We start from the raw sequence: 144,179 nt of genomic DNA, 5'->3' as shown, positions 1-144,179 counted from the left end.
TGAATTTCAAACAAAGAATGAAGTCAGACAATTACTCTTAATTTGCTGTGCATAAATATCTCTTTCTACCACTAATGGCAGTTGGGATTATAAAAGAAATTTTGATATTTTGTGATTGGCTTTTGCTTCTCCTTTAAACTCTGTTTATTATTTAAGTCAGTTCCTTCCTGCTCTGTATAATCTGCAAGGCAAAAAGCAGAAATTAAAGCAGTCTCAGTTGGCTGAGCTTCCCCTGCAATACTGGTTGCAATTTCTGAGGTGCAATGTTTGTCAGTGAAAAGTTTTATGACAGTGCTGAGAGTAAATAACAAATAATAAATAAATAAATACATACATACATAAAAAGCTAATTCAAGCATAGCACACCTCTAATTAAAAATGGATATTGACAATAAAAATTGACAGGAATATTTGTCTTTTTTTTTTTTTTTTTTTTTTTTTAGATTTGATTACAGTGAGAAGAAACCTTCTTTGTAAAACCATTCTCACAAAATAAAAAAAAAAATGCTTTCAAAGAGTATGATCAAAACGTTGCTAAATGTAGTGAACTGTGAGCATCAAATCCATTCTGGTACATGTCTGCGCCACAATGCAAGGTTTCCCACGCACTGGTTCTTTTGTGAACCATCCTGCTCTCTGAGGCCTGTGGTAGGAAATACAGTCAGCAGGTTAGTGTAGCTCTGTGCAGAGAATGTTGGTTGTGTCAATTGTTTGCTAATCTCTCAGCTGAATTGGCATTTGTTGAACACAAGCATTTTTAGGAAGTGGTCTGAGATGACCACATTTTTTTGTTATCTTTAGCTAGCCCATCAGACTGATCTCAGATTTTGGTTTGAACTGCTTTGTCATCTAATGTCTCACTGTCAAAAATGTACTTATTTTAACTTATCTGATCAGTGAATTTGAACTTCACCATTTTTTGCTACAGACTAAATGGTTATTACTGTTTGTCTTTACCATATATATATATATATATATACACATACACATGTGTTATCAGCTGGTGGAATAAGCAACAACTGAAGATGGATTAAAGTGTTCTCTGGGCATAGAATGCAGGCCAGTTAAATTCTAGTCACCCAGAATAGTATGTCATGGCTTAATAAAAATAAATCAATAAATAAATAAAAATTGATAAATATTGAGGAATGCTGCAAGGGAAAAGGGAATATGCAAACCTGAAATGGAGACAGCGCAAGGAAGAGTTAATGGTATGGCTGATATGCAGAAGATTGCCAGTGGAAGGAATGAACTGAATGAGTACAACACTAATATAATAAAAGGAAGAAAGGATGATGTATAAGTGATCGACCAGCACAGAACAAAAATGCCTGCTGCCTGAATGGACATGAGTCTGGAGTCAGTGTTAGTGTAGTATAGTGTAGTCACGCACACTTTCCTGACAAGGAGAGCACACTGTTGTCTCACTTTTTTCTTTGAGAGGATGGAGGATGAAGGGAAGACTACCCAGATCTCTCCAAGCCAAAAAAAAAAAAAAAAAAAAAAAAAAAAAAAGACAGACCATGGGCTTGTGATACAAATTCTTTGTCTTTTTGTTATGGGTGGCACAGCTATGACATTCTGTCTGAGCATTGAGAGAGATAATAGTCTCTGGACTCCTATAAGGGAAAGCAAAGTATTAGAAATTAAGTAGATTAGGCAGGCATTTGGAAATGGCCTGAGCCTATTCTATCTTTTGCTTTTTGTTCAACAGGATGCTTCCTTGAAGGCATCTTTGGGTTCTTTATGACTGATATCCAGAAAGCCCTTAAGAACTTTCTAAGTGGTCATTTTTGGTGTGTATAACTGTCTGGCCGATGTAACCACAGCTTGTGGAAGTTGATTACTTACTAGCATAAGTCACATATGCATAAGCATTCTCAGAAGTATGTGGAAACTCATGTACATGAATTATACACATTAAAGAAGTGATAGTATTAACTATCATGTTAACTTGAACAGCCCTGAAAAAAACATGGACAGATTCCAGTATAAAATTAGTATGAGTGAGAAAGGAATTGAGCTGTGTGTTTTGACAATTTTCTCTTGCTGTGATAGAAAAGCTGATTTTGACTGGCAACAAATTTTAGCTTATTAGGAACAAATGTGAACTACTTGTGAAACGGAAATGTAATCAAGTGCACCCATTACTGTAGCCTATAATTCTAATTGAATGCATTCCTCGGAATTTGTTTATATAGTATTTTTGGCTAAAATAAAGAATGTTCTCTTTTATTTTTATAAGTATCTCAGGGGAGGCAGGCAAGTTAAATTATAATGTTTAAAATAGACTACTTACACTCTTAAAAGTGACTATAAAATGATACAGTTTTTTGTTTTTTGTATTTTTCAGATTTTTACATTCCCCAGCTATCATATATTTAAACTCTTACAACTAACAGGCTCAGTCAAGGACTTGAAGTCAAGCTGGATCATTTTTTGTACTTCTGACTACTTACAGTTTTTCTTCACCTCTGATTTCTGGCTCCAACATCAGCCACTGATTATGCTAGAAAACATTGGGTTTTTCCCTCATCTCATGAACATCTGTGCACAACCACACAAACTTTGGTGGAGAACATCTGAACAGTAGACAAATCACTTGGGATACTTTTATGGAATTTGTGAAGGTGTTAAACTCAGTTAGTTTCTTCATCTCCTGCTGCTCTGCTTCTGTCTCACTGGCTGGGTTTCATCTGGCCTAAATTAAAACTTTCTGAGCTGGTGTGAGAACCTACTTACCCACTGCTGACCTCACTGATCTTTCTACACTTCTACTTATTATTGAGATCCCTTAAAAACAGATACTAAGTGCCTCTGGATAAGTATGTATCTCCTGCACAACCACAGTGTACTTGCCTACAGTTTTATGACCTCTGCATTGCCCTGCTTCTTAAACATCCAAATTCTACTAGCAGTGTCTCTAAAACCCCAACATTCAATCCTTCTAAAGCAGTCTTTTACAATCAGAGAGAAACTTTCAATCACCTCATCTGTGTTTGTCCCAGAACAGGTAAGAAAGATAGTCAGGAAATTGTCACAAGACACATTGGTAAGTATAATGTAGCTGGTCAGGTAGATAGGGATTGGTGGAGACAGCAGAATGACTTCACTGATTGTAGTGGGTTTACATGGGGTGGCTTCTGTGAGAGGAATCCAGAAGCTGCCCCCTATTAAATAAGGGCCAGTTTCAGCTGGCTCCAAAGGGGACCCACCGCTGCCAGAGTCAAGCCTGTAAGTGATGTTGTTTGCACCTCTGTGAGAGCAGATTTAAGAAAGGGAAAAAAAAAAAAAAACAAACAACAAACAAACAAAAAAAAAACTGCTTTGTGACAGCAGTTGGGAGAGAGAAGTGAAAACCAGACCTGCAGTCACCAAGGTCAGTACAGAAGGAGGTCAGAAGATGCTCCAGGCATGGAGCAGAAGTTCCCCTGTGGCCTGTGGAGAGCCCCTGGTGGTAGTGGAGCAGGCTGTCCCCCTGCAGCCCGTGGGTCCCACATGGAGCAGATCTCCATGCTGCAGCCCCCCCATGGTGGAGGAGCCCCCAGGGGAGCAGGTGGATGTGGCCTGAAGGAGGCTGCAGCCCATGGAGAGAGCCCCGCAGGAACAGGCCCTGGGCCGGAGCTGCAGCCCCTGGAGAGGAGCCCCCGCAGGAGCAGGGGGTCTGGGGGGAGCTGCTGCCCCACCCGTGGGGGACCCGTGCTGGAGCAGTTGCTCCCTGGGGGATGGACCCCGTGAAACGGAGACATGTGGGAGCAGTTCTTGAAGATCTGCTGCCTCTGGGCAGCCCCAGCAGGCTTAGTTGGAGAAGGACAGCATCCCATGGGAAGGACCCCATGGGGAGCAGGGGAAGAGAGTGACCATGAAAGAGCAGCAGGGATGAAGCCTCCATTCCCTGTTCCCCTGCACTGCTTGAGGGGAGGAGGTGAAAGAGGGTGGATGTGGGGGGAAGGTGTTTTTAGTTTGTTTTCTTTGTTTCTCGCTTCTCTAGCTGTTAGTAATAGGCATTTTTTTTTTCTAATCTCCCTATGCTGAGTCTGTTTTACCCATTACAATAATTGTAATTATTGTAATAATTACTGTAATTGTAATTATTGTAATAATTAAATAATCCCTGTCCTTATCTCAACCCCTGAGCCATTTTCATTGTGTTTTCTCCCCCTTTTCCTTTGAGGAGGTGGAGTGAGAGAGCAGTTGCAGTGGAGCTTAGCTGCTCACCTGAGTACAACCGCTACACTTGCGTCCATAAACACAGCAGAAAAAAGGGTTAGTGGCAGTTTGGAAGTTTAAGGATGAGATTATTCAAGATTGGTTTGGGCAGAGGCTGGACTAGAGATGGAAAAAGAATGGAGGATTTCTTGGAAGGCCTTAGACAGGACCTGACAGGAAACTGAAGCATACACACTTTACACCACAACATATGATCACAAGAGGTGGCATACAGAAGATACGGTTTGAGGGAATGTTAGACTCTCAGATCCTCCATTTTAGCTTCTTATACTTCACAGAAAAGGCTGTTTGAACTGAATGTGGACAACATAAATACCTCTGAACATACCAGCATCTCCTTTTCTGGTCAGAATATGCAACAATAGTGGATCAGAGAATCGTAGAATATCCTGAGTTGGAAGAGACCCGCAGGAATCATCGAGTCCAACTCCTGGGTCCCCAAAGGACCACCCAAAAATCAGACCATGTGTCTGAGAACATTGTCCAGGACTAAGAGAGGTTTGAAAGATCAAAGGCTCAACAGCTGGAGAAAAAGGGTTAGAGGACAATTAGTCTTGTAGGAGCCAAGGGTTACAGCATAGCGTCAGATCTAGGGGACCTGTCTTCACGACAACAAGACACACAGAAAGAAGACTAGAAATAATAGTTTCTTTTTTGTGCTGATTCAAATTTTTGCTGTTTGCTTTTTTTTTTAGAGGGTGGGGAGTGTTTTGTTTTGTTTTGTTTTTGTTTTCCCTACAGTTCCTTTTTCTTAGATCTATGATCAAACACGTATCACTCCCAGTACTAGTCTCAGGGAAAGCCTGTTGGGAAACCCTGCTCTCTCAAACAGGAGGCCTCGCAGCATCTATTGATACATATACCCCAACCTTTCTCCTGAACTATGCCAGGAACATAGGGTCAGTTTGAGAAGCTCTGATCTGTTGTCACAGGGTTGCAGGAAGCCATTTCATCCTCTTCCTCCTGTTCTCCTTCATGCTATATCAAGAAAAGTCCTCTTCTGCAGCTCAAGCATGATGTTCTTTCCAGGGACAGCTGGAGAGCACCAACTACATCATGGCTGAAAAGCATTCCACTGTCCAAAGATAGATTTTGTCACGTGGAAAGCAGGTGTCCAGCTGGGCTCAAGATTCTGACTGTGCTTCAGGTACCTAACATCCCTCAGATGGGTTCTAACCCCTGTGTCAAGTTTAAAGATGTAATTTGAAGGCCTGTTTTTAGCTTGCCACTTAGATTAATTTAGTTGGTTTTGTCTATTGACGTTCAGTCTGAAAACACGGCTAATTGATGTCTGACTAACAGTTGTTTCCAATTGTGGTCTCTATACTGTATTAGACAAGTTTGGCTAAATAGACCGCATTGTTCAAAACTCAGAAATCTTTCCTACCATTTCTTAAACAGTTTAGGATACTTGAAATGTCTCTTAAAAAAAATTAAAAATGCATGCACCAAACAAAAGAACCTACTAATAGAGATTGCTGTTACTAATGCTCTTCAATTTTGCTACCAGCAAGGATTCACTTTTTGGAACTTCACTCAAAGAAATAAGATAAATACTTTATTTATACAGCTTCTGATTTATATTTGGTGCCATGGGCATCCTTTTATTTCTCTATAGGCTTCTAAAACTCTTCAAAGAGAACTGCAACTGTAAACAGATGCTATTCCTTGATCCAGGAGAGGATCATTCTTCAACCATAGAGTCCCACAGGGAAGTTTGATAAAGCAGACTGTTAACTTCAGTTCTGCAGGACACATCCTTAGTCTTATTTTTAGTCTTTTATAAAATCTCTGTTCCGAGTCATAGGAATGCTTTTGACATCAGGTTAGGATTTGGCTGACTTTCTGAAGCGGTCAAGTTCAGCTCATTAAACAGGAGAGAAAGAGGCCCTTTAAAATATCAAGTCAATGCTCCGAAGTTTGCAATTACTCTCTGAAATTTCTCCAGTCCACTCACTACAGAGGAAACATCTGCAGCCCTAGACATCTCAGCTACCTGAGGGCATGCCTACATTAGTGTCCTCTTTCTAATCCAAAGTGCACTTTTGAGGCAATTGTCTCTACCAAGCACACTTTCAGTGTTTTGTTTTATAAACAGGGGTAAAACATGTGAACTGCATTTCTTTCAAATTAAACCAAGCTGGAAGATGTTCTCAAGAAGTGCACATAATATTCACCATTTAGCAATAGCTGTTTGGTCCATGGGATTGGAGTACAGTTGATTGAAAATAACTCTTCTGAAAAAATGTGTGTGGACAGCAGGCCCTCAGCACCAAATGTTTTGCTCACATATCTGCCTGTGCTATGTTGCATTGTTTGCTGGTATAGCCTAAGAGCATGAGGAAGACATGCAGGAGAGTGTGCCAGAGCAAGCCACTGAGTTTGTGATTCAGGAGACACCTAAGGATGAGTTTACCCTGCAGATACAGTATGCCAGGCCACCAGGTAAAGGTCTACGACCCCTCCCCATGCTGTGAAGACACAAGGCTGTGCAATGCCCAACTGTTTTTACTCTTAGTGCTCAGGGGGGAAGGAACTTGTGTGCTCACCAATACCTTTCCTGATGCACTTGGCTGGGGCAAGGGACGGCTTGCCTCAGTGGAACTGTAGAGTGGGGACTGGCAACACAAATCTTTGCCCTTTGTAGTGCTTGGTCTTATTGACAAGAAATAGACAGATATCTGATCTTCCCCTGATTGCTTCCTTGTTAGTAAAAGACCATTTCTAGAAAATCTCTTACAAATGCTTTATATCTGAGTGTTGGTGTTGGCAAATGAACATGGTTTCTCTCTGAGTCAGTGAGACCTCGTTAAAATCTTTCCTAGAGGAATCAACACACACTAGCAGAGTGAGGTACTTCAGGTGAACACTGAAAGGTGAACACTGAACTTTGTTGGGGTGTTATAACTCTAGTGTGAAAATATTTGGTATTTTTCAGTAAAAAAGGTTAATAAAGCTTCCAATTAATTAAATAAAGGTGGGTTTTAAATCTCTAGATGGAGTCTTTTATAAGCATTTAGAGGAAATCAAATTAATTATACACATATAATCCTGATATAAGGATATTTATCCTGATATAATATTTATCCTGATATATCCTGATATCCTGATATAAGCCAGGATGCCCGTTGGCCTTCTTGGCCACTTGAGCACACTGCTGGCTCATATTCAGCTGACTATCCACCATCACTCCCAGGTTCTTCTCTGCCTGGCAGCTCTCCAACCATTCCTCTCCCAGCCTGTAGCTCTGCTTGGGGTTATTGCGCCCCAGGTGCAGGACCTGGCACTTGGCCTTGTTGAACTTCATACAGTTGACCTCAGCACATCGGTGCAGCCTATCCAGATCCTCCTGCAGAGCCTTCCTACCCTCAAGCAGATCGACACACGCACCTAACTTGGTGTCATCTGCGAACTTACTGAGGGTGCACTCAATGCCCTCGTCCAGATCATCGATGAAGATATTAAAGAGGACCGGCCCCAGCACCGAGCCCTGGGGGATGCTACTAGTGACTGGCCTCCAACTGGACTTGACTCCATTCACCACGACTCTTTGGGATACATTTCAGTTCACCCTCTGGAAATATGTTGACCACAGACAGAGGAGAAGGAGAAGAAAGAAGAAACTATTTAGGGGAGGATGACAGCATGCAGCACCCTCCATCACTGGTACCTGCTCTTGAAGAGCAAGTGTACTATATGGACAGTGATTAAACAGATCTGAACTTGAAAAGCTGGATCTGTACTCTAGGTTTAAAATTGGAGCTTATGCAGCATTTTTGTCTAGATCCAGGCAAGTTTCATTATTAATGTCAAATAAAATTAACACCTTAGAAGGCCTCCAGAGTAGGAATGCAAAAAAATGGTGATTATTAAAGGCAGTACAGGGCTATGTCACTTAAAAAAAAATGGATATGAAGAGTAGAACCCCACAAGTCTGTTGACCTCAGAACAACATGACCTCCATCAGATTCACTTGTATTGTGAAGGTAGATGCACAGGTTAATTCATAATGTAATTAGAAATGGAAGAAAATCCATGAAGGCTCATTAAGAACATAGCTGTTGCCTCTGATTCAAGAAATCTCAAAGGAGCATGTCACTGAAAGCTCTAGAGAAAGAAAAGGAAGCACCACAGTATGCCTTTATGTTACTTTTCCTTATGAATCTGATATTGTCAAACATAGCACTACAGAATTACAGAATTTCTAGGTTGGAAGAGACCTCAAGATCATAGAGTCCAACCTCTGACCTAACACTAACAGTCCTCCACTAAACCATATCCCTAAACTCTAAACTAGACAACACTTTCTTTCTGACAAAATCCTAACAAATGCTCCTGGATCCTTGGAAAATTGTCCATATGTGGGCTGAATATCACTTGATTCACTTTATCAGTTTCCTCTCAGTGGGATATAGTGGACTGTACTATGTTATGTTTTGGGCTCAAATCTGGAGTTTATTGTCACATGAAGAATTATCAGTTTGATATAATTTTACCTCAGGTTAAATGATGCTTACTCATTGTCCTGGTTTCAGTTAGAACAGAATTAATTTTCTTCCTAGTAGCTGGTGGAATGCTGTGTTTTGGCTTAGGATGAGAAGAGTGCTGATAACACCCCAATGTTTTAATTGTTGCAGAGCAGTGCTTATACCAAGCCAAGGACACCTCAGCCTTTTGCTCTGTCCTGCCAACAGGCAGGCTGGGGGTGCAGTAAGAGCTGGGAGGGGACAGACCCAGGACAGGTGACCCAAACTAGCCAAAGGGGTATTCCATACCATCTGACGTCATGCTAAACAATATATAGGGTGGCTAGCTGGGGGGAGGGGGACCGGACTGCTCGGTTAGGCTGGGCATCGGTCAGCGGGTGGTGAGCAATTGCATTGTGCATCACTTGTTTGTACATATTATTATTATTATTTTCCTATTATCACCATTGTGTTATTATTATTATTATTGTTATTATTACTTTTGTTATTATTATTTTCCTGTCTTATTAAACTGTCTTTATCTCAACTCATAGGCTTCACTTTCCATTTCTCTCCCCCGTCCCAGAGAGGGAGGGGGAGGGTGAGCGAACGGCTGCGTGGTGTTTAGCTGCCAGCCGGGTTAAACCACGACACTCGTTTGGATATTTGTGTTATTCATCTGGTTTTGGTTTTAGTATTCTGAAAACTGTTCTGAAGAAACTGTTTTTCCTTGGCAAGGTGACCTGGTCGATTGGACAAATTACTGGAGCATAAGGGTTTAGCCTTGCTCAACATCCTGCCCAGAAGAAAATACACAGACATACTTATAGATTCAACCTTGCTTTTGACAGTTTGAGACTCCCATTACAATGCAGATGGGAAAGAGAAGGAGGGACATCAAACACCTCAGGACAGACAAAAATAAAAATTATTTATTGTGCTTCACTGGATTGACTTCTGCATTTTAAAATAAACTTTTCTGCTAATTCTAGCTTTGTATCATTCAGTGTTATGGAAATTATGTATTCTTTTCCAAAGAAAAAACAAAAATCAAAAACCTCTTCATGGTTTCCAAGCTTGCTCTAGGCATTTAGGTTAGCTCTGCCAGGACAGAATACATATGTCTGCATATTGCTAGAGGTGTTTCTTAGTGGTGCGTGAATGAATTCTTCTGCACTGTGTAGTTTGGATAATAGCTCTGTTCCCATGCAGCTGTTTGTGGAACAGTATGCTGGGCTGTGCTCCCACAGAGAGGCATATAATGTTGGAGTGTCTGCAGGTCCTCAGCAGCCATGGCCAGACCTTTCTCAAAAAAATACTATTTAGTTCAAATGACCTTCTTTCATCCTGCCATTTTACCACTCCAAGAACGTAGGTGATATGTCAATGGGCACAAAGCCATCTTTGTGCTTGTGCAGATTTTATCCAGGGAGGCACACCAGAGAGCAGAGTATCACACATTGGCTATTAAATGATGGATTTTCTTTAAGGAAATAAAATTACACACGAGGCTCACTAAACGGTCGGTTAGGCTTTTCCTTTGTAAGAAATCTTTCCATCATTAGACCAGGCAAACGAGACCAGAGAAAACCACAACCAGTCATTGGTTCTGTGCTGAAGAACAGAAATAGCCTCTCTGCAAGGCATTCCCATCACAAGTATGCCTTTGAGTTTTCAAACTATATTTAAAGCATTTCAAGCTATTTACAAAGCTGGAGATTCCTCTCATTATTTATATGTGGTGTTCCTCTCTGGTGAGTTCTGTCTAAGCATGAATGTGCCTGTTCACTACTTCTAGCCTACATCCACAGCAATCCCAGCAGAAAGTCTGGAAGAGCTTATTATCAACAGCCAAATTTGGAACTGTTTTGATTGTCTTTTCTGGGCATATAGGCTTTGGTGTCCGATGGATGGATATGGGTGATTTCTTTAGTTTGCTCTGGGTTGTGCAGATTCTGTGAGGATTAAACAGGAACCTTTGTTTCCTAGTCTGCTCTCATCAATAGTCCTCGATTCCTCACTCCCTCAGCCCTTGGGTCCCATTCAGCTCAGCTATGTGCAGGATTTGATCTGGGCAGCTGAGATGATTTGAGAGAGAGAGGAAGGACATGGTTTGTGAGGACCATGAGCACCTCACCTCCCCTCAGGTGGGTATTTCACCTTGCTTGGCTGTGCAGTACAGAGATCCACTGTTCATGCTAGATTTGTATACATATAAGATTAAACTGTGCACCACTGTGGAAGAATGACAAACACTCTGTGAGCACTTTCTCTCTTTTCATCATGTTAATCCACCCAGGGCTTGATAAAGTTAAAAAAATATATATTATTTTTATTTTTTTTTCTGACCCTCCAAATCTCTTTTGCCTGATTTATTAATATTCTATGTGATAAAGACTTACTGGACAGAATATTTGCAGACTTAAGGAACTAGGTATGGAAAACTCAGATATTACAGTTTCATTCGTGTTTTGTTATCTGAACAATACATGCCAAAAAATAATAATAAATAAATAAATAATAGGAGCAGTATCAAAACCATGTGATTGAGTGTGAGCATTGACTGGTTCTTGTGATATATGTAAATGAAATAAACAGATATTGACAAGATAAGTTAAAGAGCAATTCATAAACTTCAAATCTAGCAAAAAAAAAATAGAAAAATAAAATAAAAGAGAACACTTTTATTATAAGTTATCTGTTCAGTTTCACTCAGCAGGAATCAAAATGAACATGACAAAAATAAGAATCCTTCAAAGACTGCAAAGCAGAAGTGGATAGGAAGCCATCCAAACATGATTTTTATTTACTGCTGCACAGATTCCTTTCTAGTAGATGTCCCACTTAGATTTTAGAAGCACTCAACATTCGTCTGTTGGGACTGAATTTGATTTCCCAGGGTAGCAACATTTTTACAAATGCATAGGCTGTTGGCTTGCAGAGGGCTGAAGCATATACAACAACAGGGATTTGACCTGAATTTTGTCTTTACTATGTTGGAATTATGCTTTCACACAGTGAAGAGAAACACTTCAGACCTCACTTTTATAATGTGACAGCTGGATTATTTTCTGATGCAGTTACTGTGAGAGGAAACAAGATTATCCCAACTTCCATGCAGCTAACTATCCACTTCCTTGCTCAGCACAGGTCTTTAAAAGGGCGCTTTAGAGTTCCCTGAGGAATGATACCATATTCCAGTCTACAAGAGAAAGAAGGAGGGTACTATTGCTCCTGGGCAAAACTACACTATGGGTAATGGTGCCCAGTGGGTCCACCACATTCCCAGTGTGTTCAAAGGTGCAAAGATTTTATTGTAGTCCTGTCATGTTGGATTTATTACCCACAGGCAAGGAACTACTCTTCAGAAGTTCCTTGTAAGTATCCAGGGCTTCTGGATGTCTGAAATCTCAGACAGATATTCAGGCTCTGCTCAGGGAGGAAAAAACATTACAGGGGAAAAAAAGAGAACCTTACGAAACTTAGTCCTATTAAGTGTCAATCCACCTTGCTGGTTCTGTGGGACTAGATAATGAAAAAAAATATAATAATAATAAAAATGTATGAAGTGACAGCTACAATGGCTTTCAACCTCCAGTATTCCCTTTGTAGTGCGTTGTGGTCCTGGACTTCATACCAGTGTAGGTAGCACCCATACCTAGGTCAGGAGGGAAGTAACACAGATTTTCCTGAGGGTTATAAAACTCCAGAGGAAACAGACCTTACTATCCCCAAGATAAGGACCACCCCTGAGTATACAAGATCTTTATCCAAAGCACCCATGTCCTTTAGTGTTTAATAACCACACTCAGAGTGCTCATGCAATGAGACATGAATGTTCACTGTTCCTCATGTGTAATGATACAGGATTGTTCTGTGCTCCTGACATTCATTAGGTACAACTCATTATGCTAAAAAAGAAGACTGTTCTGGCCAACTCTTCATGGTTATGTCATGATCTCTTTGGAGCTGTGAGGTTTGAAAGGATCTGTACACCATTACATCCCAACATAACAAGAGTCTGACATCCACAAGAAGGAATGGTAGCATTTTTTTGTTGTTGTTGGTTTAGTTTAGTTTTTGTTTGGTTGGTTGGTTGGTTGGTTGTTTTGCTTGCTTTGTTTTGTTTTGAGGAAAGAAAAAAAAAAAGTATGATTACATTTAATGTAAACAAGTAGGAAGTAGGAATATATTCAGATATCTCTTCTGGTCATCAGAGGTGATGCTCCTACAGATAGACTTTGTCTGTCTTCTTTACCTTCTGTGGGTGGAGTCCAGACATATTATTTAAACTAAAGTAAGGTTTTATGACTGTTCCCCCTGTAACCAATGTAAGATTTTTAAGACCGGAACTGATTTGTGATGTGTTTTAATATTAATTAATGTCACCAAAATGTTGCCAGCTGTTATTGTTTGTTCCAGGTTTCAACAGCATGGGATCAACTGATTTCAGCTGACTTAAAGTTCTGGCCACTTCTAGAAAAGTAGAAACTATGTGTTGTCCAGTTCGGGATATGGTCTAATAAAAAACAGGGGTGGGTTTACAGTGGGCAATTTTCAAACCCAACTTTTCTTCCTGAAATTCAATTTTTCCATCTGGAAGCTATATCTTTTAACTCCTAGGAATGTCCTTTCATAGTCTAGTCTTAAAGTGATGTGCACTGTCTTCTGTTCACTGCTGCAGAGACACCGATATAATAAAACCCAGCAGGGTGACTTTGCACATATTTGTGATGCCACTGAAACCTATAATTCATCTTTACGGATTCCTGTCAAATAGTCTTTTAAAGCTGATTGACAGGGTTTTCCACAAAACTACACACTGAAATCCTCCCCTTCTGGGGCATATGTACAGAATAGACGGAGGTACACACACGTGTCGCAGCAGCAGGAGATCACTGTAGTAGCAGTAGCAGCAGCAATAAGTTGGCACTCAGCAACTAACAGGAAAGTAAACTAAGTCGGGAATTAGGTCCAGAATGCAAACACAGAAGGAATTTCACATGCTGTGCCATCAGCATGCAAGTTTCCAGAAGCTCTTCCAACACCCTACTATTCTTCCTCTCTTCTCTTTCTCAGCCCCCATCCCTCTTTCTGTGCTGATGTTTGGAGGGAACTTTGCCATTTGTTTTGACCACACTGTTCATTATTAGAAAAACAAAAATGTATATATACATATATGTATATATGTATATATATATAAAATCACCAGGGATAAATCCCATGTGCCTGTTGACTAGTATAGTACAAACTGTACTCTTGTATGTACAGTACAACACTGCATTAAACCAAAAGGAAAACTGTATAACTTTAGTGTAACAAAACTATCTGTATATTAAAAACAAGCCCTTATTTATTAAGACCCCCAAATCCCAACATCCATTTTAAAACTGGGCCTCTTTCAAAGTCTCTGAGTCATCATGAAGAGCATGATTCATTCAGTATCCCTAGCTCGCCACAGCTCTCTTAGGAGTAAGAACAGATTTAGTCTTAAACTTCTTCTGGCAATTTGAAAACCGGTATCTGGCTACCAATCTCTGTTTCTAATCTTGAAGAGAATTGCATCTTATTGCTGCTTCTGCATTCTTATCCTAAAAATGAACCTCATTCTTTTTGCTAAATAATTTGGAATCTAATCTGGTTAAATGCCTTTTAAGGAGCCATTAAATTCTATTTTCCACGTCAGACACAGCTATTTTGAGGACTTGCATTTCCAGCGGAGGGAATTTCACAAATATTAGTCCTTTCATAGAGCTAGGAACTGGTGCTGTCCAGCTGTGATCTCCTGGCCCCAGCCTGAAAACATGCTGTTATATAAAACCTCTGTTAACCAGAGACTGAAGAGATGCCTGCGTCATGGAACACATTTATTCCAGGAATTCTTACCAAATGCAGGTGTCTAATGAATTTCTTGTTGTTAGCATTAAGGCCACTCTATTGATTAACCTCTTGTGTCTATTTGGAAGGAGCAAACAAAGCAAAAGTGCTAGGACTGGCATTTAACTCTATGCTTGAGTGCACATATGGAAGTATTTTCAAGCCAGTAGTACAGTGAGGATTTGTGCCTTTCCAGTTTAAGCAGCACTTTCTGATGACTGCTCACTCAGGAAACCTGGCCATCATTCTGCTGTATATATTTCTTTATTCCAATACTTAGCAGCAGTATTTCATACTTTTTGCATTCAATAACACATGCTGGGACTTTCATATTGTTTTCTTATTGCTTTCTATTTTATGATGCACTGTATGGTGCTCTTAAAAAGAATGTGTGAAGTCCCCTTGATACTTATGTAACAGAAGCAAGCAAATTGTTCCCTGAACCACCATGTGTGGCATTCTGCTTTAACCACTGAAAAAAATACTTCTTTTCTTTTGAGAACTTTCCAGATAGATTGCTCTATTTTTTTATTCTTTTTTTTTTTTTTTTTTTAGAAATCGTCCAGACACTTTTCTGAAAGTCACTCATTCTACACAGCTTATTAAATAATGACATGCAGACTGTACAAACAAAAGATGAATTGACTGAGTTTTATATTCAAGGTTGACAATTTGATTCACAGTTAAAATGTTTACCCTACATGTAAACTTCTGGTTTTTATTGTTTTATATAAAGAGATGCTTGAATTCTTATTACTCAGTGTATTTGATTACTGTGCCCTCCCAACTTATGCTGAATTATTTAGGATCTGATCTTACTTTGCTCATGAAAGCAAATGATTGACTATTATACATACCTCTGCATTGATTTGATTTTTTTAATATGGTTATCCTCAGCAGTAGTTTACAGCAGTAGTTTACAGCCTGTGTTCTGAAAGCTTTGGGAATGTCTGCACTGTTTTTAGGTGGTCTACAGCAGCATAACTAAGCCTGTGTTTGGAAGACTTAAATTTTCTGAGCAGGGTCTGTCTGACCCTTCTTTAAAAATTTTGAAGGCACAAAACTTCAAAAAATATATTGAAATAACTCCTTTACAATAAATCATATGAAATAGTTCCTGTGCAGTCACTGGGAAATAAGTAAATAGTGAATTAAATTTATTTATGCATTAATGGGGCTATTTATATGGATAACAGTGCTGTCTATACAGTTATGTCTTAAGAGAAACCAATCAATTGAATGATCATAGAAAACTAAACAGCAGTGAAGAGGATGAAACTCAATAGCCAGGTTAATTTTCAAAGTATCAGTAAATGTTATTGTGTGAGAGACTAGATGGAAAGTTGGTTTCAGAAACATCATAGAAATGAGAGTAGCCTAAATATTTTATTTTATTTTTTAAATGAAATACTTTTCAGTATAACTAATCAGAACTGAGAAGGAAAAAAAAAAAAAATAAGTTGCCAGATTTTCCTGATATACCTCTCAGACAGATCTGTTTTCTAAGCTACTGCTGTTTTAATCGTATCTCTATTCTTTCAATGAATACTCAATTCTTCACTGAGTTGGCAATTTGACTTGGAGTACTTGTGAAATGACAATATCAAAAAGGCTGAAAGCAAAATATAAGGTAATTGGAAAAGATTTGTAGGCAATTTAAAATTTTTAAGTTTTTGGCTAAACCCAGATAGTTTCAATGACTTATACATGTAGAGGAACAAGGAAGTTTTTATTTAAGATCTGTCAACTTTGACCTCCTTTGGATATGTGAAAATTGTTATCCAGGAAAGATAAAACTATGCATACATATACAGTGAGGGACATACACATATATTTAACATAAATAAATAAATAGGCATTTTTAGGTAAGAAAATAATAAGTTCTTGCTTGAAATTTCAAAGCAAAAGCAAAACAAGAATTGACACTATGACCTTGTGTCATTCATTTCTGTGGAACAAGGATATCATTCTACATTTCTTGAAGGCTGTTTTAGTCTACGTGTAATATAACTGATTTATTTTCTCTCAGAGATGGCCACTACTTAGTATGATTTATCACACCATCTGGGACAAGTGTGAAGATAAAATCCATAACTTCCTGATAGAATTAAAGGAAAACTTCTGTGAGCTAATGAAACATACAATTATGAAAGGACTACTCAAAAATACTCCATGGTGAAACACCGCAATACACAGATATGTGCAGAAAGTATATATTGCTACTTCATCACTGCCTAGAGAAGGGGAAAATTGATCTTGAGAAATGAGTTAAAGGTGTTGATGTTCTTTGAAAAATGTACTTTTGCTGTGCTGGAAGACCATGCTGTGTGCCAGAAGTAATCACCCTGGCTCCAGCTAAGATGCATCCATCTTCTTGATGGTGAAACAACCACAACACTTTATAAAATCAGAAGAATTTCCTGCCTGAGACTGTTACAATCTAGTAATGAACTGGTAATATGGAAGTATCACAGTAATAGGTCTAAAGGACTTCACTGTCTGAAAACAAAGAAATCTACTGATTTTTAAAGCAGCTCAGTAGTATCCTCTTAAGGGACTAGCAAGGTGAGGGAAAACTCACATGAATCATAGAATCATAGAATCATAGAATATCCTGAGTTGGAAGGGACCCTTAAGGATCATCAAGTCCAACTCTTGACACCGCACAGGTCTACCCAAAAGTTCAGACCATGTGCCTAAGTTCACAGTCCAATCTCTTCTTAAGAGCAAATGTATGAAGCAAATGTATGTCTGAACTGACAATTTGCTGCTCATGGTTTCACTCTCTGTGTTGTATGAAACTGCCTCATGTTAGGCAGAAAGCCAGAAGAACTGCTTATTTGAACTCCTCATCAGCTACAGCACCCCAGCACTTGCTCTCTGGCAGTCCTCAGGCTGGGATCCAGGAGCAAGGGGAATAAATCCTTAAGCACATGGTCTGAGGTGTCCTTACCAGAAGGGCTGGACTACTATTTGCCAGGAGCTAGCAGCAATGGTTCTAGTTCCCTCCTAGAGGCATACAAAGGCTGATGGTGTTGGTGGACAGACCAAACTCTGGCTGAATGCCAGGTGCCCTCATGGGCAGGAAGCCTCTCATGCAACAGGGCTTTCTAGAAGTCCAGAACGTGTCTAGGTGTGCTCTCTTTGGGCTGCTGAGGATGCAAACGGGATTCTGTGTCCTCTGTGCCAGGGATAACATACTGGCCTAATCACAGGCAACTGTAAAAATCCCAATGGTTTTTCTGAAACTAGGATTTCAACAGAAATCTCTAGAGAAGAACTTGCTGGAGACCTATTTCCAGACAGCTAAGAGACCTGAATACTTCAACACACTTAAATTTTCATGTTAGCATACCATTCACTAAGCCATAATTTGGGGACCTTCACTTTCATTTTTGTGTAGACCACTGCATTGGTATTCATCACATCATTTTGGACTATTTCAAGATGCACTTAGTGATCTGTGTATAATTGGTGGCTATTTCTGGAGGGTGGCTTTAACTCATCTGTTTCATGGTGGAATTAATATTACCTCAGATCAAGAGACTCCATGTAAAACTATCTCTTGATGTCTATGTGTGGTTTTGGCTATAACATCTAAAATAAATGCAGCTGCTTTTTTTACTACCAAGGTAGTACAAGTCTTCCATACTACCGACCTAGTACAAGTCTTCCATACTAGATATCAAATGATGCCTACACACTGCTCTAGTCATTCACTGCTAACTTGTACAAATAATTACAAAACACATGCTGAAAATTGTTTCCAAGATGAAGTACTTCTAAGAAACACTTGGATGCCTTTTTTTTTTTTTTACATATTTTTTTAAGATGATGTAATTTTTTCTTTGTTTCCTTTATGTAGCTGTGAAAATGAAACAAAACAAGCTTACAACCTGCTGTCTGCTTTCCTGTCTGACAGCTGCTTTTAGATACAAGCAGGAATTCATTCTTCCTTGCAGGGGTTCCAGCTTCATCTAACTTCTCTTTCAGCAGCAATTCTGAACACCTCCTGATCCTGCCTCTATGCTGCTAACCACCCTCCCTGTGAGCTGATTCAGTGGCCCGTCATGCTACATTCTTTCTCAACATATAGTTGAAATCACTGAAGGAAAGATGCAGATGAATTCTGTTCACTATCAATTTTAAAAAGTTGCTAATGAATACATCTGGACCTTTCTTAGCTTTCACAGACTGCTGCCAACCTTCTTGGGTCAGGGAATTTGAGATGGGAACTACATGTGCTATCTTGCAGACCTGCTGGTGAACAGAACCTCTTGCCTGGGGCCACTGAGCAGTATCTGTAACAGAAATATTAAATAAGCTCGGCACCTAATTTTCCCCAAATTAGAATGCCCTGTTTCTTTCAAGCTCATGCCCATTGACTTCTATAAGACCAGAGTACTCATCAGCCTGAAAGCTAAGCCTGTTAGCTGTAACAAAGGGGTATTTCTTACTTTTTAAAAGTACATTAGGTTATAGCTCATCAACATAGAATCAATAAATGTGTATGAAATGAGACAACACAGTGACAGTAGTTTTCCTCTTAGCTTACAAAGGGGCACTAATTAGAGTGGATTTTCAGACATGAGACTGAGAAGTGTTTGCTTTGCGAAACAAAGTTCCTCAGGATCAGAGCTGAGTCATAACTTCTCTGTGGCCCTGAAATTTGTTTTTCTTAATGGAAATGGTATAATAAGGTTCAGAGCAAGAATCATGTTGAACTCTGTACACTTGAAGCTGGCAAACAGCAGACATGAGGAATTATGTAAGCCACAGTGAAAGCTTAAAATGATACCCTGACTGTGGAATTTGAGTGTTATAATTTCCAGTTTGAAATCTCCTCTTTGGAAGAAAAGACCTTGCAATGATGAATGAAGACGCGTGTAATTTTAAATGTACGAGGATCCTTTGCGAGGATCCTTTGCAAGGATTTAGTGAAAATGGGAGGAGCTGAAAGGGAAATCAGCTTGAGGAGGCTGCAGAGTCCCTTGTGAGCACAACTCTATTGCTGCCTCATCCTGGTGCTGTCATGATGAGCAGCACCTCTCTCCACTCATACCTCCCTGATGGGGTGAATGGGAGAAAAGGCTCCCATTTCACTGAGCAAAAGGCTGATTGGCACAAGAAAACTGGTAGAAGGACTGAAATTTCATAGCAACAGGACTAAGAGCTCTATTTCTGGGGATGTACGTGGTATGTGTGACCCTTGTGTTGTCCATTAGGAGTACATTTCACTCCTTCATGGTTGAGAAGTAATCCAGACATACTCATGACTCATTGCAGGCAAGAGCAAAAAAAAAAAAAAGAAAATTGTAGATGAAGCTGATAATTATGAATCATCCAGTGACTTTAACACTCAGATATTTTAGAATATTCAGCCATAATATTCAGTTCTACTTAACCTCAAAACTTCATGGTTAATATAGCTGAGACACTGTTAAGCAATGAAAGGCAGCCTTACAAATCAAGATTTGCCAAGGGAAAAATATTTTTTATAGCTAAGGAAAAGATTTTTTTCCAACTTCAGAAATAATCAGACTTGGGCAGAAGCTTTGAGACTTGTATACATTCTGGAGCAGAACATTGTATAGAGACTTGCTATAAGGGAGTACATTTCCAGCTAGCATTGTATGTAGGACCACTGGCTTCTGTCTCTAAGGCAAGATCTCTGTGCCTCAGCATTTGACTCTACTCTATATGTCATCCCATTTCTTTAAAATTATAATTCCCCACTGAGTCAGGAGGGCTGGTTTCTTGCAGTTTAATGGATAAGGAAAACAACAAACAAACTAGCAAGCAACAAACAGTTCCTTAACCAGAATATGCAGGTATGCAGATTTCTTCCTTAATCCTTGGTACTATCTAGGTTTCCCAAAGAGTCCTGGGTTACATTAATCACAGCCAGGATAGAGAAATGTCCTCAGTCTTTATGTTCCCTTGCTCTGCTGGTATTGCATCTAAATCGTCATCGTGAAGGAAAGCCTGGTGATAAGCAGCAAATGTGTATGCATGTAAGGGCAGATTCTGGTAACAGAAAGGCTTTCCTAAAAAAGACTTGCTATCCCATTCTCCAGAGACTGGTTACTCTGACCTTCTGTACATCTTCCCTCTCAAATATTTTGGTTCTGGCTTACCCTATATGGCACTTTGTGGATTGCCAAACTCCCTTTGGTGATGAAGCCCAACCAGTGTGACATGCCCAAGGAAAAGACTGCACCTCCTTGCAGTATGCATCCACATAGCAGTAGGATGCATCAGAGTTATGTTTGCCTGGAGGCAGATTGGAAGAAAAGCATTAAAATGAATAGAGCTATATTCAAAGCAGACCAATGCTGGTGTATGCAAAGAAAAGCTCTGAAGTGTTTCATTACTATAAAATGATGATGAATAAAAGCTTTTTGTACAGAGCTATTTAGAGTTTTTGTTCTGTGAAAAGTTTACATATTTAGACTTTTGGTCCCAGTTTCAAAAATGAAATATTGCAGTGATGTCTAACACTAGTACTTGACAAGCTGAATACAATAACATGAAAACATCCAACTTTTTCCACTTTTTATTTCTTTTTTCTTTTTTTCCCTTGTAAACCTTTAGAAAGGTTAGAGTGGCAAAGGGAAAAATAAGGAAAAAGACTGTTGTTTTGGGGTGGGCAAGGATTGAAACTGATATACGATATTTTTCATTTTACTTTATTTTATAGCAAAGAAAAGGTCATAAAAGGATAGGGAAAAAGCAGAAAAAATGGAAAAATCAAAAGAAAGTTTGCAAAGTAGGTCTTCATAGCTCAGGGGACCTATTTTTTGGTTATCCTTTAAAACAAAAAATTCAACCAGCTCAACTGCTATCTTCCTCTGCAGGGACAATAAAGATGATGAAAGAACATATAAGGTGACTAATGTTATAGTAGTTCTAGAAAATGTATATAGTTCATATGCACTCATGATCAGACTCTTACTCCTGGAGTTTGTGTCCTACCTCACACTCCACTTTTGTTCTCTATCCCAAAATTTACTTTTTAGAAAGGAATCTTGTTTTCATTTAATAAAATAAAGGTGTTGCACTGATAGGTTCATTTGTCAATGAGACATTTTTGTTTCTCTAATGTTTGTTTTACGTAATTGTATTTGGAAACGAAAAGGTGTGTTAAAAAAAATCTTTTAATGATGCAATTTACATTAATCATTCTCTGGGCCAAGAGGCCCACTTGTTCCCAGAAGGATCCAATTTCTGGAGGGTGGGAGAGACAGAAGCACCTCTGAGGTAGATCCCCCAGGCTCCTGAGGGCACAGCCTGCCCCATTCTTCTCCCACTCCTGCCTCCATCTGCAAGCAAGGGAAGCTCCTGAACTTGTACATTAATACTAGTGATGCCATAGCACAAATGCTGGGGTGCTGAATCCCTGTGCCTCATTTGTGAGAGGTGAGCTGGTTGATGTCCCAGGCTGCCTGCTCCAGGCTCCAAGGCATCCTGATCAGGTGTGGAGCCAGCTCCTTGTGGCCAGCTCTGGCAGGCAAGAGAAGCTTGGCTCTTTGGATCCTGTTTGCTGTTCAAGCACCTTTTTCCAAGAAGGACGCCGAGCTAAGTAGAAACAGTGTGCATGATGCCTGTGGGAATTGCTTTTTAAACCAAGGGACAGTTTCAAAGCTTCAGCTGCCCAAACATCAAAGTCTCTTTAAGGACAGTGAAGCATCCTCTTCTTCCCGTTTAACCTCATGGTAAACCAAAGATGGGAAAACTATTTACATGAAATCTTGGCTTTGTCACGCTGTGTTTTAAATCTGAACAACAGTTGCAGTGATTCATATAAACTTTGGAAGACATTCAGGGTGTCAAAGCAGAAAGGGGCTGCTATACAAGTGTTAGATGTATGTTGAATGAATCCTACTTGGCTTCTTTCTCTCTGTAAACCTGTGGTGTTCCACAAAATGCTTGCAAATGATCTTGTATTAAATGGTGCTGTTCTGCTCCTGAGATAATATTGAATACTTCATCTCAACTGTTACTTGACTAGCATTTCTTAGATAGTAAATCATTCAGCAACTGGAGAAAAGCACTGTCAAGACAAATGTCCTATTTGTATTACTGTAGGGCTGGTAGCATACTGTTAGATGTAGTTTCACAACAGTACAGCAAAGCTTTTTGTCCATTGCTGTGTGTTTCATAACTATAGCACTCTTTTTTAAATCCATTTTTGACTGATCTCACTAGGTTTTCTGTCTGCCCTCTTGATCAGTGAACTCTGTGACCTGCATATTGTCAAAAGCAAGGATTTCCATCATGTTTCATGTACTCATTCTGACTGATCTTTATAGAGTTGAATATCTATAGCACTTTCTACAGAAGCAAACCAATTTTGCATGCCACATTCTGTATGCTTTTATTCCAATCAAAAAGTAAAGAATACAGTTAAAAAATACAGCAATAGGGTTGACAACTCTGAAACTGTGCCTGTTAACATGATTTACTCAGAGAGATTTCTCTGAAAAATAGGCATCCCTGTAAACATTGAACAAGACATGTAGCATAGAAAAATGGAGACTCTCTGAAGCTAATTGCATTGCATATTGATATTTCATCATGTTTTGGAATTTTGTATTTTCTTTATATTTGGCTCTTTAGTATGATTTAAATGATAGCTTGGTCACATGATAAAATACTGTGAGAAGTTTTTCACAGAATCACAGAATCACAGAATTTCTAGGTTGGAAGAGACCTCAAGGTCATCGAGTCTAACCTCTGACCTAACGCTAGCAGTCCCCACTAAACCATATCCCTAAGCTCTACATCTAAACGTCTTTTGAAGACTTCCAGGGATGGTGACTCCACCACTTCCCTGGGCAGCCTGTTCCAGTGCCTCACAACCCTTTCAGTGAAGAAGTTCTTCCTAACATCTAACCTAAACCTCCCCTGGCTCAACTTAAGCCCATTCCCCCTCGTCCTGTCACCAAGCACGTGGGAGAACAGGCCAACCCCCACCTCGCTACAGCCTCCCTTGAGGTACCTATAGAGAGCGATAAGGTCGCCCCTGAGCCTCCTCTTCTCCAGGCTGAACAAGCCCAGCTCCCTCAGACGCTCCTCGTAGGACTTGTTCTCCAGGCTCCTCACCAGCTTCGTTGCCCTTCTCTGCACCCGCTCAAGCACCTCGATGTCCTTCTTGTAGCGAGGGGCCCCAAACTGAACACAGTACTCGAGGTGCGGCCTCACCAGAGCCGAGTACAGGGGGACGATCACCTCCCTAGCCCTGCTGGTCACGCTGTTCCTGATACAAGCCAGGATGCCGTTGGCCTTCTTGGCCACCTGAGCACACTGCTGGCTCATATTCAGCTGACTATCCACCATCACTCCCAGGTTCTTCTCTGCCTGGCAGCTCTCCAACCATTCCTCTCCCAGCCTGTAGCTCTGCTTGGGGTTATTGCGCCCCAGGTGCAGGACCCGGCACTTGGCCTTGTTGAACTTCATGCAGTTGACCTCAGCCCATCGGTCCAGCCTATCCAGATCCTCCTGCAGAGCTTTCCTACCCTCAAGCAGATCGACACACGCACCTAACTTGGTGTGATCTGCAAACTTACTGAGGGTGCACTCGATGCCCTCATCCAGATCATTGATGAAGGATTTTTCCTAATAGTATAGTGCAGCTGCAAAAGCTTTATCCTTATTCAAATAATGCCAATAAAGTAAGACAATTTAAGGCTTATAGCCCAGAGTAATATGTATTTTTTATGAAAAATATGATGTAAAGCTACGTATTAGACAAAAATTTTAAAAGGAAGGATTTTGAAAAGGTAGAGATTTTTATCATAGAACTAGTATACACCCTGTTGTCTGCACCATAAAATAAAACAATGTCATTAATAGTTATATCTGCTCAGTATGGTTTATGATTGAAGAAAAAATATAGTAATTATAGTTTAGTAACTGCAGTCTGTGTTTTCATTTCTGCCACAGTGTTTGTTCCTGGCTTCTGACTTGTTTTAAAATAATTGTAAGGACTCTCTATATTCTCATAGACCGCTGTTTTGGAGCCCTTGGTGTTTTAGCTTAAACAAAACTGTCACTAGACTGTTACCTGTAGACAGATAATTGCCCATGTTTATTGCTTTTATCTTCCTGCCTTTCCCCTGTAAATATACCTTAAAAAGAAAGAGTATTCTAGATTTCCAGATACAGGAGTACAGCTCATTCCCTACCCAGCTTAATGAATTGTTTTGCACATTTATTATTTATAATCAATGTTTTAAAGATTGGCTCTGTCAATTTGCTAGAGATAGCTGAGGAAAATGATCAATTACAGAATTGAGTTTCTACTTCACATGCCGTTTGCTTAATCTAATCAGTTTCTGATTATTCAGAGCTTTTGAGAAGTGCTCACACTCTTCTGTTGCCCAGTTTGACCACTAAAAAAAAAAAAAAAAAAAAAAAAAAAACAATCACAGATAAATAAATAAATAAATAAGAATAAAAATTAATATTATATATATAAATCATGTTACCTTTGCTAAAAATGCACAGAGAATATATATGAATTGTCCAAAATCCACACGGAGCTGAACAAAGTCCACATGCAGCTGAACATTGCACGAGGGGAAGGATATGGTAGATTTAGGAGAAATAAGAAATTATGCTGCCCACCATCCCTTGAGGTCTTCAAGAAGCATGTAGGTTTAGAACTTAGTAGCATGGTATAGTGTTGGATTTCAGTACTAGGTTAAAGTTTGTACTAGATGATCTTAGAGGTCTTTTCCAACCTGAATGATTCTATGATTCTATGAAAAGAGGATTACTCTGGGATAGGGGATTTTCCAATCTACTAAGGGGATTTTCTCCCATGATGAGGTTGAATACCATGAAAGTATTTATTTATGTCTGTATTTATGGGCCACGTGACAATTCTGAATCTCCTTATCTTGTCTTCTGTGAGTCATACCAGTCTATGCAGAAACTTTCCTAGTATCAGTACAGACAGCAGTGAAAAAGCTGTGAAAATTGAATATATTTAAAAATTCTCACATTACTTGTAACACTTTTTGGCTTCCTGACCATGGTTAAGCCATGACTATGACTGATTTATCTGAAGCAGAAAAAATCAGTAACTATTCTAACCTCATCAAAGCAAGGTTAGAATAACCTTCATCAAAGAAGTGTAGAATGGAAGATGAGAGTTGCCTACAGACTCCTGTACTACCCATAGAAACAGAATGAACAGGGAGGTCAGTTACGGCAGATACATTTGTGGGAAAATTAATGACTCTGGGCCAATTGGTGTTATATCAAGATTAAAAAAAAAAAAAAAAAAAAAAAAAAAAAAAAAAAAAACATATCTATATAACTAAACAGGAAAAAGAAAGTAATGCTTGATAAAAGCTGAGGTGGCATTCTATTTGACAAATACAATATGCTTCATAAATTCTGTACTAAGTCTATTTGGGATGGATTTAATTTTCTTCATAGTAGTTTGTCTGGTTCTGTGTTTTAGATTTGTGATCAAAGCAATGCTAATAACACACCGACATTTTGATGTTTTAGCCAGTGATAAATAATGTTTGCAGTGTCAAGACCCCCTGTTTCTCACTCTGGCCCACAGTAAGTAAACTAGGGTGCTCAAGAGGCTGGGAGGAGGGGACTCAACAACTAGAACCAACCTGCACTAACCAATGAACTATTCCATGCCATATAACATCATGCTTGGCAATAAAATAAATAAGTAAATGAATAAGTAAATAAATAAATAAATAAATAAGAAAAGAGTGGGGTTAGAAAGGTTAGACATCTTTTGCTCAGGAATTGGCTGGACATCAGTCTACCTGTGGTGAGTCTTTGCATCACTTGTTTTGTTTTGCTTTCTTTCTTTCATCTTCCACTTCTCCATCACTTATTACATTTTTTTTTTTATTTTATTTTATTTTTATCTCAACCCACAGTTTTGTTGTTTTGACTCTTCTTTTCATATTCCCCAGTACCACTTGGAGTGTGGAGAGGGTGAAGGGGGAGTGAGAGAATGCCTGTGAGGTGCCTAGCTGCCTACCATAATTAACCCACAACAAAACTCCAGGAAACAGAAATGTTTTGTCCTACTCTGTATGATATACTGGTGTTGTGAGCATCAGAAACTGGGCCTGCCGTGTGACCCGAGTTCAGAAAAGGTATTGGAGAGGATTCTGCAAGGAGTCATGAGCTTAATACATGATTAATTAATGGTTTCTGTAGTTTAATCAATTCATTTTTTGAAGGTGAATAGGTCAAGGAAGAGGAAAACTATAAGAAAAGGAAATATAAAGGATAAAGTGGCTGGAAGCAGGAGTAGACACCATAAATCTGTTTCTTATGTTGGAGGTAACTACTGAAGGGAATGAATGGTTGTCTAGGAGTTACATCCCTGTTCAAATAGAGCCATGGGACTCAAAATGATTTCTTCTTCAGAGAATTCTTACAGCTGGAAGAAACCAGATAGAAAGCATCCTAGCAGAAAAGGAACGGGGGGTCCCAGTGGACAACAAATTGACCATGAGCCAGAAATGTGCATTTGTGGTAAAGAAGACCATTAGCCTCCCAGGCTGCATCAGGAGGATCATTGCCATTAGGTCGAGGGAGGTGACTTTTCCCCTCTACTTATCACCAGCAAGACATATCTGGAATGCTGGGTGCTGTTCTGGTATCCCCAGTACAAGAGAGGTATGGACATACTGGAGAGGGTCACACTGAAGGGTGAAGATAATGGTGAGATTGAGGCATCTCACATATGGGGAGAGACTGAGAGAGTTGTTGATCTGGTGAAGAGAAGGCTTAGGGGGAATCTCACCAAGGTGTATAAGGACCTGGTATGTATATATACGTTGGGTGGGAGGGGGAGGAGAGGAGAAGAAGTAGACTTGATTAGACTTTTGATTAAAAAAAAAAAAAAAAAAAAGTTTTGAAATACCTCTTTTAATTCAAAAACCTATGGCAGTAAAGAAAAAAAAAATCAATGATTGAGTTAATATTATAAAGAACAACTTAAAGAGTGTTAACCTTTTTAGTGATCGTTTTTCTACTGGCTACAAACTTGAGTCCTCTCAGCCTCTGGGCTGTTATAAACTCTTCACAGCATAGCTCATTCAACATTGAAAGGGCCAGGGAACATCCTTGAATTTCCCTTGGAATGTGCTACCTGAACATGTTAGAAGCACATCCTGTGATTGTAACTAACTTCTGAGGGTGTGCTCTTCCTTACATTTTAGTGCAACAAAACTGCATGTGGACTGCACCAAATGGTCCATGTTAAGTTTTCAATTCCTGCAGTTTGAATCTTCTGTAATTCCTTAGACTTCAAGAGCATAAGTTTAATTTCTGTACATGTAAAGAGGACGAGGAAAGAATCTGACAAGATGTATTTATTTACATTCAGATAAAAGAATTATACAGGCGTAGTGATTGATAGTGTAAGATCTGGAATCTAAAATTTTAACAAATTTGGCCTCTGCTCTAACTAAATTTGGTTTATTTTGATATTTGTGAATATTAGAAAGTCAGATTAATGAAACTGTCCCAGGGCTTAGTATTGAGGCCAGTTCTCTTCAATATCTTTATCAATGATCGGGACAAGCAGATCAAGTGCACCCTCAGTAAGTTTTCAGACAACACCAAATTAGCACAAGTGTTGATCTGCTCAAGCATACGAGGGTTCTGCAGAGGGATCTGGATAGGTTGGACTGATCGGCTGAGGCCAACTGTATGAGGTTCAACAAACTAAGTTTATCATTGATGCTCTTGAACATATTTTGACATGGTTCAAACAGCCAATCACTGTATTATACTTTTATTATTTCTTCTGTCTTTAACAAATATTTTTTTCTGATTTAAAAAAGAACAGCAAAAACTATATATTAATGCTACTACATTAAGCTAAACATTTGAGTGAATCAAAAGTATAACATCTTTATATTAGAACTTCTTTCTCTCCTACTTCAGTCATCATGAATCATGATATTAATTACCATCATTACAAACATTAATTAACATCACTTCTTTTGTCTTAATTTAAAATTTTGATAAATAAAATCTGCCTCACACAATTTTTTATGTGACTAATGACAGGGTATATTATCTCCTGACTATTCTGGAATTTACCCAGCAAGTTTATTGCAAATCAATATTTCCTCTTTTACAATAATAAGATCCAAAGTTCCTACATCAGCTAATTTAATAGTATTAGTAGTATGGATTTAGAATCTGTTGTATTTAAAAAAAAAAAAAAAAAAAAAAAAAAATTTTTATGGTATGGTACTAAAGATTTCTTCCTGTGGCGCTTTTTTTTTTTTTTTTTTTTTTTTTTTTTTTTTTTTTTTTAATTAGAACAGCAGTTGAACAACTGAAGCATTGTATCATTTTTAATAGCAATGGATTGATATCATTCTGTGGGCTAATCCCCTAATGCAAGGGAAATAAAGGGTAGTGGGTGATACTACAGAAGAAAAGTTACCAAGCACAGGGTACTATGCTGTATATAACCCCATCATTTTAACAGAATAGGGTGTCTGATCTCTCTCACAAAGAGAGTTCACCTATGCTGTAGCTTTAAGTTCTGCACAGAAAAATGCAGAATATTCATCTCATTATTACCTATAAACAGCAGACTCGTTTAATTAAATGTATCAAGTACTGTACCAAAATGAAATCCTCCAACAATAAGCTCCCAGAGCTAAATATCAGCCTCTAACATTCAGTTATGGGTACTAAGAGAAAAGCATGTTGCCTTGCAAGTGTCTATCAATTATGTTCCATGTTAATTGCTTCTTTTTTCTCTATTTTTAATTTGGAAGAGTTAACTGAATCATATTCAACCAAATTAGATTATAAATCCTCTCCTGTGCTGTGATATCAGCTATCACTGAGCCCAGAATCATTTCCCAGCATAAGCCTGCTAATGACAACTTTTTTCAGCAAGCCATAGATCTTGCCTTTATTGAGAAAATATCATCTGGTTTATTTAGACCTTAAAAGTTCACCATGGATTCAGGTATAGATGGGCTTGTGATCAAGGAGTGCACTTGGACACTACTGCACAAGTTATCCATGGATGTGAAACATGAGCCAAGCAGTAAAAGTTTGTTTCATGTGGAAAGTGATGGCTGAAATATAACCTGTGCCCCATGCCACCACCTGAAACACTGTCCTGGGCCTTGAAAAGAGAGTCTTACAGCAACATGGCATCCCAGAAAGAATGGAGCTAGACAATGGGACTCATTTCTGAAACAACTTCATAAACACATGGGCCAAAAAGCAGGGCTTCATCCATTCAGAGTACATCACATCCCCTATCATGCGCCAGCTTCTGGGAAAATTGAAGAATGAAAAGGATTGTTAAAACTGCATTGAAAGCAATGAGTTCTGGGACATTCAGATGTTGGGGTATATATTTAGCAAAAGCCACCTGGTTAGTCAACTGGAGGACCGTAGGGGATCCACCAATCAAGCTGGCCCTGCCCAATCTTTTTTTTTTCTTTTTTTTTTTTTTTTTGTACCTAGGAGGGGGTAAAGTATGTGTAGTGCACAGAAAAGTAAATAGATAAATAAATGCTATGGAAGACAGTCTGGGTTATTCCTGGACTAGATGTGTAAACACGTCTGTGGGATTGTTTTTGCTCAAGGACCTGGGTGCACTTGGTGGGTGTTGGGTGCAGAAGGATGGGGAATTCTGATGTGTACCTCAGAGGGATTTGATGCCGGGTAAGAATATTCAACAATTTTAATTGTGTGATGTCATTTGCTATATGATACTGTATGCCATTACTACTATGGCTGCTATATGTCATATCAGTGGTATCACAGTAAGAATCACCCAGATTAATGAAAAATGAACTTCGATGGAACTGAGCAAAGTGCAGTGGTGATAAAACTGGACAAGTGCCATGGTAAGAGAACCAGAAATAGTTTCGGCGTGTAGCAATTCAATACTGCACACCAACTCCCCTACTCTCAAGGATGGTTATGACAGATGGAGCCCAAAGTCATAGACTAAATGAACTCAACAGATATTTTAGAGGGATGGAATATCACTCAGCAGTGGAGGGGAGGAAGGTTGAGGAAACCCAGAGTATTATCAGTAACATTTACACACCAAGATTAAGAGGTGGACAAAACCGGACATGCTCCTGTTAGGCTTATGCAGAGTACTGCAGTCCTCTTTGTTGGCTCTGGGGCTGTACATGGCCGTATTCAATACAAACAAGAAAGAAGACCCAGCAAGTTGTGTCTGGGAAATGCTTCTTACCCTGAGGTTAGGGCTGTGTAATAGCTTAGCCAACACTTAACAGCCAGGTAACAGGATAGTATCAGCATTCAGCATATGTTGTATTGGTCTCATTGGCTTGAAAAACTAGTATAGCTTGAAAGACTGTTGTCTGAATCATCTTCCAAAGAAGGACATTATGTGAAAGGAACATTTTGTTGTTGTTTTTCTCCTTTTAAATATACTTTATTTTTCATTCATTTGTGGTTTTTTTTTTGTTTTGTTTTGTTTTGTTTTTCAGTTTCATGTATATAAATCAGAGTTATTTTGCTCTAGCAGGAACAATGCAAGCCTGGATGACCTGATCAGAAAACAGCCCCTTTCATCAGTTTTGCTACATGGGAAGAACAGACCCTGCCTTACTGAAAGGTCTTGATATGCACCATATCCATATTAAAGATGGCACTAACTCATCAATTATTCATGCTGGGTATGCTGTGAATAAAGCTTTTTGAGGGAGTAAAATCTCTCATGGTGGCAGCATCATAGCACTGCTTGGTCCCTAATCTAGCTTGCTTATCTATCTCTATCTTTGATTATGAATGGATTTGCTTCCTGGGGGATGTTTCTTAACTGACATTGAGAATCAGTCTTGGTGTCTCAGTAATTTTACTTGTTCTACAAAATAACGGGGTATTAATCTCCAGAAGACCAGCATCCCTCTAATTACACCACAGAAAAAGGAAGGTATTTAAGCCACAAAAGCAGGGATACATATAGTTTTCTCTAAAGTACTTTTTAAAGTATTAACAGGGTGTGCAATTCAGTAAGTTCTGAGATTCCTTTTCTTAATTCCTGACAGGTTTCACTCTGTCTTGTTCAGTCTAACAAAGACTGCCCTTAGCATTCAAGTTTTTTTCTTGTAGTATATAGATTTTATCACAAGTAAACACAGACTTGGTACAAAGTTTTGAATTTATACAGTGCAAGAAAATTTACATGAAATGACTCCTGTAAATCCCAAGTATCCATTCACTCAAATGTGCTGTTGTGTCTTTTGATTTTGAAGAACCTTAAAGAACCCAGTGCTAAATTCAAGGGCTTTTAAATTTTGTGTCTGTATATATATAAATAAATAAATAAATATTGTATGAGAAGGGACAGCTTAACATGTTTGCTAACAAAAGTATCAGGGACAGGAAAGCAATGGTTAGTTCTGTTTTCCAATGAAATGAAAGCAGAAAATCCTTCTGTAAGCATTGTTGAGCCAATGGCAATTGTAAATCTGCAAGAAACAAGCAAACAGGAAACCCTGCAGATGCAATTGCAGCTTTCTGCACACTTTGAAATCCAGCATGGCGTAACTTGTTTACCAGAAATCATTAGTTTTGAAGAATCCAGCTTATACAGACTGGGACAATCACATTCAGTACCTGTCTAGAAATGGATAGATATTCTTCATGAAGTTATGCAACACCTAGTTCATTTATAGTATGTTTTAAGTCTAATTGCAGCTTTGCCTTAAATAGCAGTCTATTAGAGTGGTTAAAACTAATTGCTTGCATAAACCAATGCTAACTAATAGATAGATATTAACAGCTGATCAATAAGCTACATTATGAACTGTGAAGTGATAAGTCAGACCCATTCAGATCACACATACTTGATTGGACTGCTTTATATGAAAACCCGCCTTTTTTATGGTTATTAACTTTTAATGCTATATTCTGCTCACATTTCTATAGCTTACACAAGTTGAGATAGTCCTGTATATATCAGGATGAGCACCTCTCAGAACAATTGCTTTCATATATTGCTCAGCATTAAACAACACAGACTGCATCACTGTGTAGGCCCTAGGATGAAGAATGTTTATGCAGCAGTTGAACTTATGCAAGTGATCCTACCTGCTTTTTTCCTTTCTTCATAGCATATTGGTAACATTCCCACAAAAAAAATTCTTTAACTACATCTCAGAAAACAAATGTGTCCTTTTTAAATTACTTCTATGGAAATCCCCATGGCAAGATTAAAAAGGAAACTATTATCCAATTTAGTATTTAGTTTCCTCAATTGTGCAAAATCTTTAAGAAGATTTAAGCCACAGTCACAAGTTAAATATATCCCAGCTATGTATGCTTCTCCTATTCTTTATAATACATCTGGTGGTTTAATTATTGTTTGTTTTTGTTTTGTTTTTCCTTGGCATTGTAGATAGTTTCACATCAGGTTTCTTCTGGTCACCAGTTTGTTTATTAAATATAAGGCAAAAAAGGTAGTAACATTCACTGTGTGTTGGAGGGCAGGTGGACCTTTTTCCGAAAAAGGTGTACCTTTTTCAACAATGATAGTACTGGATGAAGCTTAACATAAAGATTTCCAGCATGTACTTGCTTGCTCCATGATAGCAACTAGGAATACTGCTGAAGTATTATACAGCAAAGGTTGACCTTCCCAGTCTTCAGTTATGGATGTAATTCCATCACCATTGACTTCAGAAATGAAAGTGTCAGTCCCCTCAGCAGTGAAGCCAGCCACCTTCTCTCTATTTTCATCCCCTGACATAAAAAGGGGGAAAGGGTGTTTCTTAACCCAGACCATCATGGTCATTTTTTTCCTGGCTCAACAGCTTGCTGGCAAAACAATGACAGCAGACTTGGTGGGAACAAACTGTGGAACTATTGGGGGAATTTTGTACGTCACCTTTCCTTTCAAGAGCAGAGAGTACCACAGAGCTGGCCTATAGGAGTGGCTTTCACAGACTGTGTGAAATAGCCTTCTCCAAGGGAAAAGCTTAAGAAGAAACTCATCATTTTCCCTTCTACATGCCCCAAACAATTTCTACATTTCCAAAGAGCCTAATTTTTAAAAAGTGCATATGTAGGCAGGGAAAATTCACATTTTGTTTCAGACATAAGTGTTACTCTTAGTTTGTTATTCAAGATTTTTCCATGCCTGTAAACAAGCAAACAGAAAACCTCTTTGAATTCTCCTGGTGAGAACACAGCTATATAAAAGGAAGTTTTATTATTATCAGCATTATCAATTCGGCTCCACAACTGCACAGATCCTGCAGTAATCTCTTCCTTCCTTGTTATTTCAGAAGAAAGAGGATGGGACTCTTTTACATGTCAGTGATATGCAGAGGATATGCCTGCATTCCTGTTTGTCTAGAAAGCCATGTTTCTCACATTAAAATATATGAAACTAAATTCCAAGTAATCATGTCAACAGAAAGGATTTTGTGGGGCACCAGCATGGAATGCACGGTGCTTTATTATCCTGCATCACATTTGCATTCTTCTGCCATACCCATCTTCAAAGAAGACACTTTCTTTCATTTCACTCTTTGCAGAAATTATAAGTAATAAATACACTTAGAAAACAATTGTTCCCTGGGCTTCAAAATTGTTTTATGCTTAAAATCTTATTAAAAATATAAATTTATTTTTTGGGGTGGTATTATTGGCAAGTCTATTTTTCTTCTTAGTAAAACCTTCTCCCTCCTCTGGAACAGATATATGAAATTGATAGAGAACAGCTGCTATTCAGTCTGCTGGAGTTTTATAACATGTTATCAAACCCTTTGAACACAGCTGGTAAACAGACGCTCACCAGAGCATGAATGCCAGCAGCTTTCTGTGTTGTAAAGGTAAGACAATCATTTGGAGGAATGTCTGTTAAAATACTGCAGATACAGCATCTGAAGACTTACACGCAGGGTCTGTATGTTCTGCAGACAGGCAGTTCAACCAAAGGTAGATATTCATGCTTTAGATGGGAGATCTTGAAACAGAAGTCAACTTCCTCAAAGGGATTTACCCTGGAATTACTGAACTTTAGCAATAAATCTTTGAACAAATTTTCTCAGTGAAGTTCTTTTTTTTTTTTTTTTTTTTTTTTTTTTTTTTTAAGATGCATTTGGAAAAGACAGTGGTGTGTTGATAGGATATTACTATGCAAGGTATTGTGTGGTGGCCCTGAATCTCTGAGTATGTCAGAAGTGGTCATTTGACAGAGGTATTAATCTTGGTTTAGATGGTTGCATATCCCCTGTGGCTTTGTGCTACGCGCAAGTAGCACACTCTGTCTGCAAGGTGGATAAAACTGACATCCCAAGCTGGCTTCTGGGAAAGTGGTAGCTATTTTCTTAGTGGAGCAGAGATGTGTTGAATATGCTGCTGAAACGGTGTGGCAGGTTTGTTCTACCTAAGGACTCCCTTGCTCACACCCTGTTGAGAGACTGCAGTTTTGCCGGCAGACACTGAAACTGTTTCCAACAGAAGTTGTGTGGCTGTCCTTTGTGGCAAAGAAGTAGAAACAGCAGGGAGCTCTGGCAAGCTCCTGGAGCTAACTGTGCTGTCTCAGGGGTGCCACCCAAAAGAATGAGACTCACAGTGTTGTGAGTGTTGACAAGTCTCTTAATCTGAAGCTGTGCAGACTCCTTAGCTGGGACGTAAATATACCCAAAAGGTGTATTGCAGTGTCAGATGGATTTAACACCTGTAAAAAACCCTGTTCTACTGTTGCTGTGTTTCAAACATTATATAACAAGGCTGCTGGATGACTTAAGTAATGACATTCTTCTACAGCATTTTCCAAGGTGGTAAACCAGACAGGAAAGTGTGCATCACATAAGATGTGTTGTTGGGACATCTGGTTTTCATACAGATAAAAATAGCTGCTATCAGATGCCTGTTCAGTAGGCTGCATGTTGCTATTTGGTTCCCAGTTGATTATCAGCCAGATCAAAATGACTAGTCACCACTGGCATCAGGGTCTCAACTTCAAAGGCAAGAGATAGAATGGAAGTGTTGGCACATTAGACACATAAAGTACCACTAGGACATACCCTTTTTGTTTCATTTTTTTTCAGGCTAATGTTCTAGGTATTTGGGTGCATAATTCAGGTTGATAGCCAACTTCACATTGCAAGATGACAACTGTAATCCCCTGGTGCTCTCAGTCCTTGGGAGAACATCAACCACTACCACTGCAGAAGAATGTGTTAGATAAAAACACAGTGTAGGTTTCTTTCTGAATCAATACATAACCAGGTTGTTTGGGTTGCTTGACATGCAGGTTAATTTGGCCCAAAACCAAGAGATTTCATGTGTTTTCCTGGTTGAAATTCAATTTCTCTACATAGCTAGCAGTTTTCCAGATTTTTTTTCCATTTTATTTTTCAGAAGCTGCAGTTATTGCCGTAAAATTTACTGCTAAGAAATCTGCAGTATGAAGGGAAAGTGTAAGAAAAGGTGCAATAACTTGTTAAATTGTGAAAATAATGGAAGAAAATAACATGAAAAATGCAGTCTTTTGAGTCATATTTGAGTCATATTGACTTGAGTCAGACTCACTCATGATCAAAATCCAGTGAGAAATTCATTTGCTGGGAAGCACTTAGCTTTTAAAGGGAAGGTTAAAGGCCTTAAGGAGCAGTAAACTCCCTGCACATTAAGATGCAGGAAAAATATTAATTAAAGGAAATGGAAAAAAAAAAGTCAGGTTGTCCCATCACATCAGTCTAATGGCCTAGGAATCAGAAATAAAGAAATAAGAATTTGGTTTGGGTAAATTCAGATAAGCAATTATTTACTGCTGTAAACTGTGAAGAAAGAAATTAAAAACTGTAAGCAATAGTGAACTGTAAACCCAAGAGTGAGCACAGTAGGACAAAAACTATGAAGCACTTAACAAATTAAAGGAAGAAACAGAATACCATTTACATAATATATTGTTCTGATTGTATAACAACAATAACATTGTCCTTTGTCCAGCTGACAACATTAAACTGAACATAAGGCAAGCAAAGCTTTTGCCTCTAAATATGAATTGCTCATTGTTCTTGTAAATGAAAATAGCTATAACTGGATTGAAGTGGGCTATCAACACTGTGTCAGATCATAATCAAACTTAATGAGGGATGAATAAGAATTGCCTCTAGCCTCTCAGAAAAGTTACATACATTCAGTAACAATGACAATGCTATACCAGAATAAATTACTAATGGAAATCTACAATGTATGCAAGGGCTGTATTTTTTTCCAGTTTGTATGTCAGAGCAATCAATTAGGGCCCACAGCCAGGTAGGGATTTTTCCTCAGGCTTAAAATGTCACTAAAAACCAACAATTCATTGTATTTGCATATGGAAAGAGCTTAGATATGTTCCAGGGTTTTGTATGGTTAAAATGTGTGTCTTGTCAAATTAATTCAGATATAAACATACTGCAAGCAATGTGCAAATCTCTTCTTTCTTATTTCCTGTGTTACTTAATATTTTTTTTCTTTTAAACTTACACTTAATCTGATCTTCTGCACTTCTTTCATCAATAGATAAAGACAATTATTTCTGTTTGCTGTCTAAAGCCTTTTTGCTAGCACAACAGTCACTTAAACTCTACCTTCATCTGACATACCTGCTGACGCAATATGTAGAAAGATAAGGCTGCTGCCAAGAGTCACAGGGTTCAAAGAAAGTACATATTCAGAGAATATGCTTATTAAATAAGTGGAAGGTAAAAGCAATGAAATACAAAGAAATCAAAATATACTTTTTATGGAGAAATTAGAATAAAAATTCCACCTTCCACAAAGACTAGAGAAGCATTTTAAAAAATGCTTAGCAGTGGACAATTTTTATTTCCAGTGAAGTCAATGATAAACCAATCTGGCTTAAATTTATGGCAGTACAGTGAAGTAAATCATATGAAAGGTAAGGTAAGCTCTAGATCTACAAATTAAGATGAGCAACAGTGGGGATACTCACTTGTGTGGGTAAGGAAGGGTGCTGAGATGATTTCAGGGCAACTTCTGGAGTTCTGAGCAAGCTCTCTGAAGTTCCATGGAAAAGCAGAAATGTGGCTTTTCTTCATGGCCTTGGCTTTGACCACAACACTTATCTCCTCATTTCAAAAGACATACAATCTTTTGCATTGGTTTGTTTGGGTATCTTTAATCCATCCTGGAAAAGAGTATGCCAGGATGATATACAAAGATTTAAAATATAAGCAATCATTTATTGGCTAACACACAAAAAAATATAGTGGTATATGATATAGCTGAGATATAGTGAGCTATTAGGCTAAACGTTGGTGTGATCACCATCCCTAATAAACCTCCTGAAGAGTCTTTGGTGGTTAGGAAAACATCAGCTGGGAGGCCCCCAGGGCTCCCTATCATGGTTTTGAGTGTTGCTGAATTGCCATCTTCCCCAGCTCTTTAGGCACAAAAGATACTGACAGCTTGATGCAATCTCCCAGCAGTCCCTGACTACCCCTTACTAGATTCCCCATCTTTTTTCTGTAGCATTTTATAACCTTGTTTTAAATCTCCTCCTCTTCCTCTTCCTCCTCCTCCTTTTCCTCCTCCTCCTCCTCCTCCTCTTCCTCCTCCTCCTCCTCCTCCTCCTCCCCCTCCTCCTTCTTTTCTTTCTCCTCCTTCTCCTCCTCCTCCTCCTTCTTCCATCTTCTCTCTCTTCCGCCTTCCTCAAAGGTCTTTCTAAGCACTCTGAGTCAATATTGGGCAGCTGGGCCACTTGTCCAGCATAGGTCCCTAACTCTCCATAGAATCATCCAGGGACTATTACCTAAACTGGGGCTGCAGATTCCTGTTGTCAACACAGCACCTAGCCTAAGGCGTACATGGTAGCATGTACACTATTCTATTGTGTTATCAGCAGAACAGAGACAAGAGAGAGGAGATGTTACAACATAAAACCCTCACTTGCCTGATCCTCCTCAGAAATACATCAGCCCTGCAATCATTTCCCTATTCTAGTAGAAAGTTGAAGGATCTGTGCTGGTGCTCATCTGAGTGACGTGACCGTTTTAATGGTCTCTTCTGTCTTTTATGTTCTCTTATAATCACATCTGATTCTGGGTGGGAAATAGTAATTATTGTCACTTTATTAATTTCATGTTTTCCTGGGTATGTATTGTCTTAATTGTTTCTCATACTTAGCCTACTTTTGGACTCAGGACTTAGAAACCTTTGACAAATGTAGTTCTCAACTGATATCCATGAAACAAAAATACTTACCTAATGTATCTTGCACTTGGCTAGGTCAGGCGTTATATATCATCACAGTTAGAAAAGCCCATTTTACTGAGTGCAGAATTCAAACTGTGGTAACACGGTGATTCAGAAAATACTTCTTAAGGTACATCAGGAACCCTGTGCTTTTATATGTTCTACTTTGGATTAGTGTGAGAAACATCCACTAGGATGAACCATTGCTTCCTTTTCTTGCATCTCTCCAGTGGCATGGCTATAACAGAAGTCAAAGAGCAAGACTTTCACATGAAATCTGTAAAACTCAGTGTTAGCTGACAGCTCTATAATCTTTGTCAATAGATTTGATAAAGTGTACAGTATTGCAATTTTCTTGATGATGTTTGGAGGGGAGATAAACTGGAGTTATTAGTTTGGTATGTCATTCTGTGTATCAAAATAATCCAATAATCTGTCTTTGGAGTCCATGCTCCAAAATTAGTAAAAAATTTTAAGTAATTTTTTTTTTTTAAATAAGTGTTATACTTTGTTTTAGTGTTCTACACTCATAGCTGACATAATTAAGAATAATGGTTTTCTAATGGGAAAAGAAGATTTTAATCAGATTATTTTATGCCAGGGCATCTGGAGATTTTTCACTTGCCATATTTTACTTTCAAGGAGAATAAATACAAAGAGGTAGTTTGCCAGGGAACTGTTTGGTTCAATGAACATATTTTGTCTTTGAGACCTACGGTATCTTTTGCAGTGATGAGCGAAACAGGTTTTAAAGTCAGTCGTCCAACATGGAGATGAGGACAAAAAATAACATTTTTGTTTGTGGGCCCAGAAAATACAAATATTTGCCAAAGGCTTTTGAAACCATTCTGGGAGGCATCTCTCCACCAAAGAGTGCCTCTAACAGGGGAAAGGCAGATACCTGGCACAGTACTATAATGTTAATTTGAAACACCATACCATTTGATGCAAATAGAAAAGGGATCTCAATGTGCTTGCATCAAAATACGCAATATTTAGGCTATATGATCAACCTGGAGAAGCAGTAATTTTTGACTGGGCAGTTGGAGTTTTGTTTCTCGAATCACTCAAGCAATGAAAGAGTTTTTGCACTGCCTAGCACAGGTTGCAGTGTACCCTGTCAAAGGAAGGACATCTCAGATTAATGGACCACCTAAATTGTGTGTATGTGTTTGTATCTTTTCCTCTGAGATATTTAATAAGCAAATAACAGCTGCACTCCAGTTCTTTAGTCCTGCCCAATTATCAGATCTGTCATCAGCATCCTAGAGAGCCTAAGTTAGAAGACTGTGTTTGCATCTGATAAAGCCATTGCAGGACCTTACCTTAAATGACCTGTATTTGTCAGGAAAAGGAAACAATATAGGGTGAGACCAGTCATGTTGTTGCTACTAATTATAATTTGATTGCTGTGAGGGTTCCTGTGTTGCTGTGTGGACAGTACTTGTGTGTGTGAACTGTTATATTACACATCAATGAAAAGGTGGCCAAACCCTGTTTGCAAGGCATTTGTAACATTTGGAACAGTATTAGTCCTTAAAACCATATTATCTGGAGGCTACATCAATACGCCCATTGGCCATTCTTAGCAGAGCAGCCTGGCATACAAAAAAACGCCATCCATCCCCTGCATGAAGCTGAGGATAAATGGCACAATGAAGGTAAGCTAAAACAAGTAGTCAGAGTGATTCACCACAAGGATTAGCTAAACAGAAAAACACGTGAGGCTAACTGTAATCTTCCATAAGCTTTTGTTTTCCATGGAGCTGAGAGTGCATTTTTTCCAGCAGACACAAACAATGCTAATTATCATCATGGATTTGGTATGAAGCATAATCTCACTACTACCTCCAGTCGGTGAGAACTCTCTCTCACACACTCCACTTTCAATGTGTTTTTTTGTTTGTTTGTTTGTTTGCTTTTGTTTTTGTTTTCCTGCTTGGAGAATTGAGGCTTACAGGAAGGACAAGTTTGTGCGCTGCCTACAACTGAAGGACCCATTCCAGTGAAAATAGATTTCTGTTTCTACCTTGGAATGTTTTCCCTCCCTGTGAATTTTAAGTCTCTGGGCCAATTTCAGCTAGGCCTAGCAGAAGAATGGCAATGTTGACAGTAACTGGTTTTCATGAAAAAGCTTGCCTGTGGGGAGAGAGGGAAGGAACACTGTTAAGACCTTCACTAAGCAAAATGTTCTAGCATGAGCTAAACATTTCCAGGCATCAGTCAGCAGAGAATCCAATAACTGGATTCCAGTCCACAAGAAAGGGTCTTCACTGACCTGCTTCAGAAAGTTTGCACTTTCATTCCTTTTCACCAACTCTCATCATGGGAACTAAGGTTTTGAGAAGCTTAAAGAGTTGCTTTATCTGTACCTTAACCACCAAGGGCCATTCTTCCCTGGTGATAATGGCATGCCACACATTCAATCTTCCCCTCAGAGATGATGGGGTAGCTCTTCACCTTCTGTGCTTGTCTGTCACATCCAGTAATGAAATGGTGGTCAGCCAAGGAAGGGAAAAAACAAGGGAAAAGGCGACACCAAGCCCAGTGGGAATGCCAGATTTCGAGTCAGATCTTATACAATCAGGGGAGCAATGGGAGCAAGAACTGTATCTGTATTTAGAGCTTAGAGATCTAAGCATGGTTAGAGATTAAAAAGAACAAGACAAAGATTGTTTTCACTATCTCAGAAGGTAGCTGAGAGGTGAGAAGTGAATGAGGTGTGATTGCCAGAAATAATACTGAGGGCATTGGAACAACTGATAAGGTAATTGCAAGTAAACTGTGATCCAAGACAAACTAAGACTTAAAATGAGACTATTTTCTTTACCTGTGGCCAAGAACCAAAGGGATAACCAAAGCACATTTCAGAGCAAAGAACTCTGGTATTTACATGTAAGCTTGGAAGGATTTTGAAATTCCCTAGCTGAAGGACAGGATCATTTTTTGTACTTGTGATTTCAGCACACAGGAATTATTCTTGAGAAAAACAGATACGGTCTCCAGAAATGCTTTTTAAAAGCAGGGACAGATGAAATATCTGGGAAAAGGATTTATTCATTGCAGACACTTCAGCAGAAAGGGTAACTAACACTACAAGAAATCTAGGAATCAGGCCAGAAGGAGCCTTACCCTTCCAGAAATTGGTGGCAACCTGCAGGAAAAAGAACACTTAGTGTATATGCAGTGGTGCAAGGTGCCTAGAAGTAAGAGGCATCTTAAGTGTTTTCTTCAGACAAAAAGGAAACAGACAATACGTGCAGAATATAGAAATGTCCAACACATTTGAGGGCACATGCAGTCTGAGTTTAAGAAGCCTGTAGGCTCTCTCTGTGCCACCTAGATCAGGTGGCTTTGTCAGGTTTGAAGCAAGTGGGTTATAGCCAGAAAGACCAAACACAGTGCCATAGCACATTAGAGTCTGACCTGGCCTACTGCAGTAGAAGAGCATGGTCTGGGAACCGCTAGGCAGTAGCTATGCCAGTAAGAACCTTACTCATAAGGTACCAGTAAGTCCTTGCTTGGGCTATGGCTCTTCTCAAGTGCACCATTCCTGTAATGGAAAACAAGCTGTGTATTTTAAAAAGGATGTTTCTTCTGAGTGCTGGATAGGAGAGGAGGTATTTGTGAACTTAGAATACACATCAACTTGACATAAAGACCACGAAAGCTAATCTTTGTTTTCTTGAAAACAGTCTCTTGATTTCTGTCTATTAGATGAAATGCATTTGTTAATGTTTTCATGTTACCTCTTGGCTTGTTTTTAAAGAGTATTAAATATATATATATAAAGAAAGAAAAAGTAAAGGAAAAAAAGAAAGATAAAAGAAAAACAGCTATAAACAGAGGAGTGGTTTTTTTGTTTTGTTTTGTTTTTTTGTTTTGTTTTGTTTTGTTTTGTTTTTCTTAAAAAAAAAAAAAAAAAGAGAGAGAGAGAGAGAATTACCTTGAAATTGTTTATATAACAATTCCAAACAGTCACAGAATTGAAATAAAGGTAAAAATCAGCTCAGTGGATTTTAGATCACTAAGCCCAGTTCTCCAAAGACTGCAGCGCTCTCCCCACCTTTACCCTTTAGCAGCCCTCTCCAGAAATGTCTATGATGTTTTACAAGAAAGAGTGTTATGAACTTCAAAACAATCACTTGTAGTGCTAGATCAGTTTATTTCAATGCTTTATTAAATCTCTGGAATCTAATAATTAAGATTTGTCATCAGTAGCTTATACCACAACAAAACCTGTTAAATGTGTGTGTGCAGCATATTCACTAGATACCGTTTCTGTGTTTTGGAAATTATTGTTTGCAAAGAACATGTTTTTTTTGGTGCTAGGAAAGTTAGATGGAATTGGCCACACATGGAAAGGTCTTTTAAAATCTTTGTCTCTGATGATAATGGCAGTTGCAGAGAAAGATACCTTTTAGGATGGAAATTTATCCAGCAGGCATTTGCAGACTGTCTATTCATGTACATTTATACCTGTGCTGAATACATTCTTTGAGTCAAAGGAGTCTCTGAAAAATTGAGCCAATAGGTTAGGAGCAAATTTTCAGACTATAGAAGCACAAAGATTTCTGGAGAATGATGGCTGTGATCTTTTTTTATTTAAAGTTTATGCTGCATGTAGAGACACTATTAATTAGTTTCACCAAGTGCATTTTTCAAGGCATGAGTAAGGTTCCTGAGGAAAGAAAAAAAAAAAAAAAAGTCATCATCTTGCTGTTTTGGCAGCTGCCTCCCATTTCTTTTATTTAAAGTAGTCCTGTATATAGGAAGAAGCAACTTTAATATTCCCAGAAAAGGAATTAAGACGTTTCAGTTTTAAGTTCGTTTGCTTCCTCCATCAGAAATTAAACAGTGCCCTTCCACCTCTTCTGTACTTCCCATAAACCTGGCTTGAAGACTCCAGAATCGCAAAGTGAAATACTGTAATTTTCAACATCAGTGTGGTGTTATAGAGCAGCTGATTCATCCACATTCTTCTTTTGAAAGGTCTGGAGTTTATCCTGCAGTCAGGAATATTTTGGCTTGTATGTAGACAATGGAACTGGTGCTAGGACTTCCCTGGTTCTTCAGATACATGTAATCTCAGAGATTTCAAAACTTAAGCATTTTTGGAATTTCAGGCTGCCACGTACTGAAACACTATCACAACAAAATCAATCTATGTAAATTGCCGTAAATTTGCAGAGCAAGGTGATAAGAAGAAAAGTCAGGGCTGCTCATAAGTTTAAAAATGGGTGACAAAAGTGGTAATTCGTGTCGAGAAAATGGTTGATATTAATAAAGAAGGGGGCGATTTGAGAGTGTGGCCATGGGGGTTGGAAAGCCCCGTGGTTGAGATAACATTAGACTCTTAACGATGAGGCCATCAGGAATATGAAAGAGTTTAGGGAGAACAAAGAAGGGTGATTCAGGAAATTCCATGCAGTCTCGGGTTGCTTGTTCTCCAGCCGTTAAGACATGGAAGTTTCTGGGTGTTTGCTGTTGTTGTTACATTCAAAGTTATATTCAAAGACCAATGAAAAGTTGTTTTGAAAAGAACTGCTGTGAAGACAAGGGTATAAGAGGGGAGCCTGCCCTCAAGATAAGAAAAAAAGGCAACACGATGTGATGAAGTCATGTCATCAATAAAGAAGCAGAAAGAAGGAATGAAAAGGAACAGGCTAGCAGAACGGAGACCAGGATGGGAACAGGCACATTGATCACCTTGTTATATATGGAGTGGTAATTCATGTCGAGAAAAATGGTTGATATTAATAAAGAAGGGAGAGAGGTGGGAGTGTGGCGATGGGGGTCGGAAAGCCTCGTGGTTGGTGATAACATCAGACTCTTAACGATGAGGTCATCAGGAATGTAAAGAGTTTAGAGCAAACAAAGAAGGGTGATGGAGGTGACGCCCTGCCGTCTGGGGTTGCTTGTTTTCCCCTCTATTAAGGCAGGGAAGTTGCTGGGGGGGGGGGTTGCTGGTTAGAACTGTTAACATTTATTGTTTAATGTTATATGATAATAATATTATTAGTGTGGTTTCAAGGGTTGACGAAACGCGGGAAAAGCAATCACGTTTTGTTGCTTTCAGGAACCTTGTGGTGGGCAGAGCATGTGCAGAAGAAGAAGGAGACAGTCGAAGCCGCTCTACAGCAGTCTGGAACAAAAGGTTGCTAATGGTGATGGGGAAACCGTGAGCATTTCACCCACAACGACCACCACAAAGAGAATTATAACATGAAGCGGGGATCGGATATGCATATGTATAGGCGTACTCGGGTTTCTTGTAAATATTTAACAGCAATGTCCTATATATTTTTGGAAAGTTCAGTGGTTGGGTGTGCGTGTTGGTAGAGCATAGACTCCCCGCGCACCCAGCGCTGTTTACTTGCCTTTTATAAATATTCTTTTATGTTACTAAATTCAGAGTGAGTTGAGACTTCATTTATAACAGCCTCATGAAGATGGGTTCAGCCAAACTCAGCAAACTGCTCAGAGAAGGTCATACTGAAAGGTGCTGGAAACAGGCGCACAGGAGTTGGGAAGAAACTCGAGCTGAGAGAGGCGGACCCGCACACACAGCTGCCTCTCGCTGGTAAGCAGTTACGCATTATGGGGAATCATACATCCTTAGAAACTTAGAAGACTGTCCTGGTAACCTTACAGCTTATTCTCCTTATTAACAATCAGACAGTTTATGATCTTGAAACATGGAATCAAATTGCTGTCAAGGTGTGGGATTCTGCAACTAAAAACGACAAGATTGCAGTGGGATTGCTTGGCACCTGGTGAGCAGGCTCTGAGGCCTTAAAGAGCCCTGTGGGGCCACAATCACAAACATGTGGTTTTCCAGACAGTGAGGGAGCTGCGGACTCCTTTACTGATCTGACTGCTACGCCATGGGCCCCTCTACTGCTACAGCCATCGAAGGCTTTTGCTGTTATGCCCCCTGCTGACCTGGACGTGCCTTTTGACCCAGGCCCTATTGGCCTTGAAAAGGAGATGGATATGCTTTTCTTCGATATGGAAAGAATGGGATACATAAGGCCTGAAGACCGAGTTGCTTGACAACTTAAAACAACTTAAAGCAAGACATATTGTTCAAAAGGAATGGAAAATGGAGACTTGTTTGTAATCAAGAAAAGGAATGGAAAATGGAGACTGTTAAGTCATGGAACTTAAAGGATTGTTTGTTACCTTTCCTGATTGTACGTATGTATAAGCATACTCTCATTTAGTATGTAAAGCAATGTTCTATATATTTAGAATGTTTGATGTTTGTGTGTGCGTGTTGGTGGAGCGTAGACTCCCCGCACACCCAGCGCTGTTTACTTGCCTTTTATACCTTTTATAGCTTTTATACCATTTATACCTTTTTAAAATATTTCTTTTATAAATATTACAAAATTTAGATTGAGTTGAGACTTCATTTATAACAAACTCAAATAATAATTTATAGAGACTGTAATTAGTATCTTTTTTCCTGAATGTCCTCCAGACAACATACTCTGCTAGAGTACACAGTTGAAAGGATGTGCCACAAAAACAGAGCGATAGGCTAGATCTCTGTCAGTTTGAGTATGAACTCTGAGGAGGAAGTAGTTCACATTGTCACTGAGATGGACTCTAATTTCTGCAAGAAAAGTTCATCCAAGCTATCCTACTGAGAGAAATCTGCAGGTGAGTTAGAGTTAAGCAAAATTTTAGGGGTTGTAGGGTAGGGGTATTTACTCTGGAAGAATAAGCGTATCTTATTTTCTGGAAAAATAATTTAATAATTAGTTTAGGACCAGTTTTGCTTCAATAACGTAAAGAAGTTTTATTCACTTTTACTGAGCTAATCAAGTAATAAAACAGAAAAGTAAAACAGTTTCTTCTATTAATAGAAAGCATCAACTAACCAATTTTTTTTATAATTTTTTTTTTTTTTTTTAAACTTTGATTTAAGCTTAAGTGCAAAGGTTTAGGTCAGCAAATGTGTTTTGGGTAACATCCCAAAATTCTTAGCAGTGGTTTCATTTTCTAGGGAAACTGTAACAGAGGCAATGGAGGAATAATAGCATTTAACCTTACAAGAAGGAAGGAAGAAAGGAAGGAAGGCAGGAAGGAAGATGAATTTTAGTCTTTTGTTGTATTATTTATTCAGTATACAATGTAAAGTGTTGGACAATTATATATTATATATATTATTACATATGTAAGTATACCATGTAAAATGTTGGACAATCCCCTGTTATATATCAGCCATTTTATTTTATTTTATTTATTTTATTTTTTGAAGTACCAGCAACACTTTTATTTTTAGTTCCAGAAATAAGGGCTAGTTTGTTTCACTGAAAAGGTTCTTTTAATGGAAAAATATATTTCTTGCATCTGGATTAACAGATATGTTAATGTGGTGCACTGTAATGAAGCCTAGTTCTAGTGTGTCCTAATCCTTTCTGCCTAAATTCCTGGCAGAAAGCCAAATTCTTCCAGATTTGCAGGGAAACATTTATGAAGATCTGGTGGTGCTCTTTAATTTTATTTTCTTTTAATGTCATTATAAAACCATTTCATATATTGCAGAAGAGCTTATTATTTTATTTGGTTGTCAAAATCTAAATAATCATCTCACTTCTAGCAAACACTATACAGTTTAATAGTTACATGCCAGAATATTACTTAATTTTTCTGATGAAAAAATATATTTCAAAAGAAGCAGGCCATGGAACTATTCAGTTGTTAATGCTGACTAGCTGCTAGTAGAGACCAAAAAATAATAATAAATAAATAAATAAATAGAATGTTGCATTAACTGTCTTGTTTTTAACACTCTACTTGCATTCACAAAAACATGACAAAGAATTGCAGAAGGGAAAACGCACATACGTACCAAATACTTCATTTTTCTTATTTTGTCCAAAAGAAATAGAGAAAATGAGTTGTACTTAGGTTTACACAACAGTAGGTTTAGAAGGGAGGAAATCATAACATGAAGATTTAGGTTTTTGCTTTTCTCTTTTAGAGACCTCTTTCCCCAGTTTAGGCGTTCCTCAGGTTTTGGTGGTTGGCCACTGTTTCCTGGATTGGTGGTTGGCATCTAGCTTGAGCTCATGAATTCATCTGTACTGTCCCTCTCATAGCCAGGTGTGGCAAAGTTAAGCATTGCCTTGTTTTTTCATTTGGTCGTTGGATAAATGAAGTTATAATCTAGTATGGAACTGAATTAGCATGAATCACTAGTATTTGGACTGAGAAAGTATGAAAAAGTCTGCTCAGCAGACAGTGGTTCTGGGTTGGCAGGGCCAAAACTGCATGGAAGGCAGCTCTGGGGCAGAATCTTTGCTCTGGGCTATTTAATTCCCACTGATTTCACAGTGGTCACATTTACACTCTGATTTATCTTATAGAAGCAAGGGGGGGAATTCCAGAAAAAGTCTGGGTTTACTCTTTCTCTAAAATAACTCTAAATATAGTTTTTGAAAATACTTCTATGAAGCTTTGGTTATTGGGTAAGACTGAAATGAAGCCTACTACGTTTTTATTTATTTATTTATTGTGTTAAGAAATTTCTGAGTAACTCAGCTCTTTACAGAAAAAAAAAAAAAGGTCAACTTAATGGAATGTATAATTGAAACCTTGTCATAGGTTTATGTAAAAAAGAAAAGTAAATTAAATAAAATTAAAAGATAGCTAAACCTAGTGAGAAACCCATATATGTGCATTTGGTTCTTTTTTTTTTTCCTATGATTCAAAGTACAGATTCTATAATTTGAAGCTGCAGGGTTTCATTTATCCAAAGCAGTTAATATCTGTACAAGTCTATCCCCATTGAAATACAAGGTAAACACTGAAGAGTTAGGTTAACACTGAGTGCTTTCAGTGTTTTTTTTTCCCTTGGCTCCACAGTTTTACTTGCTGTTCTACAGTGATCTGATGATCCATGAAGGAAAAAAAGAAAAAAAAAAAAAAGATAAGAGGAAGACACCAGTATTGTAAATACCCCTACCATCCCTACCATGAAAAATACCTCCTCATTTGACTTTTGCACAGGTTACTACAGCTTCTAAGTGAATAGACAAGATATGTCACAGGAATTCTTAATTTGAGGGGAAACTGTATTAACATAGGTATAACACTACATTGTTTTATGATTTCAACCTGAAGTTTTTTACCTAAATATTTATTATTTTGTAAATGTCTTCCAATAAAATGCTTATTCTATGGAAGCTTTTCCTTCAATCATTTGCCTTGGAATTTAACTGGGTGGAGGGGGGGGAGGGAAACAGAAGATCGTTGGACACACATTATTTGATTAAGTCTTTTCAATGCAAAACAAATAATAACAAAACAATAATCACTAAGAAAATGCTGTTAATGTCATGAAATTATTCCTTCATGTCACTGCAGCCAGATTTCCTTGATTCTGTCCTTCTTGCCATAAAGGAAGCTATTCAAATGTGCAAGTTTCAGATATGCTTATTGCAAGGACTTTTAGATGTGCTTTTATTACAACTCTATTTAAAAAGCTTAATGAGTAAAAGGAGCCAGGAAAAAGAATTGCAAAGAGTGTTATTGCTGGCGTTTAAACTCACCAAAACCACATTCACTGCTCATGGTGGAGAAATATTTTATGATCATGAAGAACAGTTTTATCCCAAAGGATGGAATTTGCCACTGCAAAGTAAAGTTTGCTGCCCTGCTCCAGCACTTTGTAAGAAATAGTTATGCCATTTTACCTACAGTTACTCGATGCCTTTCTGCTCTTTGATATTGGAAATATGACTGACAGGCTCCTTTTCCTAAGGCGTCAAATGTTTTGCAATTAATTTAACACTTTTGAGATATGTATAACAACGTCGGCAAAAATTAAGATAGAATTCTAATCTGTGTTAATGAAGGAGAATCTAACAGGCTGCAAGTAATCACAGTGCCTGTTATTTTGGTTGCATCACCTAATTGTCTGGCTTTTCTCACAGTGTATCATCCTCATCCAGTAGTATTTTGTTTTGTAAATTGACAGTTCATTCAACTTGCACATCCATGTTGAATTTGGGCTGGATCTAAGCTGCTGCTTCTAATACTTTTTCAAGTTCTCCAATCCAATAAAAGACCTATTGTGAAGAGACTGGTTTAATTTATCAGGATTAATTCAGTATCTAACAATTTGTTGTTGTTTATCCTTAAAGCTTACTGTTTACATGGATGTTGTCAACATTATCTTCTTGGGTCATGCTGAACAGCAGTAGTGACTCCGTATCTTTAAAGGTGGAACATATGATCACTTTGGTCAGCAAAACATTATTTAAGCATTTTTCCTCTCCAAATTTCCCCTTGGTGAGTTAGGATTTTCTTGACAGTAGCAGTTAACAGTGTAAGAAGTATACTTGAGGAAAAGTATAGATCTTGCCACTGGAGGAGGAAGATCAATTCCAATGAAACTGTATGAGGCACAAGGGAACTATTCACAAAGCTGAGCTGGTATTACCACTACAGTCGTAATTCATGCCTGGTATGAGATCTCTCTGCTGATTTTATTTGAGGTCCTTATGCTCAATGCCATGTGAGTGCATCTATCCTGATGACAACAGAATGCATGCTTTTGGCACTGTATACAAGCTCCCACCACATCCCACTCTCTCAGGAGATTAATGTTTTTGTGTGGACTCCAGCTGCTTCCTCAAATTGTGAGACAGTCCACATTTGTAACCCTATTGTTTTAGTTTAAGAAGGCTAAGAAAAACATCTGAAAACATCTCAAAATACATTGTGGCAGCTTTAAAGGTTTTACCCCATCCTTGAAAGTGTTCAAGGTCAGATTGGAAGGGGCTTTGAGCAACCTGATTTTAGTGGGAGGTGTCCCTGCCCATGTCAGGGGGGTTTGACCCTTTCAACCCAAACCATTCTATGATTCTGACTCTATGATTCTATGATAAAAATTAAAAAGCAAAAGTAAACTAATCTGAGCAATTAGCAAGCTATGTCTATACAGATAATTTGTGTTTTCACATATGAGAGATTTAAAAATAATGATAATATGAATATAGTAGATACACAGAGTAAATGGCATGATAGATATGAAAGAAGCTTTCTTCTCAGAATTTCCTACCACATTCTACAAATAATACTGAATGCAACAGCTCACATAAACAGAGCAGTGTTTGTCCTTCTGTCTTATACAACAAGTTCTTTCCTCATCATTGTGATGTATAATACTTTCTTAGGTGGAATTCAAAACTTACTTCTTCCTTCTTCTTGCAGGGCCAGAACTTTGATAAATATTAAAAACAGTGTGGAATATTATACCTACAGTTAGATCACTGAATGTAAAACACAGATGCTTCCACAGAAAGCAGGGATATTTTTATATTCCATAATACTTTTTTTCTTCCTGCATTACAAACCCTCTGAAGAATGTTATATGTTCCAAACTGCTGAAGTTTCACTTCTCATTTATTGGCTGTTTATGGTTTTTATCTCTGTTCATTGTTTTGTTTCGATGTAGTATTTCTTCTGCAATTAATTTCTTCAATTTTCAGGCAGTAATGAGAGGAATGCAATGAGAATAATGGTCAGAATGTCATCTTTATTTCTAAGTGTACTTTTTAATTGCAGGATATTTTTGTGCTTTTTCCTGAATATATTCAGTGTCGGCACACCCTGTTGTTGGGTTGCTACCAATTCCATCATCTCTTCAAAAGAAAGCAACATTTGTTTGCCCATTGGACCAGACTACGCTAAGCGTGACCACAACTAAAAAGAACGATGTTTTAAAGGGTGGCTCCCACTAGAAGAAGAAAAAAAAAAAAAAAAAAAAAGACATTGGAAAGACAGAATCCCTCCTGTCTATAATCATTGTTAAAAATAACATCCAGAACAGTAAATCAAATATTTTTAAATGTACATTAGAAGAATTTAAACACTGCAACACTGCAGATTTTAAGATTACAGGGAACATTTTTACCTATGTAATGTGAAAATTCCCAAGCTATAAACTAAAAGTAACTAATATCTGTCAAATATATTGTAAGTTAGCACTACTACCAGCATGCATATTGATTGCATATGTAATGGAAGGTTGAGCAGGGGCTAGGGACTAATTCAGTTACCAGTTTACTGTTGATCAGACCGTTGAATGTTGTTCCTCTTGGCAGAGTTTTGGTGTATGGCAATAAGCACTCTTCCAAATAATATCTGTCTCTGATTTGAGGGCCCAAGGACAGGCCAGGGATTCTTCCTCTTTGGCTGCCACCCTGCACTGGGAGGAAACAAATTTTTGGTTATACGGACAGAAGCCAGACTCAGTGTTGCTCTCAGGGCTGGAGATTAGGTCTTGGCACTATTTACTAAAATAGGCTTATTCTGGGATTGGGCCATAATGGTTAAGTAGTAAACACACAAACCAGTGTCTGCTGGGATGTGGTAGTAAAACTGGGCAGATTCACTGATGCAAGAGGTCCTTTCTTCAAGAAAGCAACAGAATAAGCAGACTAAAAGTAAAACTGTTGACAAGAAGCTCCACAAAGTGATAAAGTTTGACAAGCTAAAACAATAATAAATAATTAACTTATTCTATGAAGTCAATGTGCATATATGAAACTTCTCAAAGGTTCTCAAGAAACTTCATCATTTGTTTGACATGTGATATTGAATGCCTGGAAACTCATTTGTTCTTAGAGCTCACAAGACTCTGAGTGTCTAGATAGTAACCAACAGTCTTGAAAATTTGTTTACTTCAGCTACTTCATAGAAAAGCCATTGAGTGGCATGGAGGTGAAAAGCAACCTAAATAAACAGCAGAACAGTGTAATATTTTTTTCTAAAAAAAAAAAAAAAAAAAAAAAAAGTTGGTTTATCTACATGAGAGAGAAGATCCACTATTTGTTTCATTCACTTACTCTGCTCCTCTGCTCCAGTGAGGCTGCACATCAAGTGTTCAGTTTTGGGCCCCTCACTACAAGAAGAACATCAAGGCCCTGGAGCATGTCCAGAAAAGGGCTACAAAACTGGTGAAGGGCCTGGAACACAAGTCAAGCTGAGGAGCAGCTGAGGGAACTGGGATTGTTTAGTCTGGAGAAGAGGAGGCTTAGGGGAGACCTCATTGCTCTCTGCAGCTACCTGAAAGGAATTTGTGGGGAACTGGGAGTCGGCCTCTTCTCAACTAGTGATAAGACAACTTGAGGGAATGGCCTCAATTTGTGCCAGGGGAGGTTTAGATTGGAAATTAGGAGACATTTCTTCTCAAAAAGAGCCCAGGGAGGTGGTGGCGTCTTTGGGGGTATTCAAGGAAGGGTGGAACCTGATGCTTAGGGACATGGGTTAGTGGGTAATATATGGGTAGGGAGATGGTTGAGCCAGATGATCTCAGAGGTCTTTTTCAACCTTAATGCTTCTATAATTCTATGCATTGCATTATTTATTTATTTATTTTGTCATTGTTTCTTTTTTCCTAGTAATGTTGTCAAGAGGGTCTCATCTATCATTTTTCTTTGTTCTGTACAGATGGAGGTATCAAGTGACATGGTAAAGTCGGTGTTAGGAGTGTTTGTAGACTTGCTGGCCTTAAGGCCTGTCAGATAGGTTCTGGCCTGAAATTGCAAGGTTATCTGTTGAATGTGCCATCTGTTGAACGGGTCATTTGCTTTCTGCTGAATTCTTTGATTTACTATGAAATGGAAAAATGCTTGGCACAGACTGCTGAGACTAGTCAGTGGTTGGCCATTATTCCTGGCTAAGAGGTTATTTCCCCATTTTCAACAAGCCAGCTTGCCAAAAATATGTTCAAGAAGAAACGTATTAAGTGTAAATGTTACAAGATCCTGGCCAGATTTCAGAAGTCTAAGGTTACCTTTCCAGGGTGGCACCTTGGAAGTGAAGTCATCAGAAGCTTTTGCTAATAGAATTTTCACTTCTGAAATCATGACTTTTTTTTTTTGGACGAAACCTTTGCTTGTAAAATAGCAAACACAATGTGCTGAGCTTCCACTCCTGTACCCATGTTGAGTTACAGTCTCTGTGTGCTTCCCCTGTAGTTAAATGGGAATATAACAAATGTCTTTGCTATGATCGGTGCCATGCATCCCTGAGAAATATCACCTGGAAGAGATACAAGCTACTGTTTTTATTCCCTTGCACGTTAGATTACACAGCAATGTGCAATAGGATGATCTTTTTTTATCTATAAATGTTTATGATGGATAATTAATTCAACTGATAAAGCAAAAGAAGATTGAAACTTACACCATTCTGGTCTTCTCTGATTTTTAGCTAGTCTTTATACTTGTGCAGTGAATGTAATATACATATTTATTTATTTATTTATTTATTTATTTATTTATTTATTTTGGGTGGTGGGAGGGGACTTCTTAAAAACATACACGCTTTGTGAAGGTATAAATAGCTTCCCCAGATGCAATACAGGAAATAATCAGACAGAGGAAATTATCTGCTGCACTTCAAGTTTTCTCCTGCTAAAAATAATATTTTGCCAATTCAATGTATTATTTCAAGCAGTATTGTATAGAAATCTAAGGGAGCAGCAAAATATGTTTTTTTAAATAAAAAAATAAAGGATGCTTGATTGTTTTAACTTCTCCATTGCAAGCAAAAAAAAGAGCAATTATATGGCTGGAACAAGAGCCTGTTTCTCTCAGTAGTGTTGTCCACAAATAACTCCCAGCACAAACTGTAGTTTTATATTTTTGATGTATGCATATAGATCCACAACAGCATTTTATACTTCTGCATGAAAACATGCAGAATACATATCCATGGGGTCACAGGAAGAGTACTGGTTTCAGTATGCTCTCTTAAAAAATGGTAGTTAAGAAAGGAATTCACTTTTCCCACTTGAATTGAAAACTGGGGTAAATTTATTTCTTTTACAACAGGGAAGACACACACCTGTAGTTTACCTGTAGTTAGTTACCTATAGTAACTTCCTCTGAAGTTGCTTTTTATATTTTCTGTACTTGTAGTCTATCTTTAGCACACTTTTATTATTATTATTATTATTATTATTATTATTATTATTATTATTATTATTATTATTATTATTATTATTATTATGTAATCCATTCCCTGAAATGAGTTTTTTGGGTAAATGGCAGTGATATTAAGAATGTGGAACACATAACCTAATTTATGAATGTTAATTTATGTTAATTATAAATAAAATAGGGTCTGTAAACTCTGACAGGCATAACCAACACACCAATCCATTACACATACAGGTAATGTGATATGCATATAGTATTCACACAGTATCATGAAACAATAATTTATATGAACTGTTAATTTGTTTTGTTTTGTTTGTTTGTTTGTTTTTCTGTGTACTTTATGTTCAGCAGTGGGATTACTTCCTTCCTACCCCATTCAAAATGAAATATTTAATTCTAACCTAGTAGAGAAGCACTTGAGTCCCCACTTCTCTGCCATTGTAACTGGAATACTGACCATCTCCTAGCAGTAACTCATTTCTCCCAATGGGTAATGCATTCTGATGTAAGGGGTTCTCCCATGCTTCCCCTTTTTGGAAGAATATTTGTCAACTTGTTATAGCTATTTATTCTACACTTCCATGTTCTACTGATTAGAATTATAAGATATATATGTGTGTTTCATTTCACTGTGTTTCAGAAAGAAAAACTGTATGCAGGGATTCATCCTGAAAGTTACATTTAGGAGAACTATGTTTTCTTTGGGAGTATTTCTGGCATTACCATTTGCAGTTATTTCTGGCTTTACCCTCTGCAGTAGCTTGTTAAAATGTATGTTACATTTCAGGCTCCCTGGATCTTGTATGGATACAAATGTGATCTTTAGAGACTGATGCAGCATGAACTCAAAACAAGGGGAATCTTTCAAAGGACTTGGACTGTGATCTAAACTCTCACTTCTGAAAAGAGCTTAATAAACCATTTATTGTTTCCATATATCATCATTTATGAGATAAAAAACCTAAGAAAGCATCCAAAATTTGAGAACAGTTTTTGGTCTTCAGGCAAAATAAATCATTTTAAAACTGAAGAGCCTGCCTATGTAAAGAGAAGTTTAAATCAAGTTCCAAAACAGTATGAATTGAATTATGTGGGTGACAAACTTCAGAACAAGTGTAATATAAAAAATTGAATAACAACTTTAGTAATTTTACAAAATATATCCTACTAAAATTAAAATCTACTTCCCCCCCACCTCAAAAAAAAAAAAAAAATCCAAATGGACCCTTCTTAAAAATCTAGAAATGAGGGCGTGTTGCATACTAGTGCAACCCACCAAGACAATTTCCTCTTTTTAATGTGTGGTTGCAAAATTAAAATTAACATGTGACAGATTTCTACAAAATGGTTTAGTGGGTGACATTTGTAGTAGGGTGATGGTTGGACCAGATGACCTCAAAGGTCTTTTCCAACCTTAATGTTAGTTTCTATGATTATATGATTATATGATAAATTAGGCCTCATAAGCTTTTTACAGTCATCGATATCAATATAGGCATTGAAGAAAGAGTAACCAAGACATTATTCAGCCCGTTATGTGGTCTTGTAAGTATGATTAACTTGATATTTATTTTCAATGAATTTTCTACTTCTTAAGCTTCATATACAGATTAAAGAGAGAAATCTGTATATGTATATATATATGTATATATAAATTATATCTATCTATCTATCTATCTATCTATATATATATACACATTGAATTCTCTGGTTTCCCTTCTGAAACTTGCAGTGTTCAGTTTTGGGGGGGGGGGGACAGGACAAGGGGGAACGGGCTAAAGTTGCACCAGGGGAGGTTTAGGTTGGATATGAGGAAGAACTACTTTACTGAAAGGGTTGTTAGGCATTGGAATGGGCTGCCCTGGGAAGTGGTGGAGTCACCATCCCTGGAGGTCTTTAAAAGATATTTAGATTTAGAGCTTAGTGATATGGTTTAGTGGAGGATTTGTTAATGTTAGATCAGAGGTTGGACTCAATGATCTTAAGGTCTCTTCCAACCTAGATGATTCTGTGATTCTGTGAATTTTTCTATAAGATGACTGTTTTTGATTTATATTCTTCTCTACCACAGGGTAAAGCTTTATTTTTGAAACTTCCTTCCAAAGTGGAGCCTATAGTTTTCTGGATTATATTCAGGAGTGTTTTCAGTTTCTGGGATATTTTTATAATGGTACTAAAATGACCATGTATTTTTGCACTGCTATTTATCTGCATATATAAAAGTATGGTAACACAAGTCATACTAAAGTCCTGTACAGTATGTTATAGAGATTCATTGATTGAGGTTCTCATACAATCTATTCAGAATTCTCTGGTAAGTGATTTATGTTTTCTCTCTTTTTTTTTTTTTTTTTTTCTTCTTTTTCTCCTTCTTTCTCTTTATCTTTCTCTTTCTCTTTCTCTTTCTCTTTCTCTTTCTCTTTCTCTTTCTCTTTCTCTTTCTCTTTCTCTTTCTCTTTCTCCTTTTTTCTTTTTTATTTTTTTATTTTTCTTTTCCTTTTTCTGTTAGAGTCTTAAACTTTGTAAATACAAAGAATGTTTTCAGCTTAAATAAGGATTTGGCCATTTCTACTAAAAATAAGAAATATAAAATCATATGTTTATCTACAGTTTCTAAACACTTATATAACAGACTTTCAAAAATATATTCAGGAATATGTGATAGAAAATCTAGAATTCAGTACTTTTCAATAGGGAAAGACTGACTCTAATTTTGGCATAACAAAAAGCTCCTTCCTAACTCATAGATCCATGGAAGAAAAAATCCTAGCTGTAAGGAGAGTATTTGAAATGAGGTAGTAGCAGTAAACCTGAAAGATTCTTGATGCCCATCAATTTCCCAGAATATGCTTATTGTGTTAGAACTCTTAAGAAACCTGGATTTCTCAGGGGTCAAAGTAATTGGTCTGAGGGAAAAAATAGGAATGTAAGGCTCTTTAGAATCTTAAAACCAGCCGGTAACACCTCTTATATTTCCTTTGTCCCCATCAGGCTTTCTACTGACTAAGGTTTAGTAGTCAAGAAAGTATGTAGAAACTACAAGGTAGTACAGGACCCATTTCACATGAACTTGAAAGAGACATAGTGAACATACAACACTAATCTGGGAGGAGCTGTTGACTCCCTTGTGGATAGAGAAGCCTTGCAGAGAGATCTTGACAGACTACAGGTCTAGGCAACCACCAACAATATGAAATTTAACAAGAGCAAATGTCAGATTCTGCACCTGAGATGGGGAAACCCTGGCAATAGATATAAACTGGGAGTGAGAGGCTGGAGGGCAGCACTGCAGAAAGGGTTCTGGGGGTTATAGTAAGTTAAATATGAGTCAACAGTGTGCCCTGGCAGCCAGGTGGGCCAACCATATCCTGCGGTGCATCAAGCACAGCATTGCTAGAGAGACAAGGGGAATAATGGTCCTGCTCTTCTCTGCACTGCCACAGCCTCACTTTGAATACTGTGTGTAGTTTGGGGTACCACTGTAAAAAAGGACATAAAACTATTCGAGAGTGTCCAGAAGACAGCTACAAAGATGGTGAATGGTCTAGAGGGCCAGATGTATGAGGAGCAGCTGAGGTCCCTTGGCTTGTTCAGCCCCAGCTCAGCAGAGCAGGCTGAGGGGAGGCCTCATGCTGGCCTGCAGCTCCCTCATGAGGGGAGGGGAGGGGCAGGCACTGAGCTCTGCTCTCTGGGGACAGCGACAGGACCCGAGGGGACGGCATGGAGCTGGGACAGGGGAGAGTCAGGCTGGGGGTTAGGGAAAGGATCTGCACCCAGAGGGTGGTCAGGCACTGGGACAGGCTCCCCAGGGCAGTGGTCACAGCACTGAGCCTGTCAGAGTTCAAGAAGCATTTGGACAATGCTCTCAGACATACGATTTTTGGGTGGTCCTGTGTGGAGTCAGGAGTTGGACTCAGTGATCCTTGTGGGTCCCTTACAATTTCTGATATTCTATGATTCTATGATTTTAACATGATTAGCTACGTCAAGGTACTCTGTCAACGTTATCTTTATCTAAATTATCTTATGACAATTTCTCATGATGTGAAGGTTTTCCCATTGTGTTTTCCTCCTTGTTCTAACAAGAAATCACCAACCTAGTCATTTAATTGAATAAAGTTATCATTTACTCCCAATTTCCACCAGATTTATTCCAGACTGTTATGGCAGCAAAGAGGAAATAAAGGGAAAGGGAAGAATAATTGTGATAATGAAACCACAAGGAATAACTTTTGAGACTGTGTTGAAAAGAAGCTCCTTTGTAAGGAGAGTGCAAGTAGATCATGACCTCACCCAAAGCCCACAGGCATGAATCAAAACAGAAAAATATCCCTGACAAACAAATATAAGTGATTGATTACATATACTGAAAGAAAGTTCTTCATTTCTCCTTTCAAGGATGATACTTTCATCTCCTTTGTTTTTATAGATTCCCATTAGCAACTCACTCTCAGTACCTCTTTCAGCACTTCACCCCTGGCACCCTGTTCAGCTACCCCTTATCCCAACCTCCTCCACCTTCTGTATGTCCTTCACAAAACCCACCCACCCTTTCCTACATTGTGCCAAAAGTTGTGCCTGCATTGTGCTAAGGGGGAACTGAAAGCACTGAAGGAAAAGCCTGATCTGCATTCTGATACAAGTCTGAGTTTTCAGCAGTTCAGAGAAGGCAGAAGCAACCATTTTGGACTAAAACATATTCAGATACTACAGTTATTTAAAACAGTTCAGTGTGGATGACATCTTTGGAGAACTGAGTTCCTGACCAGAGCTCTACCTATTGATTCCCCCTACCCCTTCCCCCCCCCCTTCTTTTTGTCCTTTCAAATTAAAGTGTTTCTTTCTTTCTTTCTTTCTTTCTTTCTTTCTTTCTTTCTTTCTTTCTTTCTTTCTTTCTTTCTTTCTTTCTTTCTTTCTTTCTTCCTTTGCTTCTTGTTTTTTTTTTTTTTGTTTGTTTGTTTGTTTGTTTGTTTTGTGGGTGAATATCTGATGAAAGGTAAGTCTCAATCAGGAAACAGACTCAAAGAGCAGTGAAGTAAGTTCTTTGACAGTAGAAATGTTTTTTGTTGTTGTTTTGTTTTGTTTTTTTGTTTGTTTTTCCTAATTTGTTACATATAAACTTTTTTTTAGAAAATCGTTTATCATTGTTTGTTGAAGCCTTCAACAAATTCCCATTGTTCAAAGACTCAGGATAAAGATCAGACTTCGGTGTATAGATTTGAATTAGTATCTTTAATGCAGACAACCTACCCAAAGCCTGGTATGTTACAATCACATCAAAATTGGCTTATTAGATTTCTTTTGAGGTTATTTTAGCAGCAGGGTTTACACTATATGCTCCAATTAACACTTTGGGAATACTGATATACCAGGGACCATTTTTACAATTTTTTTTTTAAATTTTGGTTCTTGGTTGTACTAGTTTATAATTGCATCAATACTGATGTTTTTCATTCAAGGCTTTGTCCATGACACTGTTTAATATTTGATGATCTGTCTGTTAAGTTTACTAAGGCTTAACTTGTTGTGGTGGTTTTACTGTGCTGGGCAGCTAAACCCCACAACCGCTCTCTCACTCCCCCTCCTTTAGATAAGGAGGGGGAGAAGTAAAGCAAAGAACAACTCACGGGTTGAGATAAGGATAATTTAATTAAAGGGAAATAATTATAATAATTAAATAAAGACTACCATGAACTAAACAATTTAACTAAGGGGAAAATAAAAGGGAAAGGGGAAAAGGGAGGAAAACAAACAAACAAAATAAATGAAAGCTATATGGAAGTGCAGAGGAAAGAAATTACTCTCTACTTCCCACAAATGAGCGATGATTGACCACGTCCTTGAAGCAAGGCCTCAACGCACGCAGCCGGTGTTCGAGAGGAGGACCGACGTCTTCTCAACGAGAGCCCACCCCTCCCCTCTTCTTCCTGTTTCCACCTTTTATTGCTGAGTGTGACACCACATGGTATGGAATATCCCTTTGATTGGTTTAGGTCAGCTGCCCTAGTGATGTTTCTCTCCTCACTTTTTTGCCCACCCCCTAGGAGGGTTAGAGAAAGGCCCAACGCTGTGCCACTGCTGCTCAGCAGTAGACACAACACTGGTGTGATAACACTGCTGTTCCAGCTACAAGTACAGAGTACGGCACTGTATGGGCTGCTGCCAGGAAAGTTAACATTCCAGCCAGACCCAGTACAACTTCCACCCCTTATTCCATAACATTTGTGTCACACTCAGATCCCCATACTTTAGCATACAAGCATTCTCATCATTATCCCTTGTCCTTTAACAGGACAAGGATTTAACAGGACAGGATTAATAGGCAGATGTATCTTTTCATTCCATAGGTCTTTCTTGGAAAATGTTCATAAGAACTGTTGATGATTAGGTCTTCATCTGCCAAAGTGGCCACTCAAGGCAGGCGGAGTTGGATGTCTGGACACCAGCACCAGCTTAGTTCAAGTCCTTGTTGCACTGCCCGGCTCCTTGCAAAGTTGACCTGTCGTTGATCCTACAGCATCTTCCTACAACATATAACTTAGATTATAGATTAGTTTTCTCTCAATGTCAAATCTCCTTGAGGCACACACTTGATATCCCCATTCTTTTGCATGACCCACCAGGTATACCCTGGTCCTTGGGCGAAGACAATCCCACGAGTGGGTTTGCCTTTTCCCGAGGCAGGAGCAACCCACACTGCCTTCCCCATCCACCTTCCTATATGCACTACGGGAACCTTAGCTCCTTTCACAGTGTGTAGGGGTTTTGTTTCGGCAGGACCAGCACGGCTGTCAGACCCCCTATTGTTAACTAGCCAAGTGGCTTCTGGTAGATTTGTGTCCCATTGTTTCCACGTCCCAGCACCTAATGCTCGTAACATAGTCTTTAACAGTCCATTGTACCTCTCAACCTTCCCAGAGGCTTGTGGGTGGTAAGGGATGTGGTACACCTACTCAATACCATGCCTCTTTGCCCAGGAGGTAACAAGATTGTTTCGGAAATGACTCCCATTGTCAGACTCAATTCTCTCTGGTGTACCATGACGCCACAATACTTGTCTTTCCAGGCCCAAGATAGTGTTTCGGGCTGTGGCATGGTTTACAGGGTATGTTTCCAGCCACCCAGTAGTTGCTTCTACCATGGTGAGTATGTACCGTTTGCCTTGGCGAGTTTTTGGGAGTGGTCCGATATAGTCAATTTGCCAGGCCTCACCATATTGAAACCCTAACCATCTCCCCCTGTTCCAGGGAGATTTTACCTTCATGGCTTTCTTGATTGCAGCACAGGTCTCACACTCATGGGTAACCTGTGTGATGGCCTCAATGGTCAAGTCCACCCCTCGATCACGAGCCCATCTGTAAGTGGCATCTCTCCCCAGATGTCCTGATGTTTCATGGGCCCATCGAGCTACAAACAGCTCACCCTTACGTTCCCAGTCTAGGTCCACCTGAGCCACTTCAATTTTCGAAGCTCGATCCACTTCTTTGTTGTTCTGATGTTCTTCAGTAGTGCGACTCTTGGGCATGTGGGCATCTACATGACGTACTTTAACATCCAGGTTTTCTACCCGGGCAGCAATATCTTGCCACAGGGTAGCAGCCCAGATAGGCTTACCTCTGCGCTGCCAGTTGCTCTCTTTCCATTGCTGCAGCCACCCCCACAGAGCATTTGCCACCATCCATGAGTCAGTATAAAGATACAATACTGGCCAATTTTCTCTTTCGGCAATATCTAGGGCTAGTTGTATGGCTTTTACTTCTGCATACTGACTCGACTCACCTTCCCCTTCCATGGCTTCCGCAACTCGTCGTATGGGATTCCACACAGCAGCTTTCCATTTCCGATGGCTCCCTATCACACGGCAGGATCCGTCAGTAAACAACGCATACTGCTTTCTGTCTTCTGGCAACTCATTGTATGGTGGTGCCTCTTCAGCACGGGTTACCTCTTCTGTTGGCACTCCGAAATCTCTGCCTTCCGGCCAGTCCATAATCTCTTCCAGGATTCCTGGGCGATTGGATTTTCCCATTCGAGCCCGCTGTGTAATTAACGCTATCCACTTACTCCATGTAGCATCAGTTGCATGGTGTGTAGTGGGAATTTTCTCTTTGAACATCCAATGTAACACAGGTAGCCGCGGTGCCAAGAGGAGCTGTGCCTCTGTACCCACAACTTCTGAAGCAGTTCGAACACCCTCATATGCTGTGAGTATTTCCTTTTCAGTTGGGGTGTAATTGGCTTCTGATCCTCGATAGCCCCGGCTCCAGAAGCCCAGAGGTCGACCTCGAGTTTCTTCTGGGGTTTTCTGCCAAAGGCTCCAGGTGAGCCCATGCTCCCCAGCTGCAGTGTACAGTATATTTTGCACAGCTGGTCCAGTACGGACAGGCCCAAGGGCTACTGCACGAGCTATTTCTTGTTTGATTTGTTCAAATGCCTGTTGTTGCTCAGGGCCCCACTCAAAATAGTTTCTCTTTCGAGTCACTCGATATAGAGGACTCACAAGCTGACTATAGCCTGGCACATGCATTCTCCAGAATCCCACGAGGCCTAGGAAAGCTTGCGTTTCCTTTTTGCTAGTTGGCGGAGACATTGCTGTTATTTTATTGATCACATCCATTGGAATATGGCGACGTCCATCCTGCCATTTTACCCCCAAGAACTGGATTTCCTGTGTAGGCCCCTTGACCTTGCTCTTTTTAATGGCAAAACCAGCTTTCAGGAGAATTTGGATTATTTTCTTCCCTTTCTCAAAAACTTCTTCTGCTGTGTTGCCCCACACGAGGATGTCGTCAATGTACTGAAGATGCTCAGGAGCTCCCCCTTGCTCCAGTGCAGACTGGATCAGTCCATGGCAAATGGTAGGGCTGTGTTTCCACCCCTGGGGCAGCCGATTCCAGGTGTATTGGATGCCCCTCCAAGTGAAAGCAAACTGCGGCCTGCATGCTGCTGCTAAAGGGATGGAGAAAAATGCATTAGCAATATCAATTGTGGCATACCACTTGGCTGCCTTTGACTCTAGTTCGTACTGAAGTTCTAGCATGTCTGGCACTGCAGCACTCAGTGGTGGCGTGACTTCATTCAGGCCTCGATAGTCCACTGTTAGCCTCCACTCGCCATTAGACTTTCGTACTGGCCATATAGGACTATTAAAGGGTGAGCGAGTCTTGCTGATTACTCCCTGACTCTCCAGTCGGTGAACCAACTCATGGATGGGAATCAGGGAGTCTCGGTTGGTGCGATATTGCCGTCGGTGCACCGTTGTGGTAGCAATTGGTACCTGTTGTTCTTCAACCTTCAGCAATCCTACAACAGAAGGGTCTTCTGAAAGGCCAGGCAGGGTAGACAGCTGCCTAATCTTCTCTGTGCTCAAAGCAGCTATGCCAAAAGCCCACCGGTATCCTTTTGGATCCTTGAAGTACCCTCTCTTGAGATAGTCTATGCCAAGGATGCACGGAGCCTCTGGGCCAGTCACAATGGGATGCTTTTGCCACTCATTCCCAGTTAGACTCACTTCAGCTTCCAGTACAGATAGTTGTTGGGATCCCCCTGTCACTCCAGAGATACAGGTGAGTTCTGTCCCTTGGTAGCCTGATGGCATTATGGTACATTGTGCGCCAGTGTCCACTAAAGCTTTGTATTCCTGTGGTTCTGATGTTCCAGGCCATCAGATCCACACAGTCCAATAAATCCGGTTATCCCTCTCCTCTACCTGGCCAGAGGCAGGGCCCCTCTAGTCCTGGCTGGAGCGTCTGCCACTTAATTCTTGCAAATGCACAAATTCTGGCAAATGAGAGGTAGAGGTCCCTTCATCGTGGTCAAGAATAACATCAGCTCTTCTACTGCCTCTGGGGTACTGCCCAATAGAAACTGGAGCAGCATTTCTCTTAGGAGCCCCTCTTCTTGCTGCTGTATTTCCTTTCAGTTCACGTACCCGAGCAGCTAGGGTTGAAGTAGGTACACCATCCCATTTCCTCATATCTTCCCCATGGTCACGCAGATAAAACCACAAGGTGCCACGTGGTGTACGTCTTGGGTACTCTCTCTCTTGAGCAGGCGAATGCTGATTCTTAGTGGCTGAAGTATCACTCTGTCTAGATGAGGGGGAATATACTTTCTCCACAAGCTTGTCAAGTCCTTTAGACAATTTCTCCACAGCTGAGACACAGGACTGTAGCGGAGCAGAGAGATTGTCTTCATATTTTTGAAGTTGGCAGGAGACATCATACATTGTTGGTCCCATCCCCTCATCCCAGTGAACTGCTGCCAGGGTACTGGCATGTGCTGCTGGTGCACTCTGCACAAATTTACGCCACATGGATGTTGTGCACTGGACTTCATCGGGATCTTGAGGTGTCTGGGCATTGTCCAAATCACTATAAATCATCTCCCGCACAGCTAATTCCCGCAGATGTTGGAGGCCTTTATCCACAGTGGTCCACTTGCCTATGTGATATACAATATCTTCCTTATGGGGATATCTTTCTTTGATAGCTGCCAGGAGTCGTCTCCAGAGGCTGAGGGCCTGTGCTCCTCTCCCGATTACTTTGTCGATTACCCTTTCTCTAGAGAGGGATCCCAGCTGCTTGGCTTCATTGCCTTCTAATTGTAGGCTACTGGCCCCAGCATCCCAGCATCGGAGCAGCCAAGTGAGGATGTGTTCACCTGGGCGTCGACCATAATCCTTTCGTATTTCTCGCATCTCACTCAGGGATAAGGATCGAGTGATTTCTGATTCCTTTATGATTTCCGTCTCGTCTTCCTGCTGTTTTTGTGATGGCTCTGCTTTAGAGGTACCTGCCAATTCCCCTTCTCCCTCCTTCTTAGGAGAGCCTTCTTCCCTTACTAAACGAGCTGACCTCCGTTTCCATTGTTTTGACTTGACTATGGGGGCGACTGATACCATAGTTGGTTGGTCCTCTGGGTCAGCCACAGCATGTGTTACTTGGTCATCAGATTCAGAGACTTCCTCCCTCTCTTCAAGTTGCTGGATGATGTTAAACAGTGTTTGATAGGAATAAACCAGGACCCAGCACAATGCTGCAAGCTGTTGTTCTCCGGCATTATCAGGATCAGGACATACAACTCTCAAACATTCTACCAAGTTTTTAGGATTTAGCACTTGCTCAGGGGTGAAGTTCAAAACTATTGGAGGAGACACTCGTGACAGGTATCTGCTAACATCATCCCACACACCGTGCCACTCACCACGAGACTGTTTCGGGACAGATTCCCAAATAAGTTTTTTAAACAATCGACTAATCTTAGAGAGAAAATGAAACCTGTTATTCAGAATTAGAAATAGCAATACATGGGTTACAGATGGATCTTCAAAATACTCCCAAACTGTTGTAATTAGCCCACTGTGAAAGAAGGGAAAGGTACCATTCCTGATATTATTAATAAACTGGTGTCCAGATGAGAAAAGGAAGGCAGTGTAGTTCTGAATATTCTCTGAAAGATAGTTTCCATGGGACCCAAATGATAACAGCGCAGAGCCTGAATTCCAGAGTAAAACCAAGGTCAGTGCTTGGCAGCACAACGAATTAAAAAAAAAGTGAACACAGATTGTAGCACTTGGTCAGATCGGATATATAGGAGAAAGGAGAATATGACACGAATTGCATGACATATGAACAAAGCCATTATTATTAACAGGGCAAGGAACATGGTTACTAGCAAGCAAGTGTGTTAGTTGTATGCGTTTAATCAATTCTATTGTTATCTCAACCCTTCGAGCCCCACGTTGGGCGCCAAAAAGGACTGTGGTGGTTTTACTGTGCTGGGCAGCTAAACCCCACAACTGCTCTCTCACTCCCCCTCCTTTAGATAAGGAGGGGGAGAAGTAAAGCAAAGAACAACTCACGGGTTGAGATAAGGATAATTTAATTAAAGGGAAATAATTATAATAATTAAATAAAGACTACCATGAACTAAACAATTTAACTAAGGGGAAAATAAAAGGGAAAGGGGAAAAGGGAGGAAAACAAACAAACAAAATAAATGAAAGCTATATGGAAGTGCAGAGGAAAGAAATTACTCTCTACTTCCCACAAATGAGCGATGATTGACCACGTCCTTGAAGCAAGGCCTCAACGCACGCAGCCGGTGTTCGAGAGGAGGACCGACGTCTTCTCAACGAGAGCCCACCCCTCCCCTCTTCTTCCTGTTTCCACCTTTTATTGCTGAGTGTGACACCACATGGTATGGAATATCCCTTTGATTGGTTTAGGTCAGCTGCCCTAGTGATGTTTCTCTCCTCACTTTTTTGCCCACCCCCTAGGAGGGTTAGAGAAAGGCCCAACGCTGTGCCACTGCTGCTCAGCAGTAGACACAACACTGGTGTGATAACACTGCTGTTCCAGCTACAAGTACAGAGTACGGCACTGTATGGGCTGCTGCCGGGAAAGTTAACATTCCAGCCAGACCCAGTACACTTGTTTTTAGGTACTCTTTTGTAGGCATTGTTTTAATATTCATATAATGTTATTATATTCATATAATGTTAAATATTATAATGTAATATTCACTCTAAAATATTGCATATACCCTTGCCACTGTACCCTTACCCTATGTACAGTAGCTGTCTGTTCCTTCAGCCTGATAATATTGTGGAAAAGACTTCAAGAGAAGAAGAAGGTTTTATTTCTATACAGTTATTTGGTATTCAGATAAATACCAAAAGCATAATTATTATGAAAAATACTGTGATTTCACCATTAAATTTTCACATGGCAGCAAACAGTATGTCAGCAAGGATAGCTTTCCAAACATCTGGCCAATAAGCTGTGATGGTTTTCTTACCATTAAGCTGGAAAAATCTTTTACAACAAAAAACTCAGCTACTGAAACTAACAATAAACTGTGCTATCCACTGTATGGATTGCTAGAGATAAAATGTAAATCAGAATCACAGAATTGTCTAGGTTGGAAAAGACCTCAAGATCATCGAGTCCAACCTCTGACCTAACACTAACAAGTCCTCCAATAAACCATATCACTAAGTTCAACATCTAAACATCTTTTAAAGACCTCCAGGGATGGTGACTCCACCACTTCCCTGGGCAGCCCATTCCAATGCCTCACAACCCTCTCAGTAAAGTTCTTCCTAATATCTAACCTAAAATACCCCTGGCGCAACTGTAGCCCATTCCCCCTTGTCCTGTCACCAGGTACGTGGGAGAACAGACCAACTTGCTACAGCCTCCTTTAATGTACTTATAAAGAGTGATAAAGTCACCCCTGAGCCTCCTCTTCTCCAGGCTGAACAATCCCAGCTCCCTCAGACGCTCCTTGTAAGACTTGTTCTCCAGACCCCTCACCAGCTTTGTTGCCCTTCTCTGGACTCTCTCGAGCACCTTGATGTCCTTCTTGTAGCGAGGGGCCCAAAACTGAACACAGTACTCGAGCCTTCCTACCTTTGAGCAGATTGACACACGCACCTAACTTGGTGTCATCTGCAAACTTACTGAGGGAGCACTCGATCCCCTCATCCAGATCACTGATAAAGATGTTAAAGAGAACTGGCCCCAGTACTGAGCCCTGGGGTACGCTACTAGTGACCGGCCTCCAACTGGATTTGACTCCATTCACCACAACTCTTTGGGCCTGGCTATCCAGCTAGTTTTTAACCCAACAAAGTGTACGCCAGTCCAAGCCACGAGCAGACAGTTTCTTGAGGAGAATGTTGTGGAAACGGTGTCAAAAGCCTTGCTGAAGTCAAGGTAGACCACATCCACCGCCTTTCCCTCATCCACCAAGCGCGTCACTTTGTCATAGAAGGAGATCAGGTTCGTCAGGCAGGACCTGCCTTTCATAAACCCATGCTGACTGGGCCTGATCGCCTGCTTGCCCTGCAAGTGCCGTGTGATGACACTCAAGACAATCTGCTCCATGAGCTTCCCGGGCACTGAGGTCAAACTGACAGGCCTATAGTTTCCCGGGTCTATCCTCCAGCCCTTCTTGTAGATGGGCGTCACATTTGCTAGCCGCCAGTTGACTGGGACTTCCCCCGATAGCCAGTACTGTTGATAAATGATGGAAATGCAATGGAGATATATATGGGAGTTGGACTGGATGATCCTTATGGATCCCTTCCAACTTGGGATATTCTATGATTCTATGTCCAGGTCTATCATGTACTAGGGAGCCATGTCTCTTCTCGTCATTTTTGCTCTGAGATACAGTGTGCTGTGAAGGGATATGTTTTCATTATTTTAGAGATAACAATACACTCTTAAAGTTATAATAAGCAACAGAATTATAATGAAGAATGGAACTATTCAACAAACATGTCCTACAGAAGTGGTCTATAAAATAGGTAACTTCATATCAGTTAAGATAATTAACACTGGCTGAATACATTCAGTTTTATGCAATACCTTTTCTGTGATTTGCAAAACTGTCATGTCCTGCAGATGGCTTATTTTACATGGCACAAACATCTTTTACTGCGTGCACTTAAATTGTATAGTAACCTTATAAAAACATAGTGTGTGCTCAGTTTTTATTAAACAGATAGTTAAACAAATTAATTGATAAGTAACCTATTATTCTGTGCTCTGTGTCCTAAATAAATAGTTAATAATAATAATAATAATAATAATAATAATAATAATAATAACACAGAAGCAAGATAAAGCAAAAGTTCAAAAGCAGGGCCTCAGTCTCTCTCAGAAGACAAAAAATGCATTTTAACTTGGAAAAAAAGAAAAGATAGGAATGTTATCTTTCTCTATGAAACTAGTTCTCATACAAACTACTTTATAAGAAGCATAAGGTAGATTCTAAGATGAAAAGAAAAAGATAAAAGGAATTGTTCTGTATGCTGTACAAAACAGATGCGCCATATGACATACCTGGTATAAAAACCAGTACTACCTTGATTTATGCTGAATTATATTAAGTCAGTGTTGACCATGTGAGCATGCAGATATAACACAACTGATAGACAATCATACATATTCAAAGCTCTGCTTTTGTGGCAGTTTAAACACGATCTCTCTTCCCTACCTCCAGTTTGTTTTGTTGGTTGTGGTGGTGGGTTTTGCTATTTTTTTATTTGATTTTGTTGCAGTTTTTGTGTTATGTTGTTGTTGTTGTTGTTGTTGTTTGTTTGTTTTTAAGTTGCCTTCTTCAATTAAGAATTTCTATTTTTCTTTACAATTCAGAAAAACTTAATTTGAAAAAATAAAAAAATAAAAAACAAAGAAAAAAAAATTCCAAATATCCTGTTCCAAAATTTTGTGCCCTAAAGAGGAGATCATCAGAAACCTTAAATACAGATCACAGATATCAGAAGCTTTTTTTGTTCTGCCGTGTCATTTATATTGTGTTTCTCCCTGATGACTGTTACATTACCCATGTAGCATGAGTTAGCACTCACCACAAGGTCACGTTTATTTGGATTGGTGTATTTCAACAGTCTCATTTTCCCAGGTAAAGCTATATCATGTTTCAAGTATAGAATGTGATATTCCATCACAAAAGTTTATATCCAGACAGTAGATATATGTATCACAAATCAGAGGACTTGTGGCATGTGTTTATATAACTTGCATAATTTGGAAAATTAAGGAATATTTGACATCTTCTAGTTCTTCATATTTCTAATGTAGAACTAAACAAATTTTCCTGTGTTTTGCCCAGTTTTATATGCCTTTAGCAGTTAGCTTTTTGTCATTTCCTTAGAAGTTTGTTCAACAGTCTTTCTATTAGAAAAGTTTTCCTAGCATTTATTTTAAGTTAAAATTTCTTGATGCCTCCTCATTAAATTTAATAATAAACTTTTTAATCATCCTTTATTTCTTCTTTTTTCTTTCTTTCTTACATTTGGTGCACATAAGTTCTAAGTATTTTGAATTTAAAATGGAATTTAACAAATGGATATATTCACAGAATACTTATACAACAAGCCATCCTCTCCTGGATTTTTGTTGTTGTTGTTGTCATGCTCATGAATCACACAAGTGTTTTTTTTGTTTTGTTTTGTTGTTTTTTGTTTTGTTGTTTGTTGTTGTTTTGTTTTTCTTTTCTTTTTGTTGGTTCCTCTCTGGGCTGATTGTGAACAACTCACAGGAAGCATCCAGCACTTGATTTGAGATACAAAGCCCAAACACTTGAAATGTAAGATCTTTTGTTTAGTAGGATGGCATGCATCACCTAGTATTGACTTGTACTCTGAATAATTCAAGACAAAATCTTTTCTTATGCAAGTACTTATGTGGAAAAAATGCATTTGAGACTGCAGGACTCTTTTGAAGAAATAAATTTTCAATAACAAGATATTAGTTTTAAAACAGTTCTGCAAACATAGTGGACTGTAGCTTGAGAAACTAGAGAGATCTCTGGTTTGCCTCACTAAGTATGCCAATGGGTCATATATAAGTTCTTATTTCTTCCACTCCTTCCCTAAAGGTGAAGAAGCTTCACCTTTTGATTATGATTATCCTCTACAAGATGTTCTGCACAATTCTTCTCACAGCATCCTTGTCTTTATTCTTTAATAACACAAGCTCCTTCTACTTGGTCATGCCATTAGGTCTTCTATTAAGCTGCAAAGCAGAGAAATGGTAGGATTGGCATATGCAGAATCTGAGCTACAATCCTAAGCATGGGGAAGCCTTGACTGTATGGGCAGCACTGTTAACTCACAAGGACTTCCAGGAAGCTGGGCCACTTTGGTAGCTTGTTATTTGATCTGCTAGCTCTCAATGTTTGATGCTCTGCTCCTTCCAACAGGGCCAGTTGGTGATGATGAATCATTTCAGTGTCATAAGGTATATGGATGAGCTGCCCACAAAGCAAATGTGGAATGAGAACAAGGTTGTCAAAATGGCACTAGGTGGGACACCTGACCATTGAATGGCTTCAGGAAACAGGGGCACAGTAGGAAGAACGTGACTTCCTTATACCAGTGAGTGGAAAAAGAGCACAATGGACTGATTGGAGACTAGGAAAAAGAGCAATTCAAAATTTTGATCTTCTGAAGGTGAAAAGGCTTTCATGCTACTGTGTTGACTTATTAGTTTTCATTCGGAGGGGGGTAAGGACTGCTTTGACTCTGAAGGCTACTAAATGATACTCAGACATTCTGAACCTGGGGGAAAATAAACAAACAAACAAACAAACAAATACATAAATAAATAAAAGTCTATGGGGTCTAGGTCACCAAATGTATGCTTATATGGAATATCTCACCCTAACAAGAAGATGAGTTAAAAATCACAGTAGAGTACATCAAGGAATGATGCATGTTGGAAATTGTTTTTACTAAAAAGGATGCTGGCATTGGCACATCATAAGTTTCTGCAATCTGGAACAAATTATTAGACAGCTTTGGCATAAAATATAGGCAGCTGATTAACATCCATGGATGTTAATTTCAAAATTAATTTCTCTGCTCCACCAATACTAGGGCTGATGATCTAGTGATTCCAGGCTGTCAGCTGATCTGTCATTTTCTATTTTTGAAATCCAGATGTAGCTGGAACAAGAGAGAGGAAAACCTGAAAAAAAAAAAAAAAAACAGTGAAAGACACAGAGGAACTAAAAGGGAATATTGCTGTTTTAATGATATTAAAATGCATTCTATTCACAATGATTCCAATTCTCAAAACACTGTGTCTTTTCTGGCAACTAAAATGAGATATGGAAGAGGTGTATACACTCACACCTACACCCACACACATGAAAGAGGGAATCATTTCTGACAGCACCTACAGTGAATGAAGATGAATGTTAGAAAAAGAAACACAAATTAATTTAAGAAAGCTTAAGCTTGAGTGGGATAGACAGCAACATGCAGCATTTAATAGTATCTTGTCACAGATGGAAAAGTTTCCAAAATCTTGTGGCTGATGGCACCAATGCCATCACTTACGTGAAAAAGCCAAATGGACGTGGTTTCACCCTTCAAATTATGTAAGAACTCCACAGAGGATTTGCTTGTGACATCTGCCTATTGGTGGTATTATATTTAGGACTATAAGATACCACTGCTGCTGGTGTCAAGCCTCCACAGAGCTAAGACCAGCACATGGCTGGCACTGAGATGGAAAACTCTTCTGGTCAAAAGGTCTAGTTCTGTCTTATAGGGTACTGCTTCACAGCTTCATCCATGGATTTGACTAAGCAGCAGAGATGTATGATGCCTGTTTGGCCAGAACATTTTTGAGGGAGAGAGTGGATGTGCTAGTCCTTTGGATGACCTCTGTACAGGTGCAGAGCAGGGGACAGGACATGCAAGTACCAGCCATAAAGGAAGGCTGGAGGATTCCTACAAGGAGCAAAGTCCCTTCTTCAGAAACAAGAGTGTGTGCAGCGTTTGCAGTCTGGGAAACCACTGAAAGTGCTGAACTAGAGGAAACCATGGAAGGTCCTCACTGTAAGGAGACAACAGAAAGGAATGACAATTTGTCTTTAAACCTTGTATTTCAGCCTGCCTTAGCTAGCAGAGAGATGTATTTTCTATTTAAAGATTAACTTGTTTGTGTGTGTGTGATTCTTAGTATTTTACATTCCAATAAAACCTAGGCTTGGAAATTAAGTGACTTTTGATATGCTCCTTAAGCAAACATGGGACAAATCCACCTGAGGATAATGACTTTCATAAGATTCTGTGCAAGCATTCTTTATATGTCAATGAAATGTGTCACAGGAGTTTGATATGTCTCCCTGATTAAACTGTTATGGCTTTCATTTCTGTTTCTGGCTTAATGCTTAACACTGCTGCTCAGACCGAGTCCCAACTTGAATCAAAAAAAAAAAAAAAACAACAACAAAAAAAACAAAACTGCTTTCTGACAGTAATTCACAGATTCTGATGTTCTGATGTCAACTTTGCATCGCAAGAAACTGTGCTGCAGAATGTCTTTCAGGCAATAATCTTCCTTACCCCATATAGCACTCCTATCTTCAGGTTACTGTGTAACTGTATAACTTCAGCAGTCTATGTCTTCTCGTCCAGATACATAACCAGCTCAGCATACCTTTTGTGTTTTTGTCTTGGCATCAGTTCCTGGATGACAGTCCCAACTCCGTGTCTTATCGCTGCAGATTTTTATCCTGACATTTGATGTCAGGATATCCACACTGGCATATGGATATCACAGACAGATTTTGCCTGGAATCTCAAAAATAGTCAGTGGCTCTCAGGAAAATTTGCATACCACCACTGTTTGGAAAAAAAAAAAAAAGTACTTGACTGGAATTTGAGGACTATTTTCTTCTTAGTTCTGTCTGGTAAATGACCAATAGATGATCTGCTATTGCTAATTCAGTTTGGTCCCCTTTGTTTTTGAAAGAGAAACTGGTGTATGAATTCTTTAGTAAGACATTAGTCTTACTAGTATATTAGTATAGAGATAATTCTAATTATTAGACCTGTATTTATGTTACCTGCTGAAGGCTAGGTCTAAATTTTTATTTTTATTTATTTTTTATCATAAACCAATATATTGCAGCTAAGACATTTTATAATCATTTAAGCTCTTTCTGTGTTTAAATATGTACACTGCTGTGCACAGTTCTCTTATAGTTCCTAGTGATATCCTAAAATTAAATACCTTGTCCAAGGTCAGAAATCCACCAGTGTTAGTACTGACAGCCTTTGTGTCAGCAGGCACTGCTGCATACAAGAAATATACTCTCTAGGCAACCCTGTTTTTTGTCCTCTGGAAGGACACAGAAGGCCAAAGGTGATTATCTCTTCATTGCTTCTACCATGTGTTTTATCATGGAATAGTTTAATGACTTTGGGAAGTTTTCTTTGGATACAAGTCTTGACCAGTTCTCTATGCTTTACTTGCAACTAATGAGATGCAAACGTCACATCAGCTGCATCCCACTTGAGTCTGAAACTGCAGGTAGTTTCCAACTTGAGGTTTTCTGATACAGACTGTCACAAAATATTCTAGATATGATTTTGCTAAAGCCCAAGACCAATTGTACATCCCAATAACTGCTGCTCTCTGAATTTTTGTACTTCCCCGTAAGAACAGCAATGTTAGTGGCACTACTTCAGTTTTCCAAGTGCTCAAAAAAAGTCTATCTACTAGCCTCTACCACTTTATGTTTCTACTTAAAAATATACACAAAATGTTCCCTTCCTCATTACTGTAACTGACTTTTGAATTTTCTAAGGGATAGAACTACATCCACACTACTTTTCTATTGTGCCTTTCCTGGTTTACATTTCAATATTTGATGTTATTTTTGAAAGATCAAATAAATGTTATTAACACCTGTGATTTTTTTTATTTTTAATTTTTTTTTTTTTTGGACAGTAATCAGTGTAAGTCACACCTGTAGAGCTAGGGAGAACTGCAGAAGTGGCCGTCTGCATCCCTTCCAGCACAGCCACCAGACCTTCATCTTCCAGAGGGTGTCCTTGCTACTGTCATCACTCAAAAACTTGGCAGATTTGTTTTCAGTGGCAACTGTGCACAAGGAGGTAGCTCTGAATCTGAGGTTATGAAAAATTGCAATTGGTGGTTGGATGACAAACATGCCAGACAAATTACATAAAGTTTATGTAACTATTGTTATAAGGTAACTACTAGTGTAAAGAAATGGGTTCAGAATAAAATCCCAGGGATTACAGTCCTGTGCAGAGCTCTGGAAATCGTTAAACTGCTGTCATGCCTGTGCTATTTGTGCACCTCTCTGTGGTTCATTAAGTGAGGTAAGTAAGCAGCATGTATTTGTATGGTTCACTCTCATGCCTGCTGTGCTGTGGTTCTGTTTTGGAAAACTGTTATTGCTTTTGGGTTTGTGGGGTTTTGATGCTACCATGTATGTACTATCGCATGTTTAGATCAGACACAGGCCATTATTTTGAAAAACACATCCAAGGTTCTCAGGGATGCTAATGACTGGCATTAACCAGGTACCTACATGAGTTATCCAAATCTTGGGTGGTCAGAGCAGTGTTTTTTCTAGTCAATGGGCAGAAATAGATACCTCCTATTTTAACTCAACAAGATTTATCTTATCCCTAGACAGGTGGCTGAGAAAGAACAGGAATCATTCTCAGAATGGGTCTGTTTCTCCATATGATACTTGAAGAAGTCTGGCTTAGAGAACTTAGAGAACTAATGATGGGGTCGATCACATCCACAGTCTCTTTTGTGTGGCTGTTTTGCAATAAAGGACCTTTAAAGTAAAAGAAAATTTTGTTAATGCCTTTTACCTTCAAATTCTTTTTAAAATTTTAAATATTACCAACTTAGATACCTTGCTCCCCATTCAGGAGTGTGCTTATAGAATCATAGAATGACTTGGGTTGGAAGGGATCTTAAAAATCATCCAACTCCAACCCCCCTGCCATAGGCAGGAATGCCACCCACTAGATCAGGTTGGCCAAAGCCCCATCCAGCCTGGACTTGAACACCTCCAGAGATGGGGCCTCCACAGCTTATCTGGGCAGCCTATGCCAGTACCTCACTATCCTTACAGTGAAGAATTTCCTCCTAATGTCTAATTTAAGACTGTTCCCCCTTATCTTTTCATTATCTGCCTGAGTAGAGTCCTTCTCTATCCTTTTCATAAGACCTCTTTAAGTATTGAAAGGATACAGTGGAGGTTTCCGTGGAGCCTTCTCTTCTCCAGGCTGAACAGCCCCAGCTCTCTCAATCTGTCTTTGTAGGCAGCCTTCTGATCATCTTTGTGGCCCTCCTCTGGACTTGCTTTAACAGGTCTGTGTCCTTCTTGTGCTGGGGGCTCAAAACCTGGATCAGTACTCCAGGTGGGGCCTCACAAGGGCAGAGCAGAAGGGGACAATCAGCCTGCTGGCCATGCCATTTTCAATGCAGCCCAGGAAGCAGTTGGCATTCTGGGCTGCAAGTGCACACTGCTGGCTTTCGTCCACCAAAACCCCCAGGTCTCTCTCCATATGGCTGCTCTCAATAAGTTCCTCTCCCAGTCTTGTACTCCTGTCTGGGATTGCCCTGACGCACTTGGATTTGTTGAACCTCATGGGGTTCACATGGGCCCACTTCTCCAGCCTGTCCAGGTCCCTTTGAATGGCATCTCTTCTTTCTTTGGTATCAATTGCACTACTCAGCTTGGTGTCATCTGTAAACCCGATGAGGGTGCACTGAATTCCATTGTCTATGTCATTGATGAAGATATGGAGAAGCACTGGTGTCAAGGCAGATCCCTGAGGGACACCACTCATCACCGGCCTCCACCTGGACATAGAACCATTGACCACCACTCTCCAGGTGCAGCCATCTAGCCAATTCCTTATCCACTTGATGGTCCACCCTTCAAATCCATATATTTCCACTTTAGAGATGAGGATGTCATGTGGGACCATGTCAAAAGCCTTACAGCAATCCAAGTAGATGATATCAGTCGGTCTTCCCTTGCTGATGGATACAGTCACTCCACCTTAGAAGACCACCAGATTAGTCAGGAAGGTGAAGCCATGCTGGCTGTCCCCACTCTGCAAAGGCTGCTGAGTCCTGGTGGCTCTTTCAAGTGGCCCTGAAGCAGGAAAACCCCTGCACACTGCCATTCCCGGCTCTGCTGCAGAGTGTGTCTGCCCTAGAGTCAATTGCCTTGATGAGTCTCTTATATTTGAGAAGCACTCATGTTTCACATATAAATTATTAAGTCCTTCTACTTCTATGGTCTTTATCTACAAAGTAAAAAGAGATGCCTTCTGTGACGCTCTTTAGTGAGAGCTTCCTGACAAAGGGGCTCTGACTGTTATTCCCGCAAGTATGTATGAGCATAAGAACGCACGCTCTTGTCTGTGCAAACAAGAGAGAGGAAAAGTGTGTGTAACATCTCTTGAAGGCAATAAGTCTAATACAAATAATCTATTTTTTCTATGAATTATTCTTAAAGAAAGGAAACAGCAAAACAATATCCTAGCACAATTCCTGAGTAGCTTGTTCTCTATGATCTTCCTTTAAGTTTTTACCACCAACATCCTGAGAAAATTAAAATAAAGTTTCCTTATCATGACTTGTAATTTTTTCATTCTTAATTTTGCGTATCTAGGTGATCCTTTACAGAAATGCTAAAATAAATCTGTATGAATAATTGGTTTGGGTGGCACAAGCAAGAAGCTGTGGGATTAGGAGGGAAGTCATACTTTGAATTTCCAGTGACATTAGAAAAAAAATGGTTTCCTAATATATATTAGAAGGAAATGCATAAATTATTATTATTGTTGTTGCTGTTTATTTATTTGGGTTAACTTTTATTTAAAATACTTGGGGAATAAAAACCGTAAAGATTATTGTCTGAACCCAGTTTCACATCACATCACATGGAACTAATTTCATATATGGTGTAGTATTCTAGGATTGTCTTTGAAGCACTGTTCAACAGCTAGTTGTGCTTCCCCGAGTGTAAAATACTACAAAGTACTTTCTAAAATTCCTAATAGCATGATGGGTGACATTTTTTGAAAATAAAATAAATCAGAATAGATAAACTCATTTCAATTCTCTCACAGATCTTCAAAAGACAGAAAATATTATAATAATAATGAAAAAAAAAAAAAGAATATTCACTCAATTTCATGTTTGTTTTTTTTTTTTTTCAAGGGCAGTTCAATGAGATCTGACATCCAGAAAGCACCAATTGGCATTAATTTATAACACGTCATTAAGAATATATATATTTGTTTGCTTTATAGACTCAAAATACACATTAAAACTTGGAATCTTATGGTAGCGTAAAGTAGAATATCTGTTCTGAAAACAACTATATTGAGGTAAAAGGGTATTAAAAATACTCTTCCTAGGAAGATTAAATAATTCAATAGAGGTGATTTCAGTAAAGAACTCACTTTTTTAAGATTCCAGTTCCAGAAAGAAACATATGAAGAAAATCATAGTTTATTATTTTTTTCTATCAGTAAAATATATTATAATATTGATTATTATATAAGAAAAGTTCTTACCCATTTGAAGCACACATTTATGTTAATAATAGAACAGCTTGTGTTTTTTTTTTTTCAATGATGCTTTCAGCACTAATTATGTGGCTCCTGTCATACCACACATTTATGAAAAAGAAGAAATAAAGGGAAATTAAAGGATGAATGAGAAAAAATGTTGACAAATATTATTTTTAAACTGTTTTACTTTGACATAAATTATGAACTATTGAGTATGTCAACAGTGTTGTTTCATTGATTGGTGTGTAATTATCCAGGGAGGAAGACTTTTAAGAATTCGTAACAACTCCTTAGCATTTCTAACTGGATTTATGCCAGCATGAAGGATTTGATAATGAACTGCTAATCCGAGATTGCTCTCTACCTGCCCAAGGTTTAAAATGTGGCTCTGTCTAAATGTCAGATGCAATTAAGTGTTAGGACCAAGAGTATCTCAGAAACAAAGAAGGTAGTAGGATAGATTTTACTGTCTATTATTGGTATTTATGTCTCTTTTCATGTTTAATCACTCACAGCCACTGCACACTATACACTTTCCTGCAAATGCAACTGGAAAGAGTGCTTAATAGGAGAATTGGGGTGAAATGAAGACTAGGAGTTTAGACTGGTAAAACATTCTGATAATGAGGTTTTTTAGACAGTAGAAGAGACTCCTTAGGGCAGAGGGGGAAAACATCAATGTCTCAGACATGTCCAATTAAACCTGAAAATATTAGAAAATGTTCTCTCTTCATAACTAGTTTCTGTCACATTTAAAGATTTTTTTTTTTTCCAGGCAAGAAATTTGGTTTGTTTTCTGTCTTCTACAATTAGTAGTTTCACTGCCTTAAAGGGTTATGGCAAAGAAAGTTAGAACATTTGTATAAACTTTGAAACTGGAAATGGAAAGAAGCTTGATCATAGTTTAAGTCAGACCCCTTTAACAGGTGTCCTATAAGGGATAATCTGAGGCACAAACAGGAGTCTCTTTTACTGTGTTCTAAGGCATGGAGTAGATAATGGCTAGACAGCTTTAGAGGCAGGACCTTGTTTCCCATATCATTTTTGTACAATTTTAAGAACTTTTCTGTCATTAAATATTCTTCAGAATTTTTATCCATACTAGTTAGTAGTCATGGTGCTTCTTTGTGATTGTTGTTGAAAGAGCTAGCTGGAGTGACTCACAGTTTCACATTTATCAGGCAAAACCAGTAATATTCCAAAGAAGCAGAAAGATGTTAATATAATCCCAATATTTTAAAAGTATAAAATGACTTGCACAGAAATAGGGAGTGAACAGCTTGTTGGTCTCAGGAGAACAGGCAACCATTAAGATGTAATCTTGTGGTCTATGGTTTTTCAAGTGAATCACTTCTACATAATTTTACTCCCAGTTACAAATGGGACCATTACTCATTTAGACCGGAGTGATTTTCCTTGTCCTGCTTCTGTCTCTACTTGCAAACAGAAAAGTAGAAAGTCTGTCATAGAAACTACTGTTATATATCTGCAATAGCAAACATACTACTGTAAAACACTCCAGAGACTTAATCACTGCAAAGTGTAGCAGCAGTGCTTCCCAAGAAGCAGGCAGCACTTTTCTGCTTCTCCACTAATTCCTTCCAGTGCTGATACTGTGCTTGTAAAATGACCCTGATTCAGAATTTATCACTCTCAATCTGAAAAACCTAGTGAGTGATCTACTGACAGCAATTCAAAGCACCCTCAGTTGTCCATGAGCATTTTATCTGACTCCAAGAGCAGGTTTTTCCAGCTGACAGATTTCTTTCCTGAGGCTTAACTAGGTCAGCCACTGGCATCGAAATGCATGTCTGGATCTGAACTCCATGGGCCTGCCCTGTCTCTGCTTGCTGTAAAGATTCGCATTTTCAGAAATACCCCTTCTCTGAAAAATCTGACTGAAGTGAACTATGATCTGGAGTCAAAATGCACTAACTCCTCAGTAATAGCTCTTCAGCGTTCTGCATTACCTGATTTAAAAAGAAAAAAGGTGGTGACTGTAAGTTAGAACAACTATCAGAAAAACAACTGCTTATCTCCTTTTATTATTATTATTTATGTATTTATTCATTCTTTCAGTAGTAAGGGAAGGAAAGAATGGAAAGGAAGCAGGAAATTTTAAGAATAGCATCATCTTTTCAGTACAGTCTCAAATTACCAATTATAAAGCTGTAGCTATCAGGGCAAAAGACTAGCCTTGCACACTGGTGTGCAATCAGGTAGGATTCTTTCACAAAAACTGAGAAGAACAGATGAAAACTGGACTTTACATTTTTTAAAAGAAAACTTAGCAGTAAGCCAGAAAAACTAGGAAAGTCAGAGCAAGGGTGAAAAAAAGTAACTGTGATTTTTAGATAGATAGATAGATATTTTCACATATCTATCTATCTATATCTTCACATTTTGTTAATACTCCTCACAAATTAAATGGCATACTGTATTAGTGATTCCTGTTTTATAAGTCAGGTAGCTTTCATGTCTCTATTAAAAATTGCCTGTAGTTTAGATAGCTATGTTTAAATGGGTTTCATTCAGAGGGTGGTGAGGCATTGGCACAGGTTGTCAAGAGAAACTGTGGATGCCCCAACTCTGGAGGTGTTCAAGACCAGGTTGGATGAGGCCCTGAGCAACCTGATCTAGTGAGACAACTCTCACCTGCCCATGGCAGGGGGGTTGGAACTAGATGATCTTTAAGGTCCCTGCCAACCAAAGCCATTCTATGATTCTCTTTTTATTTATTTTTTTATTTTTTTAAATAAGATAAGCATGGTTAGTAGGTTGTTCATTGTTAAATATATTACATTCAAGAATATTTTCAGTTATAACTTTAAATTTTTAAGATCTCTTTCTGTCTAAAAGAATGTAGCACCTTAGTGTATCAAAGCTGTTCAAAAATTTTTCCTCATAGATTTTTTGAGTATTCCTAGGGGAGAAAAAGGGTAGAGAACAACTTTGCTTGTATCATTCAGAAAACTGTAGACAACCATCAAAGAAAATGAGGAGAGAACTTTAATTAGTGTTGATTGTTTGCATAAAGACCACTGGACTTTTTTAGATAAGCTTCAACAGATTTACTTCCTGCTAAGACAGGCCATCAGAGAATTAATTTGTTCTTGTTTAACATTTACATATTTTGTGAACACTACAGACCCAGGAAATTGGAAAGTATGTTTCAGAGCTTAAAATAATCTCTCCTCCTAGCAACTGCTTAGGAAAATTAGACCTTTGACTTTGATTCAGAAAGTGTTTATGCTCCTAATGGTAATTACATCAGCATTTGATCAAGGTTCTTTCTCTCTTTACACCTATTATGTAAAGGGCAACTGTAAAGCACATGAAGTATCACCACAAGCAGGGAAAAGCCACAAGAGGTTCAATTCACAAATTAGATTTACTATGTGTGGGGCACATTTTGTGATTATGTCTAGATTAAACATAGGCCATAACTGTATTTTTCTATTGTGATATACTGTCTGCAAACAGCCTAGATAGTATGCATCCAACTACAGACTGAATTCAGCCCATAGAAATAATCATCTACACTATACACGCTCCTGATACCTTTTTGGCAGGACTTTCTCACATCCCTCAAGTGTGATACCCACTGTTGTTTCATGGGACCTGGTAACCCCTTTCTCTCTCATGTACAAAGTTGGTACAAAATTACGTGTACTCTTTGAGGACATATGGAATAATCTGTACAGTTCTTCTTAATCCCATTTTCCTTTCTTGTCCTGCAAACAATATTATTTAGTAAAACCACAATACATCTTTCTGGTAAACAATTTTCTGGAAGACTACTATGAAATCTCACCTAAATCCTTTTTTTCCAGGCTCAACAAATCTACTTTTCTCAGTGTCTCCTTATGCACCATCTGCTCCAGTGCCCTGGCTGTCTGGATAGCCCTCCACTGAACTACCTCCAGTATGTCTATATTGCTCTTTCACCTGGTACAAAATCCAGGCCCAACGCTCCAGATGTATCTCAACAGTGCTGAGCAGAGAGAAGGAATGACCTTCCTTGATCAGAAGGCAATAGTCTCTCTCCTTCATGCAGCTCAATATGTTTTTAGTACTTCAAAGGCACATTGCTAGATCATGGTCAGCTAGTTGGTCCTTTTCTTCCAATCTGTCTAGATGGTTGGGTACCAGCCTTTCTTAATGTTTGTAGTTATTCCTTCCCAGGAGAAGAAATTTGCATTTCACTTCATCAGACTTCATGAGCTTCCTGTTAGCCCATCTCTCCAATTTGATGAGATTCCTCTGAGTTATAGCCCTGCCATCCAGTTTGTTGACAGTTCCATCCATCTGGATTATGTTTGTGAACTAATTTGCTGAGGGTATACTATATATAGTGTATATATATATATATATATACTATATATATATATACTATGTATATATTAAATATTTATTGGTCCCAGCTCATTCTCTGAAGAACACCATTGGTACTCAGCTATCACCTGGATTTTGCACCACTGACATCTACCTTTAGAGCTCAGTGGTTCATTTTCTCTGTTTTCATGTGTAAGTTGTACTATCCTGTCCTGGTTTCAGTTAGAACAGAATTAATTTTCTTCCTAGTAGCTGGTGGAATGCTGTGTTTTGGCTTAGGATGAGAAGAGTGCTGATAACACCCCGATGTTTTAATTGTTGCAGAGCAGTGCTTATACCAAGCCAAGGACATCTCAGCCTTTCGCTCTGTCCTGCCAACAGGCAGGCTGGGGGTGCAGTAAGAGCTGGGAGGGGACAGACCCAGGACAGGTGACCCAAACTAGCCAAAGGGGTATTCCATACCATCTGACGTCATGCTAAACAATATATAGGGGTGGCTAGCCGGGGGGAGGGGGCCGGACTGCTCGGGGTTAGGCTGGGCATCGGTCAGCGGGTGGTGAGCAATTGCATTGTGCATCACTTGTTTGTACATATTATTATTATTTTCCTATTATCACCATTGTATTATTATTATTATTATTGTTATTATTATTTTGTTATTATTATTTTCCTGTCTTATTAAACTGTCTTTATCTCAACTCACGGGCTTCATTTTCCATTTCTCTCCCCCGTCCCAGAGAGGGAGGGGGGAGGGTGAGCGAACGGCTGCGTGGTATTTAGCTGCCAGCCGGGTTAAACCACGACATATCCCTTAAAACAAGCAAATGAACAAACAATAAGGAAATAGAGAAACAAAAGCATGCCATTTATTTGTTATATCTGAAAATCCTACCTTCTTATATTTGATTTTCTCAGACATGCTATTCTGTTTTCCAAAAAAAATTCAACCATAATGCTATCACATTCTAACTTTCTAACATTCTAAGGATTTTTTTTTTTTCAAGTTAACTCTTAAAAATGGATCTTCCAAAGGGTTATCTGAGTTCATGACACCTGGATGTAATCTGCGGGAATTTTCTGGGCATTTCTACTCTTATTTTTTTAAAGAAATTTGGCAAAGCAAAAATGCTCATAGCTGTTCTTCCTTTCTTCACAAGCTACTCCTGAAAAAAAGACCTCTTGAACTAATATGTAAATGTGTATTGCTGCATAATTAAGGATTAAAAAAAATGAGGCCAAACTCGTCCAGTTTACTTTTTCCAGCCAGCCTTGTATAAATGAGGTGGCATTCTAGAAGAACTTGGTCTTTTTATTTCAATTGGTACAGTTCCAGAAGACCGCATACGAATAGAAATATTTATTGAAGGTGAAATGTTCCAGACTTAGACAGCGGGTAGAAACAGCAAATTCCTGAATAGAAATTAGTATTTAATTGTATGATATTTGATCTTTTTTCCATACAGTTTTCCTTAAGTTATAAATATCTATTTCAAAAACAGAAGTCGGGTTGCTGCTTTGGTATTCTTGAAAATCTTTTTTTTAGTGATTATTTATCATCAGTCAGATAGCAGATAACTTTTTTTCTAATTTATTTTTCTCACATTCTGCATTAAATATTTCTGTGAGAGCAGTTTAGTTCTCTAGTTGAGTGATATTCATAAGTGACCTACCACTCAAATATATGTCTTTATTTTGTCTTGTAGTGACTATCAAAGTTCATTTGGGTCCTACTCTAAAATTAATGGCAGACTTCGCCTAATATAATTCTGCTGCATGTTAAAATAAAAAAATTAAACCCCTGTTGAAGTAAGGTGGAGGTAAAGACAAGATAATATGAAGAGGCTTAGAGCCGTATCCAAAGATCATGGTTGCCTCAAGTTCAACTCTTGGTCCTGATGAACCCTTAAAAAAAAAAAAAAGTCAGAAAATTCCTGACCAGCTTTAATTTCAGCATCATAAACAATTTCAGATAACAGCTACCCTGAAGCAGCAGTAATGATAATAAACAATTGCATTTTCTGTTCCTTCAGTCCCTTTACTCATGATGACAAAGAGAAAAGTAGAATACCACCTGTCTGTAACCTAGGACAGCTAAGGTCTGAGCCTTAGCTTCCTAGATATTTTATTTTATTTTATTTTATTTTATTTTATTTTATTTTATTTTATTTTATTTTATTTTATTTTATTTTATTTTATTTTAATTTTTTTACACAAGGGAACACCCGAAGGTAATTGCTCTGAAGGTTTTTTCCAAAATGGCTGAATATCAACAAGTGAAAAAATGCCCTGTGCTAGCAAGAGTGATCTGCCAAGCGTGATCCTAAATATCCTCTGACATCCCTAAATGTCCTTAATATAACCTCTGTGACTGCTGAGAAGGTGCCAGGGGTACAGGAAGCAGAAGGTGGTGACGATAAGATGTATTCCCTGACCAGGCTCCTCTAGTGCCACTTCTGATATTAGATTGACCTGACCTTTCCACTGACCCAATGGGACATTTTTATTTTCTTAGTCTGGCAGGATGACCCAAGGATAACCACACGTGTGGTTATGGAGTTGGCTCAGAAAGCATTCCACGTCAAGCCTGTCCCATCTGCTCTCCCTTCTGCAGTCAGATCCTATGCAATATGTTCTCTGTGTCCATTGCAGCACTATCTATAAGATTACAGTGCCATCTTAACTGTCCAATTTTTCCAGGGATTTTTATATGAAATTTGAAACAGACACCAAAGGCAGACAGGTAGGCCCTGATTGCTCTGAACAATATTTTTGATTTTGTTCACCAGCTTAGGTAGTCAGATGTTGGCCTCTACCATGGGTTATGTCCTACCTCTCCATGCATACTCCACATTCTCCTCGTCATTCTGGCACACCATGCCAGAGGTGAGAAGAATGGTAGGGGAAGAGGATAAAGTGGGGAAGAGTAGGATGTGTTGGAGGTCACTGATGTGGTCAAGGTATCACAGAGAGATATATATTCTTTTATTTTAAATTGAAATAACATAAGTGCTTTTTGATTTCTCTCTGCTTATATGGCATTAAGTTTGTGTGCCCTTACTGTGAGCAGAACCTGCTCAGAAATGGTTCCTGGATGGTCTGACTGGTGGAAGGGGAAAAGGACAATCAATAAAGCTTGGACAACCTCTTTCTGGTTATAAAACTGCAACAGGTATTCCCAGGACAGCAGATTGCCCGGGTTTGCTGTAGAAGGAGCCTGAATATTAGATTTATTTTTCTAGGTTTATCAGCAAACAAGATGCATGGTGCTCATTTAGAATGACCTGAGCAAGAGTCACAGCTCATTCTTCAGTGAAGATCACAAGTACAGTCCTTGAAAAGGGCATATAGCCCCTTTCCAGGGCAGTATCTTGTTGCTGAAGCAGCAGCAGGTTGGTTGGTCATGGATTGGAAGAGGAACAGCAGTGTTGCAATGTGGCGGTGGTGGAGCCAGGCCTGTGTGTAGAAGGGACAGCCTTCTGTGGTGCAGCACATGACAGAAGGGCATGGCACTCACAGGTGGTGCACACCAGGCCATGTGGGCACAAATGTGTCAGTACATCCACCAGGTTCACTGAAGATCCCAGAACTTGCATTCGACCACCTACACCATTAAATCATTAGAGTTCTGATGTGGTTTTCAGCCCAGATCAATAAGCACACCCCTAAACTATTAGACATGGTTTCAGGATCACACAAGCCAGAGACCTTATCCTCAATCAGTATTTTCTGTGTGGCTATTTTCTGTATGGCCTATTTTGTTTATTAAGAGTGTTTAATTGTGTCATGTCTGTGGCCATTACTGACACAGATGCAGCCCTAGGGCCCTTCCTGTAACTCACACAAGGACACAACAAGGCCAAACACTGATGATGAAGAGGAGTATTGAGCCTATGGGTAGTGCCAAAGGCTCTCTGTCCCAGGACACTTTCCCTGACAATTGAGAAGAGTGGTTTTATGGAAGTGTGTAATACTTTATATAACCATTAAATACAAGCCCTAGCTTTGTTTTCTCTGTGACACACACTGTTACAGCGTGTTAGGAGGATATCCTCCACCTCACTTTGCTGGACAACGTGGCTGTATTAAACCCAAACTGGTAGACACAGGCTCAAACAGGCCTTCCTGAACTACTTTTTCTCAGGGACCACCACAAGTGGCCACAGATGCTTCCCTGGTGCAAGTCCTTGGCTCTGTGCTGGACTGTCTTCACATGCAGGGAATACAGTGAATTCATCCTTTCCTCACTTATTCACCACCTCCTGAGGAAGAGATCCCAAACCTAGCCTCAACATCTTTCCCCGTACTTGTACACCAGCAGCCCTCTTTCTGTCCATCACTAAGAAAGCTTCCTTCCTGTTTGGGAAGTGGAGATTTCAGATGAAATATAGATTAAGTCTGGGGATCTGCTACACAATTATGTATTATTGATTTATGGCATCACTTTGTACTGCTAGCCAGCTACTTGCTTTCCCCAGAATCATAGTCAAACTCTGTTGGATTCTTTTCTTGAGACAGACACTAATTCTGGAATATATTTACAAGGTTTGAAACTCAGCGTGTAATTTCATAAAGCAACACAGTGCCAAATACACACCAAATATCTCCTGGCAGCAGATGTGAATGCTCGTCCTTGGAATTTGTACGAATTCCAGTTTAAGGAGATAATGAATTTAAATTGTACAGACCCACAGACATTAACAGGATTTACCAGATACCGAACAGCTACAGTGATGTGCATGAAATGTATTTTATGGTTTTATAAGCTAAGAATTGGCAGACTCTGTTAGCTAACATTAAGTAAGCATGATCCTGAGTTATGTGCAATGCTGCTCATTATGAGCAAACCACACCACTTGCCTTTTAATTAGTCCTGTGAAAGTTGCAGGGGTTGTAGGTCACCAGGGGAAGGATACTTAGAGAGCAACAACAAATTAAGAAAGAAAGAAAATGCACTGAAAAGTTGTGACTGCGAAATTAGCAATAATAAAGGGGTAGGAAATGGAAGAAAGCCTTCTGCACATTTATTGTTTTCTTGAAACAGCAGCAAGAAAGCCCATCTATTTATACATTGTAGTAATTACCAATTTCTTGTCTCCACACAGTGATTATCTTCAGGCTCAGGCTTAGAGCTCCCCTGTTTCTATTTGCAAAAGTGCAGGCGCTTGCCAAGTCTGCACACAGTTCCCGCACTGTAAAAGTGGAGAAACTCCAGATTTTGTCTAGTGCAATTGGCAGCTCCTTCTGAATCACTCCATAATTTCTATAGTTGAGTGTATCAAGTTAACCTTATACTTCTAAAAGTCACTGTGTGTGCTCCTTTTCTCCTCCAGCATGTTGTACAATGGCATATCTGTGTTCAGTCAATGATGGGGGTGTGGGGTGAATACTCTCCAAGTCGTGGCTAACTGGCCCTGTGCTGTCATTCTCTCTCTCCAGATGAAAAGCAGATGATGCTTTGAGTCTCTGTACCTTTAATGCCAGGTGATGTACAAAAGAATGAAAGCAAATGTTTTCCTTTTTGGATGTCCCCGTCATCCTGAAAGTCATCTTAACCTTGCATGGTATTTTCAAAACTGTGCGTGGGGAAAAAAAAAATAAAAAAATGTTTCTTATATAACAGCTTATTAATGTTGCTAGTTACTTTACTGATACATAAATAATAGCCCTGGCAGAGAGCTGCATGCAAAGCCCCAGCTCCACTGTACTTCCAACTCAAAATTGAAATATCTTTGTAGCTTAGTCAGATGACAAACAACTTTTCAGTAGCTTGAAGTGCAGATAATTTTTGCTATATCTTCTGTTTATGCAGTTTTCAAAAGTAGAAACACAACCAGGTTAATCTCAAGTAGCTGAAAATTTAACTTTCTTTTCTATATTAGATTAACAGGGCTATCCAATGGGTAACCAGTAATGTGTTGTTATCTGGCATTACTCATTGAGTTTCAAAATGCCCTTGTAAATCAGATTCCTTCACAGGAAGGAGTTCAGATTCACAAAGTGTTTTTTATACCTTTTGAAGAGTTTTGCTGTGGTTATTATGTTTTATCTTAGCCTTAGTGAATAAGCTAGTAACAAATACTGAATTTTTCTTGCCATCTCTGAATAGTTTGCATGGCAAATTTTCCCACCAGGGCCCACTGTTGGTTAATACCTATATTAGATATAGATTTGACAGGTTTAAGCTTCTGGGCTTTGGACAAAGGGGGTAGCTCATGGACAATGAGTCTTTAACACATTCAGCAAAAGAGATCTGTTCTTACCAAGCAGGGTGAGTCATAGGAAGCAGCTACAGTACAGACAGATGACAGAAGGTAGTGAAAAAAATGCATTGAATTTTTATTTTGTTTTATTTTTGTCTTAATCTGAAGCCTGCTATTGTTCCTCATCATTGGAATAAAGAAATTTCATTCAGAGACATGATAGCAATTTTCTGAGGGAAAAGGAGGACTTTAGGGAATAATAATAAAAAATAAAAATTAAAAATAAATAAAAGTCTTTCTGGTTTGTTTGAGTTATTAAAAATTAGGAGTCCTGTCATGCTTCACCACAAGCAAAGAAAGAGAATGGAGCAGAGATCAGGAGAGAGATGGGGCAGTCTGCTCCAGGAAACTTGTGCATCCATGTAAGTCCCAAGAGCACACGTGCCACACTAGCCTTTTGGCTGTCAGTTCCTCTTACCCTTGACCCCCTCCCAGTCTAGTGACTTAAAGCAAGTGACAGCCATGAGTACCAGCAGCAAGAAGAAGAAATAGCAGAAGATTTCAAGTTATTCCAGTACTGACAAAGTTGCTCAGGTTGCTGACATATGTTGTGGAGACAGATTTCCGCAGTATGCAGACTGAAATGCACGATCTGAACAAAGTTATAAGCCAAACATCTACAGTGTTTATTGAAAACATCCCTGATGTTTAAAATTCTGTGGTCTTTTGAAACCCAGAAATCCAGCCCTGCAGTTATTTCTCCCTTTCAGAGAGAAGGAGACACATATAGGCTTTGGGAACACGTGGGTCACTTTTTCCCCTCCTTCTTAGCAGGAGAGACAGTTTACCCTGCTTTTCCTGGTTCACATCCTGGGATGAATCACCACAGACAAACAGCTCCAGGAGAGACATGGCTCAGAGGCCCACAGAGAAGAGGAGCTGTCTGTCGCTCTGGGCAGGGTACTGGATCACCGCACAGAGACAGGGATAGTGGAGGAGAGTGATTTATGTGGGTGCCTTTATGAGGGTGTCTGGTTTTGAGATACTAAATGGGATTTTTCTTTGAAAAACAAACAAACACTATTTATATTTCTCTTAATTGTCTGGAAAAACTCACTCCTTCAGCCAGTCACTCTCATCTTCTCTCACTCTTTTAACTCTTACTCAAGCTAAGCTGCTTTAAAAGTATTTTTGGAGATATTCAGGCTTGGAACTCTGTGTTCCTTGTAGCTGTTTTCAAATTTTCTTACACAACGTTCCTTTCCAGAGTGCTGGTGTTTCAACCAGCCAGAAATATGGATATTGCAAAGCACAATAGCAGCCTTGTATCTCTTCCCCAATAACTACTTTAAAGGCTGTAACATATCTGCAGAGGGATTTTAGGTATATTTTAAAATGTCAGAGTACATTTAAAGACAGCCTCTTGTGATATTATGCATGACACCTCTTCCCTGCAAGGGTGAGAAGGGAGAAATTAAGTTAAGGTTAGACAGGAACATTTGTTCAAATGTACCCACTTTTGGCCTGTGTAAAGGGGTGCTGTAACTGCTGTGTCTGTGTCTGTGTCTATGTGTACACATAAGAGAAAAAGAGGGAGCAAGAGAGAATATTATTGTGACAAGATGCAGAGCTATTCCCATCCACAAGACACTGGATTTACAGAATTAACCTCTAGGAAATTCAGACCTCCTGCAAATACAAGACAAAAAGGCTTTTTCATTGAAGAATTACTGAAGTTCCACAACTCCACAGATTCATACTCATTTCTTTTATATTTAAATGCCAGATATTTTGTTTGCACATTGCTTTCTGGTACTATCCCAGGAATCTATTTACCTGCATGAGACTGTTCCATGTACCGCAGCCTAAAAGCTAGAACAGATTTCATCCTTGTGTAGTTAATACACAAGAAATCTTTTAAGGTATCTTTTTAGAGCATTGCTGCAACTGTAAGTTGGATTCCTGCCATGTATACCAAGAGGATACACTAGCATGTCTCTGAAAATTTCCTGCAGTTTGTGTCCTGGCAAAAAAGTTTATTTGCTGCTGCCATGTATGTTGCTGCAAGTGATCTGTGTCTCTGTTTCTGGAGGTAGCACAAGCAGGGAGAAAAGTTTGGGATTCCTCCAGTCTGAAGAAGATAATTACTTCCTCAAATAAAAATTTCCGATTTTTTCTCTTTTCAATGTTGCCACACATACTATTATATCGGTCACACCAGTTAAATGTTTATCACCACACTTTATTTTTGTGAGATATGTTTGAATTTTCATGGAACACATTGGAGCATTTAGATTTATAGACACTCATGTGTACTTGCACAATGCATAATGATTTTTTCTGTATATAAAATATGGAGAAGTGTATATAAAAACATGTACACAAACACGCATAAATATGCCAAATCCCATGGTTATCTCCTTTATTGACAGCTGCTTGATTATATGGAGAGTGAAGATATGCATTAGACCTACTTCATTTGATTTCTACTCAAAAAATTCTACTCTAAAATTGAGTGCAACAAACAATTGTCCTACAGCTAAAATAAATTCAAACCATACTGTTTGTTCCTAGGATCTTTCTATGCTTTAAAAGCTCAGGCAGATTTTACATTAAAAAAGGGGTGAGAACATAAATTTTCTCTTTAAACAAAGCATACCCATTGTTATGCATATGGATCATGAATATCCATCAAAATTGCTAGGTATTCTCTCTTCTTTATCTATATGACTGTATAATGGTTGTAATCTTGGACTCAATAATTTAAAGGGGAAAATGTCTTTTTATTGAATATTTCCCAGTGCTGTGATTGTCTCCTGGCATGGAATTGTATGTGCAGTTACTAATAGCTTGATAATTTCTGTGATGTGCATCAGAAAGAACAGCTGAATTTCTCTCATTAGTCTTTTTGTGGAAGGCATTCCCTACTACTTTTTGGGAGGGGTTTTAACCAGAAAGAAAAAAAGCTTTCAGAAAAAAAAAATCCTATGAAAAGTGATTTACGTTGGTAACTGAAAACATTCATTAATGCTTTAGCACACTCTTCTCTAACTTGTCTGGAGCAGGGTGAGTGTGGACCTCAGAGCACCTCCACAGAGCACCGTGACATAACCCAGTGACAGCTGCTTGTACGGCTATGTAAAGTGCTTAACATCTGACTTTCACGACTATTTATATCATTCAGAATGCTAATAGGTGCTTTTTCCCTATTTCTATAACAAAATGGTTCAAAGTCAGGTACTCATGGCCCTATCATGCAAAGAAGACACAGTGCTACCACTACTGTTATTTTATTTCCCACCATCAGTGCCAAGATGCTGCATACATTATGGGAAGTGGCAGGGCTGTGGGACAGTACAAAATTTGAGTCTCTGCTTGCAACCTTATAGACAACAGCTAAAACTAAAACCAGCAGCTGCATTTACTTTCAGTGAAGGGCAAACAATTTTATGGTAGTTCTTAAATGTTAGTTATATCCATCATGCTACATTATATTATCACTCTGTGCATTCCCATCTCATTTCTTTCCTTCCTTCTTTTTCATAGGCTTGTTTCAAGAGTAGCTGCTCACTTAACTCAGACAAGACTGTACATAAGTGAATGGTACCAGCCGCCTTGGAAATGCCTTTGTTAGTTATCAGAGACTGTTTGAACATATGCCAGTTTCCCCTACAAGGACTCATTCAGGACCAATCAGGATCAATGGAAAAACTCCAGTTAATAAGACCTTGATGCCAGGCCAGATCTGATTTCAAAAATCTCCCAAGAAGGATCTACTTATGGTAATACAGATTATGGTGCTTGATAACTTTCATGCATAGGTATATTTTTAATGTGACAGAAAGTGTATATGCTCCCATTCCCCTACAGAAAATCTCACATGTCCTTGAGTTTTTGGCAGATGTTGAAAACAGACCAGAGGCAGATGATGTAAGAGCAACAATATGTCCCTGAGCAACAGCAAAGCGGCAGGTGCAGAAGAAGCATATGCCACGTTCCCAGCAGCCGTGCAAAGGGGCAAAGGGCTCTCAGGGAACACATGCTCCACTTTTCCTCTGTCACTGAGGGATGTTAATAAGTCTGCATCAAACCAAGCAAGTAATTTACAAACTTAACTTTCAATTATGTAATAATTCCTAGAGTAAACACACAGACTTCAGTACAAGAGAATTTCTCAGCCAAGGCAACCTAGGTCTTTAATAAAATATTTTATTTTACTTTTAAATATTGAATGTCCGGAAATAATAATTAATGAAATTATAAACCTTAGCTCTAACCCTATCCCCAAAATTATCCCACACAGTGAGGAACATGAAAAGTTTCCATTCATTTATCCTCAAAAAAAAAAAAAAAAAAAAGACATTACTTTCAAAAAATACTTTATAAATTTCATTTGAAAATTTGATATGTTTGGATCACAGCACTTATGAGACATTCTTTATAAAATAATAATAAGAAAGAAGGAAAGAAGGAAAGAAGGAAGGAAGGAAAGAAGGAAGAAAGGAAGGAAGGAAGGAAGGAAGGAAGGAAGGAAGGAAGGAAGGAAGGAAGGAAGGAAGGAAGAAAGAAAGAAAGAAAGAAAGAAAGAAAGAAAGAAAGAAAGAAAGAAAGAAAGAAAGAAAGAAAGAAAGAAAGAAAGAAAGAAAGAAAGAAAGAAAGAAAGAAAGAAAGAAAGAAAGAAAAGGAATAGTTCAGTGATGAAAGCTTTTGTTCTGCTGTTCAACACTCACATGCTACTTTGCTATGAATATACTGAATAAAAATATGTCCTTTATGGTTAAAATAGAGAAATTCTGGATACAAGTTGTCAGTTTTCCTCCAAAGTCACATTATGGTCTTCTAAGTAGAGTTGGACAAAAGTCTGAAAAGTCTGTTTTATATATATATATACATATATACATGTATATATGTACTTATATGCATTTTACCTTGAGATGAAACCAAGGCTTCTAAAATATAAAATAAAGACAAGACACTTTGCATAAGAGCCGTCAAAAAGCAACCAGTGCATCAGAGCATAACCTCTTTCCTGCATTATGTAGGATCTGTTCCTAAACTACTACTGTACTATATTCTTTCATGTTAGTGACTTGAAACTCAACTTGGAGAATTACGGTCTCCTTTCTCTTTCTGTTTGGCTTGAATAAAAACTTTCTTATTTGGACGTATAGAAGGCTCGTGAATTATTATTATTTTTTTAAATATTTTTCTTCTTAAGAAATATTTCCTTTTAAATCTCCAATTCTTCTCCTGATCCACTTGGTTATATTTAGTGAACCTGGTAGGAACCTAAAAAATAAATTAAAAATATTTTATGTGCTATGCTAGTAGTGAAAGGCCACAGCACAATATCTAAATTGGAAAAACAAAGCATCTCCATTGGCCTAATTTTTTATCACTTACTGGTCTAAAGTATTAAATGACAAGGATTTTGTAAATTATGCATGTTTGGAATAGTTTGCACTGTCATGGATGAAAACTAATGCAAAATATTTGGATCAAGTATAAGCAAGAGTAGGAATTCACTTTGAGATGACCATTAAGACATATTTCTAACTGCATTAAAGCATTGATAGTGTTCTCTTTTGTTAATGTCAAGAATCAGCATGTAGCTGTACTGGGTTTATGTGCAAGGGTTTGGTAGTGGGAGAGCTGCAGGGGTGGCAGCACCCGCTGTTTGTGAGAAGCACCCAGCAGCTGCCTGATATCAGATCAAAGCCAGCTTCAGCCAGCTCCAAACGGGACCTGCTGCTGGTCAGAGCTGAGCCAGGGAGCAAAGATGGGTGGGCCTTTGGGAGAGCAGATTGAAGAAAGGGAAAAATCTGCTGAAGAACAGCAACCAGGAGAGAGAGAGAGGAGTGAGAACCAGCATAGCAGACACACAGATCAGTGCAGAAGGAGGGCAGGAGGTGCTTCAGGCACGCAGCAGTAGTTCCCCTGCGGCCTGTGGGGAGGCCCCTGGTGGAGCAGGCTGTCCCCCTACAGCCCATGGGTCCCACATGGAGCAGATCTCCATGCTGCAGCCCCCCCATGGGTGGAGGAGCCCCCAGTGGAGCAGGTGGATGTGGCCTGGAGAAGGCTGCAGCCCATGGAGAGCCCCCGCAGGAGCAGGCCCTGGGCCGGAGCTGCAGCCCATGGAGAGGAGCCCACGCAGGAGCAGGGGGTCTAGGGGGAGCTGCCCCCACCCGTGGGGGACCTGTGCTGGAGCAGGTTGCTCCTGGGGGATGGACCCTATGGTATGGATCCGTGTGGGAGCAGTTCTTGGAGAACTGCTCAGTTCGGAAAGGATGGCATCCCATGGGAGGGACCCCGCATGGAGCAGGGACAGGGAGTGACCAAGAAGAAGTGGCGGGGATGAAGCATCGGTGACTGACCGCAGTCCCCATTCCCCATTCCCCTGTGCTGCTTGGGGTGAGGATATAGAAAAGGCTGGTGAATGGGGGGGAAGGTGGCTTTAGTTTGCTTTTAGTTTCTCAGTGGTCTAGTCTGCTAGCGATAGGCAATAAACTGTCTTACTCTCCCTATGCTGAGTCTGTTTCGCCTGTGATGATAATGGTTGAGTGATCGGCCTTATCAACCCATTAGCCCTTTCTATTGTATTTTCGCTCCCTTTCCCTTTGTGGAGGGGAAGTGAGAGAGCGGTTGTGGTGGAGTTCAGCTGCCCATCCGGATAAAACCACCATGGATAAAACCACCAGAAGCTAACCTCGAATTTTATTCAGAAATTATTGAAGATACTGGAATGGGAATTCATGGAGTATCTGATACCCTTGCTATATCAACCTGTTTGATAAATGGCGGTGATTCAAATTTACCCACCAGATTTTGCTCTGATTTCTTAAACCAGCTATGTGAGGTGCCCAGAAACATGTGTTTATGCCCTACACTTCTAACTGCCACAGAGATATGAGGCTATAAATCACACAGCTTTTAGGAGATTGAACACTATATGACAGTGCCATGATGAAATTGCATTTAAGTCTTGGGACAAAACACTCCAAGAACTTTGAAGTTCTTTTTAAGTGAATTGCTGGTGCAGTAGGAATGAAGAAATCAGTGATTCCAGACAAACTACAGGAATTTCCTGGAGCCTAAAGGGAATTAGAAGGTTTGTGAGGAGTTTAAATGTGTCAGCATTTGTTAGGAAATTGTAGAATGCCTATCCTTATATGCCAGCTGATTACATACCCATACAAGACAGTCTGGAGAAGACAGTAACCAACATGGCAGCCCTTGTTCCTTCTGAGAAAAGGGAAAGATTTCAATTTGGAAGTCTGAATTTCTTTGAGGATAATTTGAAGTTATTCTGCAAAGAGGTGTTCTGTTAGAGTGTTAAAAGGAAGGACAGTGTAGAACACAATGAATAACAAGCTGGAAAATCTCCAGAAGGATAAAATGTTGTAGATTTGAAAGAACAGATTATGAAGCCAGGTCCCAAATAAGCATTCTTCATCTTCTCTCCTTTTTCTCATATTTGAATCCAAAAGGCACAATGGTTGACATTATTCTGTGATAGTACCTGTAAGTCAGAAATTATTCACAATCATAATTATTTTTATATGTGAGCTAAATTTTGTTCTCCTCAATAAATCATGAGTTTCAAAAATAAATACATATTTATTTATGCAAGTGAAAATGAAACGTACCTAAAATGAACTTTGTGACAGCTGGCCATGGATCTTTTGGAAGCAGATGCCAGCTGGGGATAGGCAGAGAGCATTGTTTTCCAGCCTCTCCTGCTCCCCAGATCTACTACTGCTTCAGAGACTCTGCACAAATAGGAATAAGAACCAGCTGTGCTAATCCTAGGCACACACCATACCTCAGGGAAAATCCCTGTAGAGGATCTGAAAGACATTATTGCTTCCATTTATAGTGAGTAGAGTAGAGCAGTGAATCTGTCTTGAAATGTTGGGTTTTGTTCCTTTGAAAAAGAGGAGCTAAGAATGAAAAGCTGGACCTGACTGAAACAAAAGAAATCATTTTGAGGCTTTTGCACACATCAAATGAAGGCAAACAGCTCAGCTGCTGTTTCAGTTGCCAATACAACTAGTTTTCTTGGGACTTCTGCTTGCAGAGCCCCAGCCTCTGGCCAATCTAAATCCTTTCACGGTCTCAGGAAAGAGCACATTTTTAGCTTCCCTCAGCTTTTGGTGAAGCTACTCTGCTCAGCTAGCTTTTCAGATAATTGAAATTATGTTCTGGACCCTCAGATACGTGGAATGGATTTCCAAAATATACATGGGAGAGAGGCATTTTGCTGTCCACCATGTCTTTGAAAATGCAGATGCAAAAAATATTTCTTCTACTGTCCTGCCCCTGCCATCCAGCTGCATTCTGCAGTGCTACCAGATCCTGCAGGCAGGATAAAGACATATAAGAGAAACCAGAAGCATAAGATTTTGTAAAGGTTTTCTATAAATTCTTATTTGATTCTCTTTCATTTTACTTTGGTTTTATTCTTTTTCTTGTTTCCTCCACTTGGTCTAGTTACATTATGCAGTTGTTTTCTGTCAGCAAGAGACATGCAAAAAGGTTTGGAAATTCAAATTCTAAAGTTCTGCAGTCTCTTAAAGTCCCAGCAAGGGCTGGTTTTTAATCCTTTAAATATCAGGATTTCATTAAAGCTTTTTTCCCTCCTAATTCTCAGTATGAATCACAACTGAACTGTGCATTAGGCTGTTTAAACAGTAAAGCATTTACAGAGAGGAAATCCAGCTGTAGTGTAAATACTATTTAACAAGATTTTTTTAAAGAGATAGTCCTGGAAAAGTCATTATAGCTATTTGTTTGCCAGAAACTATAGGAATAAAAGAAAAATCCTTTGTATGTCATTTATTACTGTCACTTTATAGGTCAGGGAATTATAAACAGCTTTAAGTATTTTGCAATAGCAGCTTTTTATTCAAAACTTTTCTTTTTAAAATGCAATGTTTGGTATTTAGCTGCTGCAATTCTTCAATGCATACTTTCAGTCACTTCAGCTGAGTTGCCTACAGTTTTTACAATTATGAATGACAAGATGTTTTTATAGCCACATGTCAATGCTACTGGTTTTGCTTACTGTGTGTATAAATCTTGTACCAGCATTGTGACTGTCAATCAGAAAGTCTCTTTTAAAAGTACAGCCAGTTTACTAATGGCTTCCAATTCACTTAAACTTCATTAAGAGTTCCTATCGTAACCTTTTATGGCAAATTTACATAAAACTCACATAAATCCCATAAATATTTACTACTTCTCATCAACTTTAATTCCTTGCCCTGACATGTTATCCATATGAAATTTAGTGTAATCTATTGGTGGGGTCTTACAGGATTCTAGGGTCTTTTTGTTGTTGGTGGTGGTGGTGGTTGCAATACCCTGAAGCTCCCTAAAATGCATACAGAAATATGTTTTGACTGCCCAGATGTTTTAAAGACAAGATTGTCCTATAGCTTTTCACTTTATGTGAGAATAACAAGGGGCTCCAAAGATCAACTACTCTCCTTGAAATGCAATATGTCTTGCTTTTACGATACTTCTGAGATAATGCATACACTAGGTTTTAGTTCACTAAAGAATAAATTTTATATTTTCATTGACCCAAAAAACTTTGTAAAAGAACAAACTTTAAGTGTACAATAAAACTTCAGTGGGATTATTTAGATGGTGGAGTACCCTCTTATTGGATTTGCAGGTTTGTCATTGGTCCTTACATTTTGAAAAGAAGGAGAACCTTTGCATTTACATAGCACAAGAAAACAGAATGAAGAGACAAATATTCTCTGCTCAAAAGATGGTAAAAACAATAATGTGTACAGCTGAAAAATTAAAATGTAACAGAAGTAGTGTAATATTTCTGGCAAGGAAAAACTATTAAGCTATGAAAACATATGAAATCACTATTCATTTTAATTTTCCTCACAACTGTGCTCTTAAAATACAGCAATTACTTGTACCAAGGAAGACCAAACCAGATAAAGAAGTAACTAAGCACAAAAGCCTTAAAAAAAAAAAAAAAAAAAAAAAAAAAAAAGAAAAACAGCTGCTGTAAGTAAACCTTATCATCAAAAAGACTTTATCATACTTTTCTAATCCTTCACAGTTTAGGTCAAAAATAAAATACAATGTGAATAAAAACCTTCAGTGGTGTAGGAAATCAGAGAACACTTAGGAAATAAGGAAGGATGATGACACTTTAAAAGAAAAAAAAAAAAAAAAAAAAAAAAAAAGAACCAGAACCCTCCTCAAAATTTCAGTCTTCCAAGCATGATATCTTTACAACTTTTATGTAAGGGTAGCATGCTAATCCAAGGTTAAAATCAGAACAAAGTCTGCTATGTTTGTATCATCCGTGCTTCCCTTTCTGAATGTTAAATTACCTGGGGCAGCAGCTCAGTATGTGTGCCAGACTGACCAGGATCCATATTCCACTCCCCAGATTAATGTTTGTTACTTGTTTGTCAGCAACAGAAGATTCATTCTTCATGCTTTTACAATGAACAGACATTTTCAAACCCTTTTCCAAAATAAAGATTTGACTTAAGCACCAGTCCTATGAGTGTTCTTATCAAAGAAGCCCATATGTTGGATCTCACATTCAATCATTAACAAGTTGGAAAATCATTTTTTTCAAGAACATCATCTTGTTCTGAGGCATTTTTCTATCATAATTTCCTCCTGCGTTCTCACATTATGTATTTTCAGTCTTTTCCTTAGTCTTTTTCACCCCTTCTCCAGGTTCTTGCTTTTATTCACCTCAGGAGAAAGGTCAACACCTGAGCAGTTAATAAGCTCAATCACACAGATGATAACAAACTCAGAGCATCATCCTTGTTGCTGAACTGACAACATAATGTTGCCAAGAGAACTGGTTAAAGATTCAGTTGTTTAGGACTAAATGCACAACCATGATTCAAGCCCAAATCTTAGGTTCATTGCTATCCAGTTGGTATCTGATACCAACCCCCTGTGATACCTATTTTCCTATGTATTGGCTGCCCTAACAAGGGTAGGCTTACCTCTTACTGACCTCACTCTTTTTGTAACAGAGTCTAAAGACAGGAGAGCCTACAACTCCATGTAGTTGGATCTCATGTATTACTGCAGGCTTGCATACTTCATCCAAAACCAAACTTGATGAACTTATTTGGACAAGAAATTTGGACTATTACAAAGCTAAACTGTGAACCACAAGCCAAAACCAGGAGACATCAGAATCTGTCTAGGCTTAAATTTTTCCCAGGGAACTGGATGAAATAATTCCAGCAGGTGAAACTTGCTCTGTTTTTGGAGAAGAGGATAAAAGGATCTCAATGGCCTTGACAACTTGGCGTTCTTTCCTAATCCCTGTTCTAAAGATCTATATTCTTCTAACCTGTTAATCAAAATACAGTTATCAGGACATAAACACAAAGCATGAAATTCTCAGCAGCACCTCTGAACACCATTCAGGCCATCCAATTGCTATCATAACTCCTTGCCAATAAACATTGCAGGAAGATGTAAAACAAACTTACATAAAATACATTAGGTCAGACTGTTTTTGAGAAAGATGGAAGAGAAACCGGGCCAAATAACAACAACACCAAAATAAGCAACTCAAAATATGGTGAGAAAATCCTATTTAGAAAGATAATTCTGTTTCTACTTGCTCATTTTTTCTGGTCTTCAGAAATCCACAGAAACCAAAAGCTGCATCAAGTCAGTTTTGATCATTCAGCATGCTTAATTTGATTATTGCTATGTGTCTCTGACATTACTTGCAGCTTAGAAGAATTTGTTTTCAATATGTGTTTGTGTGGTTCCATCAGCAGCATATTATTACTCCCATTAGCTATGTGGAATTAATGAGTAAAACCAAAAATAATTGGGTTATATAATTTCTGTTTTGCTGGTCCAGTGACATAGCAGCCAATTTCATGTATCGCAAAAGAGACAGCACATTGAGTACAAAAATCAGTATTTGCTGATATGCACAATTGACTGCCGCATCGAGTAAGATTTCAGAAAGACTTGTCCTGTGTGTGAAACTGAAAGAGCTGCACTGTGCCAGAAAGAGAGGGGTTCTGCTTTACAGTAGCCTACTAATAACTTCATGTACACGTAATTTCTTCAGACACAGAAGAAACTGTAGCAAAGCATTAATCTTTAGTTTGCCAGTCACTGAACAGATTCACAGGTTAAATGGACCAAGGGAATGGCAACCAAGTGAGATGTGGGGAGAAAGCCTTTCTGTTTTGGCGTTTCATGCCCTGATGTTCCTTAGTTCAGAAGTTCACTTAAATTCAGGCATCTATGAATGACTAACAAATTACAGCTCCTATTTGCTGTTGAGAAGCAAATATTATAGCAAAGGAAAAAAAATGATTCTATATTGAGTAATGGTTTGGTCATAAAAGCAGAGTCTTTTGATGCAAATGACTTCAGCTTAGAGCTAGTCTTCTGAGTGAATCTCAGAAGACTAGAACTACATCCATAATATTACATGTAGTATTACATGGCAAGAATATTTTCTGTATTAATTATTACTACTTCACTGCAAGAATAAACGAAAGCGTCTGTGATAACAAGCCTTTCCTAATGTTCTGATTGGCTTAAAGTTAAGAAATTCACCCATGAAATACAAAAGCATACCAAATGGTGCTAACTGAAGGTTTCATCTGCCTCCAAAACCTACAAAGTTAACTCCAACTCCAACACAAACTTTATAATCCCTTAAAGTAATAAGCATCTCTGGACAGATCAATTTATTCTAAAATAAATTATTTATTACCAGATCAATTTATCCTAAAATAAATGCATATGTGCCAGAACAAATATTCTTTGAAGGTGCCTGCTTATTACTGTAAAGTGAATGACTAGCTTAAACTGAAGTGTTAAACTTGGAGACGCTAATTTTTTTTCTCCCTTTTCATTACAATGAAATAAAGATATATGTTTAGAGTTATGAGAGTATTACAATAAATATTCAGTCCTTTGCAGTGCCAAAAGATGTTGTTTTGACTTCAAGTTACCAAACTGAATCTAACCTGATCCCAAGCAACACTGTTCAGTATTAGGCTGTAATATAAGATCATGTATAAGTTATTCTTCCAGTCACAAAGACTAACAAACAGAAAACAGCAGAAGTAATGTTTTTGCTAATCTTCAGGGTGATTCATAAAAGTGATGGGAACATACTGAAAAATCTGAGTGTCATTAACATTCTCTTAAAGGAAAAATAAATCCTGTTTTACAACAGACATGCTGTGAGAAGAGCAGTTCCCCTCAAACATGATAGCTGTCATATGAAATAAAGACATAAGAAATCCAAATGATTTCACAATTCTTAAGTATCTTCCTTCATCCATTATTTTGGAGGAAAGGTAGCTCCTGTGGTTCTTTATGGCACCAGAAACAAAGGACATAAATACTTAACAAATGAACATAACTAAAATCTGAACAATTTTACCAGAAAGATTTTTGGCTGAATTACTTCTATTAACTGTCCTTTCAGCCCAAAGTTTAATTTGGCAGCACTCAAGGGTTCTTAGTGAAGTTAGCACAGCTGATTACTTTCACGTCCAGCCATGCACAAACATTTCAACATGTTGGAAGTCATGGAAATTTGCTAAAAACATGAACCCCATGGAATTCATAGCTCCCAAGACAGCTGTAACAAAATGCAAGCAAGGGGTCCTGACCCTGCAAAAGCTCAGTTCATTAGGTTTATTCAGGAGAAAAAGTAGTTCAAGTATCAGCCCTTCACAGTCAATATGATAGCAGCTGCTCTGCTGTAACAGACATTCATTAAAACCTAGTTCACTATTACCTTGTTCATTCTACTACTATTTTATTTATCTGACTGTTATATCTCCTCAAGTCTTTAGATGGGAACTTATAAGGACCTGAAAAGACTAATTTAATGTATGCATGCATGCACTTATATGTATACATGTATACACCTATAATATACTTGCTTACATGGATCATTAAAAATCATGGCAACACAAAATGTAAATAATTGTAGGTTGAGACAGGTTGACAGCTTCCATAACCTAGGTTATGATTAAGATGGTAGTGGATATGTAATACATGACATACCAGCAGAAACTTCTTTCTCTTAGAGATTTGAGTAAGGGCAGTATCTTTAAAAATACAGTAAAAAGAAATGTGAAAATCTAACATCTCCCAAATTGTTCCTAGGCATGGCTCAGGAGTAAGCACATGCCAACAACCATTTCTGATAGGCAGTCTGAATGTGACCACCACATTCTGGAAGGTCACTATTTAATAGTACAAATGACATCAGGCTGTGCAGCTGGCCTCAGGATCCTCAAGAAGGATAAAGCAAAACAAGATGTTTTCTTCCAGATCATAAGGTTCAATCTTTCAGCATTTTCTGTGAGGCTGGCCATCAGGGCCAGACAGGTTGTAAAACTTCTTCATGTATTTTTTATTGTTATAAAGTGTCACAAAGTTCATTTTTCAATTCATAACCACATTCGTTTTGTTTTGAAACGCTTAATATTTCAAAAAATGCCATCATAATATAGTAAACAGTCAAAGCATAGGTGCATAATAAAAGTTAACAGAAGTCTGTGCTCACATGGATTTACATTCATTTTATCTTTAAATTCTTGTCCCGTCCTTGGGAATGATGACAGGATGTTACCATCTCATTCATGAAACCTTGATTTGCTTACTGGATTGCTGGATCTGAAATGAAATCTGGTCTGTTGAGGTGGATTTCTCTTTCAATTTCTGGAAGGTTGCATGACAGCAAACAGGCAAAATCATATTTCTTTTTAGAAATCCTGAAAGCTTCCAAATGAAATCAATTAATTCTTACACAATTATTGTATTAAAGAGCCTTGAATGGACTTGTCATTAAATTATAACTTTTAGGATGATTGTATCTAAAACAAAATAAATAAATAAAACATAGTAAAGTAATAATGATGATGGAAAATGGTTAGTTGTAAAACAGAAGAAAAATCGGGTCACAGCAAAGATAACCTTAATAGCATTTTTTACATACCCTTTAGTTTTAAGCATATCGTAATATTGATATTCTATCTGTTGTGTGATTCAGGATGAAACAGAGCTGAATGCTCTAAGAAGTGTAATAATGCAATAATTTCACCATTTTATAAGTGTGTGTTTAACCTGCCATAAGGACTGTACTAAGATCAAAAGTGAAATAATTGTAAGTATGTTGAAAATGACAAAACTTTGTGAATTTTCTCAGTAGATCTCAAGGCATTTACAAATGTGAGTTTATATTTCCTTATATAGCTGATAGATGGAGATAGTAAAGAATTGGGGGAAATCATGTAGAGATCGATAGGTCTCTTAGGTCCCAGCTGCCACACAGCCCACAGGTTGCTATTGAGAGCGGATCATCAGAACAAACATGTAAGACGACTATTACATTCTTACATGATTTAATTTATTTTTATGGGAATAAGAAGTATATCTGTGGATTTACAACACATTTTAGGGCATTAAAAATATCTCTGTATCATCGCTTCTTTCACAAATAGCTGAGGGGAAATAAAATGAGACCTTAGGAATTGATTGTTTCTTTGAAAACTTTTTCCTGCTCTAATACAACTCCACTTCCTGGTCTTCTTTCTATCTAAATAACCGCTTTGCTAATAACAATGAGCCTACTCATGAACAAGATGTTTGTGAGCTTGAAATGAAATGAAGGAAAGGGTGTGCAGGAATAATGTTGACTAACATATGTTGACAGGAACAGGTAAAACCACAAATAAAGCAGAGCTTTGGAGCACTTGAGTACTGGAACAGGATTGTCCACACTGGAAACCTGCTGGGGCAGTCCCAGGCACATCTCTGACCCATGCCCACCAGACGTTTCCCAGACCTTTCCCAAGCTCATTTCAGGTATTAAAACATTCATTACTAAAAGAAACCATTTTCAATAGGTGGCTTAGATACAGACCCCTGTCTTGGAGGGTAGGAAGTGTCCATACTATAGACGTCAGTCACGCTGAGTCAGTTAGGGAAAGTGCAAAAAAACAAATTACAAATTTATTTTACGTCTTTTAATTAATTACTATATACTTAGATGGTGTACACCAGGCTTTATTTCTGAATGGAATTTATACAACTTCTGCCTTTTTTCCCCAGACCAATATGACATAGATTAAAAGACATCATCAGACCCAAAGTTTTGCATTGATTTTTATTAAACATTTTCATTGTTTATACTCAGAAAAAAATTTTAAAATGTTATCTTTAAAGTAATACTCCCTTTCTAAAGTGTTAGTTGTTGTTACTTTGCCCAGATGATAAGTTCAGCTGACAAAAAAAAAAAAAAAAAAAAAAAAAAAAATTTAATTTATCAATATCTAGAGATTAAATATTCTTAAGTATCAAAATTGCCAGCAGTGTTAGGATTTAAAATATCTTTAATAATATATTATGTAACATATAACAGATATTCAAGTAAATCTGTTAATAGCTCACAAATGACCTGACATAGTTTAATATAAGTAAATACGAAATTATGCCCTTTGGCATATCTAAACATTGCCAAGTAAAACACTAAAATTAAAAGGGTTGTACAGATTCAAGAAGGCAGAAGGGGGTTGAGTGAAGAGTTTATATCATCAGATCCTAATATCCTAGAATACTCAAAAGTTCAGTTCCCTGAAGAAAAAGAAACACAAGTAAAATAAAATGGGAGGGGAATATTTATGCATATAAAATGTAAAATAGTAACTGGGAATCTGGAACTGTTAGAAATACTTGACAAGATAATTAACTCTTCTATAATTGTTCATTCATTTTGAAGACATTTAGAAGAAAACTCATTTGAGTAGGAAGATAATATCATTAATGATGAAATAAAGAGTGAAACTGAGAACAATTTGTACAAACAGGGAGATAAAGAACTTACATTTGGTTAAAAAAAAAAAAAAAAAAAAGTTAATGGAAGTTAATGAAACATTCTATGTCCATGAAAGTTAAATACAAGCATACAAACTGAGGGCATTCTTTAGATTGCAGAAGGACACATTCTTATGAACATCAAGGATTGTCAAGGAATCTTACAAATAGTCAAGGATGGAAAAGTTATCATTCCTGTTATATAAAATGAAGATAGCCTTATTTATATATTTTTTGCTATGTTAGGTATACCCTAACACAATGCTTTCAATACTGTTCATATCTACAGTAAACACAAAAGAACTGTTGTAGTCAAACTTCTTTAAATTAATCACAATAACTGGTATCTTAGAGTGTTTAATCAAGTAGGTTATTTATTATTTTTTTCATGAAGGATTATGTAGCATTGATTTAAAATAACTACATCTTGTAATTAAATGAATAGAAATGAGTTTGAACCAATATATTCTAAACTTAAGTGGGTCAGGAAATAACTTAGCACTGGTTTCAAGGAAATATCCTCATGTTGAATGAGTTTGTAAAGAATTCATTAATGAAACCAGAGTGAATGCCAAACATCATGGTGAGATGGAAACATGGATTACCATGTAAACACATTAATGTCTTTTGAATATAAAATTAAAACCCAAGTATTGTATTACTATACATATAAAACATCTTATGTATACATTCTATTTTTATAAAACAAAATGAAATATGGAACTACAACTAATCAATAAAATGTATCACAAAAAATGTTTATGAACCAAAAATACATGCAAGGGAAATAAATTTAAATAGTAAAGAACTTTTTTACATATCAAAAAACGTTAGAAAAATAACAAGTGTTAAAGCTAGAGAATTCTGAAACTGGAATTGCTCATAATAATAGATTAGTTTGAAATGATTATAATGATTTTTTATAATCTCATCTTGAATCCAAGAGTTGTGATTCTTGTGGTTCTTCTGGAATCTATTAAGTTCCTCACTAATCAGACAGCATTTGTACAAACGAAATGGTACTTCTGATATAGCTCTGACTCCTATTACATTCTCTCTGACCTGCAATCACATTTCCTCAGACAGATTTTCAACAGATTTTCTCTTTCAGAAGAGAGAAATTGTTCCTCATGAGGATAAACGTGGTCATTGAGATTATGCCCTAGAAGAGGACATCTGCCCTGCTAAAGCTAAATCACACCCAGGCTGTACCTCATATTTTAGACACAGAAAAGCCTCTAAGTAAAGGAAAATAGAATGAAAATTACAGAATCACAGAATCACAGAATCACAGAATTTTCTAGGTTGGAAGAGACCTCAAGGTCATCGAGTCCAACCTCCAACCTAACGCTAACAGCCCTCCACTAAACCATATCCCTAAGCTCTACATCTAAACGTCTTTTGAAGACTTCCGGGGATGGTGACTCCACCACTTCCCTGGGCAGCCTGTTCCAGTGCCTCACAACCCTTTCAGTGAAGAAGTTCTTCCTAACATCTAACCTAAAACTCCCCTGGCTCAACTTAAGCCCATTCCCCCTCGTCCTGTCACCAGGCACGTGGGAGAACAGGCCAACCCCCACCTCGCTACAGCCTCCCTTGAGGTACCCATAGAGAGCGATAAGGTCGCCCCTGAGCCTCCTCTTCTCCAGGCTGAACAAGCCCAGCTCCCTCAGACGCTCCTCGTAGGACTTGTTCTCCAGGCCCCTCACCAGCTTCGTCGCCCTTCTCTGCACCCTCTCAAGCACCTCGATGTCCTTCTTGTAGCGAGGGGCCCAAAACTGAACACAATAAAATTAGACTTAAGGTAGGGTCTGGTGGTGATATTTTTGTTGTTGTTGTTTTCATTTTACTTTTTTTTTTTTTTTTTCACAGAATGAAGGTAAAATCATAAAAGTATTTGACTATGAAACAATTAAAGTTGTAACTAGCATATGCTAGTCTAGTAAGCTGTAATTAGCTGTCATCAATCTAACTACTTGGATGTTAATAACTTTTTTTTAAGTTTTGGAGAAACCTATATTTTTGTCTGATAAGTAACACCCTCTGTTAGATTCAGATTTTTAAGAGCTGTTCATTGATCTTAGTTTTCATCATCATTTATCTCTTGCTAATTGAATGAAATAAAAAAAAGAAATAATTATTCAAATATTAACACATTTGGCATCTTCACTATATTCACTGTTAATTTAGGGCAAAAAATCCAAAAATTGAAACTGCTATTGGAGTTTAGTTGTTGGGTTGTGTTTGGTCTATGAGTTTTAGATTTTACATATTGATAAATCCAAACAGCTAAAATCACGAGGAAGTCATGAATTTTAAGAAAATTTAGGAATAAATTTGGGGGCAGCACAATTATAAAATAATGCATTCTGCTATCTTTTGTCTATCTTTTGTCTATGTGCTAGATTTAGTGTTTAAACCTTACATTTATTTTTTTTCCATAGCTATTCAGACTCTATCTTTCTGTACTTTCCCTTTCATTGTCTCATCTTTCTTTACTTTTCCTTCTTGATCTCCTTCACATCCCCAGTGTAAGTGAATTTCACAAGTATGTGAAATTCTGGAGTAACTGAGCAGTTCAGAAGTTTCATGCAATACTGTGGAAGCTGGCAAGACCATTCCTACCCAAGTTATTTTTCTCTACCACTAAGAGTGTTCTTACTCAGTGGTTCTTACTCAGCCAAATGTCAGCAAATGTTTTGTTTTGTTTTGTTTTGTTTTGTTTTTCCCTAATGGGCCAAGCAACACATCATATTTTCTATATTCATCTACAACGAACTGATACCATGAACACTTCACCAAGGCAGTTTCAAGATTCATGAGACTCTTGGCCTTATCTGAAAATAAAAAAAAAAAAAATAAAAAAAAAAAAATAAAAAAAAAATGGGGCTGAATGAATTTGTGAGCATCTGATTTGAAAGATGAAAGGACTATTTTTTAATTTTTTTTTTCCCAGCATTGGCTGAACTGTTCCTTTCTGAGAACAAAACCACTTTAAGACCTACCAGTCTTGACAATAACAAAATAGAGCCACTCTAAATTTCTCATGTCACTTTGGAAATTTTAGGCCATTGCCTACAAATTACACTTTCTGAAAACAGAAATGCAGCACTACCCATTCAACCTTTCAACTGCTACAGACTTTCCAAAAGCACTACTCTCTAAAGTTGTCAGCAGTGTATTTTACAAAGATATACAGCCAGCAAGGAAGCAGATACACAGAGATAGCCTTTATTCAGTGAAAGAGGCACGCACAGCCCTTCACCAAATTGTTAGACACTTACAACTGTTCATCAGCAAACTGAATTGTTAGCAATGAAGCCATGGAAGAACAGGGTGTTGCAAATTTCCAGACCAAGCCTGCAAAAGACATTGTGAGGCTGCAAGCATGGAAAGTAAGGCCTTTAGAGACTTCTACTCATGCAAAAAAACACTGTACTACATGAATTTTAGAGGTAAATTATTGGAGTTGGAAGAATAAAAAAGACACTCCAATTTCAGGGTTTCCCTACCATAATTCTGGGATTAGAGCTCCAGGCTTTAACATCATCACCATATGTCAGGCTGTCTCATATTTTGCTGCTTTAAAACACAACCTATTATTTTTATATTTGTTGAATAAACAGTAGCCAGGAAATTCTCTTAGACTTCTATTACTCACACAATATTTCCTTCTCCTCAGATATTTGAGACTTGTTCTTAGCACAGAATGGATCTTCTGTTCATGTTTTGTCTGTTCTGAGTAGTGCAAGTTTTATTGATTCTTTTTTTCTGACATCAGAGGCAAATTAAATGAATTCAGCATTGAGTGATGAAGGCACTTTGGCATAGAATTGTTCAGGCTACTGACTCAGTAAATATATTCAGGCTACAGAGATGAGTAGGTTTCTATCTTACAGATATTTAGTTTGAATAATAATAATAATTATTATTTTTTTTTTACAAAAGCTGTCTGTAATGTTTTTTTGTTGGACTTAAAAGTCTGATTTATTTTGAGAGTTGTAAAAAATCACAATCTGAAGCCTATTTCAGCATTAAGTATATATTTAGGCTTGATCAAAGTCCTTATCCTTACTGTCTACATGTGCTATGATAACCTTCATTTGCAGTATTCTAACTCAAGAAATAAATTAAAGCATACAGATTCTCTGCATGGTCTTTTTTCTAATGTGTTAATAGAATTTTTATTTTATTTTTTTCCCCATGGCAGCAACTCTCTACATTTAGCCTTCAACTAGGTTTTTGCCTTGGGGTATGTTTTGTTTTGTTTTGTTTTGTTTTGTTTTGTTTTGTTTTATTATTTATTTTATTTCATTTCATTTTATTTCATTTTATTTCATTTTATTTTATTTTTGTTGCAAGTGTAGATGTTAACTGGCACACAATACAAAAGTACTGGTCAAGTATTTGTAGAAATCAGACAAGTTTCACTTTTCACATAGAATATCTTCTGTCTGTCTGTTTGCAGGGAACAGTTCACAAGGTCATATTGGCCAAGCATTGCAGAAATTAATAGCAAGAGATTCGGATGTTTGGGTTTCCTCAGATTTGATGTGCTTGTTGTTGCTTTCTGGTTTGTTGGATTGTTTTGTTTTTGTTTTCTTTTGTTTTTGTTAAAATAGATAAAAAATAAAAAAATACCGCTTCTGTTTCTCTACATTTTTCAGTGTTGATATAAGTAGTGCATAGCCATTAACTAATCTGTTTCTTACCTAAAGGATCTTTACAAAATATCAATATTTTACACATACACACACATACAAGCATCCTGGTTAGCTTGTGTAGAAGAACAGTATCATAATTATTCACATTTGGCAAAAAAAAATCACGTCTGCAATTTATATGCAACCGTAGCTTCTCATGTTTCTAGCACTGCATTCATTGGTACAAGTCAAAAGGAGCTTTCTACTTATACATGTTCATCAGTTTTGTTTTCTGGCAGTAAAAAGAAAACACTCAGAACAAGGTAAGAGGGAGCAAAACTTCCAGGACTGCCCCCCCCCCCCTCCAAAAAAAAAAAAAAAAGAAAAAAAAAAGTGAGAACTAAAGGATAAGAGGTGAAGGGGTGAACAGAAACCTTCTGGGGCTATACTTTTGCAGAAGTGAAGCGGAAATATGGTTAGTGAAGGAGTGGGCAGTGACTGCAGAGACCATACAGCCCTGTAGGAAACTGCTAAAGCATTGGACATTGGGGCCTGTTGGCCACCCATCTATAATGTGTACATCCTGGAGCAGGTTGGACTGCATAGCATAACAAAACCAAAGTGGCTGCCTCCAAGCATTTCATATGCACTGCCTAGGAAGCCAGGACACTAGGGGAAGGAGCTATTTACAATATTTATGCTAAGATCCTATAGCTCTCTGAATGTATCTGTATTTATACGCTTAGACCAAACAGTAGTCTGTCTTTCTTCTGTTCTGAAAGACTCTGTTGTCATATCTATCTGGTCCAGACCTCATTAAGTAAGTACTGTGTTTTACCAAACTTTTAGCAGAAATGTAGGCATCTCTGAAAGATGTACAAGGGTGCGTGTGAGAGAAAGGTGCTCAACAGCTAGAAGTACCATGGTCAAGGAGGCAGCTGAGACACTAGTGTTTTCTGCAGAACTGGTTGTGAAGATAAGACTGGGAAATCTTCAAAAAACTGACCTGAATCCAGCCCTGAACTGCCTGGTTTAACCTTGCAGCTGGATCTGACTTGGAAGCTGGGTGTGCTTTGAATGGGGTTTGGATCAGAAGATTTCCAGAGGTCCCTTCCAACCTAAACTATTTTAAGTTACTTTGATTTTAATAGTCAGTGTCATCTATTTAGGATATATACCCTGGAGTCACATTCTGAAAAAGAAAATAATAATAATCCATTACTTAAAGAAAAAATAAATAAAAAATAAAATAAAATAAACAAAACAGGAAGCATCGTCTCATGTTACCTGATCTTTCATTGGGATTCAAGGGTTCTCTGCTACTCATCATTCCTCCCATGTGTGATTCATTGCCTTCATATCATTCCCTGACTCCTCTCAGTCCATAACTTTTAAGTGTCCTTTCTAGCCATGTTCACTTCCATGCTCTCATGATAGCTCTAGGAATGCTCCAAACAGAAAATCTTGCTTTTGAGTCCACTGTGGAGTTCAAGTGCTCAGATTCATGGGAAAACTGGGTGCCATCCCTGAAATATCCAAATTGCAGGCAAGGTTTTGAGTTCCTATGTTCAGATGTGTTCCCTGCACATGTCCCAACATCTCACACATTTTCTATTGATTGCTTCAGTGGCTATATATCATGTGGTGGAGAAATCCTGGAAAACAGCAGCTACATTTGTACAGTATGTATGCAAATAATTGCTGCAGTTTCTTATTCTTCAGTACAGAAATGTCAATTCTTTATCCTCTGGTGGGCTTTGTTTTCCTAATTATCTTAATGACTCAGAACAAATAAATTAAAACATGATTTTAATTTATTTATCTGGATGCAAAGCTTTAATAAGCCAAGGAACTTTTTCTAGGCCTTTTCTCCAGGCAACAAAAAGGTCAGCTGGATGACAAATTAGTACAACTGCTTCAGAATTTCACTATGCTATTCTGTGTGCAAATGGTTTCCTAAGCCAGAACCTGTCAAATGCAATCAGATTTAATATATTTTTGAAAATTTGATGAAAGGCAGGCATGGCTTGGACATTGAAAAGGTAATAGCATTCAGGGTGAGAAATTGGAAGGGAGCAAGCAAATGGGAAACACATTTGTACTCTGTTGGTTCTTAGGGACCAACTTGATCAATTTTATAGTGCCTTGCCTCCCAGGGACTTTTCACCCCTGAATCATACATGCTCCCCCTCCTCCTAGAGTACTCAGAAAATATAAAATATAAAGATGCAAGGGAGCCTCCTGAGCAATCCCAGGAGAACAGTAGAGGTATGTCACCTGAGAGCACTTGGCTGAGGGCTTGAGATAAGTACTTTCTTTCTCCCTTACCTGTATCTCAACCAGATATATCACCCCTTGTAGCTCAACGGTGTTGGCTTAGGTTTCTAGGCAATTCATGTCCTCACATCCAAAGCTACCCCTAGGACTGCCTCAGACTTCATGCATTTGTCATGCTTGTCTGTGTCTTTGCCACCTTTTGGGAAGGTAAGCTCTTTTCAGCACTCCTATGACAGTGGAGAGGCTATAAGTATTAAGGATGCTCAGTGTGCCTCAGCATAATTTGTCCCACTATTCACAAGAAGAACCTTCCTTCTTTTGCCCATTCAGGTACTGTAGTGTCTGGGCTCTGAGTACTTTGGTAGCTGTAGGTGAAGGCTGGGTCATAACAGAAATCTGAGAAGAGCTGCACCTGAACTCACTCTACACTAACATGATTTTCATAGTCCTGGCTATCAGGTGAGGTCCCTACAGACCTGTCAGTCTGACCTTGATGCTGATGAAGCTCATGGAGCAAATCATCTTGAATGCTTGTGGTGTTTTTACCTTGCTGGGCAGCTGAACTCCACCACAACCACTCTATCATTCACACTCTTCAGAAGAGGGGGAGAAGAAAGTGTGCTAGAAAGGAAGAAATAAATAAATAAATAAATAAATAAATAAATAAATAAATAAATAAATGGATTTAGATAAGGATAATTTAATTAAAAGGAAAAGGAAAAAAAAAAAAAAAAAAGGCTATGTGGAAGCACAGAGAAAAAAAATATTTATATATTCTCTACTTCCTGTCAACAAGCAATATTCAGCCTTGTCCCAGGAAGCAGGACCTCAATACACACAGCTTGGGAGGATAGATGTTTCATAACTAGAGCATCCCCTCTTCTTCCCCTTTTCCCCTTTCCCACCTTTTATTGCTGAGTGTGACACCACACAGTATGGAATATCCTTTTGGTTAGTTTAGGTCAGCTGCCCTGGTGAGGTCCCTTCGTCATCTCTTGCCCACCCCCAGCCTGCTGTCTTTAGTTAGGTGCCAGTGTTGTTCTGCTTTAGGTTAGGAGGTCTCTGCAGAGGGATCTAGATAGGCTGAAGCCAACTGTAAGAGGTTCAACAAGGCTAAGTGATGGGTCCTGAACTTGCGGCACAACAAACCCATGGAACGCTACAGGCTAGGGAAAGAGTAGCTGGAGAGCTGCCTGGTGGAAAGGGACCTGGGAGTATTGGTTGATAGCTGAGTGACGATGAGCCAGCAGTGTGCTCAGGTCAACAAGAAGACCAACAGCATCCTGACCTGCATCACAAGTATTGTGACCAGCAGGTCTAGGGTAGTGATTGTCCCTCTATTGCTTTTACTCAATCAGTTTACCCAAATGCCAGTGGCATTTATTTTCTGCTTCACTTAATGTCTTTCTTTACTTTTAGCCATGTTAGATTTGATATTCTGCTTTATTAGTTTTCCAGTTTCTCTGTATTTTCACACAGTTTAGATTAGCAATCATTTAGCTTTTGAATTTGTGACATAAACACTACTTGTGATTAAGGTATCAAATATTACTGATACAATCTTCAACTTCATCTGGGACATTATGCTGTAGTATTGCTCATGTAGACACGGTAGTACAAATAACCTACCCCCATACGTTCATAAAATATTCTTCAGTTGCCTACTTGGTTCAGTAAGTCCTCCTTTGAACCTGAGTATAGTTGAAGATTGTGAAGAAAGGGAGGCACTGACATTAAAATAAATAAATAAATAAATAAAAAGCCTTGATGAAAAACATCTATAGATATTAGTGCTTATTGAACTAGGGAAATGTGTTGCCATGCTCTGTCTTTGAAAGATGTGTTTTGCACTCTCCTAAAGGTCCTGGCACACATGGTCCTAGCTGTGTATTCCTCCCTGCTTTGAAATGCAATCAACATTGGCCTATTCTTAATGTTTCTTCTATTGGCCTACTCTTAATGTTTCTTCTACCCCAGCAGCATGAGACTAGGAACAAAACTGTCCTTCCCTGCAATAGTGAGCAAGGATCAAGGCAGGATTTCCTTACCTGTCTCCTTAATAGTTTCCACCTACCTCAGTGTCTAGTCCTTAATAGTTGTGGCTATCTTGATTTGAACAGAACATCTCACAATCCCTTTTTATGGTGGTGTGATTGCCAGCAGAATAGATGGATTCCTGTTCTTGAGGTACTTGGTTTGACCTTCACTTTTTGTTAATGTCATAATTTTTGTCTTCTACCTTGGACAAGTCCTTCTCTACCTCTAAATCCTTTTTTTTTGGTTGTTTCTATCTAATGACACCTCCTTCCCAGGTCTATCAAGAGTTTGACTACATAGTTCAAAAATATCTTGGAATGCAAGTGTGAAAGGTTGCTTTTGTAGAACCCCAAATTATTTTTCTTAGACAGTTTTCACTGGGATCGTTCCTAAATTCCTCAAGTCTCAGAGAAAGAACCATTCTTCAAGTTCCCTTTCTGTTCTAAAAACAAAAACAAACAAACAAAAAGCAACTTTTATTTTAAAAATGATGTGACTGCTCCAAATTACCTTCCACTAAGTAACTAATGCCTTTACTTGAACTATTTCCACCAAGATAAACACACTGAAGTGTTTTCAGTGAGACTTAGTTCTCCCACTTCTCACAGACTCCCTACAGTGCTATAACGTGTGACCAGCAGGGCTAGGGAGGTGATCGTCCCCCTGTACTCAGCTCTGGTGAGGCCGCACCTCGAGTACTGTGTTCAGTTTTGGGCCCCTCGCTACAAGAAGGACATCGAGGTGCTTGAGCGGGTACAGAGAAGGGCGACGAAGCTGGTGAGGGGCCTGGAGAACAAGTCCTATGAGGAGCGTCTGAGGGAGCTGGGCTTGTTCAGCCTGGAGAAGAGGAGGCTCAGGGGCGACCTTATCGCTCTCTATGGGTACCTCAAGGGAGGCTGTAGCGAGGTGGGGGTTGGCCTGTTCTCCCACGTGCCTGGTGACAGGACGAGGGGGAATGGGCTTAAGTTGAGCCAGGGGAGTTTTAGGTTAGATGTTAGGAAGAACTTCTTCACTGAAAGGGTTGTGAGGCACTGGAACAGGCTGCCCAGGGAAGTGGTGGAGTCACCATCCCTGGAAGTCTTCAAAAGACGTTTAGATGTAGAGCTTAGGGAAATGGTTTAGTGGGGACTGTTAGCGTTAGGTCAGAGGTTGGACTCGATGATCTTGAGGTCTCTTCCAACCTAGAAAATTCTGTGATTCTGTGAAAGCTATAAAACTCCCTACAGAAGCTATAAAGCTTCTCTTCCCACTCATCCTCCTCCAGTGAAATATACTTGTGACTCCAGCCACAACCCCACTTTTATTGGAAACATTTCTGCCCTTCTTTTTGTTTTCATCAACATTTTGAGGAGTAGATAAAGGTGATGAGAGACATATAGTTTCATAACATGTTTATTAATCTCTCAAATCCATTATTGGAAATGAATAACAATAACAACAACAATAACAGAAGATTTTTGACAATTACTTGATTTGCAGACAATCTTACTCTCTTCTCAATCCCATTGCTTTTTGTTAGTGTAAATTTCACTGAAATACAAAGCACTACACAATTAATTCATTTTTGACTTATCAAAAGTTACACTTCAGATCTGTGCTGTAAATGAACTTTTGAAGTACATTTCCTCACAGCAGAATAGTGAGATAATCACAATAACTAGCAGTGTCTAAAGAGCTTGATTTACAGGATCAGTTTTTTATCGTGTTTTGATCACCTGCATCTGCCTAGTCATTTTTATTTCTCATAATTAATTTGAAAAAAATGGCAAAACCCTTGTGAGATTCATAATATCAAATTCACTTTATATTAGATATCTGGAATAGTTCAAAACTCCTGAAAAGCATGTACTTCTCTCTAAAAAGGGGATCTTCATTTGACCATCCTAATATAGATATCTGCAGTGAGGAGTTATGCAAGACATATTTCACCTCAAGTGTTGGCACTAGCTAGAGAATTGCAAATTACCTTTAAATGCCACCAGCAGCTTTGTCCTTCCAAGGCACAGAGGAAATATGTACAAGCACAGACAGTAATTGCAAATGCTTCTCACTCCCTGCCTGGAGAAGACGATGCAGTGCTCAGGGAATTACATGAAGACAACTGAGAGTCCCTTTCTGCAAGACCTAGAGAAACAGAGCTTTAAGTGGTGGTCAGACATTACTGGAGGAGGTTTGAATGAAATGGTAGAATAATAGTAAGCATCAGCATCAAAGGTCAGATTTTCAAAATCCTCTAATAGACCTGTTAACCTAGCATGAGACTTTCAACAGTAATGCACGTCTATTAGGTTCTCACAGATCTTTGAAAGTTTTTGTGACTTAAATTCCTAAAGCTCTCATGAATATTTTAGAATGTGGCTGGTATCGTCTGACACCAAAGCACCATATATATTAGGTGTTCACACAGCAGAAAACAGGGAAGTTATGTAAAAAACGTGAGGACGTTGCTCATAAACATGAGATTTCCCTATTTATTGGATTATATTGAATTAAATTGGGCAAGTTATACAAGATATACATGTATGATTTTTGTGTGTAACACTTAAACAGTCTCCCACGACAAAAACAGCAATGGGTAAATCCATGCTTTTATTCCACAAGAATTGAGTGGCATCAGTCACAACCATACAAAAAAAGATGTTTTTTTGAAAATGTCTCTAGCCTTTCATCATTGCTACTGCCAGCGGGATACAACATAAAACCTTCTGAAGAGGAGTGTAATCATAAAAAATGCACTGAGGATTATACTAACAGTTCAGAATGAATAGGCTCTTGCCATGAAAATCATGCCAATGCTGAAAGAAAATGTTCTTTTACAATAAGATGGTGATGATTTATTATTCTACAAGAGCAACTGGAGTAGGGATTACCATAATGGAATCAATGACAAAAGCTGTTCAGTTTACATATCTATGTTTTGGCTTTTTTAATCATCAGTGGAATAACATAACCCTGGGGTTAAGTCTAGTGCTATAAGAACTCTTGAAATCTTCGGTTGATCACATTATGTGAAATGACAACAAAGATAGTGAGTGATATTTTCAAGAAACAAGCATGGATACATATTTTTAAAAAGTGGACATTCAGTTAGTTTTAGCTTAGAGAATTATTGAAAGTACAAGCTCTTCCTCAGGATTCTAGCAGATAGATCATGTACAGGTCACATAGACACTTACAGGGGCCACCCAAAAGCAGTTGTTCTTATCAATATGTGGACTGTACTTCAGAAGCATTCGTATGTGTAATGACAAAGGAGGCAAATGAGATGTTCATGAACTTGCAGCACAGCAAGGATGCTTTTCTCCTTGAGTACAGTGAACTAAACAGTTTTAACTTCCTAAGCTGTCAAGTCATGAAAATGCTTTTAAAAATGCTAATTTGTAGATATTTGTATGTTTCAGTTAAAAGTCCCTTGCTCTCTGTGTCCCAGAATCATTCAAAATAGCATTTTGCCCTCTCCTCTCCTCTCCTCTCCTCTCCTCTCCTCTCCTCTCCTCTCCTCTCCTCTCCTCTCCTCTCCTCTCCTCTCCTCTCCTCTCCTCTCCTCTCCTCTCCTCTCCTCTCCTCTCCTCTCCTCTCCTCTCCTCTCCTCTCCTCTCCTCTCCTCTCCTCTCCTCTCCTCTCCTCTCCTCTCCCTCATTTGTTTATGCAATGGATATAAAAATGGATATATAAATATATCACCATGTATTACAATATATCTATAAGCAAACCTACTGCTTTAATAGAACTTTGTTATAGTGCTAGTGGGGCAACTCAACTGATAGAAATGTGAGGAAAAGTGGTCTGTGGATAAAGTTGATGCTTTTCTGATATAAATGCTATTTTGCCTAGAAGAATAAGTATGTGTTTGTTGCTTGAGGAACAACAAAGCTTGGGAACAGCAGAATGCAGGTAAAGCAGGCGTAACTCCCATTAGAGTTAGCAAAGCCTAGATCCTTGTCATGTAAACAGTGTCTGCTGTTTACTTGTTGTGAGATTGAAATGAGCTTGAGAAAAATGTAGTTCAAGGCAGGTTTTCAATTACTGCAGCTTTGGCCCGATAAGGACTAAGCTAAGCTGAGAAAGGAATATTTTAGAAATATGCTTTAGCTGATCTTTCATTTAAATAAAAAAATCCCACTTTGTAAAGATATCTCTATGTCTGGAAATATTTCTGCGGCCAAATTAATTCACAATCCCTTTCTGGTTTTCAACCTCCAGAATTTCCAAAGCTTTGTGGGGGAAAGCAAAGGTCTAAAACTTGGCTACCACAATCCTTTCCTCTCTTACATACATATAAGAGGTAATCTGGTAAGTGTCATCTACAGCCCGATCTGACCATTGCATATGAAAAACATCTGGGTTACTCTAGGAGGCCTTTGGTCAGAGTCCAATGATAGACTCAAATTCATGGCCAGATGTCTTACCTACTTCAGAGAATGTGAGCAATGAATGGCCCTATAAATGTTAACTTTCAGTCTCAGTACATTCCACTCTTCCCAATAGGCTGGAGGATACTACCAAAAAGTTTGCTGGCACTAAGTATCTAATGATACTGAAAGGCTGACTTATTTCCTCCTCCACAGGAAACATGGATGAGAAGATCACTGAGTGTACATAAGGGATAAAAGCTGTGACAGCCTTGCTGTACAGTGCTTAGCTGTGGTTGTTGGCTCTGAATACAGACTAGTAGAAGGCTCAGACTGAAAATTGTTGCTTTTTGGAATGACCACACATAGCTCCTCTATGTCTACACTAGGAAATTAAAAAGTACCACTAAGAAAAGTACACTAGGAAATTAAAAATGTTCCCTATCATTAGATCTATACTCAACTTTTTCAGTTGTCCTAGTACAGTTTTGGCTTAGGTTAATTAGCAGTCTCACACATAATTCCTGAGCAGAGTTTGTCAACTAACAAGCACCAAAAACGGTCCTCATATAATTCTAGATGTATCTATCATATTTGGCAGGGTAGGAATATTTAATATATTACAAAAGGTCTTTCCGTACCTCAGTATTAGAGAAAAATCAACAGTGAATGCAATATTCTAATACAGATGGAGATTTCTCATGGCAGCTTGTGGCCTGTATTTATTCAGGGCTCTGCCTCAGACTACTAAAGCCAAATAATAATAAAAAAAAAAATCTGAAGGAATTGGGTGGGTTTTGTAAGTACTGTCATGAGATTCAACTCTCTTTGAAGCTGACTCCAGAAGAATGGCTGGCTAGCTACTTGGACCTGGCTGTGTTGACTAGATCTTCCTCGACTACAGTGGGAGCATAAATATCTATATATAGACACCTAAATTTAGATATGTCACCCAGGTTCTGAATCCTGTCTTCCTGTCTCCTATAATACAGTGACGCCTTTATGGTGATTTTTGTTTGGACTCATCATATCTTTAACTTTACTCTTCCCTGTTATGCTGACAGAAGTCCAAATTTCCGTGTGGTTCAACAGGACATATTTCCCATCTTTCAAAAAATTCCTATCTTTTAGAAACAATTTTAGCTTTTTGTCCCGGCCATTCTTGCTTACTTTATATCTGTGCATTTAGTTTAGCAGAGAGATTCAGGGATAAATTGTGGTTGTTGAAAATGTCTGGTTTTCTGAAAAATAGATAGAAAATTAAAGCAGTTGCAAATATATTTCTGCAAGAGGGATTGCTTGGGAGTTCAGCTGCATTAAAGGCTAATATTCTTAATAGCATTTTGGTGTTACAACTAATTAAATTAAAGAAAAAAGATTCATGCTTTAAGGAACATAAGCATTAAAATTTCTGTTTTGTGCTGCACGTGGAAAGAACTCCCATTTCATACTTTCCATATAAGCACAAACTGTAACACAAATGGTGCAATATTATCCTGGAACAGTGAGCAGAATTCCATGGGAAATATAACTTCACAAGGCATTTTACCTGAGGCCGAGCTCATAATCTCCTCCGCTGATATAAACTGTTCTCATTTGCACAGCTCCATCTGAGGCGTCTAATCTGCATTGCCAATGTTGTTCTCAGGGGAAGCCCTGAACTCTGATACACAGAAATATAAAACAAAACAGCCCTAACATGTACAATCTGTCTGTAGAACTAATGAAAGTATTTTTCTTAATGTGACTGCCACAAAATATTAAAGCCTCCTCGCTTGTCTAACCTTCTTCATCAGAACCATCCTAGATATTTTGCCGCCCTAGAAACAGGGAGTTTAAAGCCTCTGAAATACAAATAAAATCTGAATTCAGCATGGTGAGTAACTATACATTACTTTTACTAAGTGAAAATTGGTCCTTCTAGCTATAATCTTTATTTCTTCCTGGTTCTAGACCAGCAGTATTTTCGTCCAAAATTCTCTAGTGACAACAGTGGCAACTGATCTGTCCAGTTAATCCACATATAATTTAAAATATGATCTGCAAAGAATATTTTTCCCTGATACCATCACGTCACTGTGCCCCAGCCCTGCGGAAAGGTATCATTGTTACAGCTGAAAAGCTTGTTCGTTATTACTGCCAATTTCCACCCAAGTCTCAGTTCCTAAAAGACCGTGTTCCTTTTATTTGTTTTCATACAGTGATTAGGAGAAAAAAAGTAATTATGTAAGAGATCTCTGAGCTGGACGCTACAAAGTGTTTAGCCTGTTTACCTGATGACAGGCAATTTATCTGATAAAGTTGGTTAAATGTAAATCTGAAAGTAAAATTTGTGGATACATATATGAGAAAATGATAAAAATGTTAATGTGCAATTGTTAAATATTAAGATAGGAAACTATGAACACTTTATTTTTTCTCAAGCTCCTCTGTCTCTGAACACAAATTTTTATGAACTTTAGTTGTTACTTTTTTTTCTTTCCAAATCTGTGGAAGTATTCATATGTGGTTTAAACAAAATGGTAACAGACTCACTGGATGCATCTCCAGTAAAACATATGGAGGAGATGCATTTCATTACTGGGTGCTGCAACGTCTTGTAAAGTTCTTCTTTTAACCACATATTTCAAAGTATTGTGGAGTGAACAGCTGCTTATGTAGGACCTGATTCTGGCTGAAATCATACTGTTATAAGCTTCAAGTAATTCCACTGAAGTAAATTAGCTGAAAGTCTTTTTCCTAAAAGAGCTGAATGCTAAAAAGATGTTGGATTTATGCCCAAGCTGAAGAATTAGTCCTGTTCAGTCTTTGAGGTGTTTTTAAGCTCGGGATGGCGTTTACCAGAGTGCAAAGTTGTAGCACTTGGTCTTGCCCAGGTCAATGGCTACATCTGCCAGCTGTGCCATGCCCACACAGTCAAAAGATGCAAGGTCAGATCGTGGGTCTACTTTTGACTTTCTTCCACAGAGTGGTATCAATTAGGTAAATCAGCATTTGCAACATGATGAGATACTTGAGGATGATCCTGTGTGCTTTGGTATGCCAAAGGCTGTCTGCTTCTTTACTATTCTTTGTTATCATATTTATCATCTCTGGAGCACCCAACAGACTCTCTATGTGAAAAGATCATACCTTCAAGTTACAGTTCTGAGACATTAATGCTTCATGTGGAGAACTAACTCTTCACAAGCAGAAAAATGCCTTCAGCAAATGTGCTTAAAACTGAGCAGATTTAAAACACAACTTGGTAAAATGCCTGCTTTGAATAGCTTTTGGCTTTTGCTTGCCCGTGATCATGAATTATAGCAGAGCTATCTCTGCACGGTGCCTCAGCAGTCCCATTGTTAATCTTTGGAAGAGTTTCTGACTCAACTGATTTTGACTGAAAGACAGAATGGTGATGTGCTTAATAGCCTCTCTGTGGGCACCATTTCTTACTTTATTGATCTTATTACAGCTCCCTTTAAAAATCTGGACAACCAAACCCCTTTCTCTTTATCTCCTCCATTGGCCTTTAAGAACTAGCAGAGGTGTTACTTCTTACTGCCATGATGAGGGAGGAGGGTACCAGATGCTGCCACCTCTGAAAGCACCTCCTTGGGCCAGTACACATGCACTGCAGAGAGCCAGACAGCCAGAGGGTTTTAGACTCTCCATCCCATTAACTGTGTGGTCTGTGGAAGAAAAATGGTGCAGAAAGTCAGCATGCTGGCCCAAAGACATAGGAGCTAACAGAAGGGAGACTTTCAGTGACACTCCAACATTTTCAAAGACAAAAAGCTTTCTGAAAAAAAAATAAGTCAAAATCCAATTTCAATTTTATTTTTATTTTTATTTTTTTAAAGAGGTTGTAATGATACATTTTGAAACAGCAGGAGCTGAAAGTGATCTCAGCAGGTTCAGCAGTAACAGCTATAAAGTGCTGATATGTCATTACAGTGCTGGCTGCAGTTTAAGCTCCCTCGTGCTAACAAGCTGTTTCCTCTCTTCTTCCTACTGCCTTTCGTCTTGCAATGGTTTCATGGTGATCACAGTGCTTTTGCCCCATCTCCCCTTCTTGTGCTTGTGTGCACAAGACACCCTTGTCAGTGAGTGTTTCACCTGCTCTGTTAGCTCACTGCTGATGAAACAAAAGACTAACATAGAAATAAAGATTACACAATATTCTACCTCACATCACATGGTGACAAAATAATAATAAGAGAAATAGAACGCATCATGTTTTCACTTTGTGATTTACCTAAAGCTGTGCAAAATCATCATGCATCTTCAAAATCCAGGTGGGGCCAACACAGAATCCTTTGCTGGCCAAATTGTTTATGCAAAAACTAACTAGTTATTAGACCAAGTATAAATGCTCTTTCACCTGTTATTTCATGTTCTGCATAAACAGTGTAAGCTCCATAAAGGATCGTGTTTCTTTCAGAGGTGTGTAAAGAATTTAACTGAATGTTGTCATAATTCACAAGTGGGTCAGAATCTAAGGAATAGAAACAGGAAGGATAATGTTGCCTGTAGGCTGTTAAAGCAGACTGTTAGATACATAAATATATTTAATGTGGAAGAGAAGACATTTCATCCTTTTCCATGACTAAGATCACTTAGTGCAGCTATGTTGTAAATAGCTATGAAGAAAAATATGTGGAAAAGTATATGCTCACAGTTTTGTTCATGAAGACATAAAAATGGCAAGGCATTTTAAAATTCAAGGACCTGTTAAAGGCAATGATAAAAGATATTTAGGGCCAAGTTCTGAAGTTCTTAAATTACAATTACAGTGATAGCTTTTCTAAGCCCATACTCTGACCATCTGAACTGAAGACAGCAGCCTTGGTCAGGCAGATCTGCTAACTCCAAGATGTACAAACAACCTGATGTCCTAGCCAATACTTACTGCAGTGAGACAAAGGTTGGACAGGAAAAATTCTTATTGACTTCATATCTGAGATGCTTGTTTGCCTATAAACTGCAATTGCAGACCCATATGAATGAAAACAAAGAGACAATGTTCTATAAGTTATGAGTTTATAAATAATAATAATAATAACAAGATTTGCACAATTTGGATCTTTCACCTGACCCTTGAAGCCTCTATAAAATCAGTAGGCTATGGCTTTGCTAAAACAACTGAAGACACCTGTGCAGATTATCATACAGCCCCTAGTTCTGGGCATATATGTCCATACAGGCCCAACTTTTATAAGAAAGAATGACATTTAATTTTGGGTAAGTTCTGGAAGTATGTGTTTTGATGGAAGCAGATATTTATTAAAGATTACAGCACGTATGTTCTGACTGTTTTTCCTCTTCTTCATATACCTCTAATTGTAATCATGCTATATTGACCTCCATATCTTACCCAAAAGCCACACTGAGTTTTCTGCCCTATGATTAGTGTCTTCATTTATTTCAAGTGTGTTCTTGTCTGTGTTCCCTCCATCTGTTGTTGATAGCTCCACATGTCTGTGGACTGCTGTGTCTCTTGACCTAAGTTATTTTCACAGTCAGTTTTCATTGAGGTAATGGAAAATGTCTGTGCGCATAAGCCTGTTCAATGGCAGTTGTAAATCATGACTCAGTTCTCCAGAACACCTGCCTGTACATCTGTGGTGAATCTCTCTCTGGTTTTAGATCTAGCTCCTTAAAACCAAAATGTTTTATAGTGCCAGCAGAACCTACCTACAGCCAGAGCTGTACACTGAGGATACAATTAGGATGATCTGCAAACAAGTGCATCTGTCACTCTTCGCAGTGCTACTTCATTACCTCATTTCAAATAACAGCCTTGATCTTTTCCCCAGATTTATGGTCTTCTTGTGTGATGTTAGACTTCATAAGAGAGGAGAAACTGGGAAACATATTGCAGTGAATATCTGTCTAACTATCCATTTACAATGCACCAGGGAGCCATATAACTAACAACTTGAAAGGAAGACTAGGATTCAGAGGAAAAGCTTCACTTCTTCTTGATAGATGACAGTTTAGTCATTTGGATATGACTTATTTTGGGATTTTAGACTTTGAGATATGAATTTAGTCATTGGGATAGCATTTGCTAATTTTGGATGAAATTTGCATTTTTCGTCTCTGCTGTTTTCGTTGTGTTGGTTGACCATGGCGCGAATTACAGATACTTTCCAATTGTTCTAAGACTATTGCAAGAATAGTCTAAAAGACCAAATAACTGAGAAAAAGGGAAATGAGAAATCTACACAGAAATGTTTTAGCAAGAAAGGACAGAAAAGCAACTGCTAGCTGTGGAGGTACAAAAGAACAAGTAAATGGAAAGAGAATATATATTAAAAAAAAAAAAGCACAAAAAAAAAAAACCAACAACAACAAAAAAAAACACACATTTAGCTACAAAACAAAGAATGGGAAAAATTTTTGATAGAAATATTGTGTGAATGGATGAAATGAAGATTCCAAGACAGAAGCTTTCTGAAAATCATTCATAAGTGCTTACACCTTCAAGATTTTATTCAGTCAACAATGCTACCTGGAGTTGTATGGTTAGTGCAGTTTGTAAAGGCACTGAGGTCGTGTCTTTTTTGCAGGAAAGATGGAGAGGGAGCAAAGTCAGCTACATGAAATAAGAATTCAGACTGAATGATGGTGGAAAATTTGCTACTCTCATGTCCTACATTCTCTGTCCTAACAGGAATACTTAAGTAGTATGTAAATGCCACTCTGTTATACTCTAAAGTATCCATTTGGAAATTATGTTGTGAGAACAACAGAGAAAACAGAAAAGCTGGTAATAATATAAAAACAAATCTGCTGAATACTTGGGAAAAAAAAAAAAAAAACACAAAAAAAAAAACCACTCAAATAAATATACAAGAATGTAGGTGTTCTTTTTGTCTTCAGCAAAGAAAATTTTCTAATTTTTCCGTTTGTGTCTTCCCACAATTCAGCATTTTTTTGAGATGCCAATGAGGGGATTTTTTATTTGTGTGAGTTGCAATATTTAATGCACAGAAGACTTTTGTAAACTCTTAATTATATTCTTGGTTGCAATAAAGTAAAATGAGAATAATACCATTGGCTTTAATTCAGCTTTACCTAATTAGCTTCCTCTGGCACTTCTCTGCTGCTCCCTGGAGCTTTGCCTATACAGCAGGAGAGCTGACCTCCACTGGTGTGTCTTTTGGTCCTGTCTGCCTGTTGGCCCATGGGTCTGGGTTTCCTCTTTTCTGGGTTTCCTCTGCTCTGAAACCAAACAACATCTAGCCTTGGGCAGATATTATGTATATGCATTTTCTTATTCTGATAAAACAATAAAATATAGCTGAGACATAGAATCAGAAACTGGGAGCCATTCCTGAGTCCCACAGAATAGGTGTCTGCCATGGTGATTGGAGTCTCCAATATATAAAATAGCTTTTTGCAACGTTCTTTTTAATAAATCACTTTGGAAGATTTTGCAAATTTCTTCTTTTAAAAAGCCAAAATATTATATACTCTACCCTTCACTAACTATACTAAGTAGACCTGAATGCAATGTTCTTTTTTTTTTTTTTCTTTAAATGTAATGTAGCCATGATTTCTTTATTGTCCTTTACCCTTATCCAAACCTCTACAAAGCTTTCTGAAAGTCAATGCTTTAAGCATTTGAATTGACCTTCCCTTTTCATTCCACCATGAACTACCTTTGAATTACCTCTATTCTTTCATTCTCTGCTGCACATCTCCTATTTTCAGGTTCTTTCCAAACACCCACAAAATGTTATATAGATCACATATAACACAGTGTTATATGTGATCTATAGTTCTAATGTTATACAATTCTCTCTCAGAGTAGAAGATAAAGTATCAAGGATAGGTTGAATATATCTGAATTAATTTCCACTTTTAACATGTTTATGTGGAAAATTAATCAAATCAATTTGACTAAAAGAAAATTTTTAAATCACAACACTAATTGCTCCTTTAATACTGTTCTTGACATTATCATTACTAAAATCAGTATATGCATAGCTGAGGAATATAGAAAAAGAAATGATTTTTTAACATTAATGGGATGGGGAAAATATTACACTACATATAAAATGCAAGGTTTCTGAAGAAACCTAAATCTCAAAGCTGATGCAAATGAATCAGGAAACAAACAAACAAACAAACAAACAAAACAAACAAACAAACAAAAAAAAACACTACATCTCTGCAAACATTGGATAAAATATGTAATATATATTAAAACCAAATAAAAGTACAAACAACTTCCAGGCTAGCAAATGGAAAAACATGAAGGAACTAAGCTGAGCTCTGACACCTGGTTTAACCTGTCCCTTGGTCTCTGGCATGGTTTTGATCTAAAAGAGCAAGAAGAATTGGAGAAAGTGTCTGGGCATGAGTTGGAGCCACATATGGGTCAAAGGTTGTTAACAAATAAGCAGATTGGATTCAGCACATTGTGCTTGGGGGCTAAGGAATCTCAGCTGGGTGCACATGGGCCAGGGAACAGTCCCTGGCCTGTTTTGTTTACTAGTAGAAATATGACTTCCACACATCTGTTGTGGAAATCTCCTCTTGAAATCCTGTAAATACTCTAGCAAGTGATTTTACAGGCTGTAAAGTTGTCAAGACATCAAGACAAAATGTTCAAAGGGATATTATACCACATACACAGATAGAGGATGCTAGACACATAGACCACAATCAGTTGTCTCTGAGCATCGTCCCCTCTGCAGGAGATGAAATCATGACAAAGAAACTATATAAGAAGTTGCTCTGCTGAGAATTAAGCTATTTATATTATTTTTTTGTTTGTCTGTCCTGGTTTCAGCTGGGATAATTTCCTTCTTAGGGGCTGGCATGAGCTGTGTTTTGGATTTAGGATGAGAATAATGCTGATAACAAACTGATGTTTTAGTTGGTGCACAGCAGCACTTACACAGACCCAAGGCTTTCCTGCTCCTCATGCTGCCCTGCCCTTGAGGAGGCTGTGGGTGCACGAGGAGCTGGGAGGAGACACAGCCAGGGGAGCTGGCCCAGGCTGGTCAAAGGGATGTCCCACATCAGGTGGTATTGTGCTCAGCAATAAAAGCTGGGGTGTTTGCTGGGGCAGAGACCGCTGTTTGGGGAGGGGAGGGCATTGGTCAGCAGTAGTAAGCAATTGCATCACTTGTTAATTATTTTCCCTTCTTCTTTATTATTTTTTCCCTTCCTTTTCCTCTTTATCTCAAACATTTTTTCTTTGTTTTTATTTTTATTCTCTTTCCCCATCCAAACTGGGTAAGAAGAGAAAGTGAGTGTAACAGCTGTGGTGGTGCTTAGTTGCCAGCTGGGTTAAACCACAACACTGTCTTACAGCAGTCAATTATTTGGAGGGAATTTTCAGCTTTATAATAATAAATCCACATGGGGAAAAAAAAAAAAAAAAAAAAAAAAAAAGTAAAATCTGGTTAAGTCAGACAATTTGGTGTTGTGTACTGTGCTTGGTTTCTTAGTACATATTTATTCCTGCACTAGACCAGAACATGCCAGAGGGGCATCACTTAGCACTTCTAGGGATAATCAAAGTTTTTGGCACAATTTGGTGTATGCAATCCTCATTTATTCCTTGGAATCAGTGATAAGCATGCTACAAAAACAAACAACTGACTTTTAAGTTGTCTATATCTCAAAAATGGATGGAAAAAATTGACACTGATGGTGGGTTGTGGTAGCAACAAACTAATACATAAGAGGGACTTCTGATTTCTTGATGAAGATAGTTGTAGTCCTGTACAATTCTCCTTTAAAAAAAAAAAAAAATAAATCAAGAATTGCATAATCATAATCATTTGCAACAGAAACATTCCTCAGTATGAATATCTTAACAGAGAAGGAGAATGGGAAATAAAGATGATGTGTCAGTTTGCAATCTTAGTACATTAATTATTTTTCATATTTTACTATAATGACTACTTCAACCTTGGGAGTCCTTGTCCTCCAAAGACACAGCAACTAGGTGCCACAAAAGAATCATTCTGAGAATGCACTGAAAACTGTCATAGAAATACCAATACATTTATTCCTTATTTTGATTGTTAAATATGACAAGTATCCATTGAACACTGTCTTTCTTGAAGTAAGTTAATTTTGAACTTTGATGAAAAGGAAAAGACATTAGATTCACTTTTAGTCTGTCTAAACTTAATGCCGTGTCATCTAAAGTCATTGGGCAAACATCAATATTTGGAAACAAGGAGGGAAAGGTACTACTCATTCTTTAACTACCCACAGGCATTAAATATCTAGCCCAGCTGTCTACACAGCACTGCTTTCTTTCATTTCTGTCCTGGGGATTTCATTGCAGAATAATTTAGGTGATTCCTGTACTGATGGTCTATTGTTAAAATGTTCTTCCCACCAGTGAAGAACCGAACATTTGACTCAAGCTTAAAAGACTACCGGGCATCAGGCCACTGAGGATTAAGTGTTGCAACACAGAATATTTTCTAAGACTTCCAGGGATCTGGGACTAAATAGCATCCAAACTGTCACTTCTGGAAATAATAGGAATCCTGAAATCACAAAATCTTGGGCTAAATTCAAAAAACATCAAATTGTCTACTGGTTTAATACACAAAACAAGCAATTTTTTTTTTCATTCGTTTTCATTCATGTTTTAGAAATATATTAAAACTCCTTGAATTTGAAAGATTCTGGTGTCCCATTTGCACACAGGATGATATAGTGCAAACAGGCACCAGCTGCACTAATTTTTCAGAGCAACCAAAAGAACCATTTCATGTGAATTATGAAATGAGATGGGACTTGGAAAAGTGTTCTGAGATTACATCGTACTTGCTTTCAGCAAAATTGTATTTTGTACTATTAATTACTTAATAATAAGTTAACAACAGCGTTAAGGCACAACATCAAGTATGAGTATTTCTGCCTTGAATAAAAAAAAAAAAAAAAAAAAAAAAAAAAGAAAACTGCAATCAGTGACAGAAAACATTCTCTGTAACAGATTTTCTCCCTTTATGATACATATCCATAAAATTAGATTTTCTTTAGAACAAACAGTAAGCATTTACTGAACAATATCATGAGAATTGAATTTTAAAAAATGGTCAGAAAATGACTGAAATGTAGTAATTCAATAACTCAGAATTAAGTTTAACTTAATTTTATGCTGCTGTTAGTTTTCATATTTTAGATTAATTCTTCAATGTGGCCATTAATTTATTTAAAAAGCAATAAATAAAGTAATTTAATACCTTACTCTTCACTGAAAAAAGTAAGGTTCACAGAAGAAAAAAGACAATAACAATGTCATCTTTCTCCTTTTCCCCTCTCACATTTTGATATGTTTCTGTCAGCATATATCAGTCAGATTTTATGAGTTTGCATAACAGCCTGGGCAACAGTTCACCATACGTATGTTTTCTGTATCTTGGAAATCAGTTTTCTTTCACTGTTTCTTTCCTAACATCACTTTTGGGAAAGGACTTTGGGCAACATAATGCTTAGCTTCCTATTATCTTCAAACAAAACAACCAAACCTGAGTCAAACATTTGGCAGTTGAATAATGTCAGAAGGATTAAAAATTAAATGTTACCCATCGTTTTAAACCGATACTTATCAGGAATGTTCTCATGTTCCTCAGAGAATGCTTTTTATTCGTCTCTCAGAGAAGATGTCCTTGCTAACACTAGACATTTATTTTTCTTCTCTGAACAGCAGGGAGCTGAAAGGTGCTAGAAGCACGCAGTAAAGGGCTCAAGCACTAGGAGGGCTCATTCTACTTTACTAAAACCATGTGAACTCCAAGGAGATTCAGATTTGCAAATTGAAAGAGTCAGGGGAAGTTTACAAATCAACCTCTTGTTGTGTACATAGACAGTTCCCACAATACAAGGTAAGGAACTGCAAGTCCCTAGTGACTAAGGCAGCCTGTGGGGAAAAAAAAATAATAATAATAAAAATATATATATATTAATTCTCAGTACCAGCCCTAGCTGATAGTTTCCAAAATTGTGCTGGAATGTTGCCTTAGCAACAGTCTTTCCATTATAGATTCTGCTCAGGACCCAAATTATTCATTTTGAATTGTATTACAATAAAAACTGTAGTAGTACCTTATTTAGACAATGAAGAAGAAGCCAAAGTGGACAGCTTGCTCTCACAGAAATATCATATCTCCTGTTCTTCCTACTGCTTTACAAATCAATTCAGATCACCTTTCTCTGAGTACTATGTACAAACCTCTGAAACATTCTCGAAGATTGTATTTCCTCAGCAGTGTTGATAGCATCAGCAAAACACTGTTCAAAGAGTCAGTCAGCACTGGAAAAACAATATCTGTAACCGTCAAGAGTGATCATTTTATTTTTAAAAGATGGTGGCAAAAAAACAAACAAACAAACAAACAAACAGTGGAAGCTTGTGGATGCTGCAATATATTAAAATTGTGAGTAAGCAGAAGAAAAATGTCAGTGCAAGTCTTTAGAAAACATATTCCGCTGGACTGTGATAAATGTAAAACAATTCTGTCTCAAATCTATGGTGATTACAAAAGAATACAAAGACAAAGTGCTCATGATAAAACAAGCTAAAATGTCATCCTGCAATAATTTGGGAAAACAGCCATATTATCTGATGTCCAGCCACTGTTTATATGTTAAAGTCCCTGCTCACTGCCCAGACCACTTACTCTTCCACACTGACCAAATGTTTTGTAAGTTTAGACCTTTTCAGGTTACTGTTAAAATTTCACTAATGCCTAAATTTCAATACTGAACCTGTTTAAAACTGAACCTGTTAAATACTGAACCTGTTTAAAACTGTTTAAAACTGTTTAAACCTGTTTAAAACCGAACCTGTTAAATACTGAACCTGTATAAAAGGTGATTTTTAACCTTCATCCTCCAGAAGGCTGGCTTTGGTAGCAAGGTGCTGAGTGCAGTGTCAGTAATAGCAAACTCCCTTGTGACAGAGGATGAGCACCTTTTGTTCCTGACCAGACCATTCTAACCCTAGGCTAAATGAGAACTGATGTCCTGATCTTCCCCAGAAGAGGAAGACCAAAGTCCAAATGTGCTTTGCCTGCCATGCAGTCAGGTATCCTAGATGGGCATAGTCTCCAGCTTTCCAGTGAAGCAAAGACTTTGTTTCAACATGATTATTTAAATCATGAGGTTAGAAGGGGAAAGAAGACAAAAAAGATTAGAGCTATTTTATTATAGAGAGTACTTGGTTCGGTCATTGGGACTCCATTCCCAATAACTAATCTAGAAATCATAAATTTTCCATGCATAACTTGCATCCCCAAACAATGAGGATAGAGGCCTAGAGTTTCTGGTACGATCTCATAACCATAACTTAAATGCTCCTTGTGGCAACACTGCCTGTCAGCCAGAAGGAGGCAGAGGGCCCTCTCAGAGACTGCCTGCTGCCCCATACTGGAGCTTGCAGGTGCACCCAAAGCTGCAGATGGCCAAGGATGCATTTGCTCCTTGCCTAGTGATCATCTGAATGGATAAAGAAATTTGACAAAAAGAGACTTTTTTCATTATTAGGCATCAGTCCTCTGATGAAACCAACTAAACATGTTGGAACTGTTCATCCTGGAAAAGAGGAGGCTGAGGGGAAACCTCATCACAGTCTACAGCTTTCTCACAGGGGGGCATGGAGGGGAAGGCGCCAATCTATTCCCCTTAGTCACCAGTGATAGGACCTGCAAGGAATGGTGTCAAGCTGCGGCAGGGGAGGTTTAGGCTAGACATCAGGAAGAGGTTCTTCACTGAGAGAGTGGTTGCACACTGGAACAGGCTCCCCAGGGCCCAGTCACCTCACCAAGCCTATCTGAATTTAAGTGTGCACTTAGTGGTATGGTCTGAATTTTTGGGTAGACCTGTGTGGTGCCAGGAGTTGGACTCAATGATCCTTACGGGTCCCTTCCAGCTTGAGATATTCTATGATTCTATGAAACATTTTGGATCCCAAATGGATGGGCAGGTTTAATTCTTGACCTGTAACAGGAACTCATGACAAGGGAGGGAAAGGACCTCATACTTCTGGAGAACCTTCATACACTCCTACTGTATGTGAAGCTCAGGCTCTCAATACAGGTCTGCACTGCTCTTCTGACATAAATAGATCATATTATGCAGTGCCTAGAGACTTTGTATGTATATATTTATGCTCATGTTTAACACAGTTTCATATAGAGCCTTTTTTAAATCATAAGTGTTGTAAAATCTGTTCTAAAAGTATGGAAAATACTTGTAGTTAATCATTTGTTTCTCATAAGCATCGTTTTACCAGGTCACAGTGAAGCAGGCCAATATGTAAATCAAAACAAGTACATGGCAAAAAACATTGTGTTTATTTTCTTTTTTATTTCTTGCCCTTTTTTTTTTTTTTTTTTCTAATTGAAAACCTGCTTTAAATATGTGCATATTTTCAGATGTCTGTGTGGAATTAATTATGCAGCGTTTTTTTTCATAAACAAGAAACAATTGCAGATAATGTTAATTCTAGAGATACTTTATGTAATACTAGTATGACTATGGGAAAAGTTTCAACTGCAAACAAATATGCTTTCTTAACTCATTAGCAAATAAAGAAAAAATGTATTTGTTCATGGGTTTCTGTTCTCACAGAAAGAAAAAAAAATTATATCTGCTTAGAATTAAGTAAAAAAGAAAAAGATGAATTACAAATGGAAGAAATATATAAATCACTTCACCTGCTGTTCTCTTTCTGGTTCACTACAATTCCTGGCTGCTTCCATGCTATCCAGACTGTTCTGAAGGCCAATGAGTTCTAAATGCCTTATGAAAGCTCGTCCTCCTAAAAGACTGAACATACACAGAGCAGATGGAAAGAATGGAGGAAAAGAAGGAAAGAGAAAGCATGTAGGCTCCAATCTGCAATGTACAATCAGAATTACCAAGAGGTAATGGTTGTCTTGGAAAATTATTGCAGTTCAACAGTTATCTGTTCAACAGTTAATAGTTCCTGTCAAACTCAAGTAACTTTATTTTTTTAATGACTTGATACATGTCTTTGCCACCACAATTTTCAGCTTTTTCTTCTGCACTCTGCTGGGATATTTTTTACTTTTCATTTATAAGATTTTTAGGCACAAGTCTAGCACAAAGTGATCACTTCTGTATGATATTTTGGGCAAAAAGTTTTAATAAGATTATTCATTAGCCCACAGTTACAATTTCCTCATACTGTTGCTGCGCACTAGTGGGTGTACAGTGAAAAAAGGCCACCATTTGCCCAAACAGTATGTTCTAAAAGGGTCTAAAATGGACCAAATATTGTGTAATCCTCAAATTAGTTGTCCTTGTAAACAGATGCATATAAAATATGTCCTTGTAAAAAAGTGCATATAAAGTAGCATGTAATATAGTCTACATTCTTATGCTTGTTTGTACTGATTAATTTTAAGGCTGTAGCCATTTAGATGATGTCATTAACTATGACAGATGGCAAGATTTCAGCTTTGAGGAGATATTACCTTTTACAAATACTTTATCAATTTTGTTCTCAGTATGCTATCTTTGGAAACAAGAAAAGCAGTGGAAGAAAATAATCTGTTTGGTTAAAGAGTAAAAGATATTGGAGTCAAGATCTGCATCCTGGAATGTAATCAGAAGTGTACCTTCAGAATTTCAAGATGAGAGAAATGGCTGGTCTCAAAAATAGAAAATAAATCACCGTTATTTTAAAACATGGAATGGTTTGCTCATATTTTTCCTTCCCTTATCTTAGCTAGAAAAGATAGTTCTACTTGAACTTCCTCAGTAACTAGAGAATATAGCGGTCTTCTTAAAAAATGTATTTCCTATTTAAAATAAACACACTTTGTTTACTGCAGCAAGGAAATATCAATAACTGATTTACATACAAATATAGACTTACTTTTTCCCCATCTAAAATATCTTTTGGCTTTTTTCAGCAGGCTTTGGGCCAACATTGGGAGCCCAAGAGAAATATTGGCTTGGAATGGCCAGAAAGTAAGTTTTCTACAGGGAAAAAAAATAAAACAACAACAACAAAAAAAACTTTCATTCAACTCAGTCACATTTAGAGAAATTCTCCTGAGGAAAAAAAAATGGTGTATCACGGTCATGAGTTAACAGAACTCCATTATTGCAAGTGTATTCTCTGATTGTGATGGCATCCATTCAAGTAAAAGTGAGGAGATATATTTTTCTCTAGTGATTAATGGCGTATTTTGCAATGAGCTGTTAGCATCAATGGAGCTCAGTAATCTTGAAAATCAGTAGGTTGTTAACCCTGGAAAGCCTTCTAGTTATTCATAGTCCAAGTTAGTACAACATTTGACCTGCTATATATTCAAGGATATTTTCCAGGAGTAAGGTATATACATGTGTCATATCTGTAACATTGACAGGGGCTTAGGCACTGAATTTTAGCAGAATTCTTCTGTGTCTGGCAGGAAAAGCCTAGACAGCAAGACAACTCCAAGACTGGGTTATTAGACAGATTCTGGATTTTTCAGATTTCAGCAACCTGTAGCATGGGTCCTCTAGGAGTCCAGGTATTTAAATTCCTCAGAAATATAATCATGGTCTTTGCTCCCTTCTCTAATCACATTTTATTTTGTTTGTATATTCTATTTCTCTGATATGATGTGACATGGTAACTTGCCGTCAGCTATAACCAAACACTGCAAGCCAGGTCCAGGAAAACCAGCAAAATTCAGTGTCTTTTGCTGAGATCCTATACATTCATAGCCCTTCTGAAAATTAATATATTTATCTTGATAAAGTTGGTTGTTAATATTTATTTTCTCCAAATTCAACTTCTATGTGGTGAAGCAACAGGAGTGTTTCAATTTGCAAGTGTTTAAAAAAATTTTAAATTCATATTTGAGTATGACCGCCTGACTGCAGCGGAGAGCAACGATGTTTTCTTTTTTTCTTTTTTCTCCTCTCCTCTCCTCTTCTCGTCCCTGTCTTGTCCTGTCCTGTCCTGTCCTGTCCTTTCAACACTGTTAGCAGCAAGCTCCTTTCAAGCAGTCTAGCATCCAAATACTGTGCTGCATCATTTCAGCTTAAGCATGTGCTTATATATATATTACTGTACTGAGATTCAAATGATGAGTTACTTTAACACAGCTGGTCCTGAGGCCAAGTTATTTATGAGCCAGTAATATCCATGGAGCAGTACAAGTCCCAGAAGAGAGCCCATGTAATGAAGAGTTGAAGAGTTTATAAAGTAGATGCAAAAACAAAGCTAAGTAAAAGATACATGGAAGAAAAGAAAGAAAAAAAAAATAAGAAAAGAAAAAAAGTAATGATTCCACATGAAAGCCTAGAGAGACTTGAATTTCAATTATCTTAATATCTGCAGTTATTGTCTTCTTTATCATTACAACTGCCGCTCACAGTTGACAAGTTCTGTTGAACCGCTGGGTAGGACTTTAATGTAGGTTAAGTCTTAGCAAAGTTGACCAAAGTTCTCTGTGAAATTCGCAAATTCTCCTCACTTTAGAATTCAGTTCTGCAATGATATCCACAGTACCACAAAGCACTGTTTTTGGTCACTCACTGTTTCGAAATTAGCTGTGTTTTGAAGTGATTTACCTCCATCTGAAATATTTATTTATTTTTTAGTCCTCACTTTCTCATAACTGCATACAGCCTGGATGCCATTATGTTTGACGTTGTGCAGAAGATGAAGATGACTCATGTCCCCACATGCTGATGCGGTCAGGCAGATTGCATCTGAGCTGCAGACAGACAGAGGGATGCATAACAGCATGATCTGGGGTTCACACACAGCTACAGCTTCATCACTAAACTAATGCCATGAATGACTAGTATCAATGTAGGGAGCACCACAAATGTCGTTTAATGTGTACCATTCTATTTGCCTGTCACCTAGAGTAAAGGTAATCCCTGTCTGAATGTTAGAGGATGTGGAACAATTAGGGTGTTGGTACAGAAATATCTGGGCACAATTTATGGTATGTGGACAGGGAAAACGCTGGGTCATGTTCAGCCAGGACCTCAGATCTGTCTGCATTACCCACATAAACATGTTCCAGTGCTTTAAGGAACAAATGCTTTCAGGAAATATTCACTCCCTTGTCTTTTGTAGGTAACAAAAACTTTTAAAAATGGGAGTTGAGTCCATGCAGTCATCTACATCTTCCAGTTTCTCATTCATTTGCAGCTGGTTGGATCCATTTGAGATTTCTCAAACCAGGCTCCTTATTTGCAAACGTGGCACAACACCTAACTCATGAAACAAAGCACTTGCCATTATTAGCTAGGTGATTTCCCCACCAGGGACCCAACAAACATCATCAAATATCCTACCACAAATAAAACACCACATTTTTACTATACATGTGAAAGGAGGCTGGGTCATTTTTTTACAGGAAGATAAATTTGGTGCCATCCAAATAAAGGCTAATTTTTAACTTTTTAAAGGTGTGCTTAGCTATTGTAGTAAAAGACACCAGCCTGAATTGTACAGTGTTTCAGGTATATCACTTGTGAGAGTAAACCCAGAATTCTGTGTATTACAGTTTGCCTGAAAGCTGTACTCTCCTCCAGGGATAAAAACACTGACAGTTTAAAAACCCATTTGTAAATTCCCAGGCAAAAACATGGGTAAGCATGGAAGTGAAGACTGTAAGAAGCCTAAGGGAAAACTCACGGCAGAGTGTTGTACAGCAGATCTGAGAAAGCTCAAATGTTAGGCAGCCAGGAAATTCAAAGTTAAGGTTACTCTTCCAAAGTCCCCCAGGCTTCTGCAAGTATGAAAATGTAGAGATAAGGCAGTTTAAGCAGTTCTAAATGTGTTTCAATTATGAAGCCTAAAGAAAACAAACCATGTGATGTGGATTTAGTACTATGAATGTATTAACTAATTTATAAACTTTACAAACTCTTAACAATACCAGGCAGTACTTCATATGTATGCATCAGATATCCCACCATACTATGATAAAGACCCTTTTAGTCTGCACCATCATTTTGGCTTCAAACTGTTTCACACTGTTCTCTCTTTAGAGGACCAGTTGCTCTAGGGAAAGTATTTGGTCCCTGGAGCCTGGAAGGGGACATGGTGGCATTATCGGTTTGCCTTCATGGGTGACAGTTCCCCTGCTGTACATGCATAGATACTACCTTGAAGGCAGAAGGTGAGGCTGAGTAGGGGTTTGCCCAATTTTTCTGTCTGAGTGCACATTGCTGCCACCTATCTGAAAATTTTACCAATAATCTGTGGTAAGAAAATGTGAATTTTGTAGGAAGTGTTTCAGTAAGTATGAGGGTAGAGAGCCCTTCTCATTTGAGATACAGTGAGTGATAGTCACCTAATGTTAGACATCTATCATGTAGCTGCTCAGAGATCTGCATTAGGATAAATAACCACGTTTGATGTATAGGCATTAGGAAGATGTGGGTGTTTCTGAGGAATGAATCATCCAGTCTGGAAGTAAACAGCTAAAGTAGGTCAGATGAATCTCACTCCGGAGTACCTGCTTTCTCCCTGCTGAGCGTAAAGAGAGTCTTCTATGAATAACTCGGGTGTAGTCATCCGCACTGTACACATCTAGCCTTAGGTGAGCTGAAGCCAGCTCATCTTATTATGAGTCTGCAAAGAGAGTCAAGGCTGGATTTTCCAGTCTGTAAAATGTTTTGTGAAGCTCTGTTTTCATTCAAAATGCAATTCACTTCCCAATTTTGCTGGTTATTTCTCTGAACTTCAGAAGAACAAGGGATATGCCAGATCCAATATTAAACATGATACAAAATTCAGCCCATCCTCACCTCCAGGAGTTTCTACCTGAGCTAAATGGAAGACCAACACCGAAATAAATAAAATATGTTTTGTAAAAATTTCTGTTATAAATATATATTATTTGTACCATTAAAATCTTTAAGTATCTTGGCTCTGTTTGTTTAGGCAGTGCTCAAACATTTCAGAGAACTAGTTCCTACTCCAAAAACCATATAAGCAAAGATTATGGCAAGGAAGATATCAGTAAACTGTGGGAATCCACAGAAATAAAGTGATCAAGCATCCAGTCAGGCAGGGACTATGGAATACCAGCTGAAAGAGAGTGTTCTTCAAAGGTAGGTTTTCTGCATATTAAAATGTGATTTGTGCATTGCTGTCATGTTTCAGGGGGGGGCGGTATCTGTATCCAGACATTCCATACATCATATCTATGGAATAAGACAACCTCTGTGATTGTGGAGTATCACCTACATCTTCCATAGTTATATTTCAGCAAAACTTTCCATTTTACAAACCATTTTTTTATATATTTGAAAATTCATTGGAGGCACCTCATTTTATCATGCTCAATTACTGAAATAAGCAATAATGTCATCATAGACTGCTAATACAGCCTGTCTGCTGGGTTCCAGCTGTTTGGTCACTGAGACAAAATAAGACAGAACACTAACAGATACTTTATTGAGCTGAAGTTGTAGAGGGAGATTTGACTTTGAAATTTTTTTTTTACATCAATAGCCTGGAATATTTTCAAAGAAACAAAGAAAAGTTAAAAAAAGAGAAGGAATCAAAAACTACTGGATTGAGTTATGTTTACTCAAATGCACCTGCATTTCCAGTCATTAATATTTTCTGGAAATGATTTGTGAACAATTTGACTTCTGAACATACATATTTGTATGCTCTAATTTTTTGCATGATTGTCTTTTAATCTTCCACCTTAACCCCTATCCCAATGACTTGTTAAGTCTTAACAAACAAACTAACAAACAAGAAAGCATCTGTATTAATTCACAGGATAATTTTATTTCTTATTTGCAGTTCTTGCAATGTCAGAAATAGCATGCTGATCTCTTTGCTTTATCCATGATGTTGACACTTTGTGCTTCTGCTAGATACATCAGCTTTGTGTAGAAAACAAGAGTGGGCACAAGTTATTCTAGCTGATCGTTATTTCACATTTTCTCTGTAAAAAATGGCATCATTAGAGAGGGGAGAAAAAAAATGGGAAAATAAAATAACATAAATAAAATAAAATAAAATAAAATAAAATAAAATAAAATAAAATAAAATAAAATAAAATAAAATAAAATAAAATAAAATAAAATAAAATAAAATAAATAAAATAAAATAAATAAAAGACATTCAGTAACAGTAGCTTCTTATTTTTTTGGCCTGTGTATAGATAACATAGGGTTTTAGCAGATTTCTATAGAAAAAAAAAAAAAAAGCATATGGTTTTGTGAATTTTATAAACTTACAGAGAATAACGAACATATGTTGGTACTTTAAAGAAAATCTGTAAACCACTAATAAAACCAAATGTTATATGAAAATATGAAGGTTGCAAAGTTTAGCATGTTGCAGAAAGATACTTTTGACACGCTGATCTTATTAAAATTTCTGTAACATTTAATTAGAAAGCTTTGGTTCATGCTTTTCGTAACAAAGCTGAAGTCACATCACTGCATGTGCAATGCAACAGGAAAAGACAGTAAGATAACCTAAGGAAACCATTAACTGTACTCTTATTTTTAATAATTTCTCACCAATATGATCTCAGAAATAACAGTACACTGAAAAGTAATTTAGCTGCCCCTATTCAGTCTTTGCTTTTGTAGTAGCTGTGGGCAGGAGCCAATAGGGGTCCTGGAGTAGGTTCAGTCAGGGCACTATGCACCTAACACAATTTAACCCACTAGTATCTGCCCTCATAGGTACTTCCACTCTGTATGTGCAGCCATGGCGGTTGGATTAGATTTTCAGACTTCCAGAACTACCAAACCATTCAGAATCTTACTCTCGATATTAGTGTACATATTCTCACATATTACACAGATGAGCACAAACTTGATACCTGGTTTTCAACAGTATTTAATGTCACACATAAAAAGAGGTCATGGAAATAGGAATCAAAATATTTTTCTTCCCTTACCAGTACTTTTCTGTTAGGATGGTGCATCCAGAGTAGATGGAGGGGCCTCTGCACCACATGAATTCCTGTCATTGCAATTTACAACTATTTCTTACATATATATCTCTTACATACATCGATACTTACGTGAAATTTCATCAGGACTTTTCAAGACTTACATTTGGAAAGATGTTGACTACAGTTGCCATTAGTACTTGAATACTGCAGATCTTTCATCTCAACTACAACGAAAGCAAGACAGAAACTTTCTTAGAAGCTGATTATTCCATTATTTTGTCTGATGTTCCTCTGAAGGTGTGGGTACTAGCCATGCAAAGATTGTATAAAAACAGTTTGAGGTACTATATGTGCTTCTACCCAAATAAATGCTGGAATTGTGTTTCTTTCCCTGGTTATCCTCCTCTATTACAATGTTGAATATAAGGATCCAAATGCAAGAAAAACTGGGGACCCGTGGAAACTATTAACCATAGTGACATCACCAGGTATTCACACAGAATCACAAGTCCTCCACTAAACCATATCACTAAATTCAACATCTAAACATATTTTAAAGACCTCCAGGGATGGTGACTCGACCACTTCCCTGGGCAGCCCATGCCTCACAACCCTCTCAGTAAAGTTCTTCCTAATATCTAACCTAAAACACCCCTGGCTCAACTTTAGCCAGTTCCCCCTCGTCCTGTCACCAGGCACGTGGGAGAACAGACCAACCCCCACCTCTCTACAGCCTCCTTTAATGTACTTATAAAGAGCAATAAGGTCACCCCTGAACCTCCTTTTCTCCAGGCTGAACAAGCCCAGCTCCCTCAGCCGCTCCTCATAGGACTTGTTCTCCAGACCCCTCACCAGCTTCATCGCCCTTCCCTGGACTTGCTCAAGCACTTCGATGTTCTTCTTGTAGCGAGGGGCCCAAAACTGAACACAGTACTCGAGGTGCGGCCTCCCCAGAGCCGAGTACAGGGGGACGATCACCTCCCTAGCCCTGCTGGTCACACTGTTTCTTATGCAAGCCAGGATGCCGTTGGCCTTCTTGGCCACCTGAGCACACTGCTGGCTCATATTCAGCCAACTATCCACCAATACTCCCAGGTCCTTCTCCGCCAGGCAGCTTTCCAACCATTCCTCTCCCAGCCTGTAGCTCTGCTTGGGGTTATTGCACTCCAGGTGCAGGACCCAGCACTTGGCCTTGTTGAACTTCATACAGTTGACCTCAGCACATTGGTCCAGCCTATCCAGATCCTCCTACAGAGCCTTCCTACCTTTGAGCAGTTTGACACACGCACCTAACTTGGTGTCATCTGCGAACTTACTGAGGGTGCACTCGATCCCCTCATCCAGATCATCGATGAAGATATTAAGGAGGACCAGCCCCAGTACCGAGCCCTGGGGAATGCCACTAGTGACCGGACTCCAACTGGATTTGACTCCATTCACCACAACCCTTTGTGAGAATATGTACCCTTTATCATAACTCTATCCAGTATCAATAGATAAGACTTTGATACATCAATACCTATACATCATATACTGTAGCCAAACTTGAAAACTTTAGAAATTGCACATACATTACAGACAAGACCAATAAGTAGGATGAGGGAGAGAGATGACTTCCATTATTCTGGAAACTGAAGGAGTTTAAAAAATTACTTGAAAGAGATGAAAACAAGAATTGCATACAATTCCACATATGTACATACAAATATTTTCACCTATTTTAACACCGTAAACAAACAAAAATAAAAAATTGTAGCTACTTTCTGAAAAATAAAGATGTTTAAACCCCCTAGTGGTAAGGAGAGTTAAATGTTTGCTGCTGGTCAGACCTGTTAAACTGAAGCATTTCTGGCAATAAAATATATTATCTATGACTTTATAGAAACACAGATTAGTTTATCTCAAAATGTGTGAGTTGGGAAGGAGAACTAAAAACTATGCTGTTACCAAGACAGAATGGTTTGGTTAGGATTTTTCTCCCCAGGAGAAATTGTGGCCAACTAGAAAAGTGAACCAAACGTAGCTGTTTACCAGTTAGATTAATCTATCTGTAAACCTGATATATTATCAAGATGTGCTCAAAAATAAAATAAAATAAAATAAAATAAAAATATTAATCAGAAATGTTAGAAAATATACATTAAGTATGCAATGACATCTTTTGCAAAATAATAGTCTCTTTTTTGTTTTAGTAGTGACTGGAAAAAAATCTCCTTTTCACAAAATCTGGAATTTCTATTTAGCAGGTTCTTCTTAAATCTATATTCTTTCTTTTATTTATAAGTAAAATTACCTTTTGTGTTTCCAGTTCTCAGACTTAAAAGTGGATTGGCTATCTTCTACACAGCCCCTTCTTCTTGCTTCCTCTTTCAGGGGTATGAAGAGTTGCAGAGCTTTACAGGTGGAATTAGCACCCAGACTGCTGAGTGCAATCAGCAAGCAAGAAGCCCAAACCACAAAGCCCCCTATACCTCCTGTATCATTCAAGGGATGGCTACAGTCAGGCCCTGGCTACTCTGACTATTCAGTGTGACTCAGTGTGCCCTGGTCAATCACAGAGCAGCATTTAGCACTGTGGATGTATCTCATCTATGTTTTGAAACAGAAGCCCTAAATTAAAAATTATTACAATACTACTCAGGATTAAATCATAGTGCACACACTGTCAAGATCTTCAGCTGGTATAAATCAGCACAACTCCCTGGCATTCAGTATTGTAACAGAAACTCTATCAGATTAATATTTAAGTTCCTGAATGTGCCCTGCAGTATACCACAAGAACAACATTTCAACCAACTGTGTTAAAGGCCACCTAAAATCATATTTCATTTATCAGTCTTCTTTTATTTTTTGTCAGTAAGTATTCAGGAAAATA

The sequence above is a fragment of the Aythya fuligula genome, chromosome 3, assembly GCF_009819795.1.
Source record: "Aythya fuligula isolate bAytFul2 chromosome 3, bAytFul2.pri, whole genome shotgun sequence".
NCBI classification, from domain to species: domain Eukaryota; kingdom Metazoa; phylum Chordata; class Aves; order Anseriformes; family Anatidae; genus Aythya; species Aythya fuligula.
The sequence above is the reverse complement of the archived record's forward strand: the minus strand, read 5'-3'. Positions refer to the sequence as shown.